Raw genomic sequence first — 104,991 nt, 5'->3', positions numbered from 1 at the left:
AACAAGTATAATAGCATACTTTTGGGCAAATCGCATCGATATATTTAAAAAATGTATATGTTTATATGTTATGTTTATATATATTTATAAAAATTAGAAACCACAAAGAAAACTGTAGAAATATTTTTAAAAATAATTAATAACAAAAAAATCACTTTTATATTATAAAAATTGCTTGAAGCTTTGTTGTTCAATATAGATTTAGCACAAAGAATATTTGTTTAATTTTCAAAACTCTTCAGTTCGTATTTAATTTATGGGCTTTGTAGCTAACATGAAGCAAACAACTTTTCTGAAGTCAAATCGATTAAAGACATTTTGCCTTTGAGACACTTATCACAGCAACTGGCAGGCCATTTATGTAGCTGCAACATCCTGCATGGCAGCAGGATTCTCAAAGGGATAAGCATCTAAAGCAGCAACAGCAACAGCAGAAGGGGAAACAACCGCCCGCAGTTCGTGCCACAATTTACCGTCGCATGGCATACAAAATCCATATAAATGCCAGACACAGCAGCAGCAGTTGCCACACATGGGCCTTGTGGCATACGATGTTGCCTGTGGCACACACTTTGTGTGTGTGTGTGTGTGTGTGACTGCTGCAGCGGCTGTTTATCTGTGGTTGGCAGGCGCAACCGAAACCGAAAACGAAACCCAAACTGAAGCCCCCCCAAAACCCAAAAGCACAAACACAAAAGACATTTTGGAACACGGTTGGCAGTTGAAGAGGCAGCAGGCTGTCGAGGGGCGTGGCTGGGCGGGTGGCATGGCTAGAGGCATGTGCAATGTTTGCCAGAATGTCAGCAACCTCAATTAAATGTTGCGATTTCATGCGTTGTTGTTGTTGTTGCTGGAGTTGCTTTCCTGGGTCATGATCCGTTTCGTGAGGGAAAACCGGGCAGCTATAAATAACAAAACCAAAGCGCACAGAAAAAAAAGCGAAGCAAGAAGAAGACTTTTCAAGCAAAGTGTAACAAACGTTTGCAATGCCCTTGCTTTAAGTGTGCTTGCAAGGCCGGGCATATTAGTTTGTCTAGTTGAAGCTTGCTAAAAAACTTAGGAGGTTGAGCTGTAAGCAGAGCAGATTAACTATTTGTGGATGCTACTTGGAATAAGTATAGATATGTGTAAATAAAGGTATATTATAAGAGAAGTATATATAGTCTGTCCCTCTCTCTCTCTTCTTTTTTCATACTCTCTTTGTTTCGCTCACTCTCTCTTCCTCATTATTTTTCTGCCTCTCCTGCTCTTGAATGGTCATTCATATCTCTTCTCTCTCTGTCCCTCTCCCTTTCTCGCTTCCTCAATGTCATACTCTGTCGCTCTCCTTCTCTCTATCCCTTTGTCTCCTTCTCTATTCCTGCCTCTTTCTTTCTCGGCCTCGCATTCTTACTCTCACCTAATCAGAATCTCATAAGAAAGCTAGCTAGAGTTTATGTAAGAGAAATGAGAGCGTTTGAAAGCGATTTATTGACGAAAGAGGCAGGGAAAGAGAGGGACAGAGGGAGAGAGAGAGACAGAGAGCGAGAAAGGAAGTATAAATATGGGAGAGAGCTCGAGTCAGAGAAGCAGCTCTTCACATAAATATGACATAAATCTTTAAGAAAAGCCTACAATGCATCGCACTAGAGCTACAGTGAACACTCGTCAGTCCCGCCCACTTGTTCACAGTATAGCGTAGAGCAAAGGTAGAGTATTCCTTAAATTCCACTTTGACAAAAATAACATTAATTAAAATAAGCGCATGTGGGACTTACCCAACAAGATGTCGCTGGAAACCGAATGCGAGCTCAGCGAAGAGGTTTGACCGTCCGACGGGCTTTGAGGCGGCTCTCGCAGTGGACTGCTGGGCGTTGTGGGCGGTGTGTTGGGGCAACGTTGGCTCTGCCCAGTTGCAGTTGCAGTTGCACTTTCAGACGTCTCCTTAACTGCTGGAAAATAGCCGTTGAGTGCGGGTAGCCTAAAAGAGAGCGGAAGGCAGCCAGAGGGAAACTTAAAGATTATTTGCGTAATAAAATATTCAATGTCAGATTAAATCGAATGCCATCCAAGTGAACTATGAGCCAACGCGAAATGGTTATCGTTTTGTCAATTGACCAACACACGTAATTGATTGGAAAAGTGGCCAGTTAAGACTGTTGTTGTTGTAGTCGAAGGGTTAGGCCACAAGCAAGGCTGCCTAACAGCAGCGAGCCCACCCCAGCTCGATATGGAGTGGCATACTTTTTCTAGCTCTTCTTCTAGTTGGCTCGTTATGCCACGTAATTGGCCATTTTCCATTTTCTATTTTCCACACAGAATTTATTGAATATCGGCCACACAGCAACACACTGCAGCCCCACTTTGATCGATAGTTGCTGTCGAACTCGAGCAAAATAAATGGCCGAAGAGCACCTTTAAATAGAGCTCGACAGCTGAAAGCGCAATGTGGATAGTTGCATGTTTGCTAGACTTAAGCTTAAGGCATTTCAAGTTGAGCTCTGCTCTTTGATTGTTGTTGTAACTGATTATGCCCAAGCTCTGCTCACATTCATAGCTGTCTCTCTAGCCAGAGCTCAGGCTGTGTAATTCCTGCAGGATTCGCAGTTCGAATTGTGCATTGTTGAATCATATTTCTATTTGCAACTGATACTTAACTATATCTAAGTATCTGTGCATATATCTGATACGTAAACTTTGACTTCGACTTCATTGTAAGTACTTTCTCTTATGGCACCTAACTTACTTCAGCATTCGGAATTCATATTAAATTATATTTCTAGTTTATTCATGGCCAGAGTCTACTTATCTTGTTGTCTATGAATATCCTGTAGTCTTCTATATAAAACTATCTAATTCATAAAGTTTTCCTTCGTGACATTCTCTCAGCTCTCAGCATTACGTATACGCCGTGTCAGCCCATAGTGTCTAGCCCTTAGCTCTCTATGATAAAGATTTGACTTCAACATTTTGTTTGCATCTCTAGCTGCCTATATTTCCTGATTTATATTTCTTTCAAGTCGATAAGCAGTTGCTTCTATTTAATAGTCAAAACTCTCGCATTACGTATACGCACTGCAGTGCGTGCACAAATTGTAATCTTAAACTCAATGCACTAAATGGATTCGTAACTCCGAACAATGTTTATATCAAAGCTTTACTCATCAATATCTATCCAAAAAGTTCTTAAAGCTTAGCTTAATTTTCATAGTAAAAACTCTTCCTTTAGCCCAGCTTAACTTGAAGCGAAGTTTTGTTCACAAAGGGAATGTAGCTTCATCTTAGGCAGAGTCCATAATTACCTCAATCTACAGTTATTCAAAATTTAAATTTGCTCTGCCTTGCTTTCATTGCAAACTTTACGCATTGCTCATACGCAGCTTAGGCCCAAGATAGTTTCTATCAGACTTCGATATTAAAATTGCAACACAAATATTAAATTGGCTTAGCTACAGTCCACCTTTATATCCAACCCATATCCTCTATTCATTTAGCTACATATCTCCACTATAACTTCGCTTTCAAAGTAACTCTTCTCCCATCACGTATACGCACGGTGTGCTGCCTGCTAAGTTTCTCGCCCTTAGCTTACTTTTGTGCGCAGTGCAGTTGTAGCCGTTGCCTAACGCTGGCAACCCTAGGCAAACAGGCAGCCACAAGCCAACTTGCTTTGTGGCATCCTTTGCATTTGACAGCAGCCAAAAGGAGCAACAAATTGGCCGAGCAGCGGCTAAAAAATACCCTGTGCTTGGCATTACAAACGATTATGGAATATGCTGGAAACATGAGCTAAATAAAATTTTTGTTATTTCTTATAGAAATTATATGAATTTTTAAAAATGTTTTGCCTTCTCGTTGCGCTCTCAATGCATTTGCCTCTTTGATTGCAGCTATAAAATCAATATGCCCAGCAGGATGTAAAACTCCGGCAGCTGCGGCATGCCCCATGTTGCATGTAGCACGTTTGATGTGTTCTATGCCGACGCTGAGCTTTATTGCATTTTGCTTTGTAGCCCAAGCATTTGGCATTGCCTTCTGTCCCATCCAATGTCCGCCCTCTCTCCCTCTCCCTCTCTCTCTCTCTCTCTCTTTCACTCTCTGTCTCGGACTGTCGTGTAGTTTGCTTTTACAATATTTCCACGTTGTTATGCACTTCACACAAGTGCAGCAGCCCAACAAGCACTCAATAGAGATTTTCTTGTTCTTGTTGTTGTGGTTGTTGCTGTTGCTGATGTTGTCACAATATTTTCGCTTTTCGATGCGCTGCTCGAAAGCAGAAGTGAAATATTTGCCCATGTGGCGTTTTAGCTGCTGCCAAGGAGCCTATCTATCTCTCTGTGTGTGTTTTCTCTGTGCTCTGCTGCTGAAATGTGCAAAATTGAACTTTTGATTTATGCATAGAGATGGGGCACACGGCTTTAGCAACGAATCGGCACAATCTCATCATTTGTTAGGCGACGGCCTGGCAACGTTTGTTTCGACGTTCAACGTGCTCTGATGCTGCCGCTGCTGGCACTTTTCACATTTCTTCGCTTATCAACGCCCGCACAACTGGCATTGTGCAAGTGGGCGTGGCACGCCGGCTAACAACAATAGCAGCGCCTTGTTGGGGCAGGATGTAGGTCAGTGGCTCACTCGTCAGCCAAATGAATGATGATGAGGAGCAACTGCTGCAGTAGCGGCAGCAACAGCATCAGCTCCTGGTTGTTGAAAAGTTTTTTAAAATTATGTGACTGCGACACAAAAGGCTTGCCACATGCCACACTCGTGCCTGGGCAATTGTTTGGTTAATTAAAAAAAAAATGAAACACAAAACTAGAGAGCATAAAAACTGTGTTCAGCTCAGGTGTGGCCATTTAAATGGGGCACATGCAACATACATATGCATAAAACCATATATAAATATAAATATATACATATAAATAACACTTGCCTGCTTTGCTGTTCGCTTTGCTGCTGCTGCTGCTGTTGTATTGGCTCGTTGTGATTCAAACATTTAGAGTTTGAATACTCCATGGATTGCCGGCCCTCAAGGGGGCTGGCCGCTGTTGGTTACAAGCACTCAAATACATTTAAACAGCTGCTGTGGGAGGTGGGCGTCCAACAACAACAACTACTACAACCGCAAGTATCAAAAATCGGGGGCGAATCTTTTATACGCTGCGCCTAAAAGATGCCATGAAATTTTTTCTATTTTTCTTTGCACTTTCACTGCGGCGATTTCGATTTGCTTGCGGCTGCAGCGAGGTTTGGTTATTTTTAAGGTAAAGTTCTTCTTTTCTCTACTGTTAATTGTTGTCTTTAGCACAATTTGAGTGATTCACTGCGTTTCTTAGTTTTTGTGCACACATTCGCCATTGCGGAAATGCGGTCGCTGTTTGTTGGTTGCACTCATAACTGGCATATAAAACTGTAAATCGGCTTTTGGACACTGCAGCGTTGTTGCCCGCTGCCGTTTGGAGACCGAGCGACCAGCCTCTGGGCCGAAAAGCACGACGACAGCGACAGCGACAGCAACGATGATGATGGCGACGACGGCGACGGCGACGACGACAACAAAATGCAGCAAAAGTTTTTAAAGCTGCAGCGGCACACACACGCACACATGGATGGGACAGGATATGCCGTTGAACGAAGAGCGAGCTAGCAAAACAATCACATGGTTTAAGTTCGCCGCAACAACAACAACAACAGTAGCCGCTTCGGCACAGCAGCAACTTCAAATATATAACGGTGCCGCAAAAACATAAACAGAGAGCCCTACAGCCAAGCCGATAAGGCGAAGTCGGCGAAAAGAGAGTGGCGAAAATCGCAGCGAAACTGCAGGGCCAGACAAAAAAAAAGTAGCAATTTATTAAATTCCCATTAATATTTAATATTAATTATTATAAATATTCAATACTAATATTTTATCTATGCATACGCTTGTATGTGCATAAGACACAAAACTGTGCGGTCTCACAGCTGCGCGTTTACGCCGGCTCTCATCTTTGCCGTCGCTCTCTTTTTCGCTGCATTGCTCTGCTGCTGCGCTGCCCACGCGCTGCAGAATGGCGTGCACATAATGAAAATCAGGTCAGGGCCGTTTTGCTCACGCTGACTACCCGCCACACACACGCACACTCAAAGAAAGCTTTTGTGTTTTGCATTTTAGCGGTAAAAGCTGCTCTGAGCTTTAAATTATTAACTTAAAAGAGAATCAAGTAGAATTTATCAAATTCGTTTATAGGTACACAAATTTCGTTTAATCATTAGTAACAAATATATATGCTGTATAAATACGTACGTTTAGAAGCTTAACTGTTAATTGTGTGTATGTGTATTTCAACTTAAAACAAATACAGAGTCGAGCACCGTCTAAACATTATCATCAAAATTCATAAGAACATAAAACAAGAGCAGGACGAAACACAAACTGCTGCACACAGTGTGAAAGAGAAAGAGAGAGAATGGGCGACACATTGAACACAATAGAAAACTTAAAAGCTTTTTTACCTGTAGACATTTTCAAAATGGCGTAAATGTTCATTGTTTAGGCACTCGGTTAGATTCAGTTAAGTTTTGAGTAAATTAACAAAAAAGTAGTTATTATAATTAGTTGGCAAAACACATCGTGAGAGCACTTCCACTTCGCTCCATTTTGTTATCCTTTTTAGCTACACACACTTTTGTAAACAGGCACATTTTGGCTTTGTAATTTCGTGGTATTTCCCTCTAGGCTTTGACTGCGCTGGAGTTCATCTTCTCCAGAATTGGCACAACCATATCGAACTTGGGCCGCTTGCCCGGATCCTCATTCATACAGATCGATATGAGCTTCGACATATGCGACGAAGTACCTGGCGGAATTTTGACGCGTAATCCTTCCAGTGCAATCTTCATGCCACACTCCATGGGCGACCATTCAGCGAACGGCACCTCGCGTGTGGTCAGCTCCCAGATAACTAGTGCAAAACTCCACATATCGGATGCTTCCCAGTTGCGATCGGCTGGCTTACGTTGCAGCGCCTCCGGCGACATCCAAGCGGGCTGGTAGATACGCCCCTTCTCCTGGAACGAAAACTTTGCATCGCCCATATTAATGCGCGCCGTCAAATCATCATCGATCATCACATGATGACTGTTCAGAAAATATGTGGGTATTATACGCTCCAGCGAGTGTAAATAGGCCATGCCACGTGCAATGTCCAAGGCGAATCTCACAGCCTGGCTGGTATCCACGACAACGCCCGATGCACCATGCAGCAAATTGAAAAGCGACGAACGTGGCATAAACTGAAAAGGAGAGTAGGATTAGATGCGGCCCAAAGATATGTTACTACAAGTCTACCTGACTGATTACCACCAAATTGGGAGGCGAGTTGCAAGCGCCAATAATGGGTAAAATATTGGGATGCGAGAAAATGCGCAGCTTGGGAAACTCCTCATTAAAATCCCGCGAAATGCGCGAGGTGCATTGACGCAGTGCAAGAACCTGTAAAATATAACAATTGGAATTAAGGTGATAATTAATACTAATGTTAATTATCACACCTTGGCCACAACATCGTTCTTTTGCCAGCGACCACGCCACGTTTCACCAGAGGGCGTCACCGAGATCTTTGTGTGCAAGTCCAAATCTCCCATGCTGATGCCCTTGAAGCGTGATAAAGTAGCATCGCGCGAGCGCGTCTTCATGCCCAGCCAGCTCTGCTCCTTGAAGCTGATGACTTTCAGCTCCTGTCCGCTCTTTTCGGCCAGATCCTGTATGCGCTTGCCCAAACTGGGTTTCGCCTTGTCCACAGCGGTGTGGCCATCCTTGTTGGCAATGCTAACCAGGGCCCCCGCATTCAATAGATCCTCGCAGATCATGTCATAGCCCCAGAAGCAGGCATAATGCAGCGGCGTATTTCCATGCTCGTTGACAGCATTCACATCCGAGCGCTCACGCAGCAGCTGCAACAATATAATCAATCAATATGAAATTTACAGGGTATTAATTATTTCAAAACTCACCATTTGGACCACTTCACGATGTCCGTGAGCGGCGGCCAGATGTAGAGGAATGTCATCGCCCATGTTGGTGGCATTCACACGAGCGCCGCGCTGCAATAACGTCTCCACGAGCTTCGTATGCCCCTCCTTGGCGACCCAATGCAGCGGACTAAAGCCGTGATCATCGCTACAAAAACAAACATACAGAGAGAGAGAGATTGAGAGAGAGCAAGAGCGGTAAAGGCAGAGCATGAGAGTGACGCACTTATCTACACACACACATATTTTCGTTTAATAGTATGTGTGCAACTTGTTTACACAACACAAGAATAAATCATGACGTCACGTCCCAATTGGTTGACGACCAATCATTAAATTGTTGCCCAATATAGCATTTATTGGAATTTATGCACAGATCAGCTTATTTTATAGTTGGTTTGTTATATTTGCACTAATTTCAAACATTTATAACTCGCTTTTACCCCAGATTCATGTCATGCTCAGTTTCATCCAGCCATAGGCGCACTTGAATTGAGTTGCCCTCGCGGCACCAGTGAAAAATATCCTCCATATTTGCACTACAAATGTATATTATATACTTTAACAATGTTTTGATTACAATTTGCACTTTATTTACATTTATAAACGTTTTAAAAGCATAAAATTGCACCAGTTGTTGCTCTGGTTCTATTATTGTGCTGCTGGCTGGTCACATTCTTTTTATGCAGCGATATCATATTGGAGAAAGACGATTGCTATCGATATCTTAGACAATGTGACCGGCAAGCGGCGAAAGAACAGCTGTTGTGTTTACGTTACCGGGTGAATGCTTAAAACGTGCGTTTTTGTATTTATTTAAATTATAAGCTATAATTTTTATAACTAACAACTATTCAATATAAATAATGAAACTAAGCACATATAATTTTCTAACTTCAATGGCCATCAAGGGCGTTAAAGTGGGTTATCCCTTGAAACTTACTGTAAGTTGTGCCTTTTATTTCTATTGATTGTTTCAAGAGTTTTGAAATTTTGCGCAGATTAACAAAAAGGATGTAATTGAAAGCGAATTCAATCCAGTGTTTATAGAGCGGTTATTGCCTAAACTAGACTGGGCAGCGGTCTATAGCGCTGCGCAGGTGGTGAGTAAAAAATACAGTAGTAATCTCTTGACTGGAATACCATAACTAAGCTGCACATTCTTTTCTAGGCGGAACTAGCAGACGACATTCCAGCAGCACAACCCGACAATATGGCTGAAGATGAACAGCTGTTGCAGCGACTGCATCATTTGCTCTTTGAAATCGATGTGCTTGAGGGCCAGCTGGAATGCCCTGAAACGGGACGCGTGTTTCCAATAACCGATGGAATACCCAATATGCTGCTAAACGAGGATGAAGTTTAGCCCAAATACAAAAATAAATAATATAAATAAAAAAATATATATAATATATGATAAAAATAAAAGTAATAAATAATACAAAATTATAATATTTAAAAAGTAAATAAATAATAAAATAAAAATATATATTAATTTTAACAAAGAAATTAACAGTAATAAAGTCACTCTAAGTTAGTTTTTAGATATCGATTTATAGTATATTTCAAGCTGCAAAAAGTTTTTTATACGAACACCAAAAAATATTCAATTGGATTTGTGGATGGAATTGGTAAGTGCGTGCTAAAGACATATGTATGATCTATGTATCGCTCTATATATAAATGGAATATGTATCATGTATATAGGGAACACATTGAGAGCAAATTGTAGTTAAAGTCAAGTTAGAGTGCTCCTTGGTAATTTTTTTGGCACGTGAAGGATCTCTGCCAGGCCTATTCTAATTGCATTTGATGTTGGCGCCTTTGCTGCGTGCATAGATGCTCCCTTTGCTCAGCTCCTTCTTGGCGCCTTTGCACAGCTCCGCATTTCTGCCAACTGCTTTGTAGCCACGCTCTCCACCTATTAGACCAGCATCTGGGCCTTGTGGAGTTTGCTTCTGGCAGAGCGTTGTGTTTGGTCCATTCCAAGTGACGTAGTCGGCGCTATTGAATCGAATATATTATTAAAACAATATATTTTAAACATGTATATTTAACTGAGACTTACAGCAAGAGATGCTCATCAGCTCCCTTGGCCAACTGTGCATTGGCTCCAAGCGTAGCCATTCGTTCGATCAGTGATTGAAATTCACCCGACTCCAAATGTTGGCCATTGTCCAGCTGCGAGGAAAGCTGTCGCTGTCTGTGAGAGACAAAAGAAGTTATCTAAGTATGAAGTAACAATTTTTATATAGATGAAAAATTTGCGAATTGGCTAACAAATTATATACAAGTTCTTATTAATTTAAATTTAAATTATATTAATTTTTTAACATTTTTTATCTTTGCTCTTTTGAAAATTAATTTATTTTAATTTTTCGATAAATATATTTCTTTTAAATATTTTTTGTTATTATATTTTTTAAATAAATTATAATTTTTCTTCATAAATATTTTATTTTTGTACTGTTTTATTTTGTAATTTATTAATTCAGTTATCCTTTTCTATTTTTGCTTAGTTATTCAATTAAAGTTCTGTTAGCTTCAACTAAAGTTCGCAAATTTTTCATACTACCCTCGCACATACACATACACACATCTAGGTACAGGGTAAATAAATTCTAGCATGCCCACAAAAGAGGAGAGTCGAACAAAAGTTAAATCAATAAACGTGCAGCAAAGCTAGCTAAGAACAAACATGCACAACTGTACAAAGTTAACGGCAACGGTTAAACGGTTAAACGGGCAGGCATACTTCAGTGAATCGGTTTTGGTGCGCGCGCGACTTTCAAATGCCTTCGCTATGGAGCTGGCCGAAACAGTTGACGATCCCATCGATGTGCTATACGAGGCATAGCTGTTGTTGCTGTAGTTGTTGTTGTCGTTGTTGTTGTTGTTGTTGCTGTTGCTGCCATTGTTGTTATTGTTGTTGCTGTTGCTGTTGTAGTTATTGTAGCAGCTGGAACGCGCTAGCATACTCTTGGTGGTTAAGCGCTCATAGCTTGGACGCGTGGGCGATTGAGCCGGCGAGGCATATGAGTGCGTGGATGCACTGGAAATGCTGGAAGCTGACAGCTGTAAGGCAGTTGCTGCTGCCTTCGACTCAGACTGGCAGCCTGAATCGTTGGCCAGCTGCTCCGGCGTTTGCTCATGGCTCAGGATGATCTGTGTGGTGGCCGTGGTGGGTGTGATGACATTGATGGATGGCAAATGGCGATGTTGCTTATGTGGCTTGCTGCTGCTCGTTGTGATGATGATGACAATGTCAGTGATGATGATGATGATGTTGAGGTGGGGGCGTGGCAGCAAGCAAGCAAAGGTGTTTATTTGTTTGTTTGTTGTTGGTGGTTGAGGCAGCAACAAAGTTTTACAAAGAAAATGGGCAATCGATTAACAAAACGAATAAAGCGGCAGCAGCAGCAAAGGCAGACAGACCCAAGGGCTTGGATAGGTGTCTATATAGCTATAGAAACAGCAAACTGGTGGCGACTTGCAGCTACGCACCTGTGTAGGGCATCCACTTGATCCACCTTTAGCTTCATCTCAGCTGCTGCCGGCTGAGACGTGCTCAGCGTTTGCTTTTGGCTGCGCTGCTCATCCTCGTCCTGCACGATTTGCAAGATTTGCGTGGCCCGATCCTCCGCATAGTTCACAGACTCCAAGGCCATCAAAATGATGCGCTCAGCTATGTGCGGATACTTCTGCTTGAGCAGCGACTCCACTGAGGGGATATTGGAAGTGAGTTGGGTAAATAAAGCTTTAGCTAAGGCCACTCACTCTCTGCCTTCTGCTCGGCTGTGTATTCCTTGGGTCGCAGCGGTATATGCTGCACAGCTTGATCCTGCTGCTCCGACTCCAGCTGCGGCGGCCGATTGTTGGGTTTGTGCGGCTGCTGCATGTCCCGTTTGACATAGCCCAACGAGATCAGCTTCTCCGAGGCGAACTGCACGTTGTTGTCCGCATTGGCCAGGATATCCAGCAGCAGCATCTCATCAGCCTTGGGGAATATGTTCTTCATGTATCTAAGGGAAGAATGAGTCTTATTAGTATAATTATACAATAGAGAATATCTGTTAAAATATGAAAACTAAAAGAAAATTTATAAGCAATCATAAAAGAGAGAAAGAGAGAGAGAGAGCGCGCGCTCCAGGCAGGGCTATAGAATCTATAGAATCTTGAGCTAAAGTAAAGCTAAATAAAGCTAAATAGAGATAGATAAAAGCAAAATAAAATAAAATCAGGACAAAAGAGTGAACTTAAAGAGTCCTAAATGTTAAATCAAATATTGTTTAGGCATTTTCCTCAAGCTAATTGCAAAGGTCAACAAACGGAGCTTCAATTGAGTTGGCTCTTAGCATTAAACACTCAATTTGCCATTAGCTAATTGCATTTTTAATGCAATTACATCCCAATCTCGAGCCAAATCGCACCTCAATTTCATTTTGGGCGAGGAGTGGGGCTTGGGGGAGCTGCGCCACTGCGGCGAGCCGTGCAGACCCATAGCCACGACTCCAACTCCAACTCCAACTCCAGCGCCAGCTGCTGTTGCTGCTCCTGTTTGCTGGTGTCCACTTTGCATGCTCATGAGACTACCGAAGCGGCCGCCGGGCAGGGGACTGGCCGTGCGTGAGGTCACCGTGACTCGACTAGCGCCCATGTCCAGGCGACGCGCCGGTGGTGTCATATAGAAAGCGGAATTACTGTGGAACAGGTGACGTTGAGCGGGTGGCGTCACAAATGGACCAGGCATTGTAACGGGATGCTTTTCCACCTGCAAAGCGCTGATGACGACGGCCTCGCGATTATAATAACTGTGGTTAGTAAGCAGGTGTGTAAGACAAAGAGAGAGAGAAAGAGAGAGGAACAGAGTGGGCGTGTGTGGGTGCATTAAGCGGCAGCGTGTGAGAAGACATAGATATACATATATATATGCAGATTAGCCAGCAATTACTATATGAGCTATAGCTTCTATATATACGAATCGTGTCTTACCGCTTCAGCAGTAGGCGTATGTGGTTCTCATCGGCTGTGGGAAACATGTTCTGTATCTTGGTGACCACCGCTTGGGTGTCGCTGAACGAGGTCTCCTGAATGGTGGAGCGGCGCGACATGTTGGAGGGCAGACGGGCACGCTGCAGGGGCAGAGGCGAAGAGAGCTCCTAGGGCAGAGAAAAGACACAGCTATAGCAAGTATTGCTTGTTAAAGGCTTAGCTAACGCCCACCAGTTGTCCACGCGAGGAGGCGGAGAGCAGCGGACTCGTTGATAGATTGTGCAAGGCGCGCTCCTGGAAGGCACGCACGGCTGTTAGATTGTTGCTGGGATGCACCACATGGAAGGGTGAGCTGTGATGTGAGTGTTGTGTCAGAGGCTGCAAATGAGGAAAATTTAAATGAGTATTAACAAAAAACACTTAAGACTGTACCATGAATTTTATAGATTTTATGCCGCGCTTAAAAGTATGCTATAAAAACTTTATAGCTTTCCAGCACATGCTCAAATGATTAAGCAACTGACTGAGCTCACCTGCAGCGCTATGGACTCTGTGGAGCAGCGTTCATTTTGCAACTGTTTGTAGCTGCTGCGTCCGGCGCGCGGATCCTCCAGCTGCATAGCCTTGGTCAGATAGTTTATGTAATAGCTGCAACGACATAAAAGTGGCAAAAACTGCAAATCAAAGGCCATAAAATGCTAGCACACGGGGGTTGGTTGCCGGCTCTGGTGCCGTCTGGTGGTGAATTTCTCAATGATGGCACACATTTGGGGGCAATGCTGGGCTGCTGGCACAGGTAAAGGGTACGACGAGACCTAAACAGTGACACGTGCCAAGTAGCTGCCAAATGGCAGCAGCATCAACTCGCATTTGACAGCTAATCGGGGCGCTGTGATTGCGAGACGAAACGAAACGAGACGAGACGAGATGACATGAGACTCCTGACAAGTGCACACTTGAATTTAACGTATGACAGTCGCTGCTTAATTGCACACAGCGCCAAGGCAAACAAATGCGAACGGAGTGAGAGAGAGAGAGAGGGGCGCAAGTAGCTCGCAAGTTGGAGTGAAGTCTACATTAGGCGGAAGTGACACAGTTTGTGCTCCAATGAGGCCAATTGACATCAAGTGTTGTGCTTGGCATAATGAATAGCACGTCAAGACAGTGCTAAAACAACAACCAAAGCGGCACGATTTAAAGCGCTGCCTAAGAGTATGCAATGGAATTCGTACAAAAGTTTCTCTGTCAAGCAGACAGTTGTAGACATGTTAATAAGCTTGACTATCAAAATTTTATATAAAAAATGGTTATAAATATATAGATATATATATTTATAAATATACTTTACAGTCCTTTGACATTTAATAAGTTCACAGCAATCAGTTTTATACAACGCCTGTCATGCTATACTCGTGCACAGCTTTAATAGGCGCCGCCTAAAAGCATGCAATGAAAAATTGCCGCGTACAGCACTCGGCTCGCATTTCAATGCAATTTTATTTCTCTTTCTTTTTGCGTGCATAAATATTTATGACGTTTGCTTTATGCATTGTCAGTTGCTGCTGCTGCTGCTGTTGCTTACCAGTTGCCCGTCGTTTGATCATATTTGCAGTCCCAACCCGGCGGCAGCTTTTGATAGCCATTCGGTCCGCCTGCATCGCTCATTTTTGAATTTTATTTTCTATTTTATTTTTGTTGAATATTTATGGCTATTTAAACGGATATTCGCAGCTTGTTTGCCAACTGTCTGCAACCCCGAAAACTTTGCTGGATTTGCCCTTGCCACTACGAGCTTTGTAGTAGTTGTTGTTGTTGCTGTTGCTGGGGGTTGTTAACCACCACCGAAACGTTGCACACACACACACACTAGCACGCTCGGTCGCTCGCACACAGACACAACAAGCACAGTTATTTTTGTTTACAAGGCGCAGCCGGGTAAAAAAAACAAAACACGCACGCACACGCACACAGCTACACGGCGTGCCTTTAGTGACTGGATTTGTTGTTATGCTCCTGGCTGTCGTCCTCGCTGCTTTTCCAACGAACGAACCGCGCTTGGCCAGCTTTCAACGTCTACTGACGGCCCGTTCGGCGAGATGCTGCGCGGGAGCGAGCTTTTCACTTTGGCGCCGAGCTCCAGTTGCGGCGCAGTGTTGGCTAACGCTCGCAAAGTAACGGCTGTTGCTGAGCTTTGCTTTGGCCGTCACGTGAAATTTCAGTAGACGAAACGTTTGAGCACATTCATAGACAGAGCACAAGCAAATACTTCGAACTTGATTTCAAATTCTTATGCCACATATTTCTATTGAAAAGCAAACAAAATGACGGAGCTACCGCCGGAAATACGCATTACGCGTATCACAAATACATATCTGCAGGATACGTTGGATGAGATCGAAGCCGAGGATAAGAAGCCCAAAGGGCCAACCAAAGCTGAAAAGAAGCTGGCGCGCAAAGAAGCCGTGCGAAAGCGCAAAATGGAAGAGCAAAAGTTGGTCTTACGCGTAAGTAGAGCTTGTGTCGATGTCTCAGTCTCTCTGCCTCTGCCCCTCTCTCCCTGTCTTTCTCTAACTCTGAATATTTTTTATAATGTCTCAGGAATTGTCCAGTCCGTCTTTATCTTCCATTTTCTCTTATCGTTTCTTTTTCCCTACGTTCTTCTCCCATTCTCTTTCTTTCGTTTGCAATCGCACTCTTACGCTCTTTCGTTCTTCTTCCCTCTCGCTCTGCTTCTGTCTTGCTCTCCTTTTCCTACTCTCCTTTTCCTACTCTCCTTTTTCTACTCTCCTTTTTCTACTCTCCTTTTCCAACTCTCCTTTTCCTACTCTCCTTTCCTCACTCTCCTTTCCTCACTCTCCTTTCCTCGCTCTCCTTTCCTCGCTCTAATTTCCTAACTGTTATTTCCTCACTCTCCTACTCTTCCCCACCTTCTCTCTTCCTCGCCTTTCATCGCACTTAATCTGCCTCTCACTATCTTGCCGTCTCCCTCTTTCATGCTTGCTTCCTTTCGCATTTCCTTTTCTTCTCACTTTCTGGTACTTTCTGGTACTGATTTCTTCTCTCTTTCTCGCTCACACTCTCTGGCACTCTCTTGGCCTCTCTCGTCCTCTCTCTCATTCTCTCCCAGTCGCTCTCTTGTTTCCCTCCTATAAACTCTGCTCACGAATGCTTTTCTCTGTAGCATGGGCTGCAAATGGAGCTGGAGATAGGCAAGCGCATGGATTTGCGCGGCATGGAGGAATGGAATGCCATAGCTCAGGAAATTAAGTTGATAGACCTGCGCACTGAGTTGATACAGTGGGGCGAGAGCGCCCAGCGCATCATAGAGAGCAAGAATGATCACATCAACATGCTGATGGCGGATCTGACGCATACGAACGAGCAGCATGCGCGCAACTATAGCCGCACCGTGGAGCTGATCGATCACATCGGCGAATGCTATCAGGCCATGCTCGAGGGCTGCAAGAACATGTACGAGCAGCAGGCCGAGGCGTTGCTCAAGGAGTTCTACGACGAGGTGCATCTGCGCACCGAGGAGGTGGCGGCCATGCAAACGAACAGCGAGAACATCATCCATGCCTCGAATCTCTTCACGCGCGACCAGCTCAAGGAGGACTATCAGATCTACCAGGAGCAGCGCGACGACTATGTGAACAAAAACATCGAGCGTCGCTTCGACATACGCGATCAGGTGGTCCGCAAAATGAGCCACATGCAGCGCCAGCTGAACGAGTTCGTCGACGTACTGCAAAACACCGATCTGGATGTGCACAAATACGAGCGCATTCGAATGCTGACTGAGCGCCAGCAGCTGTTTGTGGAGGACACCAAGAAGCTGAACCAGGACGAGGTCAAGCACATCGGCATGTTGAACGAGATACAGCAGGAGATGCTGCGCGTCGAGACGGAGAACAATGCGACGATCAACGATCTGCGCCTGGAGTTCGAATACTTCACGAATGTGCGCAAGAAAATCGAGGATCGCATGCACGCCGATCGCATAACGACGCACGAGAAGCTGCGCATACTCAGCACCGAGTGCTATGAGTTGACCAAGGTACAGTCTTCACCCGTCATACCAAACTCTACTCATGCAACACCTTCGCCCCATAGAAATTCGAGAAGATCGTGAAGAGCGGAGAGCTGCTGCTCGCTCTCTCCATCACCTGTCGCAAGCTGCAAACGGAGTCCGAGAAAATCATTGTGGGCGGCGAGGTAATCGACCCCATCGATGTGGGCGACGTGACCGACGAGTTCACGCTGCAAACGCTTGACATTACGAAGCATGTGGACCTGACCGAGGCCGATCTGGTCATGCTGAATAAGAGCCTGAAGAACTTCTGGCGCCAGCAGGCCATGGCCCAGGCACAGAACATGCTGCTCTTGGAGGAGAAGCGCAAGCTGACCGCAGAGAATGACAGTTACATCAACTTCATCAAGTCCATGAGCAAGACTGACAATGCCGAGGAGCTGCGCTCCGCCATGCTCGTTAGTCCCTGCATCAAGAAGGTGCCGCTGCTCTTCGACACCCAATGCCGCTTCCACAAGCTGCGCATTAAGCGGGAGTCGCCCACAGCCGGCCGAGATTCCCAGCGGAGTGCAGTGAACTCCATCAAATACATCCTGTATGGCAGCAGGTGCAGTCTGCATGACGGAAACAAGTTAATGTAGACATATATAGCTGAAAGATATATCTAAGAAAATCTGAGCAAATTGTATAGTGTTTAGCATAGGCAGTTTCATGTAGACAAGTGAAATACGAGTGGAAACTTAACTGAGGTAGCAGAGCTTATTAGATTTAGTTTTGTATTGTGATGAAGCTAACGATTTGCTTCACGATCAATTCATTTAGTGAAATATGAGTGGAAATTAAGTTTATTATTAGTTTATATATGTGAAATTGGAATTCACTTGTATGAGTGAATATATATAGATATAGTGAGCATATTATGAAAATTTAGTATAAGCAGATAATTTATTAGCTTGTTCCGTTTTATATAGAGGCAGATATATAGCATATGATCAATTCACTTGAATAAGTGAATGTTTGTATAGTGAAACAAGAGTGGAAATTCAGTTAAAGCTAAAATAACTTCATAACATATGTTTACAACATAACTGTTAATTATTTATCAATTCACTCATTCAAGTGAATATGTAGCTGGGTGAAATAAGAGTGGGAATCTAGTATAGGCAGCTTATATATAAATTTTTAGTTTAATGTCTGGGCTATGTGTCTATAGAATGTTAGGTGTATCTCAATGTGAATAATCATCAATTCACCTATTCAGGTGGATTTAAGTAAAGTGAAAGCCAAGTAAAACTTAGTGTTACATTAGCTTTTTCAGGCTGTATGTTTATATAATGTCAGGTATATATCATTAGTAGGAAAAATCAATAATTCACTCATTCAAGTGAATATTCAGTTAGTGAAATAAGAGCGGAAATTCAGTTAAGGCAGGAAAGGAAATTCATACCTAAAAACTATTATCTCCCAGTTTGCAGGTAACCCTTATTCAAGTGAAATAATAGTAAAAATACAATCTTAGGCAGTTTACAGATAATTTATTGATACGTGTATATCATAAGCATTAAGGTGTTTATAAATTCACCTATTTAGGTGAATTCAAGTAAAGTGAATTAAGAGTGACAAATTCAATTCAATTTAGGCAGTTTTTAACACAGCTTTCAATCAATCAATAATATCGCATACTATGTATCATATATATATCTATATATACGTATATATATATATAATAAAAAGTTAACTTTACTCGAACTTAGGCACTAATCAAATCCTTTGGTCAAGAGAAATGCAAAAGCAAATTTAATTCACGGCATATGTAAAGAGTTATTGATATAGTTGATATGAACGGTGAATCACTTGAATCTCAGGGGCTGAATCTTGAGGCGCTCGGCTAGGGCGGCGCAGGTTTTAAGCTGATTCTCCAGATACTCAATGCCGCCAGTCTGGTCAACGTCCTTCATGTTCTTCTCCTCCTTGTCGCCGGCCAGCAGCACGGGCTTCTTGGGATCGGTCTGTGGGAGGGCAGAACGAGATTTAGTTACTCTAAAGACTCAAAGCTCCTTCAGCTTCAGCTCTTACCGGCTTGGTGTTGCGCAGAATGGAATTGAAGTCGGTCATACGCTCCTGGAACTGTGGTGCAAAGCAGTTCGGATCGACGGCAATGAAAACTTGACCCAAATTGGCGGCTGTGTTGGCGCCCGTGTGGGTCCATTTGCGCACGTGCGTGGAGTAGTTGGCGCCGGACATAACGCCGGTCAAAATATCCACCATGGCGCCCAGGCCGTAGCCCTTGTAGCCAGAGGTCAGCTCAGTGCCGCCCAGGGGGCACAGGCAGCCCGTTTCGAATGCCAATTTGGCATCGTTCGTCACTTTGCCCTCGGGATCCTGGGCCCAGCCATCGGGCAAGGAGGCGCCCTTTCTGTTCTGTATCTCAATCTTGCCCACGGCCACAGCTGTGGTCGCCATGTCCAGCAGGAAGTGATCCTTGCCGCAGGCATTGGCGCCCAACGACAGCGGGTTGGTGCCCAGCGCCGCCTCCTTGGCGCCCGTGGGCGCCATCAGCGGTGACGTATTGGTCATGGACATGCCCACGAGGCCGCTCTCCATGGCTCTCAGCGCATACCAGCCGGCCATGCCGTAATGATTGCTGCCCTTGGCACAGACCCAGCCAACGCCCACATTTTTGGCCTTCTTGATGGCCAAGTCCATGCAGAAGTTGCCAACGACAGCGCCCAGTCCATTGCGTCCATCGACCCAGGCTGTGGCGGGCGTCTCCTTCAGCACCACTGGTGTGATGGCACCATCCGTGGAATTGATGGCCAGATCATTGATGTACATCTCCAGCCTGTTCATGCCGTGACTAAAGTGTCCACGATGATCGGCCGCCACCAGCAGATCAGCCTGAGCCTTCGCATGCTCCTCGGGCACATTCACAGCCTTGAAGCAATCGATCATAAAGCGACGAGACTCCTCCACTTCCACCAATTTCAGACAGGTGCTCGACATGTTTCGCGATAAGCCAAATGCCACTACAAAATATTAAGAAATTCAAATTGTAAATTGCGAATTTGACTTAGGTCCAAAGTCAAAAGACGAAAGCAGGCGGACGACGTGTTGCTTCCAGATGCGTGACGAGCAAGCGACTAATTTGGAACCCTAAAGCAGCATAAGCCAGCCGGTCTGATAATTAGTCTAATGCTCACAAACACAACGTAAGATCTCTAGAGAGACAGAGAGAGGGAGAGGGAGAGGGAGAGTGAGGTAGGTACGTAGGGAGAGAGCTCACTCTTTATCGTAGCTTCAATTTGTTGTTGTTTACTTTTTGTATTTTGGCAAAGCTAGAAATTCCTCACAATCATATTTGCCAGAGGCGTGTACATATAGTATATATATAGACTTATCAGCTGATAAGTAAGTGTATGTGTGCACCTCGACTTGTATTCTTTATTGATATACGTACACATGGATATATAGGTACATGTTCAGCTAGTTTTTATGCACCACACGAACTTTGTTTTCTTTTAATAAATTCTGATTAAGTTGGTCAAATTTGTCATGAAATGTGTAACATCAGGTGGGGCATATCATATATAGAACATAATATATCATAAGATATATAGGTCTATAACGAAAAATCCTGAGTTGCAGCTTACTCAATATAAATATAGTTAGAGAGAAGCGAATAATTGTTCGAAAAAGAGCTAAAGAAATCAATCTAGAAAAAACCTGCTTCAAATTGTACCTATAATATATATAAAATATATACTCTGCTTCGTTTAGCAGCATTTTCTGGAACCGGACCTAGAGCCAGTCATAAAACGAACAATATATGGAATATATATACATATATACTAGATTATATACATTTATTATATACATAAATACTGACATATATTATTAAATTAAAATAATTTTTAAAATATTTAAATTCGAATTCGAGACAAAAGCTATAAGCAATATGAGTTATCAACTTAAAAATCTACAAGCTATACAAATCATAAACTATATAAATAGCATTAAAATAATAAGCAATTTGATATTAAAAATAATTGCCTTTTTAAAAAAAATGATATGCAAATGATTTATATGTAAATTAAATTAAAAATAATTAATAGAAAAATTTAAAAAATAAATAATAATATAAAAAAATAATATTGATAAATAAAAATAAATTAATATAAAACGTTGATGTATAAATAAAAAATAAATATGTAAAAATAATTGAATTATTAAAAAAATATAATTCAATATAACCAATTAAAAATTAAAAATACAAATAAATTAATTCAAATCATATATAATATGCTTATATATATAATATGTATAAATAAATAAAAATGAATTGAAATAAAATATAATTTTATTTATCATTAACATATATATATATATATATATAAAAGTTAATTTAAAAATCATTTAATTCATAGATAAATAAAAAAGTTATACTCAAAAAGTATATAAAAATAAATTAATATATAAAAAATAAGCCTAAAAAATTATACAAAATTAGAAAAGACTCCAAAAAACCATACTCAAATTAAAAAAAAAAGTTGTATACTAAAAATATTAAACTTATTATAATAATAAAAAATATATACTATAAATTATGATTTCCAAGCAAAAAGCTTTTCAGCTTGATCAAAAACCTAAATATAACATATCTGTAGCCTTTATATGTATATTATATTATAAAGAAACCTGATACGATCTCTTATCTCTAGATACATTCCTATAAGTGAGTGTATTTGCTCTGTTGCCTAGTCGAAGTCACTTGGAATTGCTTCTAGCAACTTATCTCGCTGGGGGCTCGCAGCACAACTAACAAGCACACACATACATACGTACACGTATGTCTATAAATATATATATATATATATATATATAAATATATATATATGTGCCAATATATTCAAATATTTATAATTGTGTTATGTGTGTTTGGATGTTTGTATTTCCAGTTTCATTTTGAGTTTGTCAAGTCTGTTGCTGTTGCTCGTGTGTTGTGTGGGCTGTTCGAGCATTTTTTTAGTTGTTTATTTGCTAATGACCTTGAACTTCACTTGATATCCATTTGAATAGGGCGCCCACACTGCACTGTCAGCCCAGGGATGAATTAATTATGAGACAAGCTGATGGATGGGTTGATAAATGTGTTCGATTCATTGATTACGGAATGACGCTATTACGGAAATTGTACAGCCTTAACAAAATATCGAGTACACCAAGTGTTGCTAAGCTCTTAACAACTGCCACGCCCCCACCGCCCTTCGTACAAATAGGTGATAATGAAAGCGAAATTTGATAAGTGCCCTGAGTACCATAAAGTCTGGCAGCTTAAGCAATATCAAATAAAAACAAAACAAGCAAGCACATACATATATACGTATATACACACATATATATATACCATATATATACCATATACCATATATATACATATAGACACATCTCGCTGATAACCTTACAAACCGAATCTTAACAGCAACAAGCGACGCGGCCATCCTATCAGCCACCATCTCTGTGCGTGTTTTGCAGCACTGGCTTTTGAGAAGTTCTCGTTTACTGACCCAGGCTTCATTGCTGCGCGTTGGCCAACACTGTCCGCACTTAGCTCATTACTTGACCGCAAATTTGGATTTGAACAAAGAAACAGAAATACAAACAACAGTACAAGTAGAATCTATAGAAACTTATTAATTTGCGTGAGCTTCAGTGTGCGCCAGTTGTCAGCGCCTATTTTGATGTGAATACAAAAACCGTTTCGACTCTTGAAGCTAAACGAGCTGTATTTTTGGGGCTGGACACAAAGTGTTGCGAGTGTTGAATGCGCTTTCAATTAGACAATCAAATTGTCATTAATCAAGTAAACGAAGTGGAACAATGCTTGGCTCAACAATGGACGAATCGACAATTCGAATTGAATAATTGAATTTGATATCTATGAAATACATCTATTATATATTATAGCTATTATAAGATCTGTGGGCAGTAGTAGCAAATTATCTATCATAATTCAAATGTTCAATTTGTCACTTGAGGACTTGCGCTGAGGGAATACCCTTAATCTTAGACGACGAAATATTGTGAATCTACATACTTAAAAGACTACGACTTGGGACTTGAATGATTTATTTTGACAGCCAAAATATCTCAACTGACTGTTAATAATAACAGCTAGTTAAGCTTAAGTTAAGGTTGCATAAAAGTTTTTATTCAGTTTAAGAATATATATCTATATATTTTTTTATTTAAATTTAATTTAAAATAATTTTAATTTTCATTCCTTGTGGTTGTCAAAATTTGTATGAAAAATAATTTTAGAAGTAATTTTCTGTGGCTCATAAATTATAATAAATAATAAACAATATTTGAATAGCTTTCACAATTGTTCAACTTCTCATTTAATATTATAATAAATAATAATAAATACATTCCATATATTTTCCATGGAATTCACTCTCTTTGTGAATTCTAAAACTAAAAAATAAATTTCCTAGTATTTTTTTTAATAAAATTTCATGCAACATGAACTGAAAATATACAAAAATTGATTAGTTATATTTAATTAAAAATAAATTTCTATGCAGCTCAATAAATAACAAGACTTCTAGATCAAATTCGCTCTAAGCTGAGTTGCAAAAAAAAAAACATTTGTTTTTTATACAAATTCTCTGGTTTTATGACTAATAAACAAAATTATATTGATCACACGTGGGTGGCATTGAATAACAACGAAAGTATTTCGAGCTGAGTATCTATAAGGAACAGCTGATTATATGCAAAAAAAAAAGCTAACGCGACTGTCAGCTGGCTGTCGTGAGCGTCAGAAGAAGGAAGCTAAAGATAGGCATATAAATCATAGCGCATAGATAATAAACAATTGCTCGCGTAATTAGAATAATAAATTCTCCACTTACCGCCCAGATTTGCATTGATTTTAGGCGCTGCAGCTGCGCCGTTACGCCTACATTGCTGCTCTTGTTGCTGTTGTTGTTGGCGCCTTTGAAGTGTTTGAATAGACCGCCGATTGGCGCTGACGTAGGCGTTGGCAGCGACCGCACGACGCGAGCAGCACAATGTCAACGATGTCATTGCAGCGAATATGGCAAAAACAAAAACGTTCTAGTGCTAAAAACAAACAAGAATAGCAACAACAACACCAACAAAGACGAATACGTCGCAGCAACAACAACTAAAACCCAAAAACAGAAACTAGTTGAGGCTACGTAAAACTCAAAAAATAGACACGTAAAGCAACAATAACAAGTCGATAAAAATCAGCGACTACGTAACGAGACCAAAACAGCTGACGTCGACGTCAACGTTAGCGTCTCTGCGGGCGTCTCTGCTGCTACTGCTGCTGCTGCTTGTGTTGTTGCTCTCAAGTTTCGTTTCGCCTTTCGCCTTGCACTTTTTAGTTATTCTCTTAACTGCGTCTGTTGTAGAACGTTTCTTAAGCGCGTCTTCTTCAGTTGATTCCTCTTATTTGCTGGGAGATTAAACGCGATTAGCGGCGAATTGCCCAAGCAAACGGAAAGATTCGAATGTTCTTAGCACGACAATTAACTACACAACTACTACGTAAAGTATAAATATTTACAAACGAAATAGTTCAACTGTTTTATGTAATTACTACAATAAATAAACGTTAACAACAATGTGCAATTTTACAACAACAACGACAACAGCAAATCAGTGTCAAAATGCGAATATATAGAGATTTTATTTGATTTATGTTGTGCGCCTCGTCGTGTTCCGTCGGAGCGCCAAGTTGAACTGCCATGAACTGAGTTGGAGACGTTCTCGTCGACGTCAACGTCGTCGTCGTCGTCTATCGGACTTTTCCACACGGTGCCTCAAGCTTTGCTGCGATTAGCTCAATTGAATAAAAGTGAAATTTAAATTTATATATAAATAAAATCTGCTCGCGCCATGCGTAGAAATGCGTAGAAGCAAGCGAAAGAGCGAGAGAGAGCGAGATAGACCAAGTGTGAGAGCAAGCTAAATATGTGGCCTTGGGCACAGTTAAAAAGACGCTTGTGCACCACCTAACAATTAACTTTGAATATAGTATATAAATTAGCGATAACTAGATAAAAACACTTTAACACACTTAAAGTTTATAAGTTAGATAAATGAATTGATTTGCGGTAAAGCACATTCCATTTGTTTACATTGCGCGAGCAGTGCTGTAAAATGCACGTATAGCCAAGACACAAACCAGTGACGTAAGAATTCAGCGCCAAACGTAAAAGTTTCAAAATAAAGCTTATGGACAATATTGTTGCTGTTGTTGTTGCTACTGCTATTGTTGTTGGCTTAACTTAATATGGTAATTTACATGCGTTGTGTGTTTCTGTGTGTATATGTTAATATTTGTTTTCACCAGCTATGCGCAAAAATTATTATAATTTAAGTCACATTTCTATTTACGTATTCAAGCAACAGCAAAATTGTGAACGGTATGTGAGTTGATTTTATTTGGTATACCCTGTAAATGATAAAAGGGTTATGATGAGTTTGTAAAATTGTATGGGGAGCTGTTTCAGATGAATTGATCTAGCCATATTCATTTACTTATCTAGTTTTGAATATATCCGATGTTGTATAGCTTAACCCATGCCAAGCGAAATTGAAATTTAAAAACATATTTGAATTAGTAGCAACTTTAGCTTTTGCATATACGTGCATTTAGATGTCATTACAATTCCCATACTGAGAGAGCTGTGTCAGTTGCAGAATGTGGTCAATAGATGGCGCGCTTGCTTACAGCAGCAGCTTTATTGCTGTCTCTGTCTCGCTGCCTATAATGATTCTATAGGCAGCCTTGCGTCGAGTACAGCGTATGTTGTAGTCGTGCACTCCCCGGCATTGCCACTTTATTTATTATTTAATTGCTCAACTGGCAGCGATTACCGTTGTAGGAGATTCGCCTACGCGAGCAGGTGCGCGCTATCAATATTTAGCTTCATCCAATGGGCCATAGGGCCAAAGATTTTGGACAAACTCAGCTTTGGGCAAATGCCACAACAACAATAAATTAACAGCAAATGCTAACAAAACAAAAACAAACAAACAAACGATAACAAACACGCACAGACATGTGTGTGTCAGTGTGTGTGTCTGTGTGAGTCTCTGTGTGCGCGTGTGTGTGTGTAATCATATGTCATCATCAACAACATGATGGCATATTATAGAACCAACTGCTGAGTCAGAGTTGACATCCAAAAGCCACAAATTGGGGCCGCCTCTGGGGGCTCCAAACTGGGCTTTAGCTGTGCCTCCAGCGCTATTGCTGTCTCTGTCTCGCCACACATGCTCTGGCCTAGCACAAAAGGGCATATTGGTTGAGGTTTGGTCATGCGAAACTTTGTCCATTTTAGTGTTAAGTTCTTTTTGGTATACCTAAAAAGTGAGTCTTGAAATTTGATATAAATGTGTACAGATTCTAGTAGATATATATTTATATGATATATATAATATATATAAATGCCCATTGGAGGCGTGGCAGAGCTAGAAGCTTACCATTTGGAATGTGGCTAAGCCTTGAGCTGCTACACAAACCTATCAAAGGTTCCTTGACTGCGTCTGTTAGGGGCATGACAATTGTAGGGTATAAGCTATGTGCCCTTAGCGTCCTCAAGCCAAGTTCTTGATGAAGAAGGCGTGGCATATGGGCAAAGCAATAACTGCTAAATCTTTAGAACCAGAAACAACTGTTTTTGGTAGCTGCAGGCGAGTTGAGTCAAGAAAACTTGATTAAACTTAAAGTTTGCGCTTGGTGAGCGCGTATTAAGCAGTCGCTGAAGCTCGACTGCAACGTTCTGTTCGCTTTGAAGCCGCTTTCGAGCAGATTTCGCTGGGCGCATTTCGCTGCAGAACGCCGCTCGAGACAGACGCAAGCTGTGCGTCCAAATTGATAAACAATCAGCAGGGGCAGAGGCAGAGGCAGAGGCAGAGGCAGCAACAGAATCAGAAACATATTTTAAAACAAGCTACTAACTAACGGTTGTTAAATCGCTGTTCTATCAAACCAATCGACGAGTCGCCGCTAATTGCTTTGTTGTTGCTTTCGGTTCGTTCAGCTTTCGTTGCCAAAAACCCAAAATAAAAAGAAAAAAAGAGAAAAAAGCGTAAAAAAGTTTTTCATTTGTGATTCGGGCATTCGATTTGGCCTTGCGAAACTTTCCGGGTGAGTACTTAAAAATACAATTTCAGCTGCTGCTGCTGCTGCTGCTGCTGCTGCTGCTGCTGCCGTTGCTTTGGCATTGAACGGAAACGAGAAATAATTGCACTTAATTGCAGTTAACGAGAATGGCCAACACGAACGTGAAAATCGTCGAATCGAAACTGGATCTGTTCCAGGCGCCACAGCACTATGCCTTGGCCCACGCCGTTGACTCGTCTTTCGCGGCGGTGCGCGGCTCGCTCGCCTGGCAGTTCGCCCTCGTCTACGGGGATGTGGACGATCTGCGACGACGTCGCGTCACCAGCGGCAACTGCGTCGTGCTCGAGCACAATGCACGATTCGTTTACTATTTGGTCACCAAGGCCAATCTCTATGCCGCCAGCACCTACGACGACGTCCAAGCGGCGTTGATATGCATGCGCGAACATATGGTAAGCCGGAGAGTGGAACGGAGGAGGAGCCAGCAGGCAGGGGAGACCGAGTGGGGCAGAGAGAAGAGTGCAGAGAGCCATAGATAAGCTGTGTGAGAAAGAGAGAGGGAGACTGTGTAGAGGGAATAAACAGCGATATGTAAGAAATAAGAGATTAGATAGCTACATAGTTGTAGCTGCTTAGAGAACAACATAGATATGTATAGAGGGAAAGACATGTATTAAGTGGGCTTAGAGAAACATATGTAGAGGAGATAATTATAATGAGAGAGAGAGAGAAAGATGGAGAGAGAGAAGGGACCGAGGTGGGTTAAGATAGAGATAAAGATATTGATGAAAAGCATAACTCAGAGAGAGCGATGTTGAGAGAGAGAGAGAGATATTAAGGGAGCCAAAGAGTGATATTGAGAAAAAGTGATATATTGAGCGAGAGAGAGAGATAGAGAGTAAGAAAAATATAGAGAGAGATAGAGAGAGAGACAGAGAGAGAGAAAGATAGAGAGAATTAGAGAAAGATAGAGAGAGAGTTAAGGAAAGATAAAGAAAGAGTGAGAGAGAGTTAGAGAAAGATAGAGATAAATTTAGAGAAAGATAGAGAGAGTTAGAGAAAGATATAGAAAGTTAGAGAAAGATAGAGAGTTAGGGAAAGATAGAGAGAAATTTAGAGAAAGATAGATAGAGAGAAAGATAGAGAGTTAGAGAAAGATATAGAGAGAGAGTTAGAGAAAGATAGAGATAAATTTAGAGAAAGATAGAAAGAGTTTGAGAAAGATATAGAGAGTTAGAGAAAGATAGAGAGAGAAAGCTAGAGAGATAGATAAAGAAGGCAGAAAGATAGAGAGAGAGACAGACAGAGATATTGAGAGAGAGAGAAATATTAAGATATAGAGATAGATAATGAAAGTTCTATAGCTATTGAGATCGAAAGAAATATTGAGATATATATATATATATGTGAAGAGAGATATATAAAGAGAAAAGCAGATATGAGAGAGAAAGGTATTGAGAGAGGGTAAAATATTTGCAGAATATACAAAGAAAATGGGAAAGAGAAAGAAATATTTATGCAAGATAAGCAGCTAAACGAAGAGCAAGAGAAACAGTTAGGAGGAAAGTCGCAGAATAAGATTTATCTATTAAAACGCATATTCAAAGATATATGGAAGATATTGCGCTATTCAACTGCCACATTAGATATATACATATATATTAGATATATACATACACATAGACATATACATATAAACATATATACATAAAGAGCAAGGAGCGAGCAAGTGGAGGCTATAAACCTACTTAGATAACAGTGAGCCGCTCTTAATAGGCATTCATAGACTGCAGTCAGGGTATACAAGCGTCGGCTATGCCCGTGCTGGTCGCACAACTGTTTGCGCAGCTTCTCGTTAATTTGTTAGCATCATAAATATGTATGCAGACGTATTTAACTGGCCAGAGACGGAGTGGCGCACGCACGCTTATGTTAATTAATCGGATTCCATTTTGTCAATCACGCATCGCAGCGGAATCATGAAATCACCAAAGTGGCGATGCCGCGGATCGGCTGCGGCGACGAGGGCCTCCAGTGGAAGCAAGTGAAGCGCATAATGCAGCAAATCTTCGCCCATGGCGAATATCCCATCGAGATAATGATATGCGAGCACGACGACATCACCAGAGAGGTGAGTGGCACGAATGGGGAAATGAATGTGTGTATTCACTTGACGCTGCCTTTCCAGTTGGCCGCTCCCAAGTGTCAGATAACCGAGGCGAAGGGCAACTTGTTTAGCGCACCGGAAAACTTCGCTTTGGTGCACTCGGTGAGCGCGGACTTTGCCATGTGCGCTGGGATCAGCTTGCAGTTTCGCTGCAAATATGGCCAGGTGGACGAGCTGAAGCGCCAGCAGCGGCACACGGGCAACGTCGCCGTGCTAGAGCAGGGCGGACGCTACATCTACAACCTGGTGACCAAGGAGCGGGCGCACGAGAAGTGCACCTATACGGCGCTCTACTATGCGCTGCTGGCCATGCGCGAGCATATGGTAATCCAGCTCAGGCTGCTCTACGTAGACTTGGCTCATAGCTAAACCATTTCTAATCCTCAGCGTGAGCATCTGGTCACTAAGCTGGCCATTCCGCGCCTGGGCTGTGGCATCGATCGCCTGGATTGGCTGCGCGTGCGCAGCTTGTTGGAGCTGGTCTTCGTGCGAGATGGCGTGGACATCATTGCCTTCTTCTATCAGCCGCCCAGCATGGAACGCGACACCATCAAGGTGATCTGTCCCACCTGCAGCCACATGAAGCTCATGCAGCTGCCGCGCAGCGTCAGCTCCTCGCGGCAATCGCTGCACAGAGAGAAGACGCCCTTCTAAGTCCCGCTGGGACAAATCGAATTTCTTTGTATATATGAATTTGTTAACTTCTAACATTCGAAATGGGTTGGCATGGGTTGCAAGGCACCAAATGCACCGTTACTTCTATCTAGTTTCGCATAGTTCGAGAGCACAAGAAAATTACATTTATTTTATGAATATTTATAAAAATATATTTACAACAAATAAAAAGACAACGCCTGCTAGCTGGCTTTAAACGCATGCATAACGGACTTATCTATATACCATATAGCAACATGCTTAATCTCCGAGTAACCGTTGCCTGTTGACTCGCTCTCCATTATATATATACCTCCATACCAAAAAAAGAAAGTAAGAAAATGTCTTCTCTTAAAGTTGCAGAGATCCGTCACGCCTTTTGCCGTGCGTTCGTTCAGAACATGACTGGCTTCAACTTGACGGAGGTGGATGGGGATCTATTCTCGGCTCCGAAGACTCACTCGCTGGCTCATTGCGTGGGCGCTGATCTGGCCATGGGTGCGGGCATAGCTGTGAAGTTCAAGGAGATCTACGGGCACCTGGATGAGCTGCACGCCCAGAAGGCGCGCAGCGGCGAGCTGGCTGTGCTGAAGGATGACGAGCGTTACATCTACTATTTGGTGACCAAGTCGCAGAGCTGGTCGTTGCCCTCATACGAGTCGTTGCAGTCGTCGTTGGAGAAGATGCGTGATCACATGGTAAACGTCAAATACATTGCCATATGAGATTCGTGACATTTCATCCATTTGCCCGCAGGTCAAGAATAACGTTCATAAGCTGGCCATACCGCGCATAGGCTGCGGCATTGATGGCCTGCAGTGGGACAAAGTTACGGCCATACTCAATGATGTCTTTCAGCGCGAGGATGTGGACATTACGGTTTACAACTTTGTGCCGCCCCAGGAGACTCAATAATTTAATGAATTCTTAATTTTATTGTTCACAAACAGTTCCTCTATTTATTTGCTGCTGCATAATTATAGACTGTCAATTCAGTAGCATCTGCTTGAAACACTTCAGCCAGCATGTCCCTTACTTTAGTCCAGTTAAGACCATCCAAACCGCAGCCAATCCTTGGCAAAGCCAGCCTGGTCACATTGTGTTTAGCCTGTCGAAGCGGAAAACTGTGATAATTATTATAAACTGTCATATCTCTTACCATATGCTGTTGCATGGCGCTCAAGGAGCTGTGCAGCAGCTGATAGGTAGGTTTGCCCCAGCTCTGTTGCTTGGTTATCAAATAGTAAATGTAGCGTCCATTAGACTCCAATACAGCCACACCGCCTGGTTTCACATTTTGTTTTTCCAATTCGGCAACTTTGCCAAATTTATTTCTGTGAGAATAAAACATTCAAGTTAGCAGCAATAGACATTTAGTAAGAGATTTTACCGAAACTTGACGGCAATGCCTTTGCCCATCCGTAAATCGGCGGCAACGCAATGACACATGGAATACTCGGGACCAGCCGAAAATAAGTCACCAGTGACTTCTCTTATTTTGAAATCTGACATAATCACACTCGGCTTTAGCTAAAGCCTCAAACAAAATAAATTTCTCAATTCGATTTCCAAATATTGCCGCGTAAAAGCACGCGACGACGTTGACAAGCGAATGGCGAAAACAGTTGAATAAACAGAACAGCTGATGAGTTGGTTATACAGAATGGGTAAGTGTTGAAAAGTGGTAGCCACTTGTAACTGTTACATTTGAATGTTTGGCAAAAACTGCAACTGAAAAAAAATTAATATTAAAAGTATTTCTGCATTAGAGTAAAAATAAACTGTTCAACTTCATAATGCAATGTAATTTATATTTGAACATCATGATTTAGAAAGCACCTTCTTTGATACTGCGATGTGACTCTGGCAGTATAAAATCACAACGATGACGGAATACTAAAAAAAATACCAGTGTTTGATAACAAAATAAAGAGTGCAATTCAGATAATGTAACTTTAGCTTTGTAATTTCGTTTTTAAATGAGTTTTATTTTTAATTTTATTGCTGCTTTGGTTCGCAAAATGCTGGAGCTGCTACAAATCGGGGGCAAATTAACGCACACGTTGAGCATTTACGTGAAAACAAATACGGGTCGCACATTGTCCGTGAACTTAGAACCGCAGTGGGACATAAAAAACGTTAAGGAGCTTGTGGCGCCACAGCTGGGTCTACAGCCAGAAGAAGTGAAAATTATATTCGCCGGCAAAGAGCTAAGCGATGCCACAACAATTGAGGTAGGCCTGCATGCAATAGAATAACAGACGAGTAATAATTTTTTGAAATTTGATTCTAGCAATGTGATCTTGGCCAGCAGAGCGTGCTACACGCCATTCGCTTGCGTCCGCCTGTGCGTGAACGCAAGGCCAGCGCCTTAATGGAGGAGGAGTCAAGTCCGGAGGAGCCGTCAAAGCCGTTAAATGAAACCTTGCTCGATTTGCAACTGGAGAGCGAGGAGCGCTTAAACATCACCGACGAGGGTGAGCAACAGGTGGTATTAGGTAAACTAGCATTGATTATCTTTCACGCACCTTCGCAGAACGGGTGCGTGCTAAGGCGCATTTCTTTGTCCATTGTGGCCAATGCAGCAAACTGTGCAAGGGCAAGCTGCGTGTGCGTTGTGCTCTATGCAAAGGTGGGGCCTTCACCGTGCATCGCGATCCCGAGTGCTGGGATGATGTTTTGAAAGCGCGTCGCATACGCGGCCACTGCGAGAGTCTCGAAATTGCTTGCGTGGACAACGAGGCTGGTGATCCGCCCTTTGCCGAGTTTTATTTCAAGTGCGCAGAGCATGTCTCTGGCGGCGAAAAGGATTTCGCTGTGCCGTTAAATCTAATTAAGAACAACATTAAAAATGTACCATGTTTAGCCTGCACGGAGGTCAGGTGAGTGCTGTGACAACTCTTAGATTTCTCGCTTATCAATCTCTTCATAGCGAAACTGTACTGGTCTTTCCGTGTGCCTCACAGCACGTCACCTGTATCGATTGCTTTCGCGACTATTGTCGCTCGCGTCTCAGTGAACGTCAGTTTATGCCACATCCGGACTTCGGTTACACTTTGCCATGTCCGGCAGGCTGTGAGCATTCCTTTATAGAGGAGATTCATCACTTTAAGCTGCTGTCACGCGAGGAATATGAACGCTACCAACGCTTTGCCACCGAAGAATTCGTTCTGCAGGCAGGTGGCGTCCTCTGTCCACAGCCGGGTTGTGGCATGGGTCTGCTCGTCGAGCCCGACTGTCGCAAGGTGACCTGCCAGAATGGCTGTGGCTATGTCTTCTGTCGCAATTGCTTGCAGGGCTATCACATTGGCGAATGCTTGCCCGAAGGAGCGAGCGGGACTGCTTCCAATTCTTGTGAATACACTGTCGATCCGAATGTAAGTTATTATTGCTTCACAAATGCTTGTATAATCCTTACATTGTATACCGCACAGCGTGCAGCCGAAGCTCGATGGGAAGAGGCCAGCAATGTAACAATCAAAGTGAGCACCAAACCCTGTCCGAAATGCCGCACGCCCACAGAACGAGATGGTGAGTGGCAGATTATGACATCTTATACAACAGCATTCAATAAACCTTTCACTCCTTCCAGGTGGCTGCATGCACATGGTCTGCACACGCGCCGGCTGCGGCTTCGAGTGGTGTTGGGTCTGTCAAACAGAATGGACGCGTGACTGTATGGGCGCCCATTGGTTTGGCTAAGCGCTCGCTCTGTTCCGAGAACAAACTTTGTTTATTGTTTTTATTTGTGTTCTACATCTGCTGGCTGTATTTGAAGACTGTTAAAAGTTGTTTGAAAGAAAAGTGCGTGTGCAGATGAACCTGCAGCTCTTCACCAAATTGCAAATAAATTTATAAAAGTTACATAAATCTATATAATTTTTAAGTTATATATACACTTATTTAAATTGTATATTTAACTATAAATCATCTTTTGCATGCATTCATTTCACATCCTTTTGAAGTTATCGCTGTTACCTTCACACCCTGTATGCCGTCTAGCGAATCAATAACAAAAACACCCTTGCCAATATGCGTCTAACTGGGTATTTCGCCATCCATCTGCAGCACCCTACCCCACTGTATTATGCCGTTGCGTGCGCACGCTTTGTTTACGTTTTTTTTCCTTTGCTGCTTAACCTCCGTGCCGTTGTCGCCCACAATATTTTTGGTGGCTTTGCTGTTGACTGTAGAAACCGCAAAACAGCACGTGCATCTAGAGAGAGAGAGAGAGAGCGCGGTACTATGAGAGAGAGCTGCGTACAGTTAGGCAGCAGTAAGCTCTCTCCCAGATTAAATCAATAATAATGGCGCGTATTGACTTTGCATATGAATGTGTGTATGTAAGTATGTGTGTCTGTGTATATGTATATGTATGTAAACAATTCTCCGGTATTTACTTAAATACATAAGTTGTTATCAGTCGCATGAAATACTTCCAGTTGTTATGGCCCCAGTACTGTATGCCCCTTAATATGCGCTATAGTTTTTATAGTCTCTGCTAACCGGGGACATCAATAAAGCAGGCGCATACATACCCATTGATAACATGACTAGCACTGAACCAGGGAAACCCCCCGAGCGCTTGCTATTTGGCTGCGCAATCGCTCTCTCTCTCTACTCAGTCACCTTCTCGTGCGCATTTAGTATGTGTATATGTGTGCGTGTGGTATTTCCTAATTTTTGTTTTGGCTCGCTCTGTTTTTGTTCGGTTTCTGTTTTGTGCTCTAATTTCGTAAGCAAAGTAAGTGAATTTACAAATGACATTTGCGAGAGAGAGTTTTCGCCCCATTGCAATTGCCAAATGCGCGCGCTCTCTCACTCGCTCTTTCCCGTTGCCTCCTTCACTCTCTCCTTTATTCGGCCTCAACGAAAGCTCGCCCGCCCCGCAACCAGCGCGTGTGTGGGCAGGTTGCCCGTCAAATCGGGTCACACAGTTTGCGCTGGGTTCCCAGTGCAGCACAGCGGTTGTGCCGATTTTTTTGCTTTTTCCTTGCTTCTTTTCGTTTTGCTTCTTCCCCCTTTCGATGTTGGTGTCGTTTCGCTGCTTTTTCGCCGCCGTCTTTTGCCAGCTTTGCTTCTTTACATTTCGGGGGTACGATGGCAACACTGCTGAGGCTGGCTGCCAGTGTATAAATGGTAGCGCGCCAGCCGTATCGCATTTCAGTCTACGTTGGACTTTAGCGCGTGTCGCACACGCAGCGCATACGTAACGCATTTACATTCAAGGGTTAAACAGTCGGCACCGCAACCGCCACTTGGCAATGCCCATGTGAATGTGAATTTGAGTGTGTGTATATGTATGTGTATGTGTGTGCGAAGCCGAATACGAATGCGATAGTGTCTACGAGTGTTTGCAGTTTTGATCGTTGCCTCTCTTCGATTTTTGTGCGAGAGTGCAAGAGTGCGAAGAGTGCCAATGTATGAGAGAACATGAGCTCTTGAGTATTCACAATATATAAGTATTTTGAATTCGTATGCAACACTTCAAATATAACGGTATTTTGAATTGTAAAGAAAAACTGACTATTGTGTGCAAAATAATGAAAGTAATGAAAATTATAAAAACTTAATAAACTTTATGTGCAGTAATTAATTTCAAGCGAGTTTTAGGTAAGTATTTATATAGTAGCTAAAACTAGATTTTGTATATTATTATTTTGTTTATTTTAAATTATTATTTATATTATTTAAAATAGAAATTATTATATTAATTAAAAGCAAAATAAAAAGGTATAGCTTCGATGCCCCATATCCTATGCTGCATTTTTTTCACACATTCAAAGCTTGCGCTCTTTCACGCACTTGCCCCAATTATTGAAAAGCATCAATAAGAATAACAATATAACACAAGTGCATTAGCAACAACACATGCTCGCACACACAGTCATACGCAGCTCTCAATTAAAATTGCATTTGTAACAAAAAAAAGACTGCAGCATATATTCGGGCACTGTCAATATTTGCCAGCTCAAGTGCGCTCGCATATTGTGACGTACACGAAACGACGTCAACGTAACAATTACTATGTGTGCGTACGTATGGGTGTGTATGTGTGTGAGTACATACTTGTACTTGCCTCTGTACACTAGCATCAGTGCTGGGCAACTGGGAAACTGTTAAAAAGTGGAGAGCATAGCAAAGCATTAATGAAGCTGCGCTGAGCAGGCAGGCAGCTCGACTCGATTCGGCACGACTGGTGCTGCTGCTCCTCTGTGTGTGTTTTTATTGATTTATATGCGCTAGAACTGGGCGGCTGTTGCTGTCCCAAAACAGTACGCTACACATTTACCAGCATTCATACATATGTATATGCTTACAAGCAGCATCTCATGCCATACAGCTTCCGTTTCCTGCTGTTCACTTGCAACGCATGAGCGTAGAGAGAGTGCGAGCGAAACCGCGTACATAGCACCTAAGCCCCACTGCAGTTGCTCAACACGTTTGCGAGGCTCATTTCATTTACAGTTTTTTTTTACAGTTTTACAGCTTGACACACGCACTTAACATAACCCGTTTCAATTGGCTCTCGCGCTCTCTGCCGGCTGACGCTCTTTCTCTCTCGCCTTCTTCGCTCTGCTCTCTCATCGCTCAGCGCTTGTTTACATTTACATTGATTATGTTATTCTGCATGTGCGCGCGTGTGTGTGGGTGTCTGCTAATAGAGTTGGTACTCTGTTACCCCCACCCCGCTCTCTCCTTGTCTGCTTTGGCTGTTTTGCTAATTTCTTTTTGCCGCCAGCCAGCAGGACATCTTCAAAGTCGCCGAATCAATAAGTTGACACACCCAATTCATCAAAATATCGCAGCTACTATTTTTTTAGTTATTTATTTTTACATGTAAAACAAAACACATTAACATTATAATAATTGGTATACGTCATTGGTCACAAACAGCTTCACTTTGGTGCTTCTGCCCATCCACTACATATACCATGTCTATCTCTCACTCTCTCTCACAAACACACACTCTCGCTCTCTCTCTCTGCCAGCCTGTATGCACTTTTGTGGCTCATTAATGGCTTGCGTGCAACCAAAATGCTTTGCGGTTTTGATGCATTCAACTCAGTGCACAACCACACACACACTCTCACACACACGCATACAATGAGTGGCTCGCTTGCTATGCTAAGTAGCTGTTGTTGCTGCACAGCAGCTGCCCAACCATCCCAAACAGCTAAACAAAAACATTCATCCTATCATTCATCTCCACCTTCAGCTTCTATTCATCAATGCAGGCCACAAGTATACCAAATGCTTCAATTAAACATTTCTGTCTTGCGTTTGCAAATACCTTTATTGCTTTAGAATTTCATTTGAATAATTCCTAAACGTAATTTACGCTTTTAATAATGGAACTCTAGTTAAGGCTTTGAGAGGTAGAGAAATGAGATTAGATATGAACACTTTGAAGCTTAAAATATTATTTCTTGTTTTATTTCTAATTTCGAATAAAGTTTTTGAAAAAGTTTTTGAAATAATAATTTTCTAAATATTTCAAATTAGAAATATATTAAAAAAATATTAATCAATAATATATTTAATTTTTAAATTTTATATACTTTTTTAACTCGGAATATTAAGAACTCAATAAAATTAATAATTTTTAATTTTCAATTATATTTTTAATTATTAAAGCTCGGCCCAAGCTTAAGCTGGGCTTAAACTTAACATACTGTTCATAGCAAGTGCAAAATGTAAAACACATTATAACAGCCTGACAAAACTGTTATAAGTGTTATACACTCCAGCTGCCAGGCAAGCTTCAAGCTGACTTAACAGAGCCAAAAACTTAACATTATGTTAAGAGACAGTACATCAATCATAGACTACTTAAGTAAACGCTAGAAACTGCCCAATTCAAGTAAAATTCGCTTGAGTTTTCGGTTCATACTTCGAGGCGTTTGCTCTTACTGCACATTTCTATAGACTTGGCTGGTCGCTGGCTTAATTTAAGGCCAATTTGGGAGCAGCTTCTGCTGTTGAAACGATGTCTCATTATGTTGTCTGCTGTTGTGCACACACATCCTGCGGGCCTTATATCCTGCGGCTTTATTGCCTTGCGAAATGAGCATTAAATGTTATTGTTTAACATTAATTGAATTGCGGACGCATACGAGTTAAGCAAATTAACGCCGGACACCCAACTAGCCCCGACTTCGCATATGAAATATTGAAGCTTTAAGGGCAGTCTAACATTTTACACGTTTTGTTCGCTTGCAGGACTTTAAGGACAGCAAAGGACAGTCGCAGCACAACGTCAGTCGAGTATAAAATCAATAAGAGACACATGTAATTGGTTAGCCCAGGCATTGGCAATATGGCCGGAACAGCAACTGTTAAGGGAACGGGGCAGTCAACTTTGCCATTGTTATTGTTGCTGTTGCACGAGCGGCGCCTCTAAGTTGCAAGGAGACCTTCATTTGGCCAACATGTCGGACAGATACGCCGCCAGCTACTACGAGCAACTGCATCCGGCGCAGGCGCAGGCGCAGGCTCAGGCCCAGGCCCAGGCCCAGGCCCAGGCCATGTCCCATTATGCAGCGCCTGGCTATCGCGGCGGCTATGGCGGCGCCTATAATCCCTATGGCTACGGCTATGGCAGCTCCAGTCCGGGCCCTAGTCCCGGTCCTGCCTCCTATATGCCCAGCTATTATCGCTATGCGCCCTATGCCTCGCCCCACTACAGTCAGCCGTCGCACCAGCATCATCATGCGAGCATGTTTACGCCCGCTGGCCAGCAGCTGGTACCCTCCAGTGTGCTGCACTATCCGCCACGCCCACATACGCAACACGCCTATCAGCAGCAGCAGCAGCAGCAACACCTGAGCAGCAGCAACAGCTATGAGCAGCCAGCGCCTGCGCTTTATAGTGCTTCCGCCTATGGCCAGGCACGCGGCTTTGCCGCCTATCAGCCAGCCACGCCCACACACTATGGAACGCCCGGACGTTCTACGACGCCAGCACCGAACCGCACAGTGTTGCCACCCAACTATTTGGAGCCATTACGCAACTACACAGAGCAACATCAACATCAGCAGCAGCAACAGCAGCAGCAGCAGCAACAACAGCAGCAGCAGCAACAGTTGCAGCTGCAACAGTCCAAGCTCGAGGAGCTGCTGCCTGAGCAAATCAAACTGGAGCATGATGTGGAGGCGACATCACCAACACAAAGGCTAACCACATCGCCGCCATTGATCAGTGCCACCGGCACGGACAGCGGCATCAGCAACTGCAGCACGCGAGCACGCAGCGACAGCAGTCAGAGCACGCCCGTCTACAGCGGCGAGTATCCAGTGAATATGTCTGTGGAGTCCGCGTCCTGTGTGTCCTATCACTGTCCGGCCGATGGCAGAGACTACGAAGAAGAGCAACAGCAACAGCAGCAGCAACAGCAGCAGCAGCAGCAGCAGCAACAACAACAGCAACAGCACGTGGAGGCAGCAGCTGTTGTCGATATGCCCGGTAAGTTGTCAGCATTTGTATTACGCTCCATTTAATGTACAATTATGCAGGGGGCGGCGCAATGATTGTAAATTTATGCAAACATATGTCAGACTAGATTATGTAACAAGTATTTATGTCCGCCCCCAGGCAGCAAAGGCAGCAATGGCAGCAGAGGCAGCCAAAGCAGGCAACGCACTGTGGTTTGCTGTTAAAATCAAATCATTTCTGTTAACATAGCCAGCAGCGCTAAGTAACAGCAAGAATGTTGAATAGCAGAGTGTAAGCTGCGCTAGCAGAACACGATCAAGCGAGAGACACAGAGAGTGAGAGTGAGCCCCTAACAGGCGCATGTTAAGTTACAGCGCAAGTGACTGTTAATGCTTATATAAAGCACAAATCTCTTGCTAACATAAACTGTAAGCTTAACATTTGAAGCCTAGCTTAGCTTACTGAAGCATTTGGGCCGCTTAACAGCTTATTTGAATATTTAACAGTCACTGGCAGTTGGAGCTGAACGAGAAGGCCTTTAACATTTTCTGTATTTAAAGAACTTTTAATAACTTAATTAAGGAACTAAAAGTTGTTTAATCAAACTAGAACTAAAAGCACATATTATAAATAACTTTTCACATCACATTTTCTATTCAATTATAAATGCCGAGTGGAGCAGAGTCTCCACTGTGCTGGCTGCTTGTAAGCCACTGCGTATGCTTGATTTTGCATGCAAATGAATGCAAAGAGCGTCCATTTGAGTCGCCATCAACGCTGCCGTCAGCCTCATCAGCAGCAGCAGCGCCACTGACAGGCAACTGTCCGTCAGGCAGCCATTTGACACGACATGACGGTCAGTCGAGCAGTCGAGCAGTCGAGGAGAGTGGAGCAGAGCAGAGGAGCAGCGTAGTCGACATTTTGCAAACACTCAACCAATCAGCGTTGGTTAACTGCTCAAATGCTTCCGCTTCCTGTCGCAACGACTTAGCACAAGGTGGCGTGGGCTGTGTCGGCTGTTGGCCGTTAACTATGACGAGCCTACGTCATGTTGCTTTAAAGGACTTGAAAATTAGCTGTCTATTTAGGCACGCAAGGCGCTGGCAGTGGGGCCTGAGCTTTGACTCACCCTTTGATGAGCTGATTCTGATTTGACTTTTTGGCGGAGGCGTGTTGGGCGAATCAATAAGTTAACTTGGCTGATGTCGCGTCACACACACAGTTGAGCACTGGCAAGTGGAAGGAAGGTGTTAAGTGTGTGTGGCGGCGCAGCACACACACACACACAGACACAGAGGCACACACATTGACCCTAACTCCAACTTTTGACAGCTTTTCTAAATATTTCCTAATGCAAACGAGACTTGTGGGCATAGCCGCTGCTTATCAATGGGCGCTCAACTTACACACACACACACACAAATATGATTTGAGGGTGTGCGCGTGAAATGTCATCACAGCAGAGCATGTAAATGAACTTTACAACGCAATGTGGTGGGTTATTTGTAGCTGCTTGCTGTTTGCCCAACGCACACAGAGCCACACGAATACACACATAGAGAAGACACCCTGGAACAGCCCCCATGCTCGTGCAATATTTGTTGTAGAGGTATCCAACATTGACGCAAAAATCAATGTCCGTTATGACAAGTCAACTGTAGTACGAAAAGAAAAAACGGCAGCAGCAGCAAAGGATGCGCAATAAGCTGAAAGCTTATGCTTAGAGCAGTTTAGATGCAGTTAATATAGCTTATATAGAAAATATGATTTTTAGTAAAAAGAGCTGAGGAACTAAGAGTCGCTTGAGCTGAGTAAGTTGTCATAAGACCTATAAAATTAAAAATATTTCGTTTTTTAAATAAATTCATTGATTTATTTCCCAGCTTCCCATCGAAAATTCTTCAGATACGACAGATCTTTTGACAATTCATAAATGAATTTATAAGATCTTTGTGCTATAATATCTTCCTCAGTTTCTTTCAAATAAAATATATAAAATGATTATATATTTAATAATATTAAAATTATTAATATTACAAATATCACATGTTATTACTTTATCAACTAAATTCTATAGACTTTTTAATAAATTCAAACATAACTTTTAGCTAGGCAAACTAATGATAGTAAAAGTTTAATAAAGTTATTAAATATTGTTACCCACTCACCTATTATTAAGCTAATATGCTCGCACCCACACGCTGTTATCAGCCTTTAAATTGATTATAATTGATTTATTTGACGTGAATAGCATTACAATAACAATGATGACAACAACAACAGCAATACAAATCGAATATCGCGACTCGGCGCTGGCCACAACAGAAAATACGTAAACAATGCGGGCTCAGTCGCATGCGCTAAAAAGTATGCTATAAATTTTTACACTCCAAATGACACGCGAATGTGTGAGTGAATGTGTGTGTGTGTGTTTGACACGTTCAACAAGTGCATGTTGATGTGTCGCTTACACTCACACTCATACACATTCACGCACTCACTCACTCCCTCACTCACTGTCTCTTTCTCTCTCCGTCTCTTTGCCTTGCTCTCTTAGCTACCCCCGTTAAAAAAAAATAAGAAATATAACAAATTTGATAAGCGAGTGCGAAAAAAAAAACAAAAGTTGCGGCTCTCTCGCGCTGGTCAACCTGACTGAACCTTTGTCTTTTTAACCCTTGATGGCCGCCAGCACGCATGACAAAATAATTACAAAACGCCTCACAAATAATATACAAAAAAAAAAAAAAACTAATAAAAAAGTAGGAAGGCAATGTTTATTGATTTTTATTTAACACTCGCTGCCTGCCTGGGCGCCGTTTTTTTGCCAATTTTCCAGATGACATAAGCACGACGGCAGAGACGTCCACGTCGACGTCAGTGTCGCCGCCTATTGTGAATGATACCGATAAGGCGGGCAATGCTGAGCAGCCGGATGTTGTGAACCGTGCGGAAATCAATTTGGCGAAGCCCAACAAGCCGACACCAACAACAACAGCAGCAACAGCAACAGCGCCGCAGGATATTGGGGAGCAGCAGTCGGCAGCTAATCAAATCAACGACGATGCAGCCGGGGTAAGTTGGCGCAAAATTACAAATTAAAACTGCAGTCGAGAAGGGAAAGGGAAGGTAGGCAGCGATAGTGAGCGGATCCTGACTTGTCTAATTAAGCGACAAACAGGTGACAGCAGCAGTGCCAGCAGCATCAGCAGCAGCTCAATTAGGCAACGCAGCGGCACGCAGCTGCCATGACAAATTAGGGCAAAGCAACAAAAAAAAACAAAAAAGCAAGAAGAAGAAACAATGTAACGACAGACTGATAATGACAGACTACAATGATGCCCCGTTACAGCAGCGCAGCAGCAGCCGCAGTCGCAGCAGCAGCCGACTAAAAAGAGAAGACCAAAAGCAAAATGCGTTTAGCTCCATCGACCGGCTTTCTAGGCAGAGCGCCAGACAGACAACAGAGAACGGGCGCACAAAGGAGGCAGAGAGCGCGCAAAAGTGAGCGTGCGCAATCAAAGAGAACACAAGCAAGCCGAAAGCCTTTAAACAGGGTGACTCATTTACAGCAGCAGAAAGAGCAAGGCAGAGCTCCTTAACAGAGCGCGCTTGCTAGCCGGAAGCCTTAATACAGGGTGTCTTAGTAGCAGCAACAACAGCAGCCGCAAAAGCGGGCGCCTATTGATTTTTGGGTGAACTTCAATGTGCTGCTGCTGCTGCTGCTGCTACTGCTGCTGTTCTGCTTGTAGGCGGGCTGGTTGGGTGGAGTTGCCTGGGCTGGGTGGCTTGACAACACGAGCTATGAGCACGCGCCTAACGGGCCACCTTTGCTGGCAAATTTCAAGTGCCCGCCACTTGAGCGTAACAACTTTTTCTGCGCTGCAACTGCACACTAAATCGATTTTCTTGTTCTTGGTTTTGTTGTTACAGCAGACGCCAACAGCAGCCGTAGCAGCAGCAGCAGCCACGCATAACTGGAGTCCAACATTGAGACGGCCACGCACACCGCCCGCGCCGCAAAACTCGCCCGTCGGATATGGACTCTCAGCGGCTGCAGCCACAAGCGCTGTGCCACCTGCGCTGGCGCCACTGCTGCAGCAGCAGCAGCCGCTAAGCAGCAAGCGCAGCTATGCCAAAAATCGCAACTGTCACAGCAACAACACTAACAACAACAACAACAACAACAATCGCATAATCGAATGCGATCTCATACCGAGCAAGAAATCAAAACGCAAGGCAAGCAAACGGGAAACGGAAACGGAAACGGAGCATGTAGAAGCCATGGAGTCCACAGTGCGCGAACAAATAAGGGTGAGAATGAACACACACACACATGCACATACACACAAAGAAGCAAGAAAAAGCCTTTTCAATGACCTGAACACCCCTACCCTGGCTTTAAGTCTGCGGTTGCCCAGAAATTTTCTTGTTTGACTTCGTTTATGCCCAACTTATTGATATGAGAAGCCTTTTCTTTTAGTCAGAAATGCTTTCTTTATAAAATTCCATTTAACATTATGTTAACATAGAAATGTTAAGTGCCAGTAACAGAGGGAACAGCCCAAATAGGGTATGGCTCCTATTCGAAAGGCCCTAAGTTCACAGAATTTGTGAAAATAATGACAAATGTGGCTTGATAGGAACTACTTTTGCCCTGATTTGCAAAGCCGAATGTGTCTTGTCGTTGTTGTTGGCCCAGTAACTGGGACTCAGCGCTTCGAAAGCAGAGTGAACATATCTAGAGCTAAGCTAGGTTGTTTACAGGGTAACTCCCAGTCGATCACATTCTGAGTAACTTAATTTTAAATAGAGCTTAAGTCAAGCTAGTTAAATTCAGAGTCTGACTGGATATTATTTGCTTGCAGGACATCAAGCCTTTGCCTGGCTTTCAGCAAGCTTTCGGCTCCACCGAAATCGGGCGCTTCTCGGAGCGTTTTCTGCAGACGCCGGAGAGTCTGGTCGAGCGGCTGGCCGAGGAGTACGCAGCGACTTGCAGCAGCAGCAGCAGCAACAACAGCAGCAACAACAGCAACTGCAGCAGCAACATGGGCAGCAGCTACTATGATGCAGCAATTGGTGGCAACATGCACAGCTATTGGCCCTACGAAGAGCAGCATGGCTATGGCTATCAGAGCGCCAGTCAGAGCCTGAGTCAGCAGAGTCAAATGTCACGCAGTCGTATGCGTGGACAGCTCTATCCCTATGCGGACTACGCGGCGTATGAGCGCTATGGCTATGCGGCCTACAGTGCAGCCAGCAGAGCGCGCTACAATGAAATACGCTGCAATGGCTACTGAAGAAGCTCACAAACAATATATATATATATAGTTGTAGAAAGATATATATATAGATAACCTTGTCGTTTTGTCATTTAAAAAAGAAATTCTCTCTGTGTGTGCCTTTTTCGGTCAAAATTCGGCAATGCCCCGAAACAGATTGTAGAGTATTTTATTGTCGGGCATTGCTGGCGTTGATTGCGTGCAAAATTCATATAAAACAAAAGAAAAACCAGAAAACAAAACAAGGCCAAAATGTATATTGAAAACTAAGCGTTAAGTAGTCGAATGTTAAATGAACACAAACAGTTTGCCAGCTGCGCAACCGATTTGTCACACTGTACATACTCGTAGAGCAATGCATTTCGTTTCCTCTTCTGTTTCCGCTGCAAATGCATTCGGATTTCAGCGATTCTCTGCGTAAATACAATTAGTAAAAGATGTGCCATTGCAAGTAACTTTAATGCGACAAAAACACCTGTTTTTTAAATAAGGTTTTACGTTTTTTAGTTATATATATATATATACAACAATACATATTACAACGGTACTTAATTAAAGTTTTTACTTTTAATTTGTAATTAGTTAAAGCAAAGCACTAAATTTTTAACTTGATTTCTTTTTTTTCATTTTTTTGTACTTGTCCAATTTAAATTTTTTAACTTTTTTTTCGATTTAAGTGCCTTAATTTAGTTACATTTAATAACAAAAAAGATTTGAAATTTTTGACAAATTTTTATCAGTTTTAATGTGTAAAAAACCAGTTCAGGTTTCAAAAGGGCCCAAAAAAATAAATAAAAAAAAGAATCCAAATCCAAAAATAATAACACATCGACAAAACATTCAAAAATGTTTTTTAGTCAAATCATAAAAAATAAAAAATATTAGTTGTTAATTAAAAAATTATTCACAAAAAATTAATGAGAACAAAAACTTCGTAGTGTTGAAATTTTATGACAAATATTTTCAAAGTTTAAAAAAAATAAGAAAATAAAAAATTAAAGATTATATATACATGTAGCTAATTTTAAGCCCTTGTGTAAATAAAACAAATATTTGAACGTTTAAATTTTATGAAAGCAAACAAAATAAAAATAAAAATTAAAAAAAAAATAAATCAAATTAGCATAAAAAATGAATTTTTTTTTAACTATTTACTTTTGCTCTAGCCAAAATAAAAGCCAAACGAATTGAGTTTATATATTGGGAGCGTTTTTTAATGTTTTTATTTTTTACTTGTCTTGTTTTTAATTTTTTTAACTGTTTTTTATTGATTTAATTAATTTATAAATATTATTACATAACCTAGAAGTGTGTTGTTTTTTTTTAAATAATTACAAAAATAGTTTTTGTTGTAAAAACAGCAGAAAATTGTGTAAATTAGTTTTTTGTTTTCGTTTGTTTTTTCGAGTTGAGCAGAAATCAAAAGGCGAAAAAAAATTTAGGCTTTTGCTTTAAGACTTAAGAACTAAAGGAAATCAAAAATATGATTAAGTGACTCAATATAGTATAAAAAATAGACGAAAACCATATAGAAAACTGTTTACAGTGTGTGTGTGTGTGTGTGTGACTGTGTGTGTTGGGAGACTGTTACGAGTTGGCTACAAGTTTTTCATTCTCTTTTGTTTTTCCGAAGTATATAAATAGTTTGTTCTGTTTTTTTTTTTGTTTTCCTGTTTTTGTTTTGTTTTTTAATAATAATAAACAATTACACAATTATTGATTTTGTTAGCATTATTGCCTTGTTGCTGATGCTGCTGCTGATGTTGCTCATCAGTAATAATTAGGTTTATAAATTAATTAGTGTGAGTTTTATATCGTTATATATATATATCATCAATTGTGTTTGTTTTATTTTAGTTTATATATATATATATTTTTTATTAATTTTTTTTTTATTTTTTTTTTTCACTTTTTGCATAAGCTAAGAGACGACGTGTCTTTGTGTGTGGTGTGTGTTGTGTGTGTGTGTGAAGAGCTTTGGATGCTGGCTCGCAATCATGAGGAGGACGCTGCCGAGGAGTTCTTGGTGGAGCCGCCGCCCGAATTGTTGCTGGAGTTGCGCTGCTTCTCAATGTACACGTTGAGCAGACGCACCTTGCTGGGATTCATCACCGAGAGCTTCGGCTTGAGCTTCTCCTCGCCGAGCACTAGATAGAGCTTGACAATGCAGAAGACCGCCGCCTTGCGCACCATCGACTGCAGGTCATCGGCCGATCGTGCCAGATTCGGGAACACTGTATCCAAGTGAGCATCTGTTATCTCGGTGCCGTGCTGTTCGGTTACCTCGAGCAGAATTTTGATGGCGCACAGATTGGCTGGAAAGGCCCCAGTCGCAATCACCGGATTCACAATGTTAATGGTTAGATCTAGGGGCAGAGCCGGCGCTATGCGCGGTATCATCGTGTCGATCTCGCGCAGCGCCTCCTTGCTGTGCTGATAGCAGTTCATGATCTTCAGCAAGATCAGCTCGAGGAAGTTCAGCCAATTGTGCCGCATCTTATCGCTGCGCACAATCTTGCTGAGCACGTGCAGGCCAGAGATGATCACGTCCGTGTGCTCCGCCTCCAGCATGTGGAGCAGCATGCGCATTATCGATTTGAAATGCTTGTTGGGCAGCTCGCAGTTGCCGCCGCGTATGCAGATGCCCAGATTGGCGAGCGCCGTTTGCAGCTGCTCCACGGACTGCTCCTTGCTGAGTGTCAATGCGACGCGCATCACCTCGCTCTCGTGCAGATTGCCGGGCAGTATCAGCTCCCCATTCTCCGCAACGAGCAGTGAAATCTTAGCTGTTGGCTGTGCTGGTGGCGCCGCCGTATCCAGTCGCATCGTTGCCGATTCCGGCGTATTCGATTGCGTGGTATTGGCCGACGATTGGGTCTTCGAATTCGATGACAGCGAGTCCTGCTGCGCTGTCAAATCACGACCGGATTGCTGCTGCTGCTGCTGCTGCTGATCGATGGCAAACTGCAGATGATGTCCGTTGTAGCCATTGGGCGCCAGCGATTGGTATTGGCCGCCAGAGAAGCAGGAACGTATCTCTTCGGAGGTCTTCTGTATATTGTGCTGCACCTCCAGCTCGGAGAAGCCATAGTTCGCCTCCTGCTCCACAGATGATTGCCGTGAGCGTGGACTAGAATTCATGTGCATATTGAGCGAGGAGAACGGTCCCACGCTCGGACTCTGCAGCGGCTTGGGGCTGCTGCTGCTCAGCGGCGAGCTGCTCGGCGAGTTGGCCCCACTGCTCTGTCGCCGGATATTCGATTGTATGCACAGACGTGCCGTATCCTGATATCCCTTGGGCAATGCCGCCAGCATTTTTGTCATTTGCGGCGTATTCAGATTGTACAGCGCCACCAGGCACTGGCGCGCCTGCGAGCGCAGCTCCATCGACTTGTGATCGCCGGCCATTTGAGCTAGCTTCAAGACGGTGCGCTCGCAGCTCTGGTTTTGGTCGCTGGGAAAGTCGCTGCTCTTGCCGTACGTGTTGACCAGCTCGGCGAGGAAGCGCAGAATGGCAATGCGTGTCTTGGTTGTCGGCGTCTGTGTGTTATCCGAAAGGATGCGAAAGAGCTCCTTGAGCTGCAGCTGCGTCGGAAAATATTCGTGTACCACCTGCAGGGTCTTCCAGATCTTACTGTGCATCGAGTTAAGCAGATCGGTGCCCAGCTTATTGAACAGGCGCGTCAGCAGTATGAACAGCCAGTCATGGAGCTCGGGTGCATGCACCAGTATCAGCTCGGTGACCGTATCTAAAAACAAAGAGTAGACTTTAGTGTGCGTGTCCATAAACATTTTGCGAAACATGTCCAGGACGCATTGGAGCTGCTGTTGCGTCAGCTCCTTGCCATCGGCCAGATACTGGGTGAGGCTGATCAGGCCATCCTTGCGCTCGCCCCAGTGCGTGGAGGCACAGTATTGTATAATTGTCTCAATATCATCGAAGGGCGCACGCTGGGTGTTCCAGTCGAGGCGGTTCCGTGAGCCACTTAGCGAATAGTTCGACATGGAGTTGTTGCCACGCGTATAGCTCGAGTCAAAGGACCGCTCCGAGCACACAGAGCTCGCCTCCGAGTCAATGTCGTCGGATTCATCACGGCCCAGCAGCTTGCGTCCCATGCGTATGCCGCCGCTGCGCATGAAGTCGCCGGAAACGTAGTCGGCCATATCGCCATCGCCGGTGTTGCCGCCGCCCAGCGAGATTTCTGCTTCACGGGATTGGGCCAGCAAGCGAGATGCAGCCGTGCTGCGTACTGGATTATTGCGCTCAGGTGTGCGTCGCGCACTGGAGCCGGTTGAATAGATGCTGCGCTTCATCAGCACTGCGCCGCCGGCCAAGCGATTGGGACTCGTCTCCCTGGAACTGGCGGTGCTACGCGGTATGCCGGAGGCCTTTTTGGGTATGGCTCCAGTGGCACCGCCCCTAAAGTAGCCGCTCATGCCATAATGATCACGCAGCTTGGTGCTGGGCGACGTGGAACGCGAGCCTGGCTGCGACTGTGAGACGCCAGCGCGTGTGCGTCCAATGCGTGTGGTAGGCGTCACCGTGCCCGGCGAGACATTCTGGTGGCTGCTATTGGAATTAAGACGTGGTCGTGGCAGCGAACCACCGCCAGCTGCGCCGCCTGCAGCAGCTCCAGCATGCAGCGTGCTGTTCGTGGCTGCCGCCGGCTTCTTTTGCCTCGAGTAGAGCGTGTATTGAGCACGCGCCTTGGCGCGCTGTGCCGCAGCCGTGTCCACGGCGGAGATGGAGCGCATGCTGGGCGTTGCCTTTTGCAAGGTGTTTGTGGTGCTGCGTCCGATGCGTGATGGCGCCACTGGACGCTGCTGGGCGCCGTTAGAGCTGCCACCGTCACGTTCTCGTTCCAGTGCTCGCTGTGCAGCTATGTCCAGACTGCCATAGATCTGATCCGCCAGTTCGGGAAAGTGGCGTCGGAATGCCCAGTAGGCGAGTCGAGAATGGCGACGCGCTTCGCTGTCCGCGTCGCCAATGGACTTTTTGAGCGTGTCGCGTAGGATGAGAGCATGTCGCTCCAGGGACTTGGTTTGCCACTCCTCGAAGAGCAGCACCATCAGCTCGCAGAGCGACGAGCGGATGTCCTTCGACTTGGACTGCTGCAACGTCTCCGTGTAGATCTTCAAAAGCTTAGGCGCGTGCGTGTACTTAATGATGTATTTGAGCGCCAGCGTCGAGGCTGATGCGATCACCTTGGCCGAGTTCTGGATGAGCTGTATCAACTGCTCCAGTATGCTCCAGCAGAAGGCGTCCAGCTTATTGCGCAACGTCTTGGACATGTACGCAATTGTGATGCACGCCTCGCGTATCACCTGCGAGCGCAGCTCCTCCTTCAATACGTCCAGGAAGGCCAAGGATAACTCCTTCAGCTGCACAGTCATAAATTGCTGCTGCGCCTGATAGTTGAGCAGCAGCAGCGCGCGCACTTTCTTGAGCGCATCCACTCGCTTCTCCCAGTCGGCATTCTTATCGCTTATAATAACTAAGATTTGTTTGTATATGTCATCCATGTCCTTGGCATGGAATATAGTCAGTTGCGGCACCTGCTCAAAGCTGGCCTCAAATATTTCCATGGTCACGGCGCCCGCATCGCCGGCAACGTCATTGGGCGTGGGCTTCTGACGCTGCAACGACGTGGCCGAGTGCAATTGTCGCTTCACAATCTTTGTGGGTCGTTCGCGCACAGAGATGTTGTCCGCCTCGTCCAGTCCGTTGCCACTGCTGCCGTTGCGCAGCGCAGAGGGCAGCAGCAGACCCTCCAGCTTCACCTGATCGAACTTTTGCTCCAGCAAGGCCAACTTCGAGGCAGGCATGTCATCCATGCGGCGCAGATCCGGTCGCAGGCGATCGCCCACATGCTTGTAGATCTCCACGAGCGTCTGTATGGCCGACTCTCGTACATTCACCGTGGGATCACCAAGCAGTGCGCATACAGGCGTTATGTACACTCGCACGCTTAGCTGCTGTGTGCCGTATTCGTTGAGCGCATTTACAATTGTCTGAAGGAACTCCTCGCGCACTTTGGCGTTCTTGTGCTTGAAGCAGCTGGTGGCCAGTTTATCAATTAACGTTTGAGCCGACTGCACTTTGTGCTCCATTAGATCACGCAGCAGCAGCTGGGCCTTCTCGCGGACAGTGTCTCGACTGTCGCCGAGGCGATCGATCACATGGGGCAGCACCGTGGCTGTGTAGGCATTGAAGTCCGAGCCCAAACGCTTGATCAGCTCCGAGAAGGCCTCGAGTGACTTTTGTGCGATCTTAAAGTGGCTGCCCGTCAGCCAGGGCATCAGGTTGTCAATGAGGAAGCCCATATCTGTGCACACAATTGAATTGGTGTCGTCGCTGAGGAATGTCACCAGATCTTCAGCCAATTGTACCTTGACGCGCATATCCGCCTTTGGCATCTGTTGAATGAAGCCATCCAAATCGCTTGGCTTGCGGTACGCCATTCTCTCTCTATCTCTCTGTCTCTCTCACTTTGTTAAGGTGTGTGTGTGTGTGTGTGTTGCAGCTGCAATAAAAGTGAATGGATATAAAATTGATTTTAGCTTTTGCCTTTGGATAATTGTATTAAATATTTATGCCACACGAGTCTGAGGCACGCTGCAATGCAGGTCAATTTAATTTGAGCACATGAAATGCATAAGAAACTGAATTTGAATGGAGATGAATTGATTGCCTTTCCTTTGTCAAAAATAAAAATGAATTTAATTTCTCGCTCCTAATTTACTCAGGTAATAAATCGACGGTAAACAAACAATACAAAACATTAAAAATCTGCAACAATTTTGACAAAGATAAACAAGATAATATAATTTTAAAACAATAACATAAAAATCTGATCTATTTTGACGAAACGAAAACTAAATTTTATTTTCTTTTCAAATAGCGCGCACTCAGATTGTGAACTGCGCGCGCGCACATTAAATGCATGGAAGAAGAAGCAGCAACTGCGACCGTAACAAGAAGAAGAAGCACAAGCAACAGTCGCACAAACGTGCAAAATGGGCAACAATTTCTGTGTTTATCCATGTGCCTGTGTGCGTGTATGTGCGTGCTTTTGTGTGTGCGTGTCCGTGTGCGTGTGCGTGTGTGAAAAATGAAGTCAGTGTTTGGACTGCGAAAAGTAGGTGAATGGCTGTGCGGGTGGGAGAATGGGCACTGACAGTGGCAGATGGCAGTGCTGGAATGACACGAAAGCCAGGGCAGTTTAGAGGGGAGGAAGTAGTAGGTGTGAGCGGGGCGTTGTTACGTCGTCGTTGTGCACAAATATGAATCATCTCACCGCGTTGAGCGTGACGACGACGGCGTCGACATCCAGGAGTGCTGCTCGATTGTGGGTGGGTGGGTAGTTGGATAGGCAGTTAAATGTCCAAAACTACAAAAATAAAAACTATAAACAATAACCCAAAAAGGTTGGGGCTCTGCCGCTGCTTCGGCTGTTACTGGCTCTGGTTACGGAAGCGACATAAACGGTAAATGACGAGCGTCGCTGTTAATAGCTGCAGCGGCAGCGGCAGCGACGTCGACGTCAAGCCGTCTATGGGTGGCTACCAAAGAGAGAGAGAGAGAGGGAGCACAACAAAAACAACGAAACAGCGAAACAAAAAGAAACAACATATTTATGGAAATAGCTAAATGAGATAATATGACAGCCAACAGCAAGTTGTAGAGGTAGAAGAGTGTGTCGACAATTACTAAGCAACAACAGCGACTTGTTTGCTCAGTCACAGAAAGAGCAAGAGAGAGAGAGAGAGAGAGCTTTAAGCGAACAAGCAACAAATTAGCATTGCATACGCAATTTTCTATTTATAATAAAACAACCAGAACAGCAACAGCAACTGAAATGATTTTAAAGCGCTGGGCGTAGCTTTCGTAACTGCAAACTTTTTAGAACTTTTTCAACTCTAACTACACGATAAGATAGGGCTAGTTGATTAAAGGCAGCGACCACAGTGTAAGTTTTGAAAAACAAGCAGCAGCTGTTCCGTTATTCTGCTAGCCGATTGGACTGGCCGAGGGCGAATTTATCAAATTTAAATGTCACATGAAAAGCGAAAAGCACACAAAAAAACGGAAGCGGAGGCGAATGCGAATGCGTGTCTTGGCCAAATAGTTGCATGATCTTTTTTTAACACACTCACAGATACGCACGCTCCTCTCTCTCTCTAACGCACACACACATGCATACTTCTATGCCTAAATAAATACTCACTTTATTTGCAAATCCGGCTGCTGCTGCTGCTTCTTCTTCGGCTCCCTCTCTTCTTTTTACGCTCAATTTTTGTTTTGGGTTGGGTCTGACGCCAGCAATAACAACAACTGCTTCTACTGCTGCTGCTGGTGTTTGTTGGCCGCCTTGGGCAATGTTAAAAATTGATTTTCCAGTTGGAAATTGAACAAACAATTTGTAATGCACACAAATACGGGTATTAAATAAATTCTATATCGTTTCAAGCACAGCCAATTGAACAATTGCCAGATGAGAGATCACAGTTTTGCTCTTATTGTTGCCGCCGCTCACCCACTTCTTTATTTGTATTGATGTTGTTGTTGTTGTTGTTGTTGTTGCGCGCAGTTTCACTTTAACAAGTTAAATGTCATTTGTTATTGTTGTTGTTGCAATATCACTGCTCTCTTCTGTTTCGTCTACCGTTATTGCTGACTGCTAGAGGTGTTCGTCGGCGTCGCAGTCGCAGCGCCGTCGGGCTGCCGCGGGTTCAACACAAATTCCAACGTCTTCAAAGTCTCGTCTGCTGCTGCTGCTGCTGCTGTTGGCTGAATTCGTGAACTTATTCAGTGACGCGTTGTTTGCCTGTATGTTCTCTTGCTCTCTTCCTCTCTCATTGCTCATGGGGTCAGATTTGCACTAGCAATTTGGCCGCGTTGCGGTTGTTTAGTTTAACAAACATCACATTTTGTTGCACATTTCCAGTGTTTGGTTGTTGTTTAGCTTATATTTTTATATTATTTTCACACTTTTTACATCAATTTAACACCGATTTTGTTGCGCGTTGCGAAAAATTGCCTCTTCTTTCTCATCGGTTGTTGCCATAAATCGATACGAGTCGTCACATCGATATCATGTACAGGATTGCAACTACTGACTATTTATCGATAGTAGATTGTAAGTGTGTTGCCGATAGTACATTCTAATTGAACAGTCTGGTAGCGCTATGCTGCACGTGGCGCCTTTATTTAACTATCTAAATATAAATAAATAAAACCTTGAATGTAAATCAGGTGAGTCAGCAATAATATGTGATACGAAACGTTGATAAAACTGTCAACGTTAGCAATGAATGATATTAAATGTCAATAAGCAACGTGGACTTATCTTTTGTATTTAATTCATTTTTATTTGTAATCCGATTTTTTATATGGAATCCACTTGCTTTGTTCTCCAATTTAGTTTACTGAAATTGAATCTAGAGTAATAACAATTTATTTGTATTCAACTTAAGCTAATCAGTCTTTTATTGCTCGGAATTATTCTGATGCACCGCCTGTGCCCGGCCCGATGGATCCTCTGGGCAGCCCCAATCAAGACGTGGCACCCATCGCACCACCGTTCGGGCTGCAGCATCGCCGGGGAACAGTTGCTCAAAGATGGAGCGATAGTAGTAAGCCTCCTTTGTCGTCGGAGTGTTGTGTGGGAATCTCTCGGCAGCCAGTGCAAACTCCGCATCCTCTACGTGGCTGGTGGCCACGCGACGGATGCTATTGATCCATTCGTAGCCTACGCCATCGGAGAACTGTTCTTTCTGTCGCCAAAGCACGGCATCGGGCAGATAATCCTCGGCAAACGCAGCGCGCAATACAAACTTCTCCAACCGAGACTTCTGCTCATCCTTGAATTGGTTTAGTGGTCCAGGAATCTTATCCTGCGGCCGTATGTTCATTACATAGTTGACGAACTCCGTGTCCAGGAAGGGCACACGCAGCTCCACACCCTTGGCCATGGAAACCTTGTTGGCTCGCAAACAATCGGACAAATGTAGCTGCTGCACACGCTTCACCAGCTCCTCATGGAACTGCTTGTAGTTGGGCGCCTTATGGAAGTAAAGATACCCGCCAAATATCTCATCTGCGCCCTCGCCAGAGAGAATCATCTTGATGCCGGTGCTCTTTATGTAGCGAGCCATCAGCAACATGGGCAAGCTGCATCTGACAGTGGTCACATCGTAGGTCTCCAGGTGATAGACAATGTCACGTATGCCGTCCAGTGCATCCTCGATCTCAAAGACGAGCTCCGTGTGGTCACTGTCTATGAACTTGGCCACCTGCCGCGCTGCCTCAAAGTCCGGCGCATCTCTCAGTCCCACCGAGAACGTTTTCAGTCTGTAGCTGGGATTGGTCTCACGCATAATCTTGGTGGCAATTGAGGCTATCAGACTGGAGTCGACGCCACCAGAGAGCAGCGCACCAAAGTGGACATCGCAATGAAGATGCGTGCGCACGGCATTCTCCAAGGTGCTTCTCAGCAGCGACAGATCGCAGGGCAACGTGGGCAGCTCTTGCATCCACGGCTGCTCGAAATGTCGCCAGCGACGCATTGCACCCACTCGGCCGAAACGCGCCTCGCCAGGCGTAAAGGTCTCCACCTGCTTACAGCATGCTGTCAGGCACTTCATCTCGGATGCCACCCATATGTTGCCCTTTGCATCCTCGCCTATGTACATGGGTATAATACCAAATGGATCCCGGGCCAGCAGCAGCTCTTTGCTGCGCTTATCATACAAGGCAAATGCAAACATGCCCGTAATATGCTGCAGCAGCTCCACACCATAATCTTGATAAAGTTCTAATATAACGTGGCAATCACTTTTCGGCTTATAGCTGCCACGTCTCTTCGCTATCAGTGCAGATAGTTCTAGATAGTTGTAGATCTCACCGTTGGCAACTAGCATGAGGTTGCCGTCATCTGAGACAAATGGCTGATCTCCCCATTCGACGCCGACAATGCGTAGGCGCTCGTGAACCATGGCCACTCCTTGCTCGGCTATAATCTGCACGCCCGTGGAATCGGGACCACGATGTCGCTGCCTTCCACTCTGCCTATAGGCCAGCTCGCGCAAACTGTGCTTGCAGCCCTCCAAACATTGTGCCTCAATAGGTGCTCCATCGCTGGAGAATATAGCAAAAATGCCACACATGATTCTTAAATGTAATTTACCGATATACGATACACGTTATTCAATATTCGCTATTTGCCCTTCGCCCCTGAAAGCGTCCGCTGTTTAGCAAAACTTAACGTCAACTGCAAGCGCTCATGCTGTGGCGCTCTTTTAAAGACAGCACTCGGCACTGTCACCGTCGGCTCGGCTCGGCTCGTCTCGTCTCGACTCGACTCGACTCAGCTGACTGCCAAGAGCGCCAAGTTGCGTCAGTTTCTAGCTTCGTGCTCTTTCAGAGCGTGCTATGTTTTGTGTTGGCAGCGTTTGTTCTGCCGCTTGCCATCTGTTTCCATCTGATATTCTCAAAGACCCACGCGTGAGCTAAAAAAAAAAAGTAGCGCTCAGCAGTTTTTATATATTTGCATTTATTTTCTAATCAATTGAATGTTAGGTAAAATTCCATTGTTCAACGCCTGTGAAAGTTTATTGCTTAAATTTTTTAGTTGACTGCCGATTATCAAAAATAAAATTAAATTAATTTTGGATAAATAGTATAATAGAATAGTTTGTATAATAGTTTTATAACTCAAGAGAAATTGTAATTTACATTGTTTATTATTATTTGAAACAAGTAGACAGCTCAGATGGACTCGGCTGACTGACAAGGCCGCCAAGTTGCGTCAGTTTTTCGCTTCGACTCGTTAGTTGTATCCAATTCAACAGTTAATTTAAAAATATATGAGCACATATGTACACACATACAACATATCAAGAGCTACTGCTCTCTCGAACGCTCTCTCTCATTCAAGATGTCAACAATATCCCGTGCTTGCTCTATCTGCTGATAACGTTTGCTTATCGCATGCCATCTCTTTCCTTCTGCTTGGCTCAATGACCCACGTGCGAGTTTTTATTTTTATTTGCATTAATTAAGTAATCAATTGAATGTTAGGTCAAATTTTATTGTTCCAGGCGTGAGAAAGTTTATTATTTAAATGTTTTAGTTGATTGATTTTTGGGAAAAAAATACATTTATTAGAACCGTTTATTTAATAATTGATTAACTCACAGTAGATTGTAATTTACATTGCTTATTATTATTGTAATTATTATTAATATTTTAAAGAACTTTTTCAAATGTCAATTGCAAACAAGAAATGAAAATATTTAACACTTTCCATAGGCTTGATCATGTGCGGCCTGTGCCCGCCCTGAAGGATCCTCCGGACAACCCCAGTCCAGGCGTGGCGCCCACTTCTCCACAGTGTTGGCGGCTGCTTTTCCCGGGAACTGCTCCTCGAAGATGCAGCGATAGTAGTAGCCCTCCTTGGTCTTGGGCGGATTGATGGGAAAACGTTGTTCTGCCGAGTGGAGCTGGGCATCGGTCACATGACGAGCCGCAAATTCGGGCAGGGCATCGATGAGGGCGTAGCCCACGCCATCCGAGAATTGCTCTTTCTGACGCCAGAGCACAGCGTCTGGCAGGTAATCGCCAGCGAAAGCTTCGCGCAACACAAACTTTTCCATGCGCCACTTGCGTTCACCTGCGAATTCATTTAAAGCACCTGGAATCTTGTCCTGCGGACGTATGCCCATCACATGGTTCACCAGCTGGGTGTCCAGGAAGGGCACACGCAGCTCCAGCCCCTTGGACATGGTCACCTTGTTGGCACGCAATATGTCAGAGACATGCAGCTGCTCACAGCGTGTGACCATCTCCTCGTGGAACTGCTCGTAGTTGGGCGCCTTGTGGAAATAGAGATACCCACCAAAGATTTCATCCGCGCCCTCGCCAGAGAGTATCATCTTGATGCCAGTGCTCTTCACATGCCGGGACAGGTAGAACATGGGCAGGCTGCAACGCACAGTGGCTATATCATATGATTCGAGATGATAGATCAGATCGCGCACACCATCCAGGCAGTCCTCCACAGTGAAGCTGATCTCCGAGTGCTGGCTGCCAATGTGCTGGGCCACCAGGCGTGCATGCTCGAAATCTGGCGAGCCGGGCATGCCCACCGAGAAGGTGCGCAGCTTATAGTTAGGGTCTCGTTCCCTCATAATCCTGGCAGCTATAGAGGCTATCAAGCTGGAGTCCACGCCACCGGAGAGCAGCGCACCAAAGGGCACGTCACACTGCAAATGCGTACGCACAGCTAGCTCCAGTTGCTGGCGCAGCTCTTGCAGATTCACCTGCCGGGTGGGTGTCAACTGGCGCCAGCTCGGATTGTAGTAGCGCACGGGCTGGAGCTGCTGCTTCACTGTGCCCGCTGCCAGATGACCGGGAGGAAAGACCTGCAACTGCTCGCACACGCCCATCAGGCACTTCATCTCCGAGGCAAACCACATGTTGCCCTGCGCGTCCTGGCCCATGTAGAGTGGAATAATGCCAAAGGGATCGCGTGCCACCAGCAGTTGTCGGCTGCGACGATCGTAGAGCACAAAGCTGAACATACCTGTGATGTGCTGGAGCAGATCCTTGCCATGCTCCTCATACAGCTCGATTATCACATTGCAGTCGCTCTTGGGCTGATAGCCGGGCAACCGTTTGCCAATCTGCTTGGTCAGCTCCACATAGTTGTAGATCTCGCCGTTGGCTATCAAGGCAACGTTGCCATCCTGCGACACCAGCGGCTGATGTCCTGTTTCCACGCCAATGACAGCGAGTCGTTCATGCACCAAAGCCACGCCCTGCTCCTCTATAACAAGGACACCCGTATCGTCGGGTCCGCGATGCCGTTGCCTCCCACTCTGTCGATAGGCCAGCTCCCGCAAACTGTGTTCGCTGCCTTGAAAACGCCTTTTTCCAATAGCTCTTCCAGTCGCTGAGAATATGGCTAAAATGCCGCACATGTTGACCAGCTAATATTATAATCGATCTGGTGTTAACTTCTCTAACCTTATTTTACACCTGTAGCCAGCTTCATCTGCTCGAGCAGTTGCTTTGATATGCGCTTTTATAGCAGATTGGTCAACGAGTTTAACAAGTTTTGTGCCTACTTTAGTTATTTAACGAACCCAAAGAATTGTTAAAAAGGCTTTAAATTTGTTTATCCCATAGCGAATCGAATTTGAGGGTAACTCTCTATGCAAATATTTGAAACAGGCAGAATGATGCGATACCCTGTAAATAATTTAACTCCCTTTGTTTTGCGGGTATCAATCTCTCCCTGTCCGCCTGCACCGTTAGAACCGAAGCAATACAAAAATTAATGCGAACCAACGGTAAAGTGACGCAGTTTCACAAACACCCAATAGGTGGCGCCCGTGGTGATGTCTGTTCAGTAGCTCTGAACAGTATTTAGGGTGTTTGCTAGTCGGTGCCTCTCCAATTAAAAAAAAAAAAAAACAGTTAAAAAAACTAGAAATAAATAATTATTTAATTTTTATTTTTCTAATACTCTATTTTGTTACTTAAAAATGGTTTTTATAGACCATAAAATTAGGTAAGCAAATTAAAAACTAAATTTAATTCTTTGCTGCCACACATAAATGTAAATCACAATATTTAATTCAAGAATATTAATTTGTTTTTGGCTCAGTGTAAAATGTGAATCGAAAGCTGATTTGGGAATTGAATGCGAATTAAACTAAAATTAAATTGCTTAGTCGCACGCCTGATTTGCATATTTCTAGTTAATTAAAACATTGAATTCGGCTGAGGTATTTGCAATTAGATCTTGAAATCAATAAAAAATATAAATAAGAGATAAGGTTTTGCTTTGTTCCCATCATCCTGGGAAACTAAAAGTAAGGCACACCAAATGCAGAGTACAATGTATATATCAGCATGTTGATTAAATAATTTTAATTGATTGAGCGGTCAAAGTGCGCCACTGATTTGTTGATATATATATATATATAGCATTATCTGCAGTTGGCAATAATTCAAGTTTCAATTTCAAACAAAACAAATAAATACTTTTTTAAATTGCACTTATTTATCAGCTGTGAAAAATTACAATATATAGCTAGGATATCGATAACAATCGCAAGCGAATGCAATACTCACTTCGAATATAAGCATAGGCGCGGTGTTTAGTTGACTTTATTAATTCGAATATGTTTTTCCCACGTAATTACTTTTGACTTTCGCATAATGACACGTTTTAAATGACGTCACAGGTATCGCAGATATTGGCGATTTTGAAAGGATGAAGTGGGAGTGCTTGCATTTGCATGACAATTTCATATTTCCGGGTGAATGGTTGTGGGCAATGTAGACATTTAAAAAATAATCAAGCAATTAAAAAATACTGCATTTTGGCAAAATCAAAGCACTTAAATTGAAATATCTTTACTTAAATTATTATATCTTTAAATATAAACAAAATGAATATTTTGATAAGTTCTTGGCGCTCCGCAATTCAAACAATCAACGTCTGTGCTGGCGTTATCGATAAATGCTTGCAATCGCTTTACAACACTGTCGCATTTGAAATATACTGACAGCTGCCTGCATCAGGCAGCGGTGTAAAAAAATTTTATAAATTTTCAAACCAAAATTAATCAATATATTTGTAAAAGAACATGTACACAGATGAGGTGCGTACGCCACAAGCACTCAAGACGCGATATTATGCCAGCCTCAACGAGCTCAAATGTCGCGTAACAACGAGTGGCAGACGAAGCAGCAGTAGCAGTAGCAACAGCAACCATTTTATAGCAGCGGCGTCTGCAACGCCGACGAATGGCGCCAACTCGAATAAATCAAAATGCAGCCCCCAATTGTACGGAACGGTGTGCACACCGCCGCCGAAACGACTACAGAAGGTGCGAAATCCTTTCGAAGGCGCTCTAGCAGAGCGTCTGCATTTACCTTTAATAGCCAGGTGAGTCTCGGATCCAACCCTAGTCAATACTATATTAATGCATTACCATTCCTAGTCCATCACTATTTCAGTGTCGCTCACGCACTCCACAGCTGTCTTCCACTCAATTCGAATGGGACATTGAGGAGGTGTCGCAGTTGAAGCCCGCGGATGTGGAACCGCACGAGACACAATTTCATGACTCGCCAGATGCAGAACAAGAATCCAAGGCACAATTGGCTATTAGCACATTTTTCAAGGAATCGCATATAGTGCCCAGTCCCGTGGACTGTCCGCTGCGCAAGCATCGCATTATTATTAACGAAATAAATGCGAACACGCCTATATCTAACAAAACAAAGCAACGTTCCAGAGACTGTGAGGTGCAGACAGAACTCAGTTTGCCTCCTGTGCTGCCCAAAGCATTAGAAGAGGCACTGCGTCCTTATTTGCAGCCACATTTGGCGGGCGTACAGCTAAATAAGTCAGCTGGCGGTGGCGATATCTTCAACAGTTCCATGCGTCGCAAGCTCTTTGATTTGCAAAATATTATTGTGCTGGGCGAGCTTGATCAGGTGGAGCAGCAGAACCAGCCAGCAGATGCGCAGTATGCCCAAATGGTGGGATCCAGTCCACAGTCCAAGCAGACCATGATTGCTGGCCGTCTCTCCGATTCTGCCGGCGAGGGCTCAAGCAGCTTTGGCTGCCTGTCGCCCATTAGGAATCTCTGCGGTCTGCCAGCTGGTACTCCGGACGATGGTAACGGGAGAAGTAGCGGGCGCAGGCGCAAACAGCTGCTGAATGAACTAGTGGACCTGCCTTCACCGATTGCGCCATCGGAGCACTTGAGCAGGCGCCTATACAGGAGCAGAAGTAGCAACAGCAGCGAACATGTAACCCTCTCAGAGCTAACCGGCACAGCACGAGCCACTTGTAAATTTACACCCGATCGCAGCTCTTCGCCCATGGCCTTGGAGTACTCCACAGACAGCAGCATCAATCATCGTGTGAGTCGTTTGCATATGAATAGTGCAAAACAATTGCCCAACGGACCATTGATAGAGGAAGCAAACGTGGTCACCGTCGAGCAGGATAATGATGAAACAACAGAGGCGGACTTCGATACAGATGACGAAGATGATGCCGATACAGACGCCATTCAATTGTCGCAGCTGTCGACACACAGCTTCAATTGTAGCTCCAATTCGGATACGCCGCGACACCGACGACGACGTTCTGCTAACAGAAAGAACTTGTCCCAATCATTTGGTGCAAATCTACTAGACGATGTGGAACCAGAGGACCAGGTAGAGGCAGTCGAGGCACCGCAACATGAAAACAGAACTGCGCCTGTACCTGGCGTTGGCTTCTATCGTACAGACAGCGGCTTCAATGAGATGAACAGCAATTCGAATTTTGCCTGCTCCCAGGATCTGCCCTGCACTTCGCTGGATGTGTCCATGGTCTGTTGCTCAACGCCTTCGACACGTTCCTGACATTCTTCATATGAAGTCAAAATTGTAATGCAATAATCCTCCTTTTCATAATTTAGTTAAGTATCAGTCTGAAATGCAATGTTGCCCACCTTTCATGTCTATTGTTTAGTTTAGTTCCTTTTTTAATTTTGTGTGTGAACTTAATTAGCAAATTTAAATAACCATTGTCCATGTAGTTGCCAAACTAGTTAAATAAGTTGTCCTCGTTCGCAATTTCATCTTAATTGTATTTTATAATCATTTGATTCATTTCAATCTCCAAAAATAAATTACCAATTATTAAAAAAAATTCTTATATTTGGAATTTGAAAATTCCGCCAAGCATTTAACATAAACCGAAGCTGTTAATAACAGTGAGTCAGTCTTTTGCTGCAGAAACAGTTTTTGATTTGTTAATAAAATAAATAAAAAGCAATAATTCTAAATAGCAATATTTTTTTAATTTTTTTATTAACAATTATTGTTACAATAAAAACAGTCCAGTCTGCCCCACATTTGTTACCATACCTTTAGCTGAACAGGCAGCAGCAGATCACGTTAGTCGTAACAGATCAGTTTAGCATTAACATAACCTATTTGAGTTTAAAAGTAGATAAAGCGATAACACTTGTTCGGAGAGCAAATGTCACAGGTTTCTTCTCAAACATTTTTCAGAGATAATGCGAATGAACAAATATTTTTTTTTTTTTTTTTTTTTTTTTTTTTTCGTTTTTATTTCTTTATTTTGTTGCAGCTTATTGTCTTAGACTCTATAGCGCATTTAGCTCTAAACCTTAACTAATGGGAGGGCAGATATGCCAATTATTCTGCACTTGTAGCTACTATCTTAATTAGTTCTAATATTGTCTAGAGGATGCAATCTCTTCAGTCTTCGCCTATTGTTGTTTATAGCCAGGTTGCTTGCGAGATGGTTAGGATGCGCTGCAAGTCTGTCCGCGTATCTTGAACTGTGTCGCCCAATGAGTTCAGCAACTGTGGGAATTGCTAAATCCCTATGTAAGACTGAGTTTCTTACAAACCAGCTGGCTCCAGTCCATCTGCGTAGTGCTTTATTCTGCAGGGTCTGAATTTTGTTCCTTGTAGTCTTCGCCGAGGAGCCCCATAGAGAGATACCATATACGAAGGTTGGGACAACTATTGCCTTGTAGATGGCGGCCTTGCTGCTGTAAGACAACTTGCTTGAAGCTCTCAGCATCCAGTCGAGGGTTTTTAGCTTGCTTTTGCATTTTGAGGTTACTTGACTTATGTGCGCTTTAAAAGTCAGCCTTCTGTCAAGAGTGATACCAAGGTACTTTACTTTTGAGGCTTTGGGAATAGTGGGCCCCAATGCAACGCTTGGGCAATCTCCTCTTCTAGTGGCGAAGGTAGTATGTACAGACTTTTGTGCATTAATGGTGATACACCACCGTTTTGCCCAGCGTCCGAAAGAGTCCAGATATTTTTGTAGTGAGTCTGAAGCTTCTTGCGCAGATACGTGACGTGATAAGATGGCGGTGTCATCTGCATAGGTCGCTATGAGTACTGCATCTGTACTTCCTATATTTGGCTCGGGAGTTGGCATATCTCCTGTGAATAAAGTATAAAGTGTTGGGCCTAGAACACTACCCTGTGGTACTCCAGCCATAATTGGTCTAGTCAAGGATACTGTTTGCCCCCTTGACACTTGGAAGGTTCTTCCAATAAGGTATGAGGATAGCAACGCGAAAAATGGGGCTGGAAGGGTGGTCCTCACTTTCTGCAGCAGTCCCAGGTGCCAAACTCGATCAAACGCCTGTTTGATGTCTAAAAAGACGGCAGAGCAGTACATCTTTTCTTCAAAGGCTCCAAGGATATGGTGCACAACTCTGTGAACCTGTTCCGGTGTTCCATGCTGTCTCCTGAAGCCAAACTGATGGTTTGGAATGGCCTCCTGGCGTCCCAGATGTGTCAGTACTCGTTCCAGAAATATTCTTTCGAATATTTTGGAGAGTACTGGCAACAGGCTAATTGGTCTGTACGACTCAATTTCTCCCACGGGTTTGCCAGGCTTAGGAATCATCACAATCACGGCGCGCTTCCAGCAGGCTGGAAAGTGCCGGATGCGGAGCATGGCGTTGTACACCATAGTTATGTAGTCTATGGTGGAGTCAGGCAGTGCTCTAAGGACTCTGCCGTTTATTAGATCATATCCAGGGGATTTTTTTGCCTTCACTCTTCTGATGTGTTCAAGAACCTCTTCTTTTGTACATCCAGTTATCTGGTCTTCAGCTGGGAGGGGCGAGAGAACGATGTCTTCTGTTGCTTCGATTTCTGAGGCCTCTGCGGTAATCACCGGCGTGAATTGGTCTTGAAGGTGGTTTGCAAAAGCCTCAGCTTGAGCTTCGTCTCCAATGTGCCAGGAACCAGAAATGCTCCGAATGGGATGACGTCGTATTGGCTGCCGTTTGAGCTTTCTTGTAAATTTCCATAATTGAAACTCTGCGTCAGTGGGCGATTCAGCTCGTACCAGCGCATCGCTGATACACCTCTTTTGAAGCAGGGCGAGAGCAGCTTTAAGATGCCTCGTGGCTTCGTTGTACATGGATTTGGCATCAGGCGTGCGTAATCTTAACCAGCGTCTCCTGGCCCATCTTTTGTGTATTAGTAGGTGTTGGGCCTCCAAGGTGAGGGGGATGTTGTACGGAGACTGTTGTCTTGTTTGGCAAGATGGTGGGGCGGCTTGGTGCGCAGCTTTGACTATTTCTTCCTGCAGTTTGTTTGCTGCGTAGTCCACGTCTTCAGGAGTGTTAAGTTCCATTTCTATGTGCAAAGAGTAATGGAGCTCGCGCCTAAAGACTCCTAAATCTGATCCTGCTGGCAGTAGTTGTTTCCTAATGGGCAAGGGCTGTGGCTGCGCGTGGATTGTGACTATTAGTGGCAGGTGGTCAGAGGATAGGTCCAAGGATTCTTCAATGGTCAATTGCCGGTCACAGATGCCTTTGTAGACAGCGAAGTCGATTGCCGAGGGCCTGTGTCCATTAATTGGGTAACGGGTGGGGGCTCCAGTCGCCAATATGCTGAATTGTAAGTTTTGAATCGCCTCAAATATGACTTCTCCGCGACGATTCGCACTATTGCTTCCCCAAAATGGGTGCCATCCATTCCAGTCGCCGCCGATGAGGGTCTTATTCAACCTTTGGCCTAGAACCTGTTCCATGTGATGATCACACAGACCAGTGTTTGGCGGAAGATAAATTGACGCAACTTCGATCGCTCCAATAGACGTAGGCAGGGTGATGGCTGAGACCTGCATTGTTGCGTTGCAAATTGGCAGTAAAGGTGTATGCGGTATTGTTGCTCGTATGAGGATTGAGGATCCACCAAAGCAGTTTGCTCCTTCACCATGAGCCTGATAGTGTTCGTATCCGAAAATTTGTGTAGTGGGGCACTCATGAGTTTCTGTTATTAACATTATATCTATGTTTTCTTGTGAGAGAAACGCAGCCAGTTCCTGAGTCTTGTTTCTCAGGCCATTGGCGTTCCAGATACCCACACGTAAAGCCATTATTTGTAGGCAAGCTTGGTTATGATGGCCATTAAACTGTTTAGCATGGTTGCTTGTTGGGATTGTACTTCTCGCATCGCTTTGAGCTCGGCATTAATTGCGTCAAACTGACGTTGTTGTTGCTGAAGCATTTCAGTGAACAAAGTGTCACTTGTGGTATTCTTATTTGACGGTCCACCTCTAGCGGCCTGTGCGTAAGAAACACCACTAATAGGCGTTGCAAAGCTCGTGGCTTGGGTAATGCTCCGGGGCCTTGTAATTTCGGAAGCAGTACTCGGACCCGTAGACGGTGTTTGTGTGGGACTCCTTTTTTGTGCTGGGGATTGCAATTTGCGCAACCGCTTGTATACTTGGCAGCCCTTATAGTTGGCTGGGTGCTGTAACTCACAGTGCACACAAGTTGGTGCCTGGTCCTTTTCGCGGGTGCAGTCTTTGGATGCGTGTTTCCCGGCGCAACGCACACATCTGGGAGCTTTGTGGCAGTAGCGTTGTGTGTGTCCAAATTCTTGACAGCGATGGCATTGTGTCAGGTCGTTGTATCTTCTTGGCAGTTCCACTGTGCAGCGTTGCCTGCAGACAACTCGAATGTCCAAAATTTCTTTGTTGTTGGGGGCCTGAGCCACGTCAACAAAAAATATATTTAGCGGTGTTTTGTCCATACGGCTCAGTGGGTTGTGCACATTTGTAATTGTGTGGCCTTTGGTTTCCAATTCCTTTTTAATTAGTGTTGTATCAGTGCTGGAGTGAAGCCCTTTGAACACGACTCTATATGGTTTGTCCTCCTTAAGCTGGTAGCAGTGGAACTCCAATTCCAGCTTAGTAAAGTGGTCTATAACTCTGCGATAGTCCTCACTGCATTGGGTTAATACACCTATGTTATTCTTCTTTGGCTTAATTACGTATGATTTAGCATCAATTACTTTATCTATTATCTGTTGAAGTAGGGCCACAGACTTGATGTTTGGACACCATATGGGGGGCGGACGAGGTTTCGGTGTAGTTTGCTGGTCGGTCAATACTGGGGCTTCTGGAGCTACAGGTGATTCGCTGTAGTCTTCATCTTCTTCTACGAGCAGTGAAAATCGATTTTCTGATATTAATGCTGCATTGCTGGTGCTTGGTTCGTCGAAGATGAGCCTTTTCTTGATGGTTTTTGGTGAATTTGGCTGTTTACGTTTCGTGTTTTTGTTGTTAGTGATGCCTTGCACGGAGGCGATATCTATTTTTGAGTTTATTGGCATGATGGAGGCTTGCCTATTTGCCATCACAACGTTAAGCTGGGCTTGCATTTCTGCATTTACCTTTACAGCTGTAGCGAGGTTATTGACATTAGATGTCATCGCGGATTGTGCTTTTGAGTGCAGGCGCACTCGCGCCAAGCGACGAAATTTCGTAAATTGCAATTAAAGCAATTGAGTTACGCGGAAGCAAGCGATAAGAAAACGCTGCGTGTGCGGTTTTTGTTGCTGTTGCGTTGAAGAATGCACCGCAAAGTTCTATTTTTAGAACTCTGCAGCAGTAGAGCTTAAGCGAAGGCTGTTCGAATTCACGTCTTTACAGGTCGAACGACTGATCGCGATTGAAACAAATATTAATAAGTTAGTTGTTGTTTTGCCGCCGAAGTGTTAACGTGTCGGCACGGAACGCGCGCGTATCTGAAAGAAGGAAATTTAAAAAGTAACCAACTGATTGTATGTTCTTTGCAGTTTGAATAAATAAAGAGAGCAAAATATTGAAAACAGAAATAAATTAATAAATAAACTGAAAAGTAGTCGGTTTATGCATGTTTGCATTTAATTTATATGCGTTTGCAGTTTAATACACTTTATAGTGGCACGCATGCAAAAATACTGTAATATCAGCAAACATCAGCAACAACAACAATAGCCACTATAGTTAAGACAAACCACAAAAATTGCTGCACTAATTTTCACCTGTGTATTGTGTTCTTGTTGCTGTTGTTGTAATTTGCTACGTTTGGCTGCTTTTTGGCTATTTTGATGTGTGAGTGTCGGCGTCCGTGTGTGTGAGTAGCGGCATCTATGCGAGCGCGCGCGTATGTGTGTGTGGTATGCGTGAGTTGTTATAAATAGGCGAAAGATCGAGAGAGGGAGAGAGAGAGAAAGATCACTTCTTGCAAGCAAAGAAAGTGCAAAAAAAAAACTCAACGAAATACACAAAATATGTTTATTTTTATAGGGCAACAAATAAATTAGAACGCCGACAACATGCGAATGCGTAAATATGTCAGGTGAAAAACAAAAACACGAATGAAATTGTATAAATTACCGGATATAAGTTCTTTTAGTATGTTTGTTTTTAATGAAATGAAATGAAATGCCTGACATTTGGCAACACTGCTCAAATTCCTGTTACAAGAAACCAGTTAGACTGTTAACAGCCCCCCTCTGTTCCTCCCTCACTGTTAAGCCAAATCCTATTGGAAGCCGCCTGCTGCATCCGTTTTTGAGCGAAAGTTTTTTACGTTCGTCTCGCCAAAGTGTGCAAAAAAAAAAGAAAAATAAAATAAAATAAGTGTGTGCAGCCTGCCAGCTGTTGATAGGCAAACTGCATAAAGCAGAGAAGAAAAAATCTAGTCAATTAATTGTTTTTTGTGCGCCGTGAAAGTGCTCAACGTGTTCATATAATAAATACAATTTTCTACAATTGCAGCGGGATCTGTGTCTGTGTATATATATATATATAGTTTGATTGAATGCAACATTGAGTCTAACTACAACAACAACAACTGCAACAATAGGCGTCAGCGTCAATGTCACTTGTTGCTCTAACTTGTTATTGAGGTAAGCCTTTATATCAAATACATACTATATATATATATATATATATATATATATATATATATATATATATATATATATATTTATAAATTACCTGTTGAATCTAGTTTATAGCTTAGCTTTAAGGTTCACTTCTTAAGTTATGCAAACTGCGTTCAGTTTTACAGTTATGCGAATCCTTGAATTCAAATTCAATTTAAAAAAACGTAATCTAAATTGACTCTTAAGTACAGTAAACACTAGCAAAAGCGGCAACTGGCAAGGTCGACAATCGACACAAAGGCAATGCTCATTCAGGAAGTAAAAAGAATAAATTGGTATATTGAAAAGACCTAGCACACTGCCTTGTTTACTGTTATGAAAACTGGAGACTGAAACTGCATACAGCAGAGTTTTTATAGCCATCGCTGCACTTAAGCACAGCTCTGTCTTTAACATTTTTAAAGCGAGGATCATTAACAGCGTTTGCAGGCTGAGAACTGTTAAGCTCCAATGCAGTTGGACCAATAAGTCATATGTTATATACATATGCTGATTGGAGAATGGCAAATTGAAAACGAAAACTTAAATTGTAAGAATATAAAATATTTGTATAGTTTACCTAGAAAAATGTCAAAGTAATCTATATTATTTTCTTAAACACAAAATATGAGAAGCTAAAAAATAAAAAAAAATAAAAATTAAAAAAAAAAATAAAGAAATTAAAATCAAAGAAATAAAAATTATATAGATACATATGTACATATTTAACAAAAAGTAAAAAAAATACAAATATAAATAAAACTAAAATAATAAGATACTTAAAACATATAGCAAAACTATCACCAGATCTTTTAAAGCAATTTCAGGTTATTCTGCTGAAATTGGCAGTTGGAAACTTTTGGCCTTAAACTCGCAACTGAACACATTTTGACCCTTTCGGCTGTTGGCTGTGTGTGACACATGTTTGTGGCAACTTCTCAGCTCGCCAGGCCATATTATTTTTTCTTCACTCCTTCTTCATGCCTTTTATTATTTATTTTTTGCTTTAGCCGGTCTCTCTTGCGGCTTTTGTACAACTTCCGCTATATGTGAAGTTGTTTCGTTGAAAAAAAAAAGGAAAAATGAAAAAAAAAATGTAATTAAACCAAGAGAACGAGAGGCAAAAGGGGCACAGTTAGATAGGCTGGCACGTAAGTAAGTAAGGTAGGTAGCAAACAAAGAGTAAAGCACATATACAACAACAACAACAACAACAGCAACAATAACAAACAACAAAACAGCTATAACAGCTATGTCTGTGTAAACAATGAACCCAAGCTGCAGCCGCAACAGCAGCAGCAGCCTCTCATGGGAGTCGCAACTTCTTGTTGTTGTACCCGAAAAACCGGTTACATGAAATCATGAAACAGAACAACAACAAGAACAACTAGTAAAATTCTAAAGCATTGCCATATGCACATTGTCTATCTGCTATCGCCTCTGCCTCTCCCTCTCACGCTCTTTCACTCTGCCCCATTGTCTCGCTCTAATGCGCATGCGTGCAACTTGTTGCCAGCTGCTGCTGCTGCTGCTGCTGCACTTTCATTAAACGTTTGCTTCAGCCCGCCAGTTGAATATGTCTATGGATGTATACACCCTAGATTAAATGGAGTATATTAGCTTGACACATAAGCTTAGCTTTCTCTAAAGCTGTATTAAAGTTGCACCAGTTTGAGGCGTATTGGAAACTAATTGGCAGGCGGTTGGGTTTTTATCCTATCAAAACGTATGCAGTACATCATAATCCAATTGGAGTTAATCTGATAATGCTGCACTATGCTCACAAATGGTTTTCATCATATATTCTAAATTTTTAACTATGCCAAATTCTTTAACCATTATATATATATATTATATATATATTTATATATATTGCATAATCCAATTGAATCATTCCAGTTGGATTACAGTTAATCAACATTTCTTATCATTATTATTCAGAAGGCTAAAGCATTACATTGCAATTACATTAATCTAATTGGGGCTTAAATACTATTGTTTACTGTTGTTCCTCTAACATAAATTGGAATGCTTTTAATCAACAGTTTTATATATACTTATCGAAAAACTATTACATTCCAATTGCATTAATCCAATTGACTATTACTCAACCTTTCTTATCAATGACATTCAGCAAATAAAAATAGTCCAATTGGAGTCTGAAGGTACTTAGCAGCAATCGCATTGGAATGCTGTTAATAAACATTTCTTATCCAAGTTGAACAAAGCAAACTATTAAATACAAATTACATTAATCCAATTGGGATTTTATGATGTTTAACAATTGTTAGTTGGTGCTTACATAAACTCTTTCTAATTGAATTAATCCAATTAGAATCAGCATTGTTTAACGCTATTCAGCTAAGGCAAGAGCATTTACAATTCGCCTTTGCCGCTCAGCGCTCGATCTTCTACTTGTTTTTCCTGTTTCTCCGCAGATACATATATACAAATTCAATTTCTAATATATAAAATCAAAACACGTTTTTGCATCCTTGTGGCACACTGACATCTTTCAACGTAAATTTGCTTAATTAATATCACAAAAGCTTTTGCTTTCAGTTTCTTATTCATCTGCTACTCCGCCCCTCTTTCGCCTGCTCTTTCACACATGTTGTTTGTCCAGTTGTTTGCATTGATTTGCAAGTTTTTCGCTTCTCTTGACGTAATTTGCTTAAATATTTTATTTACCTGACCGAAATCGAATCGTTTGCTAATCAAGCTGCCTTTTGTCTTAGTTAATTACTGCGACAGCTCCGTTACGATTTAATTGTCGCTCAGCGAGAGTCAAGGACTCGCACCCCTACACTGCTGGCCATCCAAATGTGTCTACATTTTTATCACTTTCATTTTATGTGCTTCTTAGTTAAGTGAAATATAAAATGAAAAACATATTAGCTTTAGAGGTGCAATATGTGTTTGTCTGCCCTATAAACATGTTGAGCCGTTCGCTTCGTTTGTCTGCGTAATTCAATGCTGTGGAATGCTTCCAAGGAGGCGCCTTAGACAGCTGTTTAATTAGTCTGCGGCAACAGCTGCGTTTGCCAGCCAAAAGTTAAACAGAACAAAGCACAAAATATGCCAAAATTAATGACAGATTAGTCAAATATTTTATACACTTGCAAGGGGGAAGCTCAAGTGTTGTTGAGCTGAAATTTAATAGAAACATGTGTGTATATTATAATACATATATATTCTTATATATGTAGAGAGAGAAAGAGAAATACATATGTCTTATATATACATAAAAAGATTTCATTCCAGTTGCTGTTGCTATGGATCTATGTATCTATTCAATGCGTGAGATTCTCGTAGAAAGGTGCCACAACAACAGCTGGTGTCTATATACATACATATATACATATATGTATGTGTGTGTACTCCCAACTTGCCCAACTCTTCTTGCAACTCTTGAGAAGCGCATAGAAAGGTTCTATAGCAGCAGCTTTAACGGCAAGGTGTAAACTTTTATATAAAAACCTGTCTATATACATATACATATCTGCATGTGTGTACTCTCAACTTTCCCAACTCTTGAGAATCTCATAGAAAGGTGCTATAGCAGCAGCTTTAACAGCTAAGAACTGCATTTGTTGTAATCAAACATATATAATTTCATAAATATAAAATTCTATATTCCATATACACTTCGAAATAATAGCAAATTGTATACATTAAACTTATTTTTTTCAGTGTAAAAATATGGTTTTCATATTAATGTAAACAGTTGCCTATAGGTTTATGATACGTCTAAGATATATAGTAATATGCCTGCCTATATATTAAGATATATATAGGGTATATATATGCTTTAGTCATGTTTCGAAGTCAGCCTTCACTTCACAAAGTTTCATAAAACATCAACGACAAAAGGTTAATTGGTTGAATCGTTACAAATCTGTTGACAATTTTCATAGACAATACTACAAACGAGGGCGGAGAGGAAACACCTTACGCACTCTGACACCGAATCCAGACGTCTAACCAGACGAAACGGAAACAAGGTCTTGACTTCTGCTATTAATGAGCTGAAAAGAAGGCAAAGGCAAAAGTTTGAGCTTATTAAACAGAGCAAAAGTTAACTTGGAAAACTTATTTCGAGTACAACTTGTTAATTGTTCACTTTGCATTATATTGTGAGTTTATAGCGTGTAACGGTAAATATCCCTTGATACCCAGCAACAATAGAGAGGAACAGCAGCAGCAGCAGCAGCAATAGTAACTGCAATAGTAGCCAGAGAAGCAGCAGCAGCAGCCTCAGTCGTGGCAGCAACACCAACAGCTGCTACATCATCATCAGCTGCAGCAGCAGCAGCAGCAGCAACCTCAAAAGTCAGTCAACTAATTCAATTAGTGCCATGTGAATTATTTGCCCAAATTTGATGATGGGCATACAGAGTCCAGGGAAGGGGCTGGGCAGGGCCTGGCCGTAGGGCGGGCAGTCGAGGGATGTCGGATAAAAGCTGATATAATGAAGCTATTGTAAATTCACTTTGTGTTTGCATTGCGGATGGAAAACAGGTTGCAGGGCGAAGTACTTAGAATCTAATTTATGTTGCACTTAGTTTAGATTAAACTAAATTTGATATGAAGAAACTCAGTTGTTATATTTGATATAGAGAGAGGCTTATATAATTTACAACTAAAGACTAGACTTATCTCTAGATGTACTAGTCAGAGGAGAACTGCATAGTAGCAAATGGGGTAACTGCGTCTAAGAGAAGTAGCCTGGGGTTTCACTCCAGTTTCCTACTCAGGCAGCTCATCTACTGTATCAAGCAACATTTTCTTTATTTCATATTTCTTATATCGTATTTAAGCTCATTTGCTTCTTTTTGATTACATATATATATATATATAATATATTGCTATATTCTGCACTCTCAGCTCGACAAATTCATTCATTTTTCTTTCTATACTTCATAAATATTATATTTAATTCAACTCCATTAAATTCGCACACAGTCTCCATCTTGCTTTTTTGCTCGATCTTCCACCCTCTCTCTCTCTCTCTTACCCTGTCTCTCCCTTCCTTTTGCCATCACCAATTAGTCACGCTTTCATCTCTGCCAATCATTTGTCCATCGCTAACACCTTTGTAGTTACCACGGCCCGGCTTAGAGTATTTTTTAGCGCTTTTTTGTTTTTATTTTCTTTTTGCTAACTGGACCGGCCTTTGGCCTGGCTTATTATCTTAACTAAAAAGAGAAGAAGACGAAGTAAATAATTTTTTCGTTTCTTTTGTGCCAGTTTCAGTTTTCAGTTCTCAGTTTGCATTGTTCTGCGTTTTTTTCGCAGGCAACGCAAAACAAAAAATCTTTGGGAAAACAAAAAGTTTTCTATTTGAACATTTTGGTGGGTGTCGCATTGGCCACGCCCCCTTTTTACACGCTACACAATAACAATTGTGCTTTTGTTTACCAATTTGTGGCTAATTCTACGACTGCTTCTGCTTCTGCTGCTGCTTATTCCTCTTCTTCTTCTTCTCGTTGTTTATCTTTTTAGTTTGCTACTCGTGTTTGTCTTTTTGCATTCAGTTTTGTTTGTTTACTTTCTTTGGCTTGGTTTAGTTCGACATTTGTTTTATTTCGTTTTTTCTATTTTTTGCTGAGTTGAAAGTTCATTTGCCGTTTTAATTGCTAGCTAAATAGCTCGAAAGTTATTTATTTTTGGCTTGGAGCTTTGGACGCTTTGCGCAAGCTTAAAAAAAAACTTTGAAACTTTTACTGAATTGTGTTTTATGGTTTCATAAACAAAGCCAAAAGCAATTGACAACAGATTTTATACAATTAACTGCGGAACTTTAATTTCGAAATATAATTATCTTTAAATATTACTTAATGTTTTTATAGAAAAATTTAATACTTTTCTATTTGCTTTGAAAGTTTGTAAGATCAATTGCTATATTGTTTATATTTATATATTAAACTTTTTTCTTTTCAAATAACGATTTCTGATGAGAAGTTACAAAGCAATTTATTTATCAGCTGATATCTATTGAGTAAGTAACTTATCAGGAGACTCAAAACATACTTAACTTATTAGAAATCAGTATAGATTAGGCACAAGCACGCCGAAAACATAAAAATACTAATACAACTCAATTTTAATGAAATACAATTTAGTTTTACGACACGATGTTTGCATGCATAAGAAAAGTGTGACCAAGTGTCATTTGTGGAAAGCATGGCATCTGCAACATAAATGCTTTTTATCGTTATCTATGCAAATAACGGGTTGCCTTCTTCGAACAGTGCACATTTACATAAGCAAAAGAAAAGTGTGACCATATGCAGCCAATGCTGCAATGTCAACTGTCATACGCCTATCGCACTTTTATGCAATGGATAATTGATTGTTATCGATACCTTTTTTAGTATGTATGTGTGACCATGGTCATTTGCACTGACATATTCAAGCGCAAAGTGGGACCAAATGTGGCTTATAATAACACGTTAATTAGATCATACTTAACGCTCTAGGAATTTATTTTTGAAAAGAACAAATTCATTTCCACTAAGTAGAGTTCATTGAAACACAAAGAAATAAGGGGTAACACGTGTTGCCAATGAAATATATAAATTGAGATCGGTGGCGTTTATTTGACTAATTGGCTCAGAGGCAAACGACAACACGGAAAAACCGACAGCATTAAATTTATAACAATTTAATGGCCAATTAGTGGCAAGCGTAAACCGTTTCTCTCTGTGTGTTTGTGTATTGCGGTCTAGGACAACTAAAATACACACACCAGCACACACGCACAGACTCACAGATATATTCGCACGCCTACATTCCACAATTTTGGGCAATCTGTGCACTCGCATTGAAATCGAACGCGTTTCCATTTCGAATTTCAAACCCAATTAACATTTTGCCTGGCTGCACAATTTCCACTCGCAGCCAATTTGGTTGACCATTAAATTGGCCAGCAAACTGTTGCAAACTTCTATACACACAAATATTGTAGACCGCAAAAGAATTTCGCTTCAGTCAATGCTGTGAGCCTTTAATGCCATTAGCAGCTGCTCGCCAGCCAATTGTGGCCTATTGTGGACTGAGCCATAGAAAATGCCGGCTACAGGTAAAAGTTTTTGACGTTCTTATAATATATATTTTTAAATAAGTAGAAGTACTCTTTTGAAACTAAGTTACAGTTGACGGAGTATACGCAGAGCATATGCCCTGTAGAGTAAGAATAGAGAAAGTATATGCAGAGTATGTACCCTGTAAATAGCAAAATATTGTTTAAATATGTAGATAAGGCTTAATAGCTTTTAAGAGACTCGAAGATAAAGCTCTATCTCTCTCTAGAGTAAATCTACACACAATTATTGAGAAAACATAGTATTCGTAGGTGTATGTATTATCGAAATACTATATCTTATCGATTTATTTTGATAGTTTTGTAATTTTTTTCTACGTAGGCCTATACTACACACTTGTTACTTTACTCTGTTTTCCAGGGTATTTACAGCATAATTTTCTTTTTAGCAAAGGAAAGTTTTTTTGACAGCCTCTTGATGTTTTGCCTTCCTTTTTTTATGAGTTTTTCCCGTTAACAATTCTTTTAACTAGCTTTTCAAATGAAACACCACTCAGCATAGCTTACCTCTCTTTCTCTCTCTCTCTCTTCCACTGCCTCGCTCTCTTTCTCTCTCTGTGCAGCTGTAGTATATTATAGAGTAATATTTCTATGTAGAATTGCTTTTCGGTTGCTCGTTTCTGTTCGCTGGCAGTCACGGGTCTATTTCAGTTAATTATCGCACCAGCAGCAGGTTAACTTGACGCTGCCCGGTACGAGGCAACTGCCCCATAAGCTGGCCCCGTTCACCTACCCCTGCCCCACCTTTGTTACTTCTCCTCCTTCGCCTCCGCTACCTTCTTCATAACGGGCCTGACGCAACTTGACTGATATTTTTGCTCGAATGATCTAATCAGAAAAAAGTTGATTTGAATTGTTGTTGGTGTCGCTGTTGTTATTGTTGTTGTTGTTGTTGTTGTTGTTATTGTTATTATTGTTGTTGGCATTGCTTTTGTCAGTGGGTAACATTGACGCTGTGTGGGACAATCGATTGCGTTTTGTTGTTGTTATTGTTGCTGTTTATGGATGTTTATATCGTAATACCTGTATGAACGGGTGTGCAGTTTAATGAATATGCTCGAAGAGCAAAGCATTCTAAAAACATGTTCTAAACACTACTAGAAATTATTATGTGTGGAAGCAATTTGCCCTATGTATGCACACATAAACATGTTTATTACATGCACTTAAAATTACACATAAATAAATTGATTATAAGTCGATTAAGTACATGTTACACTATGTGGACTCCATGTGGAACATATATAGGGCACATGTTTATTACATGTACTTAAAGATACATGATTAGATGTTGATTAAGTACGTGTGATACTATGTGGATTCCATGTGGAACATATGAGGAGCACTAGTGGAACATGTGTATTACGTTGTTAGCTTATATATATATAGGAATTAATTTATTTTTATATATGGATTACAATGTAGATATTACTTGTGGAATATATGAGGAACGTAACTAAAGGAATGCAAATATTTTAAATATGTAGATCGTATATGTGGACTATGTGTGAAGGATATATAATGCCTTATGAACTAAATATATCTGATCTCAAACCTTAACACTTATTAACAAAATATCACTTGTGGAATCTATTGTAAATACTATATATTAGTTAATCGCTTACTATATTCGATTGAAGATCTCTTAAGTGTACTTAGATATCAGAAGTAGCTTATGAAATTTTACAATATTGCATTTTTGATAGTCTATTATCAGACATTTTTTATTGTCTGCTATCTATACACGTAGCCCTCATCAGTTATTATACAATTGTTAGACTCTTGCTAAAGTTTCATTTCTTGGTTTATCTGTTGAACTATGTGACGGTCATTTCTTGCTTTCCGGCATTTGCCGCATGACGATTATGAAATTTCCAGATAAAATGCTTTTATTCTACGTGCTGGCTAGAGTTTTTATTCAATATTGCCTCATATTGCGTTAAGCTATCCAATAATCGAGTCCCTCGCATGTTCAACAAACAAAAAAAAAAACTCATGAAAAATATGGCCAAAATGAAAAGACAGCCTTTGTTTTAACTCACATGAGAGAAAATACAAAAAACACGTAGAGATAAATGATGAAAAAGCAGAGCATACCCTATAAAAATATATAAATATGTAAAAGTTCTGCAAATTGTGTTAAAAAAATTAATATATCATTAGTTTCCCTCTTCTGAATAGTCATGTATCTTATATGCACTTTTTATGTCCTAAATAGTTAAACGTTCAAATTAAGTGGTAGAAAATATAAAATTCTATTCAATTCTATCAACTGCTGACGCTTTTTGTTGACAATTTTTTGCGCCATATCGCCAAATCAACGAATGAAACAAAAAACGTTAACTGATATGCCAAGCGAAATGTGCACAGACAGCAATAGAGAAATTGAAAGAGAGGCAGAGAGAGGGAGAGAGGGAGAGAGAGCGAGAGAGCGAGTGGGGGGAACACATGACTAGTCAAAAGAGGAATTGCGTGTGGGGTCATCAACTGGGCTTGCGGCCCTCGGGCTAAAAACTTTATGACCGTAACAATAATAATAATAACAAACAACAACAGTCGAAGAAATAGAAGCAGAACAAAACGGAACAGCAAAAGTATTGAACAAAAGAGCAAAAGTTTGATTAATGAGCGGGCGGACGGGCGGGCAGCTACTTGCAACAGCAACAACAGCAACAGCAGCGTGCAACAAATGTTGTTTAGAAAAGTTCTACTTGAAAAGTCAGGCTAAAAGTTATTGGCCAGTTAGCTGCCCAATCGTATCTGGTGCCACAAATTGTGGCTCAAACCGCTATTGAGGTCGATTTCCATAATGAGCACAATAATAATTGGATGAGTGCTTCAGAAATGTATACTTCAACGCAAATTGAAGCACTTTCTGGGCAGCTGTGAAGATCAATTGATCAATTCTATTCCCCACTTTCTTTAAACACCAGAGACTTTGTAGTTTGCGGGTGGAATGTATGTCAATTATTGTGGCTGGCTTTAAAGAAACAGTTTTAACAATACGATATTTAGATCTAAGCTGTGTATGGGCTGTGGAATGTATTTATAATGAATGTATATAAGAAACGGCAAAGGGGAGTCTTTTGAAATGTATGTTCTGTGTGAACAAAGATATGAATGGTGTGTGGAACGTATGTGTAAAGAACTTTGTCTAGGAAATTCAAGGTTCAATCATTTTAAATGTGTATCCGCTATACATAAAAGCTGTGGATGGAATGTGGAACGTATGTGCAAAGATGCTATCTACTTTCATATGCTTAAATTGCTTTTAAAACGTATACGTGAGCGGTGGCTGCCATGTGGATCGTATGTGGAACGTATGTTAATTTTTATAATATATAACTTATCCTATTTGATATCTTACCTTGCATATCGGTATTAACATATGCGAATTGGCATGTGGAATCCATGTGCAACGTACGTTAAATTTTAATTAAAGCTAAGTAAGACTTAATATTTAGCACTGAAATGGAACAGCGTGAATGATGTGTGGAACGCATTTGAATTATAAGTATATAGACCTATATAGACCTATACTGAGACTTGGAAGGCAAACATAATACATGATCTTTTTATTAAAGATGAAATATGAATTGCCTCTGAAAGTTTCTAGACTTCCCTTAAATACTTTATCGCACACAAATGTACTCTTTCCGCGTGCTTAATAATTAAATTGAATTTCCTTCGTTTGCTTAGGCGCCTCTTTATTTATGGCTTCGACTTACAAAGGTTTTCGTTCAGAATTCCAACCGCAATTCGCGCTAAGAGCACTTGACCTATTAAAAAACTCAACTTTTTGCTCAATTTGAAGCCCTTTCAATGTCATTCAAATGTCAACAGTTGTCGTCCATTCCAGAAGCTAACGTTCATTTGGACCTTTTGCAGCGGCAACCGTAAAGCACATAATTAAATATTTAGATTGAATCAACAATTTGCCGAGAGACTAACGAAAAGTCCATTCTATTATTCATGCTGCGAAAAAAGAACATTAAAAATGCAATTTCAATAAGAGCAGCAAATGGAACTCAATTAAAAACGCATGTGACACACAGCATAAAAAACAATTAAACTTTTTCAGCAAATATCTATGTACATATGCATAACACACACGTTTATTTACTTAACTTCTTTAATAAACTGGCTCACGAAAAAAAGCTGTCGGATCTGCTCACATACGTTAATTTCGTGGCATTCCACAAATCGCTTGGGATCCACAGAAGTTTATCAAAAAAAAAACTTTTGCTGAAAAATGCAATTAAAAATCCATCGCTGAGAGTTCGCTTGAAGTTCACAGAGAGTGCGTTGGGAGTTAGAAAACTTTTCTGCTGGCCAACTAACTCAGTCACGCACACGAAGAGAAAACAAAAATTAAAAAAAAAAAACAACAACAAAACGTAGCGCTTGTAAAGCGATTTTGCCGCGCGTGCCAAAACAAATTTTCCCCAACTATTCATAAGCGCAGACAAAGGGCGAGCTCTAGCAATGCCTCTATCATCATGATGCCCATCATCCCGAACATCATCAACGGCATCACCGTCATCAGCGTCACCTGTCCCTGTACTCAGCATACTTTTGCATATCCTGTCGTACAAATATTTTGCCATGTAACAGCTTCGCACTTTAGTACTTCGCAGTCATTTTGCCTCCCCTAAAACTTCCGTCGCTCTGGCTCACAGACTCCGGGCACTGCTAACTGGCAACATTGTTGCCCAAAACGTAACGAAACTTGGCGCCAAAATAAACAATATCAATTAACTAAGTTCGCCCAGCAGCAGAGCGAAGAGTGAAGACCCTATCAGAATGTGAACTCCAATGAGTTCGCTTCTATAAGAGCTAATAATTTAGATATGATTCATAATGCAATCATCCCAAGAATGCATGTTTAATGTTATTGAAGTTATCATTATCCGAATGATTATTATCATTATAGGTCTTTATGTTTATCATATTTACCATTGCCATTACCCTTAACCTTATCTTTATCCTTATCCTTATCCTTATGCTTATGCTTATGCTTATCCTTATCCTTATCCTTATCCTTATCCTTATCCTTATCCTTATCCTTATCCTTATCATTATCCCTATCCTTATCCTTATCCTTATCTTTATCCTTATCCTTATCCTTATCCTTATCCTTATCTTTTTCCTTATCCTTATTCTTATCCTTATCCTTATCCTTATCCTTATCCTTATCCTTATCCTTATCCTTATTCTTATCCTTAGCCTTATCCTTATCCTTATCCTTATCCTTATCCTTATCCTTATCCTTATCCTTATCCTTATCCTTATCCTTATCCTTATCCTTATCCTTATCCTTATCCTTATCCTTATCCTTATCCTTATCCTTATCCTTATCCTTATCCTTATCCTTATCCTTATCCTTATCCTTATCCTTATCCTTATCCTTATCCTTATCCTTATCCTTATCCTTATCCTTAGCCTTAGCCTTAGCCTTAGCCTTAGCCTTAGCCTTAGCCTTTGCCTTAGCCTTAGCCTTATCCTTATCCTTATCCTTAACCTTAACCTTATCCTTATCCTTATCCTTATCCTTATTCTTATGCTTATCCTTATCCTTATCCTTATCCTTATCCTTATCCTTATCCTTATCCTTATCCTTATCCTTATCCTTATCCTTATCCTTATCCTTATCCTTATCCTTATTCTTATCCTTATCCTTATCCTTATCCTTAGCCTTAGCCTTAGCCTTAGCGTTATCCTTATCCTTATCCTTAACCTTATCCTTATCCTTATCCTTATCCTTATTCTTATGCTTATCCTTATCCCTAATATTATTCTTATATTTATCGTTATCCTTAGCTTTATCCCTATTCCTACCCTTATCTTTATCTTTATACATATCTTTATCCCTATCCTTATTTTTAACTCTATCGTTATTTCTATCCTTATAATGATCTTTATCCTTTTCCCTATCTTTATCCTTATCTTTATACTCATCCTCGTCTTCATCCTCATCCGCATCCTTAATTTTTAACCATATCCGTATCATTACTTTCATCCCTATCCTTATCCCTTATCATTATAATTGTGATTATGATTATCCCTATCATTATCATTCTAATAATTTATCTAATTCTTAAAGTAAGCCTCGTTTCTCACCAATTGTTTCGCCCTCCAACAAAGCCATTGTCTAAAGCTATTACACCTTACATTGATACCCTAACAAAATGGTGTTAGAGTAAAAGTTTTCTCCCCAGCTGCATAGTCAGGCAAATGACAAGAGCGGAGGCTGGGCTAGAAACATAGAGAATGTTTGAGAAGTGTGGCTAAGCTCTGGGCAGCGGGGTGACAACTAAAAACCGCCGCTAAACAAAAGGAAAACAATGTAATGGCGGCAAAAAAACAAAAAAAAAAAACAATAAAAAAGAAAAACATAAAAAGCCACGCACAAAAGCAACAACAACAGAGACAAAGTTGCCCACAGAGCAAGCCACAGTGGAACGCCTGTTCGCCTGGCAATGGCAGTCGCCTTAATGGGCTATAGGCGGGCAGCTGCCACATGTAAGCGACTAGAGAGAGAGAGAGAGAGGGAGAAAAGGAGTAAGGGCGACAAAGACAGAGACAGACATAGTGGGAGGGAGGGAGAGGGCAACTGTGGCAGCAGCTACAAAGTGGAACAATGCGACATGTTGCGCTCCAAAGATTTTGGCTAGCAAATTTTTGCAGTCATACAAACAACACACACACACAACACACACACACATAACACACCCACACACATACACCTTTAATGTGTTTGGCAAGTCGATAAGCAATCTGTGCGTGTGCGTCTGGTTAGGCGGAACAGGATGCGATTTATTAGTAGCAGGAACTAGGCTCAAATTAATTTTTGCAGCTTGTTTAACAAAATTTACTGTGCTGCAATTGGCATCTTGATGCTGAGTCAAAATCGATTGGAAACCAATTTGTGTGCTAAGAGCATCGTTGAAATTTGACACTGCAGTGCAATGAAATGATGTCCATGGGCAAAGTTCAAGGGCTTCCAGCAATGCACCTGAATAGCAATCTACAGGCACTGCAAATGTTAAAATTTATTCTGAGTTATCAAAACTGTTATTAAATTTCAGATGAAAATTTAGAAAATCATTCGTAGTGATATACCTTGCGATAACTTTATCGATATCCAAATCGATTTAGAAAATCAAAAGCATTCCCGTTATGGCTTTACTTCTCTCTTAGCAAATTTTTGATAAATTATTTATATGTATTTATAGCTAAAAATGCACATACGCATTACAATGTATAGAATGACAAAAAAATTCTATAAAATTTCCCGAAAATCTTCCAGTCATATATCATGGAATGTGTGCTTCAAATATGCCTTTTAGATTAAACATAAGCACACAAATAAAATATAAATTAATAAATATAAAATGGCAATTATAAGCGTCTGTGACAGAAACGAAACGAATCATAAATAATATAAACAAGTTTAAGATTATGTTTCAATGATAAAGGCAGTTGGCAGTAGCTGTAAGAATCAACTTCATTCTAAGTTAAATAAGTTCTATTAAATAGAGCCATACTTATAATTAGTCACAATATTTGCCCAACTCCTTGGAAACTTAGCTAAAGTTTAAGGAAGTCGTAATGCGGGTAACCTTTAGCCTTTTCCCCCTCGTCGCTGATTAATGCCCAGGAAAATCCAATTACATTTGGAATATACAACAGCTGCGCATACAGAAAACTATGAACTATGAAATTCAGCCATTGCAATTTGCGCAGTCATTGAAGCACTTAACACACGGATTTTGATTAAAAAAAAAAAGAAAAGAACATTTTCTTATCATCCGCCACCCTGAACTGCACTCGTAAGACAATATCATAAAAAGGCGCTCAGCTGCGCATAAACTTTGAAATACTCTTATAATTAAATTACACAATATTGCGACGAGGCTTATCACGAATCAAATGATTAAACGCAAAATGTGGGTAAACGGGGAAAAACCCCATCGTTATTTAATAATAGATTGCACCCTTAAAGGCTAGATAAAAATATAAATGTACGACTCTACATGGATGTGAGGAATAAATGCACTTGCATATACCCTGTATTTGAGCTTATCTTAAGTTGTATATAAATTGTATTTATGCAGGCAGAAAAATTTTGTTGGAGATTTCATGAGAATCACATAGAAACGCTGTCTTGCTGTCTTTCTATAAGCTTTTCATCTCTTATTCTCACTTTATCAGTCTCTCTTTCTTACTCCCTCTATCTATCTCTTTCTAACCCTCTATCTGCCTCTCTCCTTTCTATCTATATATTATCTCTCTCCATTTATCTCATTTCATCTCTCCCTTTCACTCTTTATCTATCTCTCTCTCTCCATGCCGTTTTAAAATCACCTTTCTATACGATTCTCATGTATAAACAAAATGTACTTCGGATAAAACAATATAAATATATTTACTTCACAATATCTTCTTTCAATAGGAAATTCAATTCGAATCGTTATCGATATGTCGCCTATCTGATCGCATACGCCTTGTCATCTTTTTTCATGCATTTTCTTAGGTGTTGTTTATCAGAAACCACAAATTTGTTTAACAAAGCGGCATTCAACGCTCCATAAAAATTTCACCCTAGTCTAACAAAGAAATAGGGAAAAGGGGGAAGCACAGCGGCAAAAAGTAGCAGCAGAGGGCAAATATCCGTTGGGAAAAGCAAATAAATAACGGAACCCAGCTAAATGTAAACAATGAAAACGATGCGCAGAATTTAGGTAAACTTTTGCCGCAGCTCTGCCGGCAACTGGCAACTGGCAACTGGCAACTGGCAAATGGCAAAAGGCAACAACAGATGCAAAACTAATTACCTCAGCGCCGCGAACTAAATGCTGGCCAAACTGTGAGACAACAATGGCAGGTGATAGCGCGCAAGGTACAGTCAAGAAAAACAAGTAGAGGAAAGGTATGCAAGTTGTACTAGAAGCACCTGCACCATAACTACAGACATACGTATATGTATATGCAGCAAACGGTAAATGATAAAGAAAACAAAGCAAAACAAAACAAAACAAAACAAAACAGACTGCAAATGGCACAGAGTGAAATGAAATGGAGCAAATCTTTTAGCGTGGGCGGCGGCAATTGATAATGCCGGCGAGCTGCGCTGCACAGACGCTCGACGCCCGCCGCCCTCGGTGTGGGTGGGAATGCAGCGTTTTGGAAACAATTTGAAGGCCATAAAATTTGATGTGGCGGCAGGCAGTAAAAGGAGGCGTTCAGCAAAGAGCAAACTAACAACAAGGAGGCGGCAGGGTGGGCGGGGCATAAGAACTATGACAGCAATTGAGTAGTGCAAGTCGAAGACAGGGCTTAGCTACTTGGATATAGACGACGGCGACGACGTAGACGTCTTGACAGTGACAGCAACGGTACCAAAGGCAAACAAGCAAACAAATAAACATAAAGCAGCTGTTTCTTGGCGCCTTCAAGAGCGACAGAGCTAGAGAGCAAACAGTGTGTGCGTGTGTGTGTGTTGGCGAGAGAGGCAGAGCGCAATTGCAAAGAGAGCAACGCATTTCGTCTGCCGGTTGCCCACGCAAAATTCTTGCGACGCTATCAATCAGTGCAACGAATTGCACATACGCACAGTGGTGCAAATCTAATAAAAAAGTTAGTAGAAAAAAATAGCACTAGAAAACCCATAGAAAGTAAGCAAAAAATGAATTTATAAAAAAAAGAATATAAAATATATAATAGCTAATGTAAAAGTTATAGATATTTAAAAGGTATTTGTTTAATTTAAACACTCAACAAATTCTACCACTTTTAACTGTCACTGGCGTCAGTGTCAAAGAACATAGAATATGCGATGTTTTCAACGTCGGCTGTGTTCGTGGCGCTCTCTTCGTTACTGACTCTCTCACATGCACTTGCTCTCTCACTCGCTCGCTCTGCTTTGCTTTTTCCTTTCGCTCGCACTCTGACACTTGCCGCCCACTTGTCAGTTGGCATTCACTCATTCATAGCTAGACTGGCGGCCAGCACCATCGCCCCCCACTCCGCATGCGACTCCCATTGCCCATTGGCAACGAGACGTCGCCGTCGCTGCCATCGTTGCCGCCGACTGCAAAACGACGCTGCGGCATTTTGGCCACGGCTTTGGCTGTTGAGCGCTTGGCCATGTTTCAAGTGTTTCGACTGCGTTCAGTTTCAGTTCTGTAGCTGCAGTGCTAGCTACAAAACGGACGCTTCCAATTGGACACACGGCAGCCGACGCCGTTCGCGCTCTCTGTCTCTGTCAGTGTGTGTTACGTTGTGTGCGCCAGCGGCTACGTAAAAGTTAAGCGAGTCGGGGTAAAGAATTATTCGAAGCGCGTTCTTTTCGCAGTGTTGTGTCGCTTCAATTTTTATTACGTATACGCCGCGTGCCGCTCAATCGTCAATTTGCCGTTTGCTGCTATTTGCTATTTGCCATTTGTCATTTGCCGTTTGTTTGGCAATATTCGACTTGTGTCACAAGGCATGCCAAATATGAGAGAAATATGAAAATGTAAATGCCAAGCGGGCGAGCAGAACACAACAAATAGATAAAGCAACAACAGCGATAATAACAGTAACAATAACAACAACAGCAACCAGAAAAAAGAACAACAGCAAATCAATGTCGATAAGGCGGCGCACGCGGCAAACAATTTGAAATTATTAGCAAAAAAAAAAAACAAAAAACAAAAAATAGAGAAAAAAAATAATAATAAAAAACCAAAGAAAAATACCGCAAAAAAAGTAGTAAAAATTCAATTGTAAATTTTTTCTACGCTTTGTTCATTTCTACTTTGTTGTTATTGTTTTTGTTGCTGCTGTTGCTCTTCACGTGATATACGCGACCGTCTAAGATAAGCAAAAACGGTAAAAAAAAGTCAACAACAAAAAAAATATATAAGATAGATTGTTGAATCTTTGGACAGGCGAACGAACAACATATGACTATTTTCTATAATGTTTTCGTAACGTGAACTAAAGAGTTTTGAATATAAACCAAATGTACAAAAAAAAAAAACAAAATAAGCAAAATAAAACAAAAATCTTTCAGCTACAAATTATTTGAAAACTAATTAAGTTTATTAAATAAAAAAAAAATAACTAAACTTAAAAATATAAAGAAATAAAAATAAAAATTTATAAATGAAAATACACATAAAATGAATCAAAAATAAATATATGAAAAATATTATTTGTAACAAAACAGAAAAGCTCAAAATTTAACTAAAAAATAATTTACAGGTAAAATAAAATTTAATTTTAATTATATTTTAATTAGATTTAAGATTCTTGACTTCTACTTAAAATACTTTTGCTACTTATGCTTATGAAAACTAATTAAAATATTTGTACTAAAAAACAGCATTTGTACAAAAAACAATAATTTAAAGTCGCTGCTCTCGTTTTTTGTTTAACAATTTACTCAAACAAATGATTAAATTTTTTTATTTAATTATTGTTGGTGTGATATTTTTGCAATTGACATACATAAAATCGTCAGGCAGAGCAATAAATTCGTAAGCTTTTACCATTGAGACAATAATATTTATGCATATTTATATTTTACTATTAATTATTTATTGAACTTACAGGGTATTTTGCAGGCAAGAATTATGTATTCTTAACTTATGTTAGACATTTATTTTCGCTTGCTTTGCCTCTTATCTTGCAGAAATTCTTAAGTGTCACACTTAGAGCTAATAGAAATGTGTTTTCTCTTGGGGCTAAAATTTGTTTTTCGAAGTATTTATTTAGATAATTTTATGCGGTAAGCAAATCATCGTTATAAAATTTCCAAACATTTTGCTTGCTTCATTGTTGCAAAGCAAAGCAGTTCATCTTGAAGACAGTCTTGACCAGCTCTTAGTTTTCTACCACTTTTACATCTTATCTACATAATATTTGAAGTATTATACTTCAAGCTGAGAGAATTTTTTGTTAAAGTTTGTTATTCTTAGAATGCATATAGGGTATTGCTTTATAAGCATACTCTGCAGGTTAATGTTTTTAGGAAGGAGCTGAAGAAGTAGCTGAATATAAAATGTATAAAAAGTATTATTTTTCAGATACTTGAGTTGAGTTCAGCTTACATTTGACTCTCATAGTTATGCAATTAAAAATTCATTAAGTTTGTTTATCGATTTAAGAACCACTCCCCACAAGCACACTCTTACTTGCTTGATTTCATTTCGCCTTTGATTTAGGCCTTTTGCTGTAAAACTTCCCATAAAATTTCCTTAATTAATTTACGCATTGCAATTCTTTGTTTTTATAGTCTTCGAGTTGTCCGAAGTTGTCAGTTGATTGCAAAGTTTTAAGTGTGTTTGCCCATGTGGCAAGTGCCAGCCAAATGAAAAAGATATTGCAGAAACCAATTGGTCACAACAACAATAAATAAAATAAGGAAAATTGCCAAAAACAAAAACCAAAAAAAAAGAATAAAGAAAACTAGCAAAAAATCAACAGAGCAAAGGGCCAACATTTTATGCTCGTTGGACGTGGTGAAAAGAGTATATTAGCTTTTAGGTAAATGATGGGAATGAATTAGGAATAGATAAGCTGTATTTGGGGGTTCTTTAAAGAGGCGTGCCACATTGATATGAATTAAATATTGAAGGAAAAAAAGTTTGAATATTATTATAAATCTTAGCTGTTTTTTATGCACTGTAAACGAGTGTTATACAGTCAGCTATGCTCGTTGGCAACATTGCTTTTTTTTGTTAGTTTTCAATTGACTGTGCGTGTGGGCGTAAAAGTGTAGGAGTATGTGTGGGTGTGTGTTTGTTGGTATTGGCGAATGTCTGTAAGTGCCAAAGCACTCATCATTCACATGTGACCAATGGCTAGCAACAACAGCAACAACAGGGTAATTTCTGCTGACAGCTCTCCTAATTTATGGGCCACTTATTGATTACGAATCGCTTCAAGGTTTGCTGCAGGTAAATTTTCCAGCAACCTTACAGATGTTTATCAGCAGGATAAGCTAGCGGTAGGTAGGTGGGGATGTGGCTCTCGCAATTTCCCGCTAAAAAATTTGGCTGCGTTTTTCTCTGCTTTGCCAGCCAAGCGGAAACACATTGCGAGCTGTGGCAGACTTTCTGGGACAGTTTCCGCTTGTTGCAATTTTATGGCCACAAATGGGCACACAAATGTCGCTGATGTCGCTGCTGTCGCTGCTTCTTTACGTTTTTCTTCTCTTTTGGCTAATCTGTTGCCAATTTGTTGACCCCGTTTTTCTCTCTTTTTTTTGGCCAGCTGTCAGCCCTAAAGGCTTGAAGCTATTGCGCTTTGTTCATACAAATATATTTTTATATTTATTTATTTTTTTAAAGGATTTGATGAGTGCTGTCCATAAGCCTCTCTCTCTGCTCTTATTCCCTCTCTGCTTCTTATTCCCTTGAGCTTAGTTGTTTTGCATATTGCTGACTTTTTGTTTGCTTTGGCTGGCATTATGCTAATGCTGCCTCCTTACCCGATGGCCTCGCCTTGGTTATATTCAAAGAGATTTTTACTTTTGCGTAGCGGCGTAATTTTTGTGGGCTTCGCTAATTAGCTGCGTTAAATTTATGTAGATCAGCTTGGCATTGCTTTTAAGCCGACAGCTAACAGCCAACAGGCAACAGCCGCCAGCCAATGAAGCAGCAGAACCTAAAAGCAAAAAATGCCGACAGCAAGTGAAGAACTTTATGTAGCATACTTTATGGCGTTGCGTGCAATAAACTTGATTCTCGATGCGGCTTAGCAGTGTAGCTGAAGCACATCCTTCAACCTGCTGAGCTAGATCCTAGCTAATGTTATCTAAATTAAAGCTAGCTTAAACAAAAGGCTTAGACCAAAGCTACAGTTGTTCGCACATTGAAGCTAAGGGCAGGATTAATCTTGAGTAATCAACAATTCGCACACGGCTTGAAGATTAATTGAAATTTTCAAAGCTAAAGCTTAACTAAGCTTCACAATGAACTTGAAAGCTGCATTAATTGCTTAACCTAGCTTTGGGCATGCGACTTACATAAGCCTTGGATGTCTTTGCCTTGTGATGATTAAAGCGTAAAGTTGATTATCTACAATTGTTGCTTAGTTGAGTTTCTCATACTCATATAACAACTTCTAATAATATATTTGACACCTATGCAAGTCTTAAAATCATATTTGTAGAACCTTAAAACTTCAGCTTCTATAAGTTTGACATATTAATTCATTAAAGCTTAAAACTCGATTTATTGTCAATTATTGAATTGAAGTGGATTAAATGCCTTGTGTATTATAATACTTAAATTTAATTCAGCTTAAGCTCTTGAAAGCTTAATGTGTTTATACATTAAAGCTCTCATAAGATAAAATTGTCTTCATTATGAAGATTAAAACTTCATTCATTGAAATTGATCTATAATTAATGCATATTGTGAACTTATTGGTAAAGCTTGAGCTGACTGAAGTTAATTGAAGTTCTTATAGGCGTTCTCTATTCTCAAATTATAGCTCAAAGCTAGTTTATGTGTTAATTATCAAATTTATATTAATGAAAACAAACAAATTGAAGCTTAAAGGTTCTCTAATCTCGTTGGTTATTTATCGAAACTTAAAATATGAATTGATTAAAGCTCATTTAGTTTATGATATACTTGTTAAGCCAACAATAAGGCTTAAAGCTACCACAGTAAGTATTTAGCATTCTCAGGAGTTAGCTCAAAGCTCACGTTAGCACAATAATGTGCTTAAAAGAGCACAAAGCTCCGTGAGACAGCTTTTACAAATCAATGTTTCGTTGAGCTTTTATTTGCAGTCAAATTGACGCATAAAGCTTAATTTGTGCATAGATAAAACTAAGTTTAGCCTTTCACAAAGAGACAAATACAAACTTGAGCTCATTAATTTGGTTAGTTGAGACTCGCAAACTATTTTGAAGTATGAGACGATGTTAGGCCAGCTCAAATGCACTCAGACGTAAAACTTAATTAATAGCTCATGTATGCGCCATGCCTTAAGGAGGCTCTCAATATTTGCTTACTCTGTGTGACAGTGCGTGTGTGTGTGTGTGTGTTGACTGATAGCTCAAATTTATATAGATATATAGTTATATATGCAGTTGGCTATTAAGTCAGAGCTACTTAACTTTTGCTTTTTATATATTTTTTATCGCTTATGAACGCTGCATATAAAGTGACAGCGCGCGATGATCAATAAGCCAATCTCGTATAACCAATTGACAGCCGATAAAGCCAGCCATAAGCCAGGCAAGAAAACTTGGTAGCAAGACGAAAATCTTTTCATTTGTTTTTTTTCTCGAATTCCCATTCAGATTTTTATGGTGCAAAACTTTTTGGCAAAAGCACATATTTACATACATTTAAATATGTATGTGTGTGTGTGTGTATTTAAGCAGACTGCAGTGTAGAGCTATTCGAGTGTAAAAGAACGCACACACAGCCACACGGGCAATCATTTTTGCGTAAAATGGCAAATTCTGCGCATGGAAAACTCATTTATCAAATGATGCCACAACAGCCGCAACATCGAACACACAAACAACAGTAACAGTAACAAAAGGCAACAACAATAAACAAATAAAATGCTTTAAATTAATCCACTTTAAGCCACTCAAAGGCCACAGCACAGACCCAAAAACAGTCTACAAATAAAGACTTAAAGGCGTATGAATCTGTCATGTATATATAAATATAATATATATAATATATATATATATACAGTACATATAATGTCTTTATCTATAAAAAAATTTTAAAAAGAAATATAATATATTAAATAAATGTCAGGAATTTGTCAATGTTTTAAATGTTTGCCAAATGGAATTTCCAATGCTCTGAATCTGCCAGCGAAAATATTTTCCTGGCATGTTTTGTTCTCCTTCACAAAGTGAAAAGAGCATATTGGCTGTGTACGACAATAATATATATAATATTTAAATATATATATTTATTTATTTATTTATTGAATTATATATATATATATATATAAATATTTTATATTTTGAAATATTTATGTATTTTTTATTTATTTATATATATTTTAATATTTAAATAAAAAAAAATATTTACATAAGCGGAGCCACTTTTCTTTAGCTTGAACGAGTATTATGCAGTTGCTTGCACCAAACCACAATATGGTCACCTTTTTTCTACCGTTACACAGAAATTAGCTTGCCTTTTTTGTTATTTATTTATTGTATTTTGTGATTGACATTTATAAATAATTTATTTTAAAGCATTTTTGGTATGTCATTTCGATGGCGCTTTTGCGTGGTGTATATATTTTATTGTATATATATATATATGTTCTGTTGGCAGCTTCAAAATTCCAAGAATTCAAAATGAAACGCTTTAAAGCTTACATTCCATTAGGCTTAAAAGGTTTTAGTAAGCCTAAGGGCGTTATAAATTGAGCTTATGGCGTGTTAATTAGTGTGAAGCTTAAAGCTATTTATATATAGAGAGCAAAGGCTATATATGGCAGGTAAATGGGTTGTCCTAATGGGCAAAGGAGTTCGTAGTTACATTTTGTATATAAGACTGATATTATTATAAGTAAGATTTGTAGTAGCTAAGCGTAGATTTAGTTAGTGAATCAAAGTCTTTAATTTTTCTTCAAGACGAATAAAGTTTTTTATAAAAAAACTATTTTCCTGCTATGTGAAGCGAAATGACTCAATCGCTCAGATAAGATTTAATTTTTATGTGTAAAGCGCTAAAGCCTTGTAAATGACAAATCTATTAAAGATAAGCGCAAAAGTTAATAAATTTCTCATAAAATTCTTAGGTATTTAAGTGATAATTCCTATGACAGGTCTAAGATATATCGCACAAATTAAATGAAAACCTGAAAATTGGAAATATTAAATGAAACACTTTTTATCTATATAATAAATTAAGTTTAAAATAATAACAATTAGAAGACATAGTAAGTTCTATACTATATTATTGTATATTTTAATTTAAAAGAGAATGACTTCTAGAAGATATAGTAATTGGTCTAAATTTATTCTAGCCACTATAGAAAGAAAGATATGTGTGGCGTATCAAAACATTAATCTTAATCTACCAGTTATGTCTAATCAGAAACATATATCGACGCAAACGTTAGCACTGATTAAGATTATATATACTCTATATGGTCTGTAAGCATATGTCACACAGTTCATGGCATATTTATAATACCTACTAGCACAGATTTCAGCAGAAGTTCTTTAGTTTCCATGAACTTATTTCCTAAAGTAGTTCCTAATTTATGTGCTGTAGACGAAAGTGTTTTAGAGCTTATGAACAAAGTTTTGTTTTATGTTGAACTTAGTTCCACTAAATTCATTTGAGTTTCATAATCCCACTCGAAGTGAGCCGCTTTTGGAGTAGCTTCTCGTTGGCTTCTTTATTTTCGCCGGCATTTTGAAGGCAGAGCAGAGTAAGAAAAAATTTTTTCAATTTCAATATAAAGGCTGAAGACATGCCATCGGTAGGTTATGGGGGCGCTGGTGGCAATTGGATGAGGCGAGAGGGGTGTGGGAAGGCCCTAAGGGCTACACGATACGCCTCAAATGTGGGTCACACTACACCACAATTGTTGGGTGTTGTCAACGTAACGACCCGCTTTTGGCCAAGGCGCCGTTCAAGCGGGCTGCACATATGGCCAGCAGATTCGCCCAGCCGCCCACTCAACCACCCGCTGCCTGCTGGTTGCCTGCGGTTGTCGTCAGCGTCAACGCTTAAATCGCCGCCATCGTTTCAGTTTTTTTTTTTCAGTTTCTTTTACCGTTTCAACGCCAACATTTTATTGCTGCATCCTTGCAGTTTTATAGACCCGTCCGCTCTCACTCACACTCACACATATGCTCTGGCTCTGGCTCTGCCGCGCCCTCTGCCTGCCGCTTAGGCTCTGTTTGTCTCCGTCTGGCACGCCTCAACAATTGAGCATGTGTTTCCTCTTTTGCACCCACTTGCAAATTGTTATTTACAGTTATTTTAGTGCATTGTACGAACAGAGGCGCTAACGGAAACTCAAACTGGAACTGGAAGTCGCCGAAGTGTGCGTGAAGGCCTTTAAAGCAGACACACGCACACATGCACGCGCGCACACACACGCACACACACACACATGTGCTTACTCATGCCCATCAGCTTTTGTATGTAGGCTCGTGTCTCTCTGAGTATATTTAAGAGTTCAAAGCAGAATTGTTGACGACATGAATAACAACAAAATGAGTAAAAAGAGTGGAAAGAAGAAGAATATGTAGAGGAGGAGGAAATAGAAGCACAGGTTTGATAACAAGAAATCGCAAAAAAAAATTAGGGAAGCGAAATAAATCGAAAAAACCAAGTGTAAAATGTCATAGTAAAGGGCATCGACTAAGAGATACCCTGTAGAAATACTATTTATATAAAGCTACACTTTTCACTAAATTTATTATCGATATAGTTATGCAATGTCTTATGTACAAAAACAAAATAGCAACAGAAGACTGAAAAGTCTATATGAAGCTTTTGATTTTATAAAGAAGCCTCGTTATGTCAGCGTGTGATCGAACAATACACTAATGTATATATATATATATATATATATATATATATATAAATATATATATATAAATATATATATATATATATATATATATATATATATATATATATATATATATATATATATATATATATAATCTATCAGAAAAAGGTTGATTTTATATAGGGGCCTCATCATAATTCACTTACTATCGAATAATCGATAACATTGATAACAAAAACCCATCAAGCCGAGTTTCTCTGCAGTAAGATTGCTTTGCATAATAAATTAAAGGATATTCTTTAGCACCGCCCGCATTGAGCGGTTGCCAATGGTGCAGCCCCTGACAAAATCTGTGTGACCGAGTGGGTCTTTTGGGCCAAACACCAGGTTTAGGCGGGACACATGTGCTGCAGTGCAGTTTTTGTTGCTGGCCAAGTGTTTTTTGTTGGTTCCTGGCTGATAGCCATTTTTTATGTGGCCAAAAAGAGCTCGTTAAGCCAAAATAGAAGGTAAGCGAATAAACGATTCAAAGGAATCCGCTTTTAAACTACAGCAAATCCCGAGCACTCAAGCAAGATATTGGACTCGGTTAAATTGTGGAATATATAATCGCCCATAGTCATGCATAAATAAAGATAAGCGTAGTTATATGCAAATAGTTATTGATGATAACATAAATAAATATTGTTTATTATATAAACAATGGGAAAACCCCACCGAAAAAATAACCGCAATTGAATGTAATTGCGGGCGTAGAACCCACAGAGATAAAAATAGTAAAGTTTTATGGTTGGTTTTTTGAATGGAAACTTTTTGGGGCCGATAGAAAATATATAGTGAAATTAATTATATAGCGCTATGGGTCTATAAATAGTAGTGAATGAATGTAGTTATTGTATAAGAATTTGACATTCAAATATATAATTTGAATTTAATTTTAGTTTGAGTTCAGCTTATATTATGGCTAGTTCAATAATGTTCTCATTATTTCATTAGCTATTTACTATACTTAAACTAGTTGAGAATTCTAATGCCAAGCGCGTCAACAAACTGATATACCCTAATGGCACATCCCATTGGCGCTAAACTTCACTTAACTTTCCTTCAGTCACGTCACAAATTGTCAATAAACGAAATTCTGACACTTTGTGTGAAGCTGCATTAAGAAATGAATGCGACGTGTCAACTGTACTTAAATTAAAGCTTCTTCCTTAAATTTGACAAAAGTGTTCTCATGGAAATGCCTTTTACTTGAAGAGGTTTTTGAAAACTGACCCCGAAAATGAATTTCTTAATGCTGTGAATTCAATTTACTTAAGTTGATTAGCAAAAACGATTGCAGTTAAGACATCTATAGAAAAAATACCTTAAATTTATAATCATGTCTCTCAACTTAAGTGGCAAATTTACCTAAAAATATTAAGCATAAAATTTATGCCACAATCTTATGCTTAACCCCGCTTAACCCTGTCAGTAATTGCTAAACGAAAGTCTCAGCCGTCAAATGAGTTTAATTCCCATGGCAATATCGCCTTCATTTTAGCTAAAAATATATCTCAATTTTTGTACAATCTCGGCTATCACAGCAATCTTTTAAACTTTAGCTTGAAAGGCAATTAAATAAATTTCCTTTAAAATAATCTGCCTTAACTTAGCTTTAACTTTTTCTGTTTCTGCTTTTGCTTTGGCTCCTGTTTGCTTTCGATTATTACTAAAAATATTAACACAGTATCCAATTATGGCAGGCAAGTGGAGTTTAATGGCCCGGAGTGCGTCTATGCCAATGGGGCGGGCCAGTAGCAGTTGAACCCAGCCCCCATATGAATCGAATGCCTGCCATTTATAGCTTGCAGTCTGGGCGCTACGTGCCGTTGAGTTTCAAGCCTTGTCGCCTCGCAATTGGGACTGGGGTCGCCGGCAGTCCGGGTCTGCTGTCCGTATTAAGCGCACATAAGCTGCCCGTAAACCCCTTTTTTGTGTGGGACTCACGGAGAATCTCACTCGCTTCTTCTGTACCTACATTTAATACAAATTTGTCCGTTGTGTGTACTCCCAAAAGCCAATTACGTGCTCAAATGGCTACCGGAAATGAGAAAGTGAGGCAGGGAGCGAGAGCAGGGAAAGACAAAGAAACGAACGTATGTATGAAGAGTGCCGGATTATGCGAACCCATAACATTTATAAGATCACGTGCTCAATTATTAAGCCACTAAATAAATAAATAGCGGCATTCGGACACGTGCCGTGTCCTGCTGCCAAAGTACGGAAGGAGGAGAGCCGTATTTAATAATAATAAACCTCCTTGCTGCTGCCAGCAACCAGGGCGAGTGGCAGTGCCAATGGCAAGCGAGGCGCTTAAATTTAGTCGGGCTCATTACTCATACGCAGCGTTGAACTTATATTACGTATACGCAGCGAGATAAATCGTTCGCTTTGCACAGAAGCGAATTAATTAATCAGCGACACCAAAGAACGAGAGAACAGACAAATAAAGAAAAAAGATTCCATTGCATACCCTGTAATGAGAAAATATGGGCAGAAAATCGATTAACACAGATTAATGTTTATTATGGCAACGGTAAATGTAAATATATAGCTTGCCACGAGTGTATTCATGAATAAATGAAGATTGATAAGGCAGCAGCTATATGACATGATTATAGGGTATGAATATGCAGCATGGCAATTAATTTGATTTCATTTGATATAGTACTGCAATTATATCCATTAATAAAGCAAAAGTGCTTTACAATGACAATATATATATCACAATTGCAGGGTATTTTTTGGCAAATTGTCAATAACGTTATTTATATTTCATATAAAGCTTATAAAAACAATATCTATTTTTTATGGTACGATCAAGTATTAAGTAGTTAAGTTAAATTTATTGGGTATCTATAAAAAATAAGTTTAAAGTAAACCAAAGTAAAGTAAATTCGTGTAAATGTAAATTTATGTACATATCATTAATAAGTTATATAGTAGAGGCTTATATTACATGATAAATATTATATATACAAAAATTACAGGGTATCTGTAAGTGTATATATATATCATAATTTTTTTATTTGATTTTCTGGCAGCAAGCACACGAGCTTGTTTGCTGGTTGATTTATTAAAGTTATATGTCAATATTATAATTACAGGGTATCAACTAAGTACATATATATATAAAAAAAACTATCTACGACACTTTTTCGCTTATTCTTGGGGGACACGACCTCGTTTGCTTTGTGATAAAACTACAATAAATCAAAGTCCGAATTGCAGGATATCTCTCGAGCACAGCATGCTCGCAGTTTCTTTTTTCGCTGTTTTCGCTTTTGGGGCCAAGCGCACACGACCTCGTTTGTTGGGTGATAAAAATCGCGCAATTAGCTGGCGTTGATTTTCGCACAGGACATGCATATTTGATATATAGCGCACTGCTGTTTGCGGCTCGGGCTTTACGGATCGAGCCAATCTAGAGCAGTCTAATTTACTCACTAGAAATAATTCGCTTTGCGTTGCTGTGCCTCGGCTACTGCTGCTGGCCGCTACGTGCGTCCGTCCGAGCGTTTAAGCGAAGGTGCAAATTAAATCAACATGCATATCCGTTTGACACCATTTCGCAAATAACCCCAGAATAAGTGAGTGCAGTGGCGAGGAGACACAGTTGGGGCAGAGACTAGGGCTTAGCGGTACGTGGCGCTCCATAAAATGGCGCGCATATTGCAAATGACCAAAAAAAAAAAAAAAAACAGCAGCAACAGCAAAATTTGTAACATAAATTTCGGTCCCTGAAGCATGTGTGTGTGTGTGTGTCGCTAACCTTGTTAAAAACTGGAGCGCAGATATACAGGCAACGCGGGACAGGGCTTTCAGGTGGGCCCCACAAATATTTTTGGTCTGCAGTGCAACAATAACAAAATATAAGCGAAAACATTTTCACTCGAATATCACATTTTAAAGTGCTCCATGCGGCCAAAAAGAGCAGAAAAAGTAGTAGAAGAAGAACTTGATGGGGATTCCCCGACAAGCAAACAGCATTAGCTCACATGATAAAAAGAGAAGCAGAAGCAGAGGAGAGGAGAAGGCATAAAGCAGAAAATACTCGAGTGGAAGCAATAAGTTTCTTGGCTTATTGTAACTGCAGCTGAGCAGACGGAAAGCTGGCTTACACACATATGTTATCTAGCATATATATATATATATATATATGTATATGAATCTAGCATTAAATGTAATGCAATGAAATTCTACAAAGAATAAATATAAAATCAGATTGCGCATTACGAATATAATAGACCTAGCTAGAAGCTAACTATTGAGCCAAATGAAAAGCGATTGAAGTGAAGTGAAGTGAAGTTGAGCGAAGGTAGAAGTGAGTACTTAACATAGATGAGCAGATGAAGTCTAAAAGAAATTAAAGTAAAGTGAAGGCATATAGAATCTATAAGATAACTGAGTAAATAAATTAAAATTATACAAAATAGTAAAGGAGTTAGATCATAGGAAAGAAGATATGTTAAAGAACTTTTTTTTAATTTTTCTTAATATATATAAAGCCGAACATATACTTAAGCTATTTAGATTCTTCAAAAAAAAATAAAAATAAAAAATAATTAAAGAGCATTTAGTACAGTTGATAAAGCTTGTCTCCCATAAAAGAAATAAATTAAACTTTAAAAAAATACTTTTTAATTCACTTAGCTTAATAGTTCCCTACTCAGGAAATAGTTTCAAATTTTTATGACCAATGCTTAATTTTATATTGTTTTTTTTTATTTTCAAATATCTTTATAATCCCACAGCTTATATATATATAGCCGTAGTTATGTGCTTGGCCCAAACTTGATGCTGCCTTCTGCCTAATTTATTTTAAAATGTTCGAAAATGTTTAAAATACGAAACAATTCATTGCCTAACTACCTGACCTAAGCACACAAAGGAAATATATTAATAGCTGTATATAAATAAAATGAAGCAAAAAATTATCTGTGAGATGAGAAAAAAACAAAAAAAGCGAGACACGTAGCTAAAACTAAATGAAAATTAGTTTTTTTTGCTGTTTGTTGTTGTCAACTCAAACGAATTCCAGACAAAATAAATAAAAAATAAGTTTTTTATATATGTAAAATAAGCAAGAATATATGTAAATAATTTGAGAAAATATTTTCAACAAATTGCCTTTGGCACACAAAGTTTAATTGTTTGCGCCGCTTCAAAAATAGTTAATGCCACATAATCCCAAGCCAAATCTGAATGACAACAGCAGAGAAGGTCAGAGTGGGACAGGGAGCGAGTGGAAGAGAGAGAAGGTAATGCATTTGGCGTTGTCTGACAGACGCTTAAATAAAAGATTTTTTTTTAATTAAAAATATTTCACCTGCGAAAAGCGACGACGACACAATTTTCCTCTTTGCGCGCACATAAATAAATGCAGCCACGCACAGCAACAAAAACAACAACAAAAACAATAATAAAGAGCAGCGCGACAAAAATGAGAACAGGAACAGCAATTTAAAATACAAAAGACACGAGCCAGCTGGACGAATGAAACCGCAGGGGAGCGAAGGTGTGGGCAGGTAGCTATAGCCATAGCCAAAGCCATAGCCGAGCAGTAGGTGTTGCCACTTGTCAGTGGGTCAAATGAAAATGAGCCGTGGGCGTGAATATAAATAAATGAGCGAGTAGCGGCGACAAAGGCAAAAAAAGGGCGCAAGGCAATAATTAAACCGATACGCAAACAATTGAACGCTAGATGGCGCTGCAGGTGTTTGGCAAGCAAAGCGAAAAGGCTAATGGTGCACAGTAGAGTGAGCGAGAGAGCAGATGTAGTTTAAATGAAAAGCTCACACAAATTAACTCATGGCTTTAAAAAAAACACTCGTTAAACGAATAAAACAACAACAGCTACGTAAATGATGGACAGAGCTTAAAGCAAGTGACAATGACAACACCAAAAGGAAGACAGCGACGACAACAACAACAATAATGACGGCCACATGCTGTGCGTGGGCGTAATTGTGGTTGTTTGTGTGCGTGTGTGTGTCATCAGCCAGTGGGGCAGTTGGGTCCTTGCACGTTGTACTCAATTTTGAAAGATGACCAAAACGGCTGCTATATTGTATGGCATCAGTTGTGGAACAGTTGACTTTTAGGGATAGTATGGGCAGAAATGAACACATCAGCTACGTAAATACATTATCTATGCCCGCAATGGTGCGAGGGGGGAGAGGAGGGGAGGTTGAGGGCAGCCAGCCGAAATCAGCAACTGTAGCGTTGGCAAATTTTTGAGTTCATTCTTGTTGTTGTTGCTGGTGTTTCCTAATATGGGCTTGCTGAGTGAGAGGGAGATAGCAAGTGAGTCGTTTGTAAATGTAAAAGGCATGGCAAGGGGCCCAATGAGAGTGAGGAAGAAGAATAGAGGGAGAGTGCGAGGCGTCATAAGTAAAAGGCATGGAAAGGAAAGGAAAGAGAGTGAGAGTGAGAGCGAGAGTGGCAGCATGTAAAAGGCAAGAAAGTGTGATTAATCTCTTAATGATAGGGTATCTTAAGGGGGTATGTACATTCAGCTCGTTAACATGTAAGCGATTAGCATATAAAACATGTTAATTAATTCATTGCTCGCAATTTAACTCGGCCAAATGATTTTATAAATAGTTTAGTGCTCAAAAAATTGTTAATAATTTGCATTGCCAGGTCAGTGTGAAATAGCAAAATAAATTGTTTATTCAGCAATAAACAGAAATGTAAATTGGGTGAAAATTATCTATGGCTGCATTAAGTACTACGCTCCCAAGGGGTTCCGCAAGATATTTTATCTTCTCTATAAACAAAACTTTTGCTATAAATAATGTCTTAATATAGCCAGAATGTTTTAAATATGTTATATATGGTTTATGACAGGTATTTATTGCATTTAATATGCTACGGCAATAACTTATAGTTGTAATTATAGACATCTTGGTAATCCTTGGAATTTTGTCTGCTTGTGTGGCAGCTAGACGTAGGTCGATAAAACTAGTAACCGGGCCAACATGCGATATTGTGATACAATTTCCATTTATGTGTGCAGCTTGCTGCATGCTTGTTGTCTATCAATACAAAGGGGAGCACATATTCCTGCCTCAAATTGTGGCAAGCAGCAGTGGCAGCAGTAGCTGCAGCAACTATCGAATACCGAAAATATTCAAGGCAAGTCATTGTCGTACATCAGGGCGTATGCGTGTTTTCAGCTGGTCAAGCAAAAGGCAGCTTCCTTGTTATGTGCTCACCACTACGCCCACCCCCACTTGCCACTTGCCGGATGCCAGTTGCTGTGTGTGTGGGCGTGTGGCATGTCTGTGCGTGCGTTGGCTTCTTAAGTTATTAATATTGCTGTTGCTTGAGCTGTAGATTTATGCAACAGCCAAATAACGCAAGCCATAAGCAAATAACTTATGAAATAAAGACATTAAGATAAAACATAAAAAACGTTCAAACAAGCAAAGAGAGGACGAAGAGAGAAATGTCAGAAAACCTCTTCAAGCTTAATTCAAACTAAGTGGCCTCAACATCAAGGCAAGTGACGACGACGGCGTTGAGGATGACCTGCTCTAGGGCAAGGCAGGGACGCGCTGAGCTGAATGCCTCTCGACAGGCGCAATGTGCAACATGAGTCCAACATCAGCAACAGCAACAGCAACAGCTACAACAATAACAAGTGGGTAGAGCGTAGAAAAAAACACCTTCAGGCGTCGCTGTTGAAGCCTTAGATCGGGTCTGCTGCAAAAGACCCTCTAATGAGTGCCGTTACAGCTGAGCCACAGTGGAAACTGCGAAATGAATAATAGAAATTTTAAAAGAAATATATATATATATATATATATATATAATATATAATATAATAAAAAATTTTAAAAGAAATAGTATATATATATATACTTGAAAATGAGCAGAATTTAATATTTAAAAGTAAAAAATATTCTTAGAGTATATAAAAAGTTAATCTAGGCATAAAGTGTGAACAAACTGTGAAAATTTGAGATGAGATATTAAGTTTCAATTTGGGAGTTCTTGAAGTGTATTTTTCTTCAGTTTGCTCATCCTTTTTCGGTTAATAGAACACCAATTCATAACAGATCAAAACCCCAAACTAATTTTGTGTCTATATGTCCGAAATCGACTCGTATATATCTCTTTCTCTCAAGTCCATGCTCTCGCTCTCTCTCTCACTCAGTGATTGAGGTCTCACTCTCTCTCACTTTATTTCTTCAGTCACCTATTATCTTCCAGATATCCATTTCCATTGCCATTTCCATCCATCCATTTCCCATTTCCTCCCCTTCCCCTCTCCTTATCCCTCCCTCCCACACATCCCACACTCTGCTTGACTTTCATATTAGTTTTCCTGCTATTCAATAGCAAATCAAGTGCTGTATCTGGCTCTAGCTCTGCTTCATTCAACGCGCACGTAATTATATTCTCAGTAATTTTTCCATTCTTCCATTTTCCAGTTGATTTTCATTACAACTTAATATCTGAGCCCTGCTTAGTCACTGTAGCTGTGGGTGTTGTTGGTGGCTTGGCTTTGGCCAGCTCTTGGTGGCTTACAAGTGTTGCATGCCACTCAGCCTCTCCGGCTCTCGAGGGCAGCGAATTATGTGCTTGCATTGAGTGCATTAGCACCCGTCTAGCATAAGGATGAGAAGCGCAATGAGAATGCAAATGAGAGCAGGAGGAAGCACGAAGCTGATGTGTTTCGCAAGGGGCGAAGCGGGAAGCGGGAAGCGGGAAGTGTGCAGTGGCAAGTGAGGCTAAGGATGTTAGTTTTAAGCGTTTGCCCAAGAGTCAGCGACGGCGACGGCGAGGCCAAACGTAGGCATTGAAGCAGCCAAAGGTCTATTGTTATTGTTGCCTTCCTCAAAAGCAAAAGCATAAGCAAAAGCAGAAGCAGAAGCAGAAGCAGAAGCAGTAGCATATGCAGGAGACTGAGACTGAGCAGGAGCTGGCGCAGCGAAGAGTCCAAAAACTGTGCCACAGCAATGCAGGGCAACGTAAATTATAGTTCATTGTTGTTGTTTGTTACTCAGGTTGCTGTTGTTGCTGTTGGTGCCTCCTGTGTGCCCCAAAAAATGAAATCAAAATCAAATAAAAGCGAGCGCACGTGAGTCAAGTTGAGTTCCATGCAGCGCAAAGGGAGCTGCCACAGGGACTCGCTATGGCTGTCGGTGTAGTTGTAGCTCTAGCTGATGGCTGGCCATGCAAATTAAATTCGAGTGCTGATTGTTCGCCACGTCTCGCTCCTCCTGTGCCACATGAGAAGAAAAAAAAGGGTCACAGGTGTTTTTTGTGCCAATTTCGAGTTTGTTTTGCGTTTAACGGGCAAACTTCAACGTGCTGGCAACAGTCCACACAATGCGGCAAAAAAGGTGCACGAGCCAAGGGGGAGTCTGCCACACAAACGAGACTCGAACGAGTCCCTAGAGATATGGCTGACTTTTAATGAGTTGAGCTCTAGATATCAATCAAATTGCAAAAGGTAGTTATTCAGCTGCAAGAGCAAAACAAAAAAACGCTCATTTAACATGCAGAGGAAGCTGTGTGATTTAATGAGAATCGCATTGAAGAGCAATGTAATTTAACTCTAATGGCACACGTAGTTCTATGGCGGCAAACAACGGAAAGTTTTTTACCGCATTCCAATAGACAGGGTATACGACTCTAAGGCTTGAGAAGCGCATAGAAGAGCTGCAATGAAGTGAATGAAAGTAGTTAGACAGCTGCAAGAAAAAATGGAATCACAAAGAAAGGCCTTGAGAAAGTTGAGTGAAATGGAAATAGTACAAAGAAAAACAAATGTTTAGTTACAATTTATTAAGCAAAATGCTAAATAAGATATATTTAAGGTCATGAGAATCGCATAGAAGGCAGATAATTGTTGAGTAAGTAGTTAATGAAGTAGCTTCAATGACGACTTCTATAAAACAAGACTAGGCAAAGTAAAGAGTTGTAAGAGCTGCGCTTGAGAAGCGCATAGAAGGGCGATAGTTAAGGCTTCAGATTTAAAGCACTAAACTAGTAGCTTATTTAAATGTAATACAGAAACCGAGTGAATAAAAGATATGTTTATCAACTTCTCTTTAATTTATGTTTTTTTTTCATAAAAACTTTTACGAGCAGATTATATCTGCAAAAAGTATTTGCTAGGACAACTGAATTTGAATTTTATTTACATTTGCAAAGTTTATGTAGTGCAGCAGCAACATTTATACCTAATCCCTACGCACACACACACCCAGAGAGAGAGAGAGAGAGAGAGAGAGAGACATGGCACAGTCACTTGACAGTTTATTTAAGGACTTACACAGGTATCCCCGATGTGAGGGCATAGCAAATGAGTATCTCAGTGCGCAGCATTGAAAGCTGTTTAAAGGGCTTTGCAACTGTTTTTATTTAAAAATGCTCTTTGCCACGTGCAACGCGAGGCAAGGCAACGTTGGCAACGACGCTTCAGAGCTCATCTTCAACTCAAATGAACTCGACGTGCTTCAGCAGCTGCTGCCGTTGCCAAAACTTAGTTGGTTGGTTATTGAACCACTTGAGCTGGCAAGGACATGGAGCCGACGCACTCATAGGACATTATTCATACGCTTCAGCGCATCCAAAAAGAAAAACAAAAAAAAAAAAAAATATATAAAGCGAAATGTGTCTAGTTTGTCAGTTTGTGCGATAGTTGATAGCTATTCCATTAGCACAATTGCCTCGACTGTTGCTTCAGCTACTCCTCGAACTCTTGCCTCCTCGCTCTTCCTTCTCTCTCTCGCCTTCAGGCTGTGTCTGCTCTGCTGCCAGCATCAATTTATCTTGCTTACTCTGACCAACAAAACTTTGTCATGCAATTG

The 104,991-nt window shown here is 41.1% G+C and overlaps 14 protein-coding genes across 23 annotated transcripts; 7 read left to right on the top strand and 7 right to left on the bottom strand.

Moving 5' to 3' along the window:
- Positions 1 to 6,227: 6,227 nt before the first annotated feature.
- Positions 6,228 to 8,684, bottom strand: LOC111594364 (integrin-linked protein kinase homolog pat-4). 2 transcript variants are annotated; one of them, XM_023307627.2, is made up of 6 exons: positions 8,591 to 8,684; positions 8,436 to 8,531; positions 7,975 to 8,140; positions 7,513 to 7,914; positions 7,310 to 7,453; positions 6,228 to 7,254 (listed from the first exon to the last, which is right to left on the bottom strand). In XM_023307627.2, exons 2-6 carry the CDS (start codon positions 8,522 to 8,524, stop codon positions 6,694 to 6,696), a joined length of 1,362 nt encoding a protein of 453 aa, XP_023163395.1. In that variant the 5' UTR covers positions 8,525 to 8,531; positions 8,591 to 8,684; the 3' UTR covers positions 6,228 to 6,693. The 2 variants fall into 2 exon arrangements, with proteins under 2 accessions (XP_023163395.1, XP_030078703.1); XM_030222843.1 differs by having other exon boundaries at positions 8,436 to 8,678.
- An 86-nt stretch (positions 8,685 to 8,770) lies between these two features.
- LOC111594365 (multifunctional methyltransferase subunit TRM112-like protein) lies at positions 8,771 to 9,380 on the top strand. The gene is made up of 3 exons (XM_023307628.2): positions 8,771 to 8,936; positions 8,994 to 9,095; positions 9,164 to 9,380. The coding sequence occupies exons 1-3, from the start codon at positions 8,859 to 8,861 to the stop codon at positions 9,356 to 9,358; spliced, it is 375 nt and encodes a 124-aa protein (XP_023163396.1). The 5' UTR covers positions 8,771 to 8,858; the 3' UTR covers positions 9,359 to 9,380.
- Positions 9,381 to 9,564: 184 nt separating this feature from the next.
- On the bottom strand, positions 9,565 to 14,897 carry LOC111594360 (putative uncharacterized protein DDB_G0291812). 4 transcript variants are annotated; one of them, XM_023307620.2, is made up of 10 exons: positions 14,567 to 14,897; positions 13,518 to 13,632; positions 13,216 to 13,362; positions 12,985 to 13,151; positions 12,423 to 12,803; positions 11,770 to 12,014; positions 11,497 to 11,713; positions 10,748 to 11,230; positions 10,061 to 10,195; positions 9,565 to 9,996 (listed from the first exon to the last, which is right to left on the bottom strand). In XM_023307620.2, exons 1-10 carry the CDS (start codon positions 14,647 to 14,649, stop codon positions 9,792 to 9,794), a joined length of 2,178 nt encoding a protein of 725 aa, XP_023163388.2. In that variant the 5' UTR covers positions 14,650 to 14,897; the 3' UTR covers positions 9,565 to 9,791. The 4 variants fall into 4 exon arrangements, with proteins under 4 accessions (XP_023163388.2, XP_023163390.2, XP_023163389.2 ...); XM_023307622.2 differs by lacking the exon at positions 10,748 to 11,230; XM_023307621.2 differs by lacking the exon at positions 12,423 to 12,803.
- A 292-nt stretch (positions 14,898 to 15,189) lies between these two features.
- LOC111594361 (uncharacterized protein PFB0765w) lies at positions 15,190 to 18,438 on the top strand. Its single transcript, XM_023307624.2, has 3 exons — positions 15,190 to 15,488; positions 16,166 to 17,041; positions 17,098 to 18,438. The coding sequence occupies exons 1-3, from the start codon at positions 15,306 to 15,308 to the stop codon at positions 17,653 to 17,655; spliced, it is 1,617 nt and encodes a 538-aa protein (XP_023163392.1). The 5' UTR covers positions 15,190 to 15,305; the 3' UTR covers positions 17,656 to 18,438.
- Positions 18,439 to 18,771: 333 nt separating this feature from the next.
- Positions 18,772 to 24,181, bottom strand: LOC111594362 (uncharacterized oxidoreductase YjmC). Of its 3 annotated transcripts, none has more exons than XM_030224637.1 (3): positions 23,929 to 24,181; positions 19,091 to 20,040; positions 18,772 to 19,023 (listed from the first exon to the last, which is right to left on the bottom strand). In XM_030224637.1, the coding sequence occupies exons 1-3, from the start codon at positions 24,101 to 24,103 to the stop codon at positions 18,865 to 18,867; spliced, it is 1,284 nt and encodes a 427-aa protein (XP_030080497.1). In that variant the 5' UTR covers positions 24,104 to 24,181; the 3' UTR covers positions 18,772 to 18,864. The 3 variants fall into 3 exon arrangements, with proteins under 3 accessions (XP_030080497.1, XP_023163393.1, XP_023163394.1); XM_023307625.2 differs by lacking the exon at positions 23,929 to 24,181 and adding an exon at positions 22,481 to 22,743; XM_023307626.2 differs by lacking the exon at positions 23,929 to 24,181 and adding an exon at positions 22,472 to 22,544.
- Positions 24,182 to 24,513: 332 nt separating this feature from the next.
- On the top strand, positions 24,514 to 30,210 carry LOC111594381. Its single transcript, XM_023307647.2, has 6 exons — positions 24,514 to 24,592; positions 27,097 to 27,203; positions 27,317 to 27,631; positions 29,152 to 29,310; positions 29,368 to 29,670; positions 29,734 to 30,210. The coding sequence occupies exons 3-6, from the start codon at positions 27,326 to 27,328 to the stop codon at positions 29,998 to 30,000; spliced, it is 1,035 nt and encodes a 344-aa protein (XP_023163415.2). The 5' UTR covers positions 24,514 to 24,592; positions 27,097 to 27,203; positions 27,317 to 27,325; the 3' UTR covers positions 30,001 to 30,210.
- Positions 24,514 to 30,965, top strand: LOC111594382 (ADP-ribose glycohydrolase OARD1). Of its 2 annotated transcripts, XM_023307648.2 has the most exons (3): positions 24,514 to 24,592; positions 30,358 to 30,698; positions 30,757 to 30,964. In XM_023307648.2, exons 1-3 carry the CDS (start codon positions 24,556 to 24,558, stop codon positions 30,913 to 30,915), a joined length of 537 nt encoding a protein of 178 aa, XP_023163416.2. In that variant the 5' UTR covers positions 24,514 to 24,555; the 3' UTR covers positions 30,916 to 30,964. The 2 variants fall into 2 exon arrangements, with proteins under 2 accessions (XP_023163416.2, XP_023163417.2); XM_023307649.2 differs by lacking the exon at positions 24,514 to 24,592 and having other exon boundaries at positions 30,280 to 30,698; positions 30,757 to 30,965.
- LOC111594383 (ADP-ribose glycohydrolase OARD1) lies at positions 30,935 to 31,535 on the bottom strand. The gene is made up of 3 exons (XM_023307650.2): positions 31,391 to 31,535; positions 31,160 to 31,334; positions 30,935 to 31,108 (listed from the first exon to the last, which is right to left on the bottom strand). Exons 1-3 carry the CDS (start codon positions 31,510 to 31,512, stop codon positions 30,956 to 30,958), a joined length of 450 nt encoding a protein of 149 aa, XP_023163418.1. The 5' UTR covers positions 31,513 to 31,535; the 3' UTR covers positions 30,935 to 30,955.
- Positions 31,536 to 31,593: 58 nt separating this feature from the next.
- On the top strand, positions 31,594 to 33,864 carry LOC111594380 (E3 ubiquitin-protein ligase parkin). Of its 3 annotated transcripts, none has more exons than XM_023307646.2 (7): positions 31,594 to 31,667; positions 32,014 to 32,234; positions 32,294 to 32,477; positions 32,537 to 32,882; positions 32,933 to 33,377; positions 33,435 to 33,531; positions 33,593 to 33,864. In XM_023307646.2, exons 1-7 carry the CDS (start codon positions 31,646 to 31,648, stop codon positions 33,700 to 33,702), a joined length of 1,425 nt encoding a protein of 474 aa, XP_023163414.2. In that variant the 5' UTR covers positions 31,594 to 31,645; the 3' UTR covers positions 33,703 to 33,864. The 3 variants fall into 3 exon arrangements, with proteins under 3 accessions (XP_023163414.2, XP_023163413.2, XP_023163412.2); XM_023307645.2 differs by having other exon boundaries at positions 31,596 to 31,667; positions 32,008 to 32,234; XM_023307644.2 differs by having other exon boundaries at positions 31,614 to 31,667; positions 31,833 to 32,234.
- Positions 33,865 to 35,142: 1,278 nt separating this feature from the next.
- LOC111594384 (transcription activator MSS11) lies at positions 35,143 to 45,258 on the top strand. Its single transcript, XM_023307651.2, has 5 exons — positions 35,143 to 35,613; positions 38,224 to 39,465; positions 42,275 to 42,510; positions 43,369 to 43,749; positions 44,304 to 45,258. Exons 2-5 carry the CDS (start codon positions 38,433 to 38,435, stop codon positions 44,733 to 44,735), a joined length of 2,082 nt encoding a protein of 693 aa, XP_023163419.2. The 5' UTR covers positions 35,143 to 35,613; positions 38,224 to 38,432; the 3' UTR covers positions 44,736 to 45,258.
- Positions 45,259 to 46,650: 1,392 nt separating this feature from the next.
- On the bottom strand, positions 46,651 to 53,978 carry LOC111594385 (CLIP-associating protein). The gene is made up of 2 exons (XM_023307652.2): positions 52,946 to 53,978; positions 46,651 to 51,241 (listed from the first exon to the last, which is right to left on the bottom strand). The coding sequence occupies exon 2, from the start codon at positions 51,177 to 51,179 to the stop codon at positions 46,713 to 46,715; it is 4,467 nt and encodes a 1,488-aa protein (XP_023163420.2). The 5' UTR covers positions 51,180 to 51,241; positions 52,946 to 53,978; the 3' UTR covers positions 46,651 to 46,712.
- LOC115483741 (asparagine synthetase [glutamine-hydrolyzing] 2-like) lies at positions 53,701 to 56,003 on the bottom strand. Its single transcript, XM_030225985.1, has one exon. It carries the CDS (start codon positions 55,884 to 55,886, stop codon positions 54,207 to 54,209), a length of 1,680 nt encoding a protein of 559 aa, XP_030081845.1. The 5' UTR covers positions 55,887 to 56,003; the 3' UTR covers positions 53,701 to 54,206.
- A 994-nt stretch (positions 56,004 to 56,997) lies between these two features.
- On the bottom strand, positions 56,998 to 59,161 carry LOC111594368 (probable asparagine synthetase [glutamine-hydrolyzing]). Its single transcript, XM_023307633.2, has one exon. It carries the CDS (start codon positions 58,698 to 58,700, stop codon positions 57,015 to 57,017), a length of 1,686 nt encoding a protein of 561 aa, XP_023163401.1. The 5' UTR covers positions 58,701 to 59,161; the 3' UTR covers positions 56,998 to 57,014.
- Positions 59,162 to 60,270: 1,109 nt separating this feature from the next.
- Positions 60,271 to 62,335, top strand: LOC115482932 (protein aurora borealis). Its single transcript, XM_030223268.1, has 2 exons — positions 60,271 to 60,679; positions 60,735 to 62,335. Exons 1-2 carry the CDS (start codon positions 60,378 to 60,380, stop codon positions 62,152 to 62,154), a joined length of 1,722 nt encoding a protein of 573 aa, XP_030079128.1. The 5' UTR covers positions 60,271 to 60,377; the 3' UTR covers positions 62,155 to 62,335.
- The last annotated feature ends 42,656 nt before the right edge of the window (positions 62,336 to 104,991 follow it).

This window comes from Drosophila hydei, unplaced genomic scaffold, assembly GCF_003285905.1.
Source record: "Drosophila hydei strain 15085-1641.00,03,60 unplaced genomic scaffold, DhydRS2 tig00000001-arrow-pilon, whole genome shotgun sequence".
Classification (NCBI taxonomy): domain Eukaryota; kingdom Metazoa; phylum Arthropoda; class Insecta; order Diptera; family Drosophilidae; genus Drosophila; species Drosophila hydei.
Note: the sequence above shows the minus strand (reverse complement) of the source record. Positions and strands in the feature narration are given on the sequence as shown.

What these genes read in the sequence shown, in the direction of transcription:
- LOC111594364 (XM_023307627.2), bottom strand. Translation starts at nt 8,524, where the DNA reads ATGGAGGATATTTTTCACTGGTGCCGCGAGGGCAACTCAATTCAAGTG. An exon ending in AGAACGATGTTGTGGCCAAG is followed by an intron (nt 7,454 to 7,512) that starts GTGTGATAATTA and finishes TATATTTTACAG; the next exon opens with GTTCTTGCACTGCGTCAATG. An exon ending in ATTTGGTGGTAATCAGTCAG is followed by an intron (nt 7,255 to 7,309) that starts GTAGACTTGTAG and finishes TCTCCTTTTCAG; the next exon opens with TTTATGCCACGTTCGTCGCT.
- LOC111594365 (XM_023307628.2), top strand. Translation starts at nt 8,859, where the DNA reads ATGAAACTAAGCACATATAATTTTCTAACTTCAATGGCCATCAAGGGC. An exon ending in GTTATCCCTTGAAACTTACT is followed by an intron (nt 8,937 to 8,993) that starts GTAAGTTGTGCC and finishes AATTTTGCGCAG; the next exon opens with ATTAACAAAAAGGATGTAAT. An exon ending in TCTATAGCGCTGCGCAGGTG is followed by an intron (nt 9,096 to 9,163) that starts GTGAGTAAAAAA and finishes ATTCTTTTCTAG; the next exon opens with GCGGAACTAGCAGACGACAT.
- LOC111594360 (XM_023307620.2), bottom strand. Translation starts at nt 14,649, where the DNA reads ATGAGCGATGCAGGCGGACCGAATGGCTATCAAAAGCTGCCGCCGGGT. An exon ending in GATCAAACGACGGGCAACTG is followed by an intron (nt 13,633 to 14,566) that starts GTAAGCAACAGC and finishes ATGTCGTTGCAG; the next exon opens with CTATTACATAAACTATCTGA. An exon ending in CAGAGTCCATAGCGCTGCAG is followed by an intron (nt 13,363 to 13,517) that starts GTGAGCTCAGTC and finishes CCTCATTTGCAG; the next exon opens with CCTCTGACACAACACTCACA.
- LOC111594361 (XM_023307624.2), top strand. Translation starts at nt 15,306, where the DNA reads ATGACGGAGCTACCGCCGGAAATACGCATTACGCGTATCACAAATACA. An exon ending in AGCAAAAGTTGGTCTTACGC is followed by an intron (nt 15,489 to 16,165) that starts GTAAGTAGAGCT and finishes TTTTCTCTGTAG; the next exon opens with CATGGGCTGCAAATGGAGCT. An exon ending in AGTGCTATGAGTTGACCAAG is followed by an intron (nt 17,042 to 17,097) that starts GTACAGTCTTCA and finishes TTCGCCCCATAG; the next exon opens with AAATTCGAGAAGATCGTGAA.
- LOC111594362 (XM_030224637.1), bottom strand. Translation starts at nt 24,103, where the DNA reads ATGACATCGTTGACATTGTGCTGCTCGCGTCGTGCGGTCGCTGCCAAC. An exon ending in AATCAATGCAAATCTGGGCG is followed by an intron (nt 20,041 to 23,928) that starts GTAAGTGGAGAA and finishes AATATTTTGTAG; the next exon opens with TGGCATTTGGCTTATCGCGA. An exon ending in TTCTGCGCAACACCAAGCCG is followed by an intron (nt 19,024 to 19,090) that starts GTAAGAGCTGAA and finishes GCCCTCCCACAG; the next exon opens with ACCGATCCCAAGAAGCCCGT.
- LOC111594382 (XM_023307648.2), top strand. Translation starts at nt 24,556, where the DNA reads ATGTTCTTAGCACGACAATTAACTACACAACTACTAC. An exon ending in ATTAACTACACAACTACTAC is followed by an intron (nt 24,593 to 30,357) that starts GTAAAGTATAAA and finishes CTTCTCTTAAAG; the next exon opens with TTGCAGAGATCCGTCACGCC. An exon ending in AGAAGATGCGTGATCACATG is followed by an intron (nt 30,699 to 30,756) that starts GTAAACGTCAAA and finishes ATTTGCCCGCAG; the next exon opens with GTCAAGAATAACGTTCATAA.
- LOC111594381 (XM_023307647.2), top strand. Translation starts at nt 27,326, where the DNA reads ATGGCCAACACGAACGTGAAAATCGTCGAATCGAAACTGGATCTGTTC. An exon ending in TATGCATGCGCGAACATATG is followed by an intron (nt 27,632 to 29,151) that starts GTAAGCCGGAGA and finishes CACGCATCGCAG; the next exon opens with CGGAATCATGAAATCACCAA. An exon ending in ACGACGACATCACCAGAGAG is followed by an intron (nt 29,311 to 29,367) that starts GTGAGTGGCACG and finishes CTGCCTTTCCAG; the next exon opens with TTGGCCGCTCCCAAGTGTCA.
- LOC111594383 (XM_023307650.2), bottom strand. Translation starts at nt 31,512, where the DNA reads ATGTCAGATTTCAAAATAAGAGAAGTCACTGGTGACTTATTTTCGGCT. An exon ending in GGCATTGCCGTCAAGTTTCG is followed by an intron (nt 31,335 to 31,390) that starts GTAAAATCTCTT and finishes TTATTCTCACAG; the next exon opens with AAATAAATTTGGCAAAGTTG. An exon ending in GCGCCATGCAACAGCATATG is followed by an intron (nt 31,109 to 31,159) that starts GTAAGAGATATG and finishes CCGCTTCGACAG; the next exon opens with GCTAAACACAATGTGACCAG.
- LOC111594380 (XM_023307644.2), top strand. Translation starts at nt 31,980, where the DNA reads ATGAGTTTTATTTTTAATTTTATTGCTGCTTTGGTTCGCAAAATGCTG. An exon ending in GCGATGCCACAACAATTGAG is followed by an intron (nt 32,235 to 32,293) that starts GTAGGCCTGCAT and finishes ATTTGATTCTAG; the next exon opens with CAATGTGATCTTGGCCAGCA. An exon ending in TTAGCCTGCACGGAGGTCAG is followed by an intron (nt 32,883 to 32,932) that starts GTGAGTGCTGTG and finishes ATCTCTTCATAG; the next exon opens with CGAAACTGTACTGGTCTTTC.
- LOC111594384 (XM_023307651.2), top strand. Translation starts at nt 38,433, where the DNA reads ATGTCGGACAGATACGCCGCCAGCTACTACGAGCAACTGCATCCGGCG. An exon ending in TCAACGACGATGCAGCCGGG is followed by an intron (nt 42,511 to 43,368) that starts GTAAGTTGGCGC and finishes TTGTTGTTACAG; the next exon opens with CAGACGCCAACAGCAGCCGT. An exon ending in CAGTGCGCGAACAAATAAGG is followed by an intron (nt 43,750 to 44,303) that starts GTGAGAATGAAC and finishes ATTTGCTTGCAG; the next exon opens with GACATCAAGCCTTTGCCTGG.
- LOC111594385 (XM_023307652.2), bottom strand. Translation starts at nt 51,179, where the DNA reads ATGGCGTACCGCAAGCCAAGCGATTTGGATGGCTTCATTCAACAGATG.
- LOC115483741 (XM_030225985.1), bottom strand. Translation starts at nt 55,886, where the DNA reads ATGTGTGGCATTTTTGCTATATTCTCCAGCGATGGAGCACCTATTGAG.
- LOC111594368 (XM_023307633.2), bottom strand. Translation starts at nt 58,700, where the DNA reads ATGTGCGGCATTTTAGCCATATTCTCAGCGACTGGAAGAGCTATTGGA.
- LOC115482932 (XM_030223268.1), top strand. Translation starts at nt 60,378, where the DNA reads ATGTACACAGATGAGGTGCGTACGCCACAAGCACTCAAGACGCGATAT. An exon ending in CATTTACCTTTAATAGCCAG is followed by an intron (nt 60,680 to 60,734) that starts GTGAGTCTCGGA and finishes TACCATTCCTAG; the next exon opens with TCCATCACTATTTCAGTGTC.